Source organism: Chiloscyllium punctatum, chromosome 49 (assembly GCF_047496795.1).
Source record: "Chiloscyllium punctatum isolate Juve2018m chromosome 49, sChiPun1.3, whole genome shotgun sequence".
Classification (NCBI taxonomy): Eukaryota; Metazoa; Chordata; class Chondrichthyes; order Orectolobiformes; family Hemiscylliidae; genus Chiloscyllium; species Chiloscyllium punctatum.
This window is the reverse complement of record NC_092787.1, coordinates 21,280,094-21,424,272: the sequence shown is the minus strand read 5'-3', so window position 1 is coordinate 21,424,272 and position 144,179 is coordinate 21,280,094. Positions and strand designations below refer to the sequence as shown.

The 144,179-nt window shown below is 43.0% G+C and overlaps 2 protein-coding genes across 11 annotated transcripts in view; both read right to left on the bottom strand.

Moving 5' to 3' along the window:
* Positions 1 to 3,767, bottom strand: part of LOC140469360 (dynamin-1) — a 246,391-nt gene extending 242,624 nt beyond the window's left edge. For 8 of the 9 annotated variants that reach the window (XM_072565798.1, XM_072565803.1, XM_072565799.1 and 5 more), the window contains exon 1: positions 3,303 to 3,767. In XM_072565798.1, the coding sequence (XP_072421899.1) occupies positions 3,303 to 3,463 (161 nt within the window). In that variant the 5' untranslated portion in view covers positions 3,464 to 3,767. The remainder of the gene's footprint in view (positions 1 to 3,302) is intronic. The other variant, XM_072565802.1, reaches the window with a different exon arrangement.
* A 33,924-nt stretch (positions 3,768 to 37,691) lies between these two features.
* Positions 37,692 to 120,081, bottom strand: golga2 (golgin A2). Of its 2 annotated transcripts, XM_072565794.1 has the most exons (29): positions 119,967 to 120,081; positions 116,862 to 116,984; positions 112,390 to 112,476; positions 103,023 to 103,178; positions 101,786 to 101,826; positions 101,050 to 101,113; positions 99,318 to 99,374; positions 95,640 to 95,720; positions 89,664 to 89,702; positions 88,393 to 88,455; positions 86,815 to 86,908; positions 76,764 to 76,870; positions 76,612 to 76,670; positions 76,365 to 76,506; positions 73,739 to 73,828; positions 70,721 to 70,828; positions 69,628 to 69,715; positions 59,366 to 59,502; positions 58,089 to 58,307; positions 54,948 to 55,061; positions 53,455 to 53,676; positions 52,832 to 52,931; positions 52,281 to 52,375; positions 50,251 to 50,365; positions 49,884 to 49,948; positions 48,058 to 48,160; positions 46,129 to 46,235; positions 44,094 to 44,253; positions 37,692 to 42,352 (listed from the first exon to the last, which is right to left on the bottom strand). In XM_072565794.1, the coding sequence occupies exons 1-29, from the start codon at positions 120,012 to 120,014 to the stop codon at positions 42,099 to 42,101; spliced, it is 3,138 nt and encodes a 1,045-aa protein (XP_072421895.1). In that variant the 5' UTR covers positions 120,015 to 120,081; the 3' UTR covers positions 37,692 to 42,098. The 2 variants fall into 2 exon arrangements, with proteins under 2 accessions (XP_072421895.1, XP_072421896.1); XM_072565795.1 differs by lacking the exon at positions 112,390 to 112,476.
* Between the last annotated feature and the right edge of the window lie 24,098 nt (positions 120,082 to 144,179).

Below are 144,179 nucleotides of genomic sequence, written 5' to 3'. Positions count from 1 at the left end.
ACAAAAGCCAGACACAAAAGCATCACGAAACAGCAAGGAAGATTCGAGTGCCCGAACATGGGATATTGTTGGATCCTTGCTGAGTGAGTGGGTCAGGTATCTGAACTGAATCATGACTGTGCAGAAGAAAAATCTTATTGATGGAAATCAATTGACAATAAAGATCAAAGTAAGACACACAACAGAGCTACTGTTGTAGACGGAGTGGATAAAAGGAAACGTGTTGCATTATGTAGTGCTGGGGCGTGTGGTGCTCCCTCAGCGCTGACACTCTGACAGTGCGGCACTCTCTCAGCACTGACCCTCCGACAGCGCAGCACTCCCTCAGCACAGATCCTCCAACACTGTGGTGCTCCCTCAGCGCTGACCCCCCAACACTGCGGCGCTGCCTCAGTGCTGACCCTCCAACAGCGCGGCACTCCCTCAGCGCTGACCCTCCAACAGTGCGGCACTCCCTCAGCGCTGACCCTCCAACAGTGCGGCACTCCCTCAGCGCTGACCCTGTGACAGCGCGGCGTCCCCTCAGCGCTGACCGGGCATGGATAGGATAAGTAGACAAAGTCTTTTCCCTGGGGTGGGGGAGTGCAGAACTAGAGGACATGGGTCTGTTTTATGTCTTTCACCACTCACCCTAAACCTAAGGGGAAACTTTTTCAACAGAGGGTGATATGTGTATGGAATGAGCTGCCAGAGGAAGTGGTGGAGGCTGGTACAATTGCAACATTTCAAAGGCATTTGGATGGGTATATGAATAGGAAGGGTTTGGAGGGATATGGGCCGGGTGCTGGCAGGTGGGACTAGATTGGGTTGGGATATCTGGTCGGCATGGACGGGTTGGACTGAAGGGTCTGTTTCCATGCTGTACATCTCTATGATTCTATGACCCTGTGACAGTACCGCGCTCCCTCAGAACTGACCCTGCGACAGTGCAGCCCTCCCTCGGCACCGACCCTGCGACAGTGCGGCCCTCCCTCAGCACCGACCCTGCGACAGTGCGGCGCTCCCTCAGAACTGACCCTGCGACAGTGCGGCCCTCCCTTGGCACCGACCCTGCGACACTCCCTCAGCACCGACCCTGCGACAGTGCGGCCCTCCCTCAGCACCGACCCTGCGACAGTGCGGCCCTCCCTCAGCACTGCAGTGACAAGGACAGCCTGAGTTTTGCTCTGAAGACCCGGGGGAGTGGAGTCTCCCTGAGATTTGGGATTAATTCTGGTCTTTTTTGGTCACATTGAGGGGGTGACAGTGAGTAGTGGGCGGGAGACTGAGGGTTAATAATTAGCCCCAAGTTGAACACAGTGGCAGGAAGAGCCTGAATGGTAATGAAGGGGGTGAGTGGGGAGTGAAGGACTCTGTGTGCAACCTGAGCTCACTCCCTATATCCCCTTCCCCAAAACCAAAGGGCAATGTCAGAACATCCACGCAGTGTATGTAATCCCTGCATTACACTCCAGTATACCTCAGTCTCGATGTCCAATTGTAGATTTTATCTTTTTCACAAAAATGTAAATATTTATTATTCCAGAGTCCCCCAGTACAATTGCTTGTGGACAATAATCGATCCATTGACGCCTGCAGCTGTTTAAAAATCCACCCCACCCCCACCAACAAAATGTTTTAACGTCCGCTTAATCTGCGGGGAAAATCTTTCAATATCGCAACCCGCGCTGAACTCTCCAATGGTCCGAGTCCCACACTGCCCGCGGCTCCGGGCTGAAGCCGCAGTGGAAATCCTTTCTCTGGACCTATCGCCCCCTCCTCCGCCCCCGAACACACAGTAACACACACACACACACAAAGTAACACTCACAGAGACTGTAACACCCACAGTCAGCCACACAGAGTCTAACATACAAACAGATTGTCTGACTGGATGTTACAGTTTCAGTGTAATACACATATATGGACTACAAGTCCCAGAGACTGTAACACGCACAGTCAGAACACACACAGTCTAACAAACAGATTGTAACACGCACAGTCTCACACACAGCCTAATACACATATAGACTATAACACCCAGAGACTGTAACACAGGGTAACACACATGACACTCAGTCACACACACACACACAGAGTGTAACATTCATCTTCACACAGACACACATAATGTGGCACTCAGTCACACACAATGCGTAACACAGTCACACAGACACATAGTGTAACACCCAGAGTCGAACACCTACAATTATCACAGTATAACACCCAATCAATCACACACCACAATGTAATACCCAGTCTCACACCCACAGTCACACAGTCTTACACCTAGTCTTATACCAACGCAGTCCAACATTCAGTCAGACACCCACACAGTCTAAAACCCAGATGCGCACACACTGTAACACCTAGTCACTCTGACATACAGAGACACACAAATTGAAACAGACTAACAGCAATAGACACACATGCATATAGTGACAAATAACAGTCACACAGTAACACAGACAGTGACATCGTAGCATTCAGTGACAGGCACAATGACTGTGACATACAGTCACACACAATAACACAGAGTGACAGGTGCACACTGACAAATAACTCAGTGACAGGCACGGTCGGTCTCACACACGCACAGTGATCTCGCCTCGCGTACAGTAACACGGTGTCCCCATGCAATACACACTGTAACACGGAGCTATGGCGGATGCACCGCCGAATGCGGTGAAATTGTTATTTATGGGAACGCTGCTGCTGGAGCCCGATCCGGAATTTGCCGAAATGCTGCGAACCAATGCCGCTGCAGCCGAGGTCAATGAATGAACTGGACTCAGCGAAATCTGGTTGGCAAAAAAAACACAGCCGATTGTACCCTAGCGATTTCATACACCGGTCTCCTGGAAATACTATTAACCTGCACGGGTTGGGCTATACGCGTGTGTGTAGTGGGGGGGGGGGGGGGGAAGAAATGGCACGAAAACCAGATTTGAACCTTGCAATATTTTAAACCAAATACATTGCAGCGGGGCAGTGACAGGCGTAAGGTTAAATCAGCTGAATTAATGTCAGTGAACTGGTCCTGCCTCTCGACAATAATGCTCAGCCGATTTAGACCCGCCGTTTATCTGGTGACATGCACCAAAGATTAGGGCAGGAATCCGCCTCTGAATGCCGGGGATCTGGTGTTTTGTTTAATAAATAACAAATGATAAGAAAAACCTCCCCTGGATTTGCTGTCTTGGCGTTTTTTTGGGGGGAGGGAGAAACAAATCCAACAGCACCAGCACAGCCATACATTATGGTCATTATTTATGCAACGGGAGAGAAGAGAGAGACCAAATAAATGCAACGCAGCGACTCACTTTCCGACGAAATTTTCCAGCACCGAGCTCTTGCCGGCGCTCTGGCCCCCTACTACCCCGATCTGGGGCAGGTCCAGGTTGGCATTCTGTCCGATCTGAGTGAAAGCATCCTGCATCCGATTGACCAGGGGGATGAGTTCTTCCATTCCACGGTTGCCCATCTTGACTGGACGGTGAGGAGCTGGGAGCAGCCGCTGCTGCTGCTGCTGCTGGGGGTCTGGACCCGGGATAAAGAGTCTGGTCTAGAGTGTGCAAAATAAGCTGCACATGGAGCAGAAAAATCTCAGGCTGGAGGGGAAGGGGGAATTGCATTCGCAGGTTAAATGCTATTTTTTTTCTCTCTCTCTCTCTCTCTCTCTCTCTCTCCCCTTTGCAGCCACAGCCACAGCCACAGCCACAGCCACAGCCACAGCCACAGCCACAGCCGCACACACTCTCTCCGTTCCTAACGACCCCCCTCTCTCCCGTTCCGCCCGCTCCGCCTGCGCTCTCACAGCCAGCGATTTAAAGGGAACCAAGAGGCGCTCCCACTGCGCAGGCGCCCCCCGCTGCCGGTCCGCGCGGCGCCTACCGGGATCTGTAGTCCACGGCCCCGCGGTGCCTCCTTGTGGGCGGCCCGCCCCGGACTCCAACTCCCAGGATGCCCCGCGCGGCCACCGCTACGGTCTCGCACCAGCGCAAGGGCTGCGCTCCGATTTATTCCAAATGCAACGGGTTGCAGCGCAACTCCTGCCCGGGGTTTCTTTTTTTTTGCAATCCTCGCCTGGTGTCCTCCCCGAATCATTCAGATAAAAAGAGATAGTTGCACAAGAAGAGTGCGGGGGAAAGTTCTCCCCTTGGCTAGTACTGCAGAGGCGCAAGGGTTACAATGCAGACTGGTACTTGTAGTTGTACCTTGTAGAATTCATTCTGCGTTTCACCAGAGCGTAGCGTGCACCAATTTTTGGAAAATAGTTATACGTGGAATAATGGGGCTCTTGTGTCTTGCATTGACACTATCCCTGCCTCTAATCCTGAAGGCCTGGACGTTCAGGTCCCATTTGCTCCTGAGTTGTGTTATATCAACTATATTTACAGAATAGTGAATGGCCTGAACAGAGTGGATGTTGGGAAGATGTTCCAGTTGGTAGGAGGGACGAGGACCCGAGGGCAGAGCCTTTGAGTTAAGGGAACGGCGATGAGGCGAAATCTCTTCAGCCAGAGAGTGGGGAATCTATGGGATTTAAGACAGAGATAGCTAGGTTCTTGATTGTAAAGGGAATCAGTTTGTTACAGGGAGAAAGCGAGGAGAATTGGATTGAGACTTAATGGGATGAATGGCCTAATTTCTATGTCTTCTGGTGTTATGGTGTTAACTCCAAATAGGTTGTTCAACTCAAAAAGTAATTGGGGACTGTTGGGTTGCCGTGGCAATATCGCTACTGCTGGCCAGGAGGCTTGGCTTCAAGTCCCACCTGCTCCTACTGCAGAGGTACATAATAATATCTCTGAACAGGTTAGTTAGAAAATATCTAATGCAATTCAAGCCAAATTAGAATCATTGACATATCCTTCTCACCAGAAACAAAACACTGCAGATGCTGGAAATCTGAAGCAAAAACAGAAAGTGCTGGAGAAACTCTGCAGAACTGGCAACAGCTTTGGAGAGAAAACGGAGTCAGCATTTCAAGTTCTGTATGACTTTCCTTCAGAACCAAAATATTTAGATGTGAAATGTTGACTCTGATCTTCTCTCCACAGTCAGTATCAGACCTGCTGAGTTTCTGCAGTGCTTTCCATTGTTATAAATTATTCTGTGTTTTTAGAACATCAATTATGGGATTTGAATCTGCTGGCATTTGTTGCACTTGGTGAGGTACCTTCTTGAACATTCCTGCCCATGCAGCTACATCCATAATACTGTTAGGGAGGGAGTACTGGAATATTTCCATAGCCTGGAACTCTCTCCATAACAGAATTATGGATTTACGTACCTCACATCAGTTCAAGAAGGCAGCTCACCAACACCTTCTCCAAGGGTAATTAGGACCTAGTAATAAATACTGACCTAGTCAGTGATTGTGAGAGTGACACTGAAGGAGAAGCAATATATTTCCAAGTCAGCATGGTGTGGACTTGGAAGGAAACATGCAGGTGATAGTATTCCTCTGTTATGTGCTGCCCTTATCCTTCTTGGTGGTAGAGGTCATAGATTTGGAACTTGGTATCATAGATTTGGAACTTGGGTCTCTGGCGCTGTGAGGCAGCAGTGCTAACCACTGTGCCACCATGCCGCCCACATGTACTTTGGTAGGAATAATAAATGCATTGGAATGGTACAGAGTGCTGCCAGAGTGTGTCAGTGGTGAAGAGAGTGAATTTGGAACAAGGTGGATGAGGTGCCCATCACATGGGTTGCTTCAGGCTGGAGGGGTTTCTTGCGTGTTGTTGGAGCTGCACTCATCTAAGCAAGTGGGGAGTATTCCATCACCCTCCTGATTTAATTGTGCCATATAGAATCATAGTATCCCGACAGTGTAGAAACTGTCCATTCGGCCCAACAAGTCCACACCTACCCTCCAAAGAGTATCCCGCCCAGAGATATTCCCCTACCCCTATTACTCTACATTGTCCCCTGACTAATGCACCTCACCTACACATCCCTGAACACGCTGGGCAATTTAGCATGGCAAAAGTGAGGACTGCAGATGCTGAAGATTAGAGTCAAGATTAGACTAGTGCTGGAAACGCACAGCAGGTCAGGCAGCATCCGAGGAGCAGGAAAAATTGACATTTCAGGCAGGAGCTCAGCGTTAGCTTAGCTTAGCAATTTAGCATGGCCAATTCACCTGCACATCTTTGGACTGTGGGAGGAAACAAGTGCACCCGGAGGAAACTCAAGCGGACACAGGGAGAACATGCAAACTCCACACAGTCTCCCAAGGTTAGAATTGAATCCAGGTCCCTGGTGCTGTGAGGCAGCAGTGCTAACCACTGTGCCAACCTATAGATGGTGAAGTCTGTGGAGTCAGGAAGTGGGTTACTTGCTGCAGGATTTCCAGCCTCTGACTTTCTGCTGTAGCCACAGTTTTGTCTGGCTGGTCGAGTTAATCAATGTAAATGCCATTCAATGTCTAAGGAAATGGTTAGATTCATTCTTGCTTGAAGATATTGATTGTCTGGTGCAAGTGCTACTTGCCACTTGTCAGCCCACGCTGGGACGGTGTGAGGTTATGTACTTTGGTAGGAATAATAAATGCATAGATTATTTTCTAAAGAGGGAACATCTTCAGAAATCTGAAACACACAGGGATTTAGGAATTCTAGACCAGGACTCTGTTAAGGTTAACATGCAGATTCAATTGGCTGTTAGGAAGGCAAATGCATTCATTTCAAGAGGGTTAGAAAACAAGAGCAGAGATGTACTGCTGAGATTGTATCAGGCTCTGGTCAGACTGCATTTAGAATAATGTGAACAGCTTTGGGCCCCATATCTGAGAAAGGATGTGCTGGCCTTGGCGGGGGTCCAGAGGAGGTTCACAACAGTGATCCCAGGGATGAAAGGCTTGTCAGTTGGGGAGCGGTTGAGGACTCTGGGTCTGTACTCAACAGATGGAGGGGGAGGACTTTGTCAAAACTTACAGAATTCCGAGAAGCCTGGATAGAGTGGATGCAAAGAAGATGTTTCCACGAGTAGGAGAGACTAGGACCCCAGGGCACAGCCTCAGAGTGAAGGGATGATCCTTTAGAACCAAGATGAGGAAGAATGCTTTCAGCCAGAGAGTGGGGAATCTGTGGAGAGATTAATTGCTGCAGAAGGTGGCAGTGTGGAGGAACAGAGGGATCTGGGTGTTCAAGTACATTGATCCCTCAAAGTTGCCACCCAAGTGGATAGGGTTGTTAAGAAAGCATATGGTGTTTTGGCTTTCATTAACAGGGGGATCGAATTTAAGAGCCGTGAGGTTTTGCTGCAGCTCTACAAGACCCTAGTGAGACCAGTTCTGGTCGCCCTACTATAGGAAAGATACAGAGGCTTTGGAGAGGGTGCAAAGAAGGTTTACCAGGATTCTGCCTGGACTGGAGGGCTTGTCTTATGAAGAGAGATTGACTAAGCTCGGACTTTTCTCTCTGGAGAGAAGGAGGAAGAGAGGAGACCTGATCGAGGTGTACAAGGTAATGAGAGGAATGGATAGAGTCAACAGCCAGAGACTTTTCCCCAGGGCAGGATTGACTGGTACGAGGGGTCATAGTTTTATGATATTAGGTGAAAGGTATAGAGGGGACATCAAAGGAAGGTTCTTTATGCAGAGAGTTGTGAATGCATGGAATGCGTTGCCAGTGGTGGTGGTGGAAGCAGAGTCATTGGGGACATTTAAGCGACTGCTGGACATGCACATGGAGAGCAGTGAGTTGAGGGGTGCGTAGGTTAGGTTGTTTTATTTTCCATTGGGATTAACCCTTGGCACAACATCATGGGCCAAAGGGCCTGTTCTGTGCTGTCCTTTTCTATGTTCTATGTCTAAGGCTGTGGAGCCCAGTCATTGAGTGTATTTAAGACAGAGACGGATACATTCTTGATTAATAAGCAGATCAAGGCCTATGGGGAGAAAGCAGGAGAATATGGCTGAGAAATATATCAAATGGCGCATGCTATCTCGATGGGCTGAATGGTCCAATTCCGCTGCTATATTTTATAGTCTTACAGAATGTATGCTCCAGTTGTTATTCTAGACAATTAAAGGCTTATAATCCTTGAAAGGATGTTATTAAATTGGAGAGGGTTCAGAAAAGATTCAACATGATGTTGCTGGGAATGGAGGGTTTGCGTTATAAGGAGAGGCTAGATAGGCTGGGACTATTTTCACCGGAGTAGGAGGTTGAGGGGTGACCTTTTAGAGGTTTATAAAATCATGTATGGCATAGATAAGGTAAACAGTGAAGGTCTTTTCCCGAGGGTACATGAGTTCAAAACTAGGGGGCGTTTTTTAAGGTGAGAGGAGAAAGAGTTAAAAGGGACCTAAGGGGCAATGCTTTCACACAGAGAGTGGTTTCTGTGTGGAATGGGGTGGCACGGCGGCTCAGTAGTCAGCATTCCTGCCTCACAACACCAGGGACCTGGGATCGATTCCACCCTCAGGTAACCCTCTGTGTGGAGTTTGCACATTCTCCCCGTGCCTGTGTGGGTTTCCTCGGAGTGCTCCGGTTTCCTCCCACAGTCCAATAATGTGCAGGTTAGCGTGGACTGGCTGTGCTAAATTGCCCGTAGTGTTCAGGGATGTGTAGGATAAGTGGGTTAGCCATGGGCTTTTGCCTGAAACGTCGATTCTCCTGCTCCTCGGATGCTGCCAGACCTGCTGTGCTTTTCCAGCAACACACTCTCGACTCTGAGCTCCAGTATCTGCAGTCCTCACTTTCACCATGGGCAATGCAAGGTTACAGGAATGGAGTTGGGGATGGGAGGGATGCTCTTCGGAGGTTTGGTGTGGAGTGTATTGAAAATAGTGTTATTAAGCTACAGCATAACAAGGGTTACATTTACAACTGCTATTGCAAAAAGCTGACCTGAGTCGAGAGGGAGGAGATTGGTTCCAAGCAGATATGGAAGTATATGCCAAATAGACTGTTGCCTAAGTCTTGTGCTGAGGGTGTGGGGAATAGTTTGCATAAACTTACTGGAGTATGTGATGGGAAGATATTGCGGAATGGATTGATGAAGGTACCGATCGTTATTTGTAGTTTCGGGAAGATCAAGTTAAAAATATATAAGTATGATTAAAACTGTTGCTGCAGATGTCTCACCGTGCCACTATGTAGGCTACATATAAAAAGAAATAAAGACGGATACTTGAAAAGATGGCAGACTCGTTTCTTATTTCTTAGGAACCCGACAATTGGTGTGGACTTGATGGGCTGAATGGCCTGCTGAAGGAATTCTGTCAATGAACTCCCAAAGGGAGTGATAGATGCAGGTACAGTTACAGCATTTAAAAGACACGTGGACAGATACATGATAAAATACAGAAGCCTGAACCCACGCACCAGCAGGTTCAGGAACAGCTTCTTCATAGGCACTATTAGACTGATGAATGGACTCTCGAGCGTCAAATAATGCTGACCTTGCTCATGCTGACCTCACCGAGAGCACGCCCTGTGCAATGTAACCTATATGCCCCTGACTAAGTCTTTTCGATCTGTACATCCTTGGTTACTATGATCTGTACTGCTTGTAAACAAAGCTTTTCACTCTACCTCAGTACACATTACATAAAACAACCAATCAATAGGAAATGTTTAGAGAAATCTGGGCCAAACGCAGGCAAGTGGGATGAAGTTCAGTTTAGGAAACTTAGTTGGCATGGACACATTGGCCCGAAGGGTCTGTTTCTGTGCTGTATGACTATGATCAGGACCAGAGACCTCTTTACAGCAAAAGATGTGCCATCTGTTACAATTAAACTGAATAAGAGAGACTGGGTCAGAAAACTGAGTGTAGGATATGTGTTTGGATGTCTGAGGGTGTCAAATCACTTGTTGTATGCTATTCACACTGCTAAAGTGTATCATGCCTCCAGGGTTCTTGTGGTTCAGTGGTATTGTCCCTGTCTCTGGGCCAGGTTTGAATCCCATCTGCTCCGCAGGTGTTTAATAACATCTCGGAACAGGTTCATCAGAAATCATCAATATCATTCCCTCAGCATCATTAGGCTAAAACCCTGGAACTTTCTACAGAACAGAACCGTCACCACAAAGACAGGTTAGGGATATGTACCAGTTATTGATTGGTGCCACTGAAACTTATAGCCGTGTAATCAATTGTAGATTTATTTCAGTGTTTATAAGTTGTATTTAATTTTCATAATCACAGTACAATAGAGGGATTGTCACAACGTACATAAAGAACAGCAGAGGACAAAAACCAAGGTGGGAGCAGCATTGGAGGTTTATCATAGCTTGTACTCAATCAGTGTTGTCCACTCACATCACGCTCGGGTAAGCAATCAAGGAATTAGCAACAGGAGGAGACCGTTCAGTCCCTCATGTCTGCGCCAGTTCATTGGGAACAAACTTTCCAAATAGTTCCACTCTCTGCTTTATGCCCACAGGCCTGTAATGTCTTTTCCCTTCCAATATTGGTTCAATTCCCATCTGGAAAGTGTGGTCGGATCTACCTGCACTGCCCTTTCCGTTGTGCCTTCCGGATTGTGACAACGCAGTGCGTCAAGTAAACGTTGGCTCCTGGTTCTTTCTCTGGTCGCCTTCAGTCTGGATCCTGCAGCCACCAACATTCCAGCCAGTGGGCACGGGTAGCCCTTGCTTACACTGTCTCACAGCCAGTCCACGCTGAAAACAGGGAAGGTGGCAGAAAGGACTGTGCATCAACTTGAAGGATTTCATTGGGCGATTTCACTGAAAAGCTGCTAAACTGGAAACACGGACTCGAAGAAATGCAACTTGCTGCTGCTGTCCTGGGTTAAAAATCACACAACACCAGGTTATAGTCCAACAGGTTTAATTGGAAGCACACTAGCTTTCGGAGCTCTGTTCCTTCATCAGGTGATAGCACCAATTAAACCTGTTGGACTATAACCTGGTGTGTGATTTTTAACTTTGTACACCCCAGCCCAACACTGGTATCTCCGAACCATGACTGCTGTCCTGGGTGTTAGAGATGATAGAAGGTATTGTCTTCAATTCCTAGATTGGACTGAGACAGCAATCAGCCGAGGTGGAGCAACCCAGAGAAAGCAGCCCAGCCTCCAACTCCACTTTCTTATGTCTGAAGTTAGCTCCCACCTCTTGTTTAACCAAAGTGTTTCAGACCCTGACAGCACTCTGACTGAAAAAAATTATTCTAACGTCCTTGAATCCTTAAAGTGTGGAAACAGGCCCTTCAGCCCAACAAGTCCACACCCACCCTCTGAAGAGGGACCCACCCAGAACCACTTCCCTACATTTATCCCTGACCAATGCACCTAGAAAACACATCCCTGAACACTATGAGCGATTTAGCATGGCCAATCCACCTAACCTGCACATCTTTTCGACAGTGGGAGGAAACCAGATCACCCAGAGGAAACCTCTGCAGACGGAGGGAGAACGGGCAAACTCCACACAGACAGTCACCTGAGACTGGAATCAAACCTGGGTCCCTGATGCCAAGAAGCAGCAGTGCTAACCACTGAGCCACCGTGCCACCCCAATCTCCCCCCCTCCCCCCTCCAGCTCTTTGTTGATGGTGATCTCCTTTGATCAACTCCATCATCTCAAAGGTACTTCACTTGGTTAATGCTCTCCGTTCAGCGCTAACTTTCCCAAACCTTTCCTTGGTTATTTAAGGTGCTGCCAGGTTATTTGTGGGTGGCACGGTGGCACAGTGGTTAGCACTGCTGCCTCACAGCGCCAGAGACCCGGGTTCAATTCCCGCCTCAGGCGACTGACTGTGTGGAGTTTGCACATTCTCCCCGTATCTGCGTGGGTTTCCTCCGGGTGCTCCGGTTTCCTCCCACAGTCCAAAGATGTGCAGGTCAGGTGAATTGGCCATGCTAAATTGCCCGTAGTGTTAGGTAAGGGGTAGATGTAGGGGTACGGGTGGGTTGCGCTTCAGCGGGGCGGTGTGGACTTGTTGGGCCGAAGGGCCTGTTTCCACACTGTAAGTAATCTAATCTAATCAACCTCACTCTGTCTTCCGTCCAAGGATTTTAATTGCTTCTTGTGGTGTGGCATCTACAATGCCAGAGGAAATGCAGCAGCTAATTCACTGCAGCATTGTGTTAATGGCCAGACTATCTGTTTTTAGTGATGTTCACTGTGGGATAAATATGGGCCAGGACCCTGGGGTAATAACTGTCCAGCTCTTCGCTAACATCGTGCTATGGGGTCTTTTTCATCCACTGACACAGCCTATATTTAATGCCTCCTGTGACAGGCAGCACCAATGCAGCATCCTCTTGGCCTAGATATCTGGCGCCCAACTGAGACTTGAAGCCACTGTCCTGCTGAGTACAAAGCAAAATTGCTGTTACCAAAGCTGTACCAGATAGCATGCAAATGCCAGCTTTCAAATCACGTTTAGCAGGTTATATTTCAATTGAAAGTGCTTGTTTCTGACAAAAGGAAAATCAAACCCTATTTATTTGTCATTCATTGCCCACATTACCACTCAGAGAGTGGTCAGGGCGTGGAATGCTCTGTCTGCCAATGTAGTTACCTCAACCACATTAGGGAGATTTAAACAAAACTCGGATAAGCACATGGATGATGATGTGATAGTGTAGGGGGATGGGCTTTGATTAGTTCACAGGTCAGCGCAACATCGAGGGATGAATGATTAGATTAGATTAGATTACTTACAGTGTGGAAACAGGCTCTTCGACCCAACCTGCCGAAGAGCAACCCACCCAGAACCATTCCCCTACATTTACCCCTTCACCTAACACTACAGGCAATTTAGCATGGCCAATTCACCTAAACTGCACATCTTTGGACTGTGGGAGGAAACTGGAGCACCCAGAGGAAACCCACACAGACAGGTGCCTGAGGTGGGAATTGAACCCAGCTCTCTAGCACTGTGAGGCAGCAGTGCTAACCACTGTGCCAACATGTATCAGTAGCAGTTTAAAACTAAGCCCTGGAATTCTGAGTTGTGCTGAAGGACAGATTTGATTTTTAATGTTATTTGTCTGTTCTGAAGGGCCTGTTCTGTGCTGTATTGTTCTATGTTTTATCTCTGGTTGTTCTAGAGAAGGTGTTGAGTCACGCAAGTAGGCCATTCAGCCCACCTACCTTGCCTTGTCGTTCAATATGATCAGAGTTGATTGAAGAATTCAATGTCTGTTACTCATCCCATCTCCAAAATCCTGTACGCCATCGATAAAAATAGAAATGTATCAATCTCTACCTTAAACATATTCAAAAATCTCAGCCTCCACAGCCCTCTTGGTAAGGAATCCCAAAACTTCACAGCAATCTTGAGTAAAATAATTCCCTGGATATAGAGACATCCACAAAGTGCTGTTACAAAGGGATGATGTGGAGGTGCCAGTGTTGGACTGGGGTGGGCAAGGTTAAACATCACACAGCACCAGGTTATAATCCAACAGGTTTATTTGGAAGCACAAGTTTTCAGAGCGCTGCTCCTTCGTCGGGTCACGAGCGGGGCGTTAATAAAGGAATGGTTCTGTCTTGGTTAATTGTTGAATGCTTTTTGTAACATTTTACTGAACCTGAATTGTGTGGGAGATAGCCGGAACCTCTCCAGGAAGAGTAATGGGTGGCACAGTGTTTCAGTGGTTAGCACTGCTGCCTCAGAGCGCCAGGAACCCAGGTTTGAATCCAAGCCTTGGGTGACTGCCTGTGTGGGGTTTGCACACTCTCCCATGTCTGTGTGGGTTTCCTCCGGGTGCTCCGGTTTCCTCACACAGTCCAAAGATGTGCGGGTTAGCTGGATTGGCCCTGGACATAGTGTCCAGGGATGTGCAGGCTAGGTGGATTTGCGATGGGTAATGTAGATGAGAGGGGTGGGTAGTGGAGCTAGGCTGGATGTTGTTCAGAGCGAGAATGTGGACTCAAGGAGCTGAATGGTCTGTATCACACTGTAGGGATTCTGTGTAATTGTAGCTGCTGTGCTCTGAGACCATTGTGTTTCTTCATACAAAGAGCTGGGAATTCTGTTATCCTGCCTTCATCATTAAAGGGTTTAAGTGCCTTCTGTAAACATTGTTGACACTTGTCTTCCAACACCAGAGGGATCGTATTGAGCCGTAAGAGAATCACGCTGGTAATGTAATTTACACATTATGTTTTTTTTTTGCAAACTTCAAAATTATCGCTTTGTATCTATGGAAATAGAGAATGATTTTGTCAAGTTTTCACCCGGTCTGCGTGCTGAGCACTAAATTAGTGCCCCCTGGAGAACACTCTTAGAATTGCTTCAGTGTACAAGGTCAACGGGCTTTGAAGGAACAGATACAGATTTCACGCTTTCATCATTCACAACAGAGTTGTAACTATCCCTGAAACAGGCAAAATTCAACACAATCCAGAATGAAATTATAGTTCAATATTTTTAAATTGCTGGTTTTGAGAATCCTCTTAGTTTTGGTGCCTGGGAGCTAATCTGATCTGGTCTTTCTTCTGTGCGTTTGGTCATAGAACGTGGCTGATGCTGCCAAAGTGGCATTTAGTGCCTGCAAGGTAAAAACAATAACTGCAGATGCTGGAAAGCAAATACTGGATTAGTGGTGCTGGAAGAGCACAGCAGTTCAGGCAGCATCCAAGGAGCAGCGAAATCGACGTTTCGGGCAAAAGCCCTTCATCAGGAATAAAGGCAGTGAGCCTGAAGCGTGGAGAGATAAGCTAGAGGAGGGTGGGGGTGGGGAGAGAGTAGCATAGAGTACAATGGGTGAGTGGGGGAGGGGATGAAGGTGATAGGTCAGGGAGGAGAGGGTGGAGTGGATAGGTGGAAAAGGAGATAGGCAGGTCGGACATGTCCGGACAAGTCAAGGAGACAGTGCTGAGCTGGAAGTTTGAAACTAGGATGAGGTGGGGGAAGGGGAAATGAGGAAGCTGTTGAAGTCCACATTGATGCCCTGGGGTTGAAGTGTTCCGAGGCGGAAGATGAGGCGTTCTTCCTCCAGGCGTCTGGTGGTGAGGGAGCGGCGGTGAAGGAGGCCCAGGACCTCCATGTCCTCGGCAGAGTGGGAGGGGGAGTTGAAATGTTGGGCCACGGGGCGGTTTGGTTGATTGGTGCGGGTGTCTCGGAGATGTTCCCTAAAGCGCTCTGCTAGGAGACATCCAGTCTCCCCAATGTAGAGGAGACCGCATCGGGAGCAACGGATACAATAAATGATATTAGTGGATGTGCAGGTGAAACTTTGATGGATGTGGAAGGCTCCTTTTGGGCCTTTGATAGAGGTGAGGGAGGAGGTGTGGGCGCAGGTTTTACAGTTCCTGCGGTGGCAGGGGAAAGTGCCAGAATGGGACGGTGGGTTGTAGGGGGGTGTGGACCTGTCAGTTACTTGGCTCAGGAAGCTGGTGATGATGGGCTTCCTAATTAAATTGCTGTGGCCCTTGCTGTGATGATTATTGGAGGTGAGAAGGGTTTTTTTCATTTTGAAGGAACACTGATGACTGTCAAAGCTAAGAAGGTGCATGATTTGGAGGGGAACACAGAAGTAATGTTGTTCCTGGGAATTTGCTGCTTTTGGTGGGACAGGTCACCATCTGGAATATACTTGGCAGATTCCTCATCTCAGGAAAAACATGACCACCACAGAAGAAGTGCAATGAAAGTTGTTCTCAGGACTGTCCTTTGAAGAGAGATTGGGAAAATTGGGAGTGGGTTCTCTAGTGTTTTAGAACATTACAGTGCAGTACAGGCCCTTCGGCCCTCGATGCTGCACCTACCTGTGGCCAATCTGAAGCCCATCTAACCTACGCTATTCCATTTTCATCCATATTTTTATCCAATGATCATTTAAATGCCCTTAAAGTTGGCAAGTCTACCACTGTTGCAGGCAGTGCATTCCACACCCCTGCTACTATCTGAGTAAAGAAACTACCTCTGACATCTGTCCTATATCTGTCACCCCTCAATTTAAAGTGATGTCCCCCTGTGCTAGCCATCACCATCCAAGGAAAAAGGTTGTCACTGTCCAACCTATCTAACCCTCTGGTTATCTTGTCTGTCTCAATTAAGTCGCCTCTCAACCTTCTCTCTAACGAAAACAGCCTCAAGTCCCTCAGCCTTTCCTCATTAGACCTTCCCTCCATACCAGGCAACATCCTGGTAAATCATCTCTGCACCCATTCCAAAACTTCCACGTCCTTCAGATGAGGAATGACCAGAACCAGTTCCTATGGTGACCAGAACTGTATGCAATACTCCAAGTGTGACCGCACCCAGAGTATTGTACAGCTGCAGCATGACCTTGTAGTTCCGAAACTGAATCCCTCTATCAATAAAAGCTAACTCACCTTCTTAACAACCTATCAACCTGGGTAGCAACTTTTAGGGATCCATGTACATTTAACCAACTGCTGGACATGCATATGGATAGCAGTGAGTTGAGGGGTGCGTAGGTTAAATTATTATATTTTACATTAGGATTAAACCTCGGCACAACATCGTGGGCCAAAAGGCCTGTTCTGTGCTGTACTTTTCTATGTTCTATGACACCAAGATCTCTCTGTTCATCTACACTACCAAGAATCTTACCATTAGCCCAGTACTCTTTATTCCTGTTGCTCCTTCCAAAGTGAATCATCTCACACTTTTCCACATTAAACTCCATTTGCCATCTCTCAGCCCAGCTCTGCAGCTTATCAATGTCCCTCTCTATACTGCAACATCCTTCAGCACTATCCACAACTCCACCGACCTTAGTGTCATCCGCAAATTTACTAATCAATTTCTTTTAAAGAATGAAAGGTGCTCTCACTGAAAATACTGAAAGGGACAGACAGAGAAGAGGCAGAAAATATATTTCCCCCAGTGGGGGAGAGGAGCCACAATTTAAAATAAAGGTAGGGGTTGCGATTTAGGTTCAAGATCGAGAAAAATTATTTTACTCGGAGGATTGTGAACCTCTGGAATTTTCTAGCGCAGAGGGTTGTGGAGGCTGGGTCTTTCAGGAGGTTCAGGGTGGAGACGGATAGTCTTCAGATTCCCAGGAATTTACAGGGTTATGGGGATGGGATGGGTAAAAGGTATTGAAGTGTTCAATCAGTCATTGGACTAAAGGGTGGAGCAGTCTCAATGGGCTGAATGGCCTACTCCTGTTCTGATGTACAGCCAATGCCAGCATGACAACTTATCAATAGATTTGGAACTTGTTTTGTAAGGTCCTGGAACTAATCTGATTGAAGATTTGAAGATCAGTTTTGAAGATTAAGGACCAGGCTTGTTCACAGTAAAAGACGGCCTGGGAGAAAACAAAAAGTGTAGTAGAACAAGAAAGAAGTTGAAGCTGAGAGCTGGAGGATGTGTTGTTGAGCTGTAGAGTGGTGTACACTGTGTCTGACTGTATCACCTTACATAAAAAATAACAGGAACCGATAGAGTGTCAGCAAACAGGCTTGGCTTTCATGGAAAGTCACTGGGCCTTTGGTCAGCGCCTGCGTCAGGGGCAGCATTAATATTTGAAGAAATACAGCCTGCATTAACACATGCCTGTCAGCCTATTCATGTTTCTATCTCCACTGACTGTCCGAGGAGGGGGGGGGGGAGGGGGGAGTACTGCAGGAGTGTTGCATGCTGAGGTGTGCCGTCTCTCACTCCTGACCCTAAACCAAGGCTGCTTGAGGAGCTGTTAAAATATCATGGCCCCTACTTCAACTAGAGCAGGCTTATGGAATGGGTATAGAAGGTCCAAGTTATAAAGAAAGGCTGGGTAGGCTGGGACCTTTTTTAAACTAGAGCGTTGGAGGTTGAGATTTGACCTTATAGAAGTTCATAAAATAATGAGGGGAATAGATAGAGTTAATGGTAGATTAATGGTAATGTGTATTCCCGAGGATGGGGGGGCGGGGGGGGGAGCTTCAAGACTGGAGCCCATTTTTAAGGTGAGAGGAGAAAGATTTTAAAAAGACATGAGGTGGAATTGTTTTTACACAGAGGGTCATCCTTGTTTCCTGGACCAATATTAATCCCTCGGGCAACTGTTTGTGTGGAGTTTGCACATTCTCCCAGTGTCTGCGTGGGTTTCCTCCGGGTGCTCCGGTTTCCTCTCACAGTCCAAAGATGTGCAGGTTAGGGTGAATTAGCCATGTTAAATTGTCCATAGTGTTAGGTGCATTAATCAGGGGTAAATGTAGGGTAGGGGAAATGGGTCCCTCTTCAGAGGGTCGTTGTGGACTTGTTGGGCCGAAGAGCCTGTTTCCATGCTGTAGGAACCTAATCTAATCTAAACAAACAATGTAATGAAAATCGATGTTTAAAATTCACTTGCACGATGTGGGTATCACTGGCCAGGCCAGTATTTATTGCTCATCTCTCATTGCTGTGGGTCTGGGGTCCCATGTAGACCATTCTAGGTCAGGCCATTTCCTTCCCTGAAGAACATTACTGAACTTGACAAATGGCAATGGTTTCACAGTCATAGAGCCATAGAGTTAGACAGCACGGAAACAGACTCTTCAGTCCAACCAGTCCATGCCAACCATAATCCCAAAATAAACCAGTCCCAGCTGCCTGCTCCTGGCCCATATCCCTCCAAACCTTTCCTATTCATGTCCTTATCCAAACGTCTTTTAAATGTTATAACTGTGCCCACATCCTCAGGAAGTTCATTCCACACGTGAACCACCCTCTGTGTAAAAAATTTGCACCTCATGTATTTTAAAAATATTTCCCCTCTCACCTAGTCTTGAAATTCCTCCACCTTAGAGAAAAGACAACTACCATTAACTCTAACTCTACCTCACATTATTTTATAAACCTCGATAAAGTTACCCTCTCAACCTCCTAAGCTCTGGTGAAAAAAACGTCCCCACCTATCAAACCTTTCCTTATAACTCAAACCTTCCATCCCCAGCAACATCCTGGTAAATCTCTTCTGATCCCTCTCCAGGTTAATAATATCCTTTGTGTAACAGGAGAACCAAAACTGCACACAGTACACCAATATCCTGTACAACCCCAACATAATGTCCCAACTCCTATACTCAAAGGTCTGAGCAATGAAGGCAAACGTGCTAAACACCTTCTTTACCACCCTGTCTCTATTTGATACAAACTTCAAAGAATTATGTACCTGAACTCCGAGGTCTCTGTGTTCTACAACACTACCCACAGCACTATCATTAGCTGTGTCCAACTCTCATTTCTTATCCTGTCTAGAGTACATCTACTAATCTTCCTTTCACATCTTAACCTTCTAAAATCTATTTCTAACCACAATTCTTCAGCGTTTTCATGGTTATAGCAGTTTGTTGGAGTTGTCTGTGTTCAGTTTAGGTACTAGATTTGATTTGATTTGATTTATTGTTGTCACATGTACCGAGATACAGTGAAACATATTGTTTTGTGTGCTATCAGCCCAATCATACTTTACATAAGCACGTCCGGATAATAGAACAAAATGCAGAATGTAGTGTCACAGCTACAGAGAAATTGCAGAAAAAGGTGACCTTTTTAATGTACTTGAGAGGTCCCTTCAAAAGTCTGATAACAGCTGGTAAGAAGCTGTTCTTGAATCTGTTAATATGTGCTTACAAACCTCTGTCCAATGGAAGAGGGTGGACGAGAGTATAACTGGGGTGGGAGGGGTTTTTGATGATGTTGGCTGCTCTCCCAAGGCAGCAGGAGTATAGATGGAGTCAATGGAAGGAAGTCAAAAAGTGTGGTGCTGAAAAAGCACAGGCAGTCAGACAGCATCCGAGGAGCAGGAGAGTCGATGTTTCAAGCATAAACTCTTCAGTGGAAGGAAGGCCAGTTTGTGCGATGGACTGGACTGTGTTCACAACTCTCTGTAATCCTTGTGGTCTTGGGAACAGCAGTTGCCATTCCACACCGTGATGCATCCAGATAGGATGCTTTCTATGGTGCATCGATAAAAACTGGAAGAATTTCCTACATTTAACCAGTGACTAGACTTCACAATGATTTACTTTGATTGTAAAGTGCTTCGAGATGCCCAGTCGTTGTGGAAGGATCTTTCTACCTGTGAGATTTTGGTTCATTGCTCCATAAACACACAGCAGTGCTGGAAATCATCTCAAAGAACTTCATGGAGTCAAGGCAAATCTACTGGCCATCCATGTGCAGCTAATCCTGTGCATAGTCTTTTAGGAAATGGAATGCCCATCTGCCTATGCCCATTGCTCTGATGGATGTTATAGTTTACCTGGTGCCCAGAACATCATGAGAGCAGAAGTAGACCTTTCTGCCCGTCACATCCGCTCTACCATTTGATGGAATCATGGCTGATCTGATCACCCTCAAGCCCACTTTCCCACCTTTTCTCCATCACCCTTGATTCAGAAGTGACCCGGCCAACATTCCTGCCTGAGACATTTCCCCTTTACTCCAAACTAGTGTGGGATCCTACTGTGTACAAATCGGATGCCCACAGAAGTTGTTGTCTTCCATTGCATCGGTGAAGCACTTGGAGAATTTTGAAATTGGGGTGGGGATGTGGTAAGGTGTTGTGTTATGTACTTTAGATCAGCAGGATGTATGTGTGTGTGAGAGAGAGTGTGTGCATGTATGTATTTGTGTATATGTGTATGTGCATGTTTGCATATGTACGTGTGTGTGTCTGTTGTGTGTATGTATGTGTGTTTGTATCTGTATATGTGTGTCTGTGTGTATATGTGTGTGATATATATATATATATATATATATATATATGTGTATGTGTGTGCCCCTGAGCAGTGACGTGGATTTCTGAGGCTTTGCGCCAACAGTACAGCAGCTGCTGTTGTTTTCTTCCCAGCGTCAAGCCAAGAATGCCAGGGCTGTTGTGGAAGTCAAGCTTTTTCTGCCAAAAGCAGCATTGTCTGGGACAGTGCATTTCTCCAACAATTCACCACCTTTTGCTTTCTGATCTGAGAAAGCTCTGACTGAGATACTCCGGGATCTGCCCACCAGAAATTACAGGTATTCATCTAGCTCAGGAACCAGAACCAGTGGGTGGGTGGAATCGTCTGTCTCATTGTATCTGGTTGTATCTCACCATTATGTTGCTTGACAGGGGAAGTGTGTTTTTCTCTGCACGATGTGGCCTTCCTTCACTGTGCAGAAATGCTGCCCTCTGCTGGAGTGGACCTGCTGGTGGTGTTTCACTTGTGTGAGAGTCCAGTCAGCCCCAGTCTCTTGGTCACTCATCATTCCAGTCATCGCTTGGCCATTTATTTAATGTCTCTGGTCTAAACCGAATCCGCTGAGTACCAGCCAAAATTAGACCACTACAGCAGGCAGAGTACTGACCCAAAATAGCTCAGTACTACAAAGTTTTGTCATTCAGAGGTGGGCAAACTGTTTTGGAAACTCAAGAGGCAGCTATTCCCAGTGTAACCTAAGAAGCATCAAGTTGCTGAGTACTGGAGTTTAGTTAATGGTTATTGTTTCCAAAACAAAACAACGGTAAGCAACCTTCAAATCATTTGGATCAATAGCAGAACTCTGTCAGCTCTTTCCTTGTTACCATAGTGCTGGCTAGTCACCTCCAAATGAGGAATTGCTGTTAAACTTATTGGGTTGTTTTACAGCTAGATGTCCTTTATCCAGGTTACAACCAGAATAAGCCAGTTCGGCTATACCAAATAGTAACTCCTTTCTAGCAAGCAGGCCCAAGATCAGATCTTGAACCCAGGACCTTCTAGTCCAGGGGTATCCAATACACCACACCAACATCCTTGAAAAGGTAAGGATCAATGATACACTTTCGTAGTCCCCTTATAACTGCGGAAAAAAAAGATTTCACAGAGTACAGTCAGAGGCAAGTTAGTTTCAAAGGAAACACTCTTGCTTTTAAATCAGAGCATTATAATACCAAAATAAACAGAGAAAGTGCCAGAGAAACCCCAGCAAGTCTGGCACAATCCATGATGAGTGTGAGAGAGAGAGAGAGAGAGAGAGAGAGAGAGAGAGAGAGAGAGAGAGAGAGAGAGAAATTTTGATGCATTGAGTCCAGTATGATTGGACTGAAAAGAGTTAGAAAATGGTAGTATTTTATACTGTGGATAGAGGAGGAGGAGGACTGAGGGAAACAGACCATGAAGGTTCCTAGAGCAAAAGGCAAAGGGAGCACCAATGGGGGTAAAGAAATGATATAAAATAGGTTCAATGTTAAATGCGTCCCCTTCAACACATTTTTAAATTTCCAGCATCTGCAGTATTTGGCTTTTGTTCATGCTGCAAGGTTGAAGTTTGCAATCTAGGCTGATGCTCATTCTCTTCATCACTGCATTGTTGCTGTCTGGAAAATGTCAAGTTCTGCTGTCTGCCTGGCTTGCTGTCTCGGTATCTCTACTCCCAGTGCAAGCAAAATTCACATTCCCTGCTGTAGCACCTGGAGCTAATGCTGCCAAACACAAACTGTTCCATTAGGAAGAGTGTTCCCTTTCCTAGCAGGAGGTGGAAATCCTACAGGCATGGTGAGGTGTTGCACTGTTCTGGGTTTGCGATTTGATATAGAAATATGTCAAATCTCCATTTGAACCCATTGGAAATACAGTGGGGTGAAAAGGTACAGGGAGAAACGCCTTGTTGCTGCTAAGAGGAGAGCATGAATGAGAATGACTAGTAATAGCTTTATTATTGATCCCAAATGATTTGATTTTTATTTACTTCTGGTTTCTGTTGTTTTGGAAACTATCAGGCATTAATTTAACTTCTTCCATGTCTTGAACGTGTGTTTCCCAGCCTGCAATAGAATGCGTTCAGTATGCTTGCCTTTATTGGTCAGTGCACTGAGTATATGAGCTGGAGGTCATGTTGCGGCTGTGCAGGACATCAACCAGGCCACTTTTGGAATAGTGTGTGCAATTTTGGTCTCCCTCCTACAGCAAGGATGTTGTGAAACTTGAAAGTGTGCAGAAAAGATGTACAAGGATGTTGCCAGGGTTTGGAGGGTTTGAGCTATAAAGAGAAGCTGAATAGACAGTGTCTGTTTTCCCTGGAGCGTTGGAGGCTGAGGGGTGACTTTATAGAGGTTTATAAAATCATGGGGGACGTGGATAGGACAAATAGACAAGGTCTTTTCACAGGGTGGGGGGAATTGAAACCTAGAGGGCGTAGGTATAAGGTGAGAGGGGGACAATTTAAAAAGGGACCTAAGAGATGACTTCTTCACACAGAGGGTGATGTTTCACTGCACCTGACTAAGGAGCAGCACTTCAAAGGCTTGCGATTTCAAATAAACCTGTTGGACTATAACCTGGTGTCATGTGACTTCTGACCTCTGAAAGAGCAGCCCTATGATCTGGTAAGACTACAGCAACTTTATTTTCTTTCAAAAAGATCAGACAATATCCTTCCATTATAAAAGGCAAACGAAATATTCCTAGGGGAAATTGGTGATCCAACCTATTTGAATTTTACAGAATTTGTGCTTATCAATGGATACCCTGTTCATTTTAAATTTAATGCAATTGTGGGTGTGTCACTGTCTTTTCAGATTAAATACCATGGCTAAAGAAACACAGGTTTATGGAGTTAACACTACACTACACTCCTCCTCCTCTATCCACAGTATAAAATACTACCATTTTCTAACTCCTTTCAGTCCAATCATACTGGACTCAAAGCATCAAAATTTCTCTCTCTCTCTCTCATCATAGATTGTGCCAGACTTGCTGGGGTTTCTCTGGCACTTTCTCTGTTTATTTCGGTATTATAGTGCTCTGATTTAAAAGCAAGAGTGTTTCCTTTGAGTAGATTGAAAGACACTCAAGAACAAAGATATGCTGCAAAATAACATTGCAACACAAAGAATGAACAAGAGTTGAAAATGTTTACATCATTCCCAATCAATGCTTGCTGATTCCTATACCTTGATACACTGTCAGCTGGAAGCTTCAGACTTCACATAGATTGTAGAATTGTTCTCCACTCCCAGTGTCATTGAAGCAGGTTAGAAGACCAAAATTAGCAAAGTTTTACAATATATGTGAATACTGAGCAGTCTTCAAATCAAAAACTCACCGATCTTCCAAGCCAAAATAGAACCCGCTGTGGAAAAAATGGTGAAACTTGCAAGCCAGCTGTATTTATGAAGGCAGAGACCTGGGAGGAGGTAAGGTTCTGGTGAGTGTAGTTAAAAGCCTGAATTGTATAAATATTAACAATGGGGGAAAAACTTTGGAGGGACATGTACAATGTGCTGCAAGAGTTAATGTTGAAATTGCATCAAGCACTATCCAGTCTGATGATTTCCACAGTCTTTGGACAGAGAAGAGACTGTCTATGACGAGGTCCTATTGGGACAGACCTGTCCCCGCTGGCTTCTGATTCTCTTAGTGATTTTACCTAACGCGTCAAAGAAACGTGTAGTTAGGAGACATTGTCATACAGCACAGAAACAAACCCTTCGGTCCAACCAGTCCATACCGAACCATAATCCCACCTGCCTGCTCCTGGCCCACATCCCTCCAAACCTTTCCTATTCATGTACTTATTCCCAGCATGCCATGAAACGTGATAAAATCGTTGTGCACAATTAGTGCTTCTTACTGCGAAGACTCAATGGTACCCCCTGCTGATTGGGTAGGTCCCTAGACTGAGCATGGAGGGGAAAGTGGAGGTGGTTCTCTAGCCAGTCAGAAGCTGCAACTTCTGACTCCAAACTCACAGCAAGCTGTTCAGTACAAGGGCAACAAATGCTGGCCTGACCACTCACATTGTACATCTCATGAGATTATACATATATAAAAAAACCCACACAGCTGGTGTCCTGGCCACCATCTCTCTCTCTCTCTGAACCACACCTCAAAAGTACTTTGTGAGAGGTCCTTGTGAAGTTTGTTGTTTCTGCAAACATCATAAGGCTGAGTCATTTGGGGAGGCGGGGGGGGGGGGGGGGTGGTATATATTAAGCTAGATATGCTTGCAAGCAGTTACAAGTCGCTGCATCTTGCCTCTGCAAAAATCGCAAGGCGGAATCATGAGGGTATGTTCCAAGAAATAACTCACTGAAAAGGGAGGTGGTCGACTGGTAGAAACAGATGTATTGACATGACCGTTGCAATTGTCACGCACATAGGGAGTTAGTATGAACAAGAAAATCAAATAAGACCCAGTGTTGCATCAGCAAAAACAATAAGACCCAGCTATCAAGATGGGGGGGGGGGGGTTGCACACCACAGACAGATGGTGAGCCGATTAGATTAGCAGAAGTAAGAGGGGAGTACCAAGACACTCAACTGAACTGTATAAATTGTAATGTAACCTCCTGATCTGGTGTGCCTCCTTTATGGCCACCCAGGCTTGCAAGACCGTATGAATAAAGACTGCTTCAGAATTTGACTCAGACTGAAATTATTGAAGAGCGAGCTTCGTTTCTCACAGACTTCATTGGTCGTAAAGAGGTTCGTGATGCCCTGAGGATGGGAACAGTGCTACCAGAAGCGCACGTCTTTTTCTTCCTTACAGCAAAGACAAGGGAACTGGCTGAGCTTCCCATTGTCAGAAGATGGTGCTGTGTGGCAACCGGCTTCGTTCAGAACTCAACGCGGCTCCATTTCAAACCTAACTAATTGACGACAAAATATGGTGTGATGCTCTGAGAAGTCATGAAGATATAAACTCAAGTTCTCGGCATCGCGAGGCCGCACACGCTCGGTAACCAACACCACACACAAAAAAGGTAAAAACAATGACTGCAGATGCTGAAAATCAAATACTGGATTAGTGGTGCTGGAAGAGCACAGCAGTTCAGGCAGCATCCAACGAGCAGCAAAAGCCAGGCTTTGATGTCTCTGTTGAGGTGACCAGCTGGTCACAGTCTCAATGTTGAAATTAGAATTACTTGGTCGATTATAATTGGTGCTGCATTGGAATCTGTCCCTCCATTAATTCAAACCTGTAAATATCCTTGAGCTAAGCGCAAACTATTCATGTCCGACAGCCATCGAATGATGCATCTTCATTTCACGGAGAGGAGTTGAAGAGATTGATTGATGCTTGCACACGGGCTTTCCTACACTGAACTATCCTGTCTGTCCAGACACCAGCAGCATTTAATCAGTCAACTGAGGGATGGCTGCACTGGGACTGGCTCGTTATTATTCAGCTTCTAATCTTTGATGAGTGTAACTGGATGGGGCAGGGTGGAGGTTATAACTGGTCCTCTGGGGGTGGGGAGAGAGAATAAATTGGGAGAATCGCCTTCGCTAAATCACAGCACCTCCTGGCTATCAGCCCCCAGACGGTCAGTAGACCCACTCTCCTGCACAATTGTGTCTCTACCAGCACAGATTAGAAGCTGAGTCCATGAGCTTTGTGTTGCTGAATAATAACGAGCCAGTCCCAGTGCAGTTTACTGATTAAATTGCTGCTGGTGTCTGGACAGACAGGATAGTTCTGTGTAGGAAACCCTGTGTGCAAGCATCAATCCTTTCCATGAATGAAAATGCATCTTCAGATGTCTGATCTCTCGTTTTCAGTGAACGGCTTTTTAATTTGTTTAGAATCTAACCCAATCAGTAAAAGAGAACATTAAAACGCTGACAGGAGCTTGAATTCCCCCAGCAAATTTAGAATAAATTCATGTTGTGCGAATAATTACATTTATAAGGGAGGTAAGCACTTCAGGTCCTGGTGAAAATAGTAAAGCCATTTACTGTGTGACGTTATCACATTTACTATCTCTGTAAATTAATAGCAACCTCGTGTTTTCACATCGATGTGAAAAGACATTTTGGTGATCGATAATATTTCTAAATCTATCTGGGTACATCACAGCACGATTTGGCAAGTGCTCGTCCCAAGATTGCAAGGAACTACAAAGAGCTGTGAACACAGCGCAGTCTGTCACACCAGCTTCCCATCCATTTACCCTTCCCACTGCCTCAGGAAAGCAACCAACATAATCAAAGACCCCTCCCACCCCAGTTATACTTTCTTTCATAGGCTCCCATCAACCGAAGATATAAACCTTTTTTTTACACATACCAACAGATTCAAGAACAGTTTCTTCCCCTCTCTTATCAAACTGCTGAATGGACCTCTCAAATGTTAAATTTAATGTTGATCTCGCTCTTTATGCGCCTTGTCTGCAGCTGTAACATTGTATTCCTTGCTCTGGTCTATTACCCTAATGCCCTTTGCACAGTATGATCTGCCTGTAGTACATGCAAAACAAAACTTTTCACTGTACCTCGGTACATGCAACAATAATAAAGCAAATCAAATTGAGCTGTTATTTGAGTTGGTGAAACCACCAGAACAGCAGCAGCTGGGGCTCAGGGCAATGAGAGAGAGACAGAGACAGAGGTGAGTATTTCCACAAATATGTCAGAACCTTCTAACCACCCACAATCCCACTGGCTGTTGGAAAGCAAGAGAATTTTCTGGATGAAGGAATAGAATGAAGTGCCATGGAAGGCTTGTCCTGGCTGAACTACTCAGTGGATAGTGCTTACCATTCAGTTTGACTTCAACTGCTAGCAGCTGAGTCCAGTTGAAGTCAATGTCCCTACCTCTGGGCCAAGAGGCCTGGGGTTCAAATCCCCACCTACTCCAGAGTTGGGTCATAACATCTCTGAAAATATTTGAGTCGACAGTGTGGTGCTGGAAAAGCACAGTAGATCAGGCAGCATCTGAGGAGCAGGAAAATTGACATTTCAAGCAAAAGCCCTTCATCAGGAATTTTTGCCTGAAAAGTCGATTTCCCTGCTTCTTGGATGCTGCCTGATCTGCTGTGTTTTTCCAGCACCACCCTCTCAACTCTGATCGCCAGCATCTGCAGTGCTCACTTTTGCCCAGAAAATATTTGAACCAGCTGGTGGAGACGTTTGTAAAATGTAGTGCTGACAATTCTCTCCAATTGAGCAAAAACAAAGTCAAAATCATTAGCTCTGGACGTTAGGTGAAAGTTAATTCATAGCATTGGTCCTCCTGAAGATTCATGGCATGGACTTTCAATTATCTATCAGCTACAGGTATCTAAGTGGTTAGCACTGCTGTCTCACAGCACCAGGGAGCCAGGTTCAATTTCACGCTTGGGCGACTGTCTGTGTGGAGTTTGCACATTCTCCCCGTGACTGCGTGTTTCCTCCAGGGCTCTGGTTTCCTCCCACAGTCCAAAGATTTGCAGATCATGTGGATTGGCCGTGCTGAACTGCGTAGATTACATGATTAGCCAGGGGAAATGCAAGATTACAGATAAAGGCTAGGGGGGGATGCTCTTCCAGTGAGGGGGCGACAGCATGGATTCTATAGGCCAAATGTAGGGATTCTAGGTGGCAAAGTTGAAGAAGAATAGAAAGTTGTATCGAAGACAATGTGAAAGTGTAGTGGCACAAACACAATCATGAAACTCATCCATACACACAGTCCTAGGAAAAAGAATATTACCGAATGTAAAGCATAGTGGTTGTCATGTGTTGCCTCAGTAACAATGTTAGATGTGCTCAGGAAAAAATGATACAATCCCATAGGACCAGGTCAAATCAGTTCTTGACCTCAAATGTGCTACTTTCTGCAAGAACTTTCAACACATCTTGTTAAGTAAATGCATGAGTGGAAGGAGTACATTTCACTGCTCGCAATCTCTTCTGGAAGTGTTACTCACATCCAGGTTTACAATAGGCACATCATTTCATCACAGAGCTTATCAGCTCGTCTTAAATTGTTTTCTCCACCTTGCCAATCATATGCTCTCCTTTAAGGATTGTGGAATTAAGATTAATGTGTGTAATTCTGAGGCTAAAATTGAAAGGAAGCAGGATTTCAATATGACAAATGGTGAATAACATGCAGATGGTTTGTTTTGGATGGACATAGTTTGTGCGTTCTCATATTTCACATCTTCATTTGAAGAATAGAATCCCTCGTGTGGAAGCAGGCCATTCAGCCCCATCAAGTCCATACCAACCCTCTGAGGAGCATCCCACCCAGACCCATCCCCCTACTCTATTCCTGTAACCCTGCCTTTCCAATACTAACTCACCTAGTCAGCACATCGCTAGATACTATGGGTAATTTAGCATAGTCAGGTCACCTGACCTGCACATCTTTGGACTATGGGAGGAAACCGGAGCACCCGGAGGAAACCCACGCAGACAAGGGGAGAATGTGCAAACTCCACACAGACAGTTGCCAGAGGCTGGAATCAAACCAGGGTTTCTAGTGCTGAGAGGCAGTAGTGCTAATCACTGGGTCACCATGCAATTTACATTGTGATGGGATTAATTTACCCTTTCCACATCTTCCACTTTCTATCTATGTCTCCGTAAGACCACCATTCTTCAAGTTTATTTCTTCACCTTTTCCTCCTATCTATTCTCCCCCATGTGTATTACCTGATTGCTATTACTGGCTCTCCTCATGGTATCCACTTCCTCAGTCAACGTGGGTCACAGAGTAAGCACAGTTGGAGATCATGCACTCCCTCTAAATATACTACAGCCGGTCTAATGATCCATGGTACCGGATTTACCACTGTACAGTTTTTACTAATTGTCACTGTTCTTGGTTAACAAGGTGCTGTATTGCATGATTAGCAATAAATGCAACTTGCATTATAAGTCACATTACACCAGGTTATAATCCAACAGGTTTGTCTAAAATCACAAACTTTTGGAATACTGCTCCTTCGTCAGGCAACTTCACCTGATAAGGAGCAGCGCTCCGAAAGCTTGCGATTTCAAAAATGTGTTAGACTATAACCCGGTGTTGTGAGACTTCTGAATTTGTCCACCCCATTCCAAAGCTGGCATCACCACATCACTGTAAGTCAGGCATAATCACCAGGACTCTTGGGAGCTGCACAGAATACATCTGCCCCTTCCAAAGGCAAGCGTAGAACTGTCATTCTATATCCAGCAGCTGTGCGCGACATCAACAGATTGGAGCCTCCTCAAGATTTCTCTTTCAGACCCACTTGTGGACACACTGCCTTCTCATCACCTGTCTGATCCTCCCATTCCTTATTTCTTGCAACTCGATGGGATGGGAATAGAAGCAGTGGATGATGGATTACATTTTCAAAGCTGCTGTTACTGAATGAATGGTATACTTTCATTTAATGAGTTAAGTACAGAAATGTGTTATGGAATAATAAGATTGCCAAACTAACAGTTTATAAAATAGACACAGGTATCCTATTGAAATATGTCAGGATCGCACTACAGTTTTTTTATTCTATCCATTTCACACTCACTTTTAATTTGCTCATCACTACGTTGTGGAACCCATTAATTGATTTTGTTGGGAGCAAAGTCATGGTGAATTCAGTGAAAGGGAATTATCAGGTGCTGGAAAGATTTAGAGAAGGGATCTTCAGTTCTAGGGATCTTCGGAAATTGTAAGGAATGTTCGTTCAACTGATGTGACTTTTTAAAATGGCTTTATTCCTTAATTATTTTAAATGTGCAAATATTTTAACACATCTTTGATTAGTCAGATTTTTGTAATTATGTATCTTTTCACTGTTAATTATACGTGATTATTTTTAAATAACTGAAGTGGTGTGTCGGCGATGACTTTTCTAAATGGAGAATCATTGACATGGAATTGAACGTGCCTTGCTACAGCCAGCCGAAGAGTCTTTCTTCCTCAATCTGCCAATGTTCTTCCTTAGTTCATAGATATATCTAGATGGCTTAGCTAGGGCAATTTGTCAGGTTAGCTCACTTGGTAGAACCCTCACTTCTGGAGTCCATGGCTCATAAAGATGTACAGCAAAGAAATAGACCCTTCAGTGCAACTCGTCCATGCCAACCAGAAGATGGATATAAAGAACCAGAACCAAAATCAGACAAGACAGCATGTAGCAACTCTGACCCTGTTACATAGCTCTCATCCAGATGATGAGTGCAGCAGTAATGCCCTGGGAAATGCCTCAAACACATCCTCAAGATTGAGTCAACACTCAGACTAAAGAGCTAGTGATGCTGAAACACAAACGTACAGAATCCAGATAGCCCAGGCATATTCAGAGGCCATCCCACCCAGATCCAACCCCTATATCTGTAAACCTGCATTTCCCATGGCTAACCCACCAAGCCTACACATCCCTGGACAGCAATTTAACACGGCCAATCCACCGAACCTGCACTTCTTTGGGCTGTGTGAGGAAACCGGAGCACCTGGAGGAAACTCACTCTGACTTGGGGAGAACGTGCAAACTCCACACAGACAGTCACCAGAGGCTGGAATCAAACCCAGGTCCCTGGCACTGTGAGGCAAGTGCTAATCACAACTGAGCTGTCACGCTGCCTTTATACAAGCGAGGCAATGTACAATAGTGATGGAAAGCACAAACCGTCAAAATCACAGGTCTGTAGACATATGGGATAGCAGGGTAGGCTATTTGGCCTCTCAAACATGCATCATTCAAAAAGACCATGGCTGATTTTCCCCAAACTTCGACTCCTATTTCATATCAGCTCATCATTGCTTGCTTTTAGTTGACATTTTAAAGAAAATCTACCTACTTCCTGTTTCAATACTTCCAGCAATCCAGCCTCCACAAGTCTTTGGGATAAAGCATTCCAGGCGATCACCATCTCAGAAGAAATGCCTTTACATTTAGATACTGTTCCTCTTAGTCTGTAATCAAATACCCTGGTTCAAGAGTCCTCCACTAGAAGCACCTTCTCAACATTACCCTGACAAGTCCCCTCAGATCTTGCATACTTCAATAAGATCATCCCTCATTCTTCTAAACTGTGAACAAAGGCTCGACACATTTAGCTGTTCTTAACAAGTCAATCCCTTCACCATTGGAATTAGCCTGGTACACCTCTTTTGAACTTTTTTTTTTTATTTCAAAAATATACTTTATTCATAAATGATTTGATGGTCTGTACATTGGATCATGCCATACATATGTCCATATTTACAAACACAGATTCGACTTTATTCTTGTCCTTTACAATCCTGTGCATTTTTCAATCTTGTATATATACATATATTTGGCTGAGGCATCAGCAGAGCCCAAAAAAACGTCTGTATGGGCCCCCTGTTCTTCTTTCGGCAGGCCGATCTTACACAGTGGTCTTTCCCCACCGCGCCTTGGCGGCAGCTGCCCCAAGTTTCAGCGCGTCCCTCAACACGTAGTCTTGGACCTTGGAATGTGCCAGTCTGCAACACTCGGTCGGGGTCAACTCCTTCAGCTGGAAGATCAACAGGTTTCGGACCGCCCAGAGAGCGTCCTTCACCGAGTTGATGATCCTCCAGGCGCAGTTAATGTTCGTCTCGGTGTGAGTCCCGGGGAACAGGCCGTAGAGCACGGAGTCCCGCGTCACGGCGCTGCTCGGGACGAACCTCGACAAGCACCACTGCATTCCTCTCCAGACTTCCTCTGCATAGGCACATTCCAGAAGGAGGTGTGTGACAGTCTCGTCCCCCCCGCAGCCACTTCGAGGGCAGCGTGCGGTGCGGCAGAGAGTCCGGGCGTGCATAAAGGATCTCACAGGCAGAGCCCTTCTCACCACCAGCCAAGCCACGTCTTGGTGCTTGTTGGAAAGTTCTGGCGATGAGGCATTCTGCCAAATGGCTTTGACAGTCTGCTCAGGGAACCGCTCGACAGGATCCGCCCTCTCCTTTTCCCGAAGGGTCTCAAGGACGCTACGTGCTGACCACTTCCTGATGGACTTGTGGTCAAAGGTGTTTTTCCTCATAAATTTCTCCACGAAGGACAGGTGATACGGAACGGTCCAACTACTCGGAGCGTTCCGCGGCAGCGAGGCCAGGCCCATCCTTCGCAACACCGGGGACAGGTAGAACCTCAGTACGTAGTGACACTTGGTGTTTGCGTACCGGGGATCCACGCACAGCTTGATGCAGCCACACACAAAGGTGGCCATCAGGGTGAGGGTGGCATTGGGCGTGCTTTTTCCCCCATTGCACCGGTCTTTGTACATAGAGTCTCTTCGGACCCGGTCCATCTTTGATCTCCAAATGAATTGGAAGATGGCCCGGGTGACTGCGGCGGCACAGGTCCTGGGGATAGGCCAGACCTGTGCCACATATAGCAATACTGAGAGTACCTCACACCTGATGACCAGGTTTTTTCCCGCGATGGAGAGCGACCGTTGCCCCCATCTGCCTAGTTTCTGTCTCATCTTCCTGATCCGCTCCTCCCAGGTCTTGGCGCACGCCCCAGCCCCCCCGAACCAAATACCCAGCACCTTCAGGTGGTCAGTCCTGACGGTGAAGGGGATAGAGGATTGGTCGGCCCAGTTCCCGAAGAGCATGGCCTCGCTCTTGCCTCGGTTTACCTTGGCCCCCGAGGCCCGTTCGAACTGGTCGCAGATGCACACGAGTCTGTGCACGGACAGCGGATCCGAGCAGAAAACAGCGACGTCATCCATGTACAGGGAGGCCTTAACCTGCAGGCCCCCGCTGCCAGGAATAGTCACCCCCCTCAGGCTCGCATCCTTCCTGATGGATTCGGCAAAAGGCTCTATGCAACACACAAACAAGGCGGGTGAGAGGGGGCATCCCTGCCTGACTCCAGATCTTACAGGGAAGCTATCTGATTCCCACCCATTGATTGAGACTGCACTGACAATGTTGGTGTAGAGCAGTCTGATCCAATTTCCGATTCCCTCCCCAAAGCCCATTTTGGAGAGGACATCCCTCATATATGTATGCGATATCCTGTCAAAGGCTTTCTCCTGGTCCAGGCTGATGAGGCAGGTGTCCACCCCCCTGTCCTGCACGTAGGCGATCGTATCCCTGAGGAGTGCGAGACTCTCAGAGATCTTCCTGCCCGGTACAGCACAGGTTTGGTCCGGGTGGATCACCGATCCCAGAGCAGACCTGACCCGGTTGGCGATGACCTTTGACAGGATTTTGTAATCTGCATTTAACAGTGAGATCGGTCTCCAATTTCTAATTTCCTCCCTCTCCCCCTTCCGCTTGTAGACGAGGGTGATGATGCCTTTCCTCATGGATTCACTCATGGTACCTGCCCGGAGCATACTGACATACACCTCCAGCAGGTCCTGGCCGATCAAGTCCCAAAGAGCGGAATAAACCTCGACCGGTAAGCCGTCGCTTCCGGGAGTTTTATTCTTTTCGAAGGACTCGAGGGCCTTGGTCAGTTCATCCAGAGATAGCGGCTGGTCCAGCCTCTCTCGTGTTCCGTCATCTAGGACCTCCGTGATAGAGGACAGGAACGACTGGGAGGCCGCGCTGTCGGTCGGCTTCGAGTCATACAGGCTGGCGTAGAAGGATTTGCTGATCCTCATGACGTCAGCCTGAGATGACGTTACCGAGCCATCTTCTTTCTTCAGGCTGCTGAGCACGGAGCTCTCTTTGTGCACCTTCTGGAAGAAGAAACGTGAGCACGTCTCGTCCTGCTCCACCGAGCGGACCCTGGACCGGAAGATTATCCTGGAGGCCTCCGAGGCAAAGAGCGAGGCTTGCTGGCCCTTCACCTCCTTGAGGTCCTCTGTGACATCCACCCCCATCGTCTGCAGCAGGAGCAGGTTCTGCATACTTTCCTGGAGCTGGGACAGTTTTCCCCGCCTCTCTCTCGCCTCCTGGACACCTTTGAGGATAAAGAACCTCTTGATGTTCCCTTTTACCGTTTCCCACCAGTCCGCTGGAGACTCAAAGAGGGGCTTCACGGTTCTCCAACCTGCGTAATCCCTCTTGAGCTCTTCGATGTTTCCCGGGGTCAACAGCTTAGTGTTCAGTTTCCACGTTCCCTTGCCCGCCCGCTGTTCGTCCTGTAGGTGACAGTCGGCCAGCAGGAGGCAGTGGTCAGAGAAGAACACCGGCTTGACGTCGGTGGATCTGACCGAGAGCGTTCGGGACACAAACAGGTAATCTATCCTCTTTTGAACTGCCTCCAATGCCAGCCCCATCTCTTTTCTTAGAGACCAAATCTGCACACAGCTCTCCATGGATAGCCTCCATAATATTCTGTACTGTTGTGGTGACTGCTTGTGTGGAGTTTGCACATTCTCTCAGTGTCTGTGTGGGTTTCCTCCGGGAGCTCTGGTTTCCTCCCACAGTCCAAAGATGTGCAGGTCAGGTGAATTGGCCTTGCTAAATTGCCTATAGCATTAGGTGCATTAGTCAGAGGGAAATGGGTCTGGGTGGGTTACTCTTCAGAGGGTCAGTGTGGACTGGTTGGGCCGAAGGGCCTGTTTCCACACTGTAGGGAATCTAATCTAATCTAATCATGACTGCTCTATTCTTAAACTCCAACCTCCAAGCAATAAAGGCCAAAATTCCACTTATCTTCTTAAGTACTTGCTGAGACAGCAAAGTAAGGGCTATAGATATCTGAACTTCATGCAAATTCTTTGTTGCCAAAGACTTAGGAAGTTTAGGAATAATAAAAAATATATTTAGCATAATTTGTTCACTTGGAGATATGTAAATGACACCAGAACAGCAGTGTTTTTCCAACACATTATTCAGATTGATCTGCAGAATTGAAGACACATGGTCACATTTTAATTCTTTTGGTAGTCTTTGTTGTATGACTGAAGCAATTCTTTTCAAATTTAAAGATTATTTCCCTTGCCTTCCTCATCCCCAAAATTTCCCAATAGAACTGGTTTACACCGAATTTCTGAGACCCTTGAAATCAAATCTGATCCAGTTGACTACAACTCCACCCCAGACCAGAGCCTCTTCCAATGATTTTAAATTCATCTTTGTCCAGCTCCGCAATTTCTCCACGGTAGATTTCAGCAACATTTGAAATGAAACAGAGAACATTAAATTGTGACCCAAAATATAACTTTCGGACATGAGAATTTAGAATCAAAAAGTTATCATCCAGACTACGTTAAATTGTAAAAACAAATTTCAACTCCATTGACACACACAAGTAACAAGTTCCCTTTGATAAATACAATTCAGTTGTTTCTTGATCATTGACAAAATGCAGTCTCATCAGAAAGAAATTCACATTAGCTTTTCACTGTGTACATCTTATTTCTTCATTGGATGTTGGCTGCCAACATTTATTGCCCATCCCTAATAGCTCAGAGGCCAGTTAAGAGTCAACCACATTGCTGTGGGTCTGGAGTCACATGTAGGCCAGAGTTCATTGCCTCAAGGCCATTATGAACCACCTTGAAATTTTACAACATGGTTATCGAGTCATACATCACAGAAACAGGTCCTTCAGTCCCAACCGGTCCATGCCGACCACATTTCCAAACTAAACTAGTCCTGCCTGTCTACGCTTGGCCCCTATCCCTTTAAACCTTGCCCTATTCAGGAACTTACCTTGATGCCCTTTAAACCTTGTAACTGAACCTGCACCCACCACTTTCTCTGGCAGTTCATCCCACACACGAACCACCAAAAAGTTGCCCCTCCAGTCCTTTTTAAGGAGAGAGATTTTAAAAATGTTGCCCCTTGTTTTGAACTTCCCCACCCTAGGGGAAAAGACCTGCCATTCACCTCAAGATTTTATAAACCTCTATGATGACCCAACCTCCTACAATCCAGTGGAAAAAGTACCAGCCTATTTTCATATCCCAAATCCTCCCTTCCCAGCAACATCCTGGTAAATCTTTTCTGCACCCTCTCTAGTTTAATATCCTTCCTATAACAGTTTAGCACACAGTGCTCCTCACCAATGTCCTGTACAACCTGACCATGACTGCCCAACTCCCTTAATTCAATTGAATTCATGTTCCACTATCTGCCACGATGGGATTTGAACCCATGCACCCTGAACATTAGCCAGTGTTTCTGGATTACTACACCAATCATTGTAGTCTATTGTGACTAGAGTGCAATATCTAAACAATGAAAGAATACAGCTATCAATTCATATCAACTGCACACAATGCTTCAAACAGGGCAATAATTCTTTGAAAAAAGACATTTTTAAAAGGTGCTGGCTTACTAGGCAAGGCCATGTTTAGTGCCCATCCACAATGGTGGTGGGTAGTTTCATGAATATTACCAGTCTATACTGTGGAGGGCCAGCAATAGGTTACTCCAGGATTGCAATCCAGTAGTGAATGATATATACCCACGGTGATATGATATATAACGTGGAGGAACTTGGAGATGCTGGCACACTTTTTCCAATGCTGGTTAAACAAGGATCACACTAAACCTCCCCTGTTCAGAAACCAGTTGAAAACCATAACGCATCCAACTGGTTTTTGTTGTCTTTTGCAGAATCGCAAAATTTATACTGAAAGCACCAAGTTCAATGGACACCGTTTGAAATAAAAGATGTTACTTTTTTTCCATAACTACTGGTATCATTCTGTGGTATGCATATATTTTTAAAGATATCTTCCATGGGATGTGGGCACCACTAGGGAGGCCAATATTTATTGCCCGTCCCTAACTGCCCTGGGGAGGTGGTGGTAGTGGAGTTGCCTTGATCCAGTGCATTCCTGGGGTGCAGGAACATCCATACTGCTGTTAGAGAGGGAGTCCCAGGATCCTCACCTCATAGCGATGAAGGAACAATATCAGGATGTAATCAAATCTTAATCAGTTTAACCCTTTCCATCAACTGGAAGGTGCTCTTTATAAAAGGAACCATTTTCTCCCACAGCTTTTTCTGAACCAAGCAGTCTAGTTAATCATTGCTTTCAAATCAACTCTTACTAAACTTTTACCAAGTTCATCTTTTCAGTTGGACTCCTTTCTCATTGCCCAATGCTGAATAGTCTACTCCATCTGTGCCAAGGGGTTACTTTTCAGGCAAGAACACCAACATTGCAAAAGACAAGCGGCAGTTAATTTCTAACACTTTCCAAGGTTCGAACCGAAGTACAAAATTAGGACAAGACTAAGATGAGTTCAATTTATTAAATCAGTTTATTTAACAAGAAAGGCTACCAGGATCACATCAGTATTATAATAGACTTATTTTTTCTGTGTTTCACATTGTTTAATAAAATGGATTCTTCACCCCCAAATAAATACTGCAATATACTAAAATCATTGCCCCCGCTTCCTTTGAATTAAAGTTATGATATACACCATGAGGAACAGCTCAAAATGCTGCCAATCTCTTCCCTGTGATGAATTTACAAACTCTTCCACAAGTATGCCATATACAGAATTGCTTGCACCTTGCATTGCAAGGCTATACATAGTTTTTTGTCTTTATTTCTTTTTTTTTCTATTTACACAGTATGGCAACTCAGAACAGAACTGCATTCCAGAACACAATCACACAAAACACTAATGTTTCCCCGGTATGCATCGTCCCACTCATTGAGGTGAAAGAAAGCCTATGAACCCCAGTAAGGTGAAAGGGGACTTGCTTCCACCTCTATGGAGTAGCACAAAATCTGTAGAGTAAGACCACATCAGCTCTTCTGACTGTTGTGTTACATGAAAATATTAAAAGATTGGGAAAGCAAAACAAATCTGGCAAAATTCACAAAGTGTAGCATTTGGAATCGCGACCAAGGGAAAGCTTATTCAAACACCATTAAACCAGTCGTGTCAGGGGAGTGAATGAAATCTGTCGCATGGTCACATTTTTCAAACTGGGGAATGCACACGACTTGGGGATCAGCAAAACAGCCTGCAGAAATCGTAACGTTTCAAAGAAAGGCAGAGCTGTCAGATAATTTGCCAGGTTGAATCCAAGTAACTCAGCAGCTCAACGCCTAATGAAATACTTCTGAAAATGTTGGAAGGAGAGAACGTCCAGGGTGGAGGCAAAGACAGAATACGTTAGGACTCGGAAACAAAGGATTTGATCACATGACGTGGTAATCTGTAGGCAACACTAAATTCACTAGACAGAACGGTTGCACGGAAAATCGCAGGCTTATGTGATAACTATAAAGTGGCAATAATGGGGAATTTAAATTACTGAAACATTGATTAAAATCATCCACATATAGAAATGACAGGATCTGGAATGTGCAAAACACCCTTAAAACACTGATGAAGAGGATAATGACAAAATGTCAACAGCAGTCGATGAAAGGGTAAGGGATGGGATGAAAATAAATATGCAGGATTAATTGGAAAGGCTGGCTCTTGCCTAGAATGGATACGTTTTATGTCCAGAAGGCTTGTGCCCCAGGTTGCAAAAGGTGAAGCATATGGGGGGGGGGGGGGGGGGGGGGGGGGGGGGGAGAAAAGGGAAATAGTGAAAGGGATTGTCACTATCTCCACAATCCAGCAATACAGGAAACATTAAACTTGCTCAAAATGTGAGCTGCAAGAACAGTAGGAAAGCAAAGAGAGGGAATGAGAAAATGCTGGCAAATAAAAGCAAGGACAATTCCAAAAGTTAGTAACACGAAGAGAAAGAGGGAAACTAAGGAAACAGGTGTACTTGTTCAAGACCAAGGAAGTAATGTGGATGCTGAGGTGTGAGACATAAACAGAGAATGCTTTGCTTTTGTTGTCACAAAGGGTTCACAGCAGACTTCAGAAACAGAGGAGGAGACGGCTGAAGTAGTACTTGGGATAAACACTGAAAGAGAAGATTAAGGACATTTATCATGCTGGAAAGTGAATAAATCACCTGCCCGATATAAGATAGATCACTGAGGGACACAATAGTGGAGGCTCTGACAATCCTTACTGGGTAAGGGTGTAGAAACCATGGTACATGGAGAATCTGCTCACAAACAAAGCCATTTGAATGTCAAAAGAACCGAAGGATGGAGCCAATCTTTGCAATCTTTACTTTTTAAAATAATTTATTTACATCATTATATATTATACATATACACCACCTAATTCACAAGCCAGTTAAAGTCCACATCCACAGGGTACATGAACATCCAGTTAGTGGCACCACTTATATACAATGATACACAATTCATGTACAATTAACAGATGCACCATGTTTTCTTGCAGATGGGAAGACCATGAGGTTTACCTGTATGTAGGTAGGACAACAGGCACACTTTTACATTCTGAGAATGTACAGGTCAACTTCACACCTTCTCAATCAGTCTACATTCAGGTAACCATGACAACTTCACATTCTGACCACGTACAGGTAAACATGACATTTTCACTTTGACCATGTACAGGTAAACCTGACACCTTTACAATCTGTCCACATGCAGGCGTAGCACGCCTTCACATTCTGACCATATACAGGTAAGCTCAATAGCTTCACAATGTGTCCAGTTACAAGCAAAGGTAACCATGGCACATCTTCACAACCTGACCATGCACCAGCTAACTATGGCACATCTTCACAACCTGACCATACACAGGTAAACTCAACACCTTTGCAACTTGTCCAGGTAAATTTGACACCTTCACATTACTTTCCCCCCGCCCCCATGTACAGGTAACCACAGCACACTTTAATCTGACGACAAAGGTAACCATGGTCCATCTTCACATTCTGCCCATTTATAGGTAAAGACATTCCTTCACAATCTTCCCATGTCCAGAGAAACTGGCACATATTTATGAATGGGGCTGGAGATAATAAAATAGCCTGATTTTCCAAATTCCGATACAGGTAGTGACAGAAGATTGTGGAGTGGCAAATGTTAACACTCTTGACCAAGGAAGGGTACGAGGACGCAGCTAGTAATGACATGATGTGTGTCACTGATGGGTATGGTTTTTGAAACAATAACCAGAGAAAAATGTAATAGGCACTTTGAGATGTTTAAATTAACAAAGGAGAGCAGTATAAGTCACAAAGTAGCTTAATCTCAATGAGAGTATTACGTCCGAATCTGGGCGGCATATTTTGGGAAGAATCTGAAGCTCTGAAAGAGGATGCATCAAGGATTACAGAACGGATTTAATAATATTGATTCATTGGTTGAAGGACTTCACCTTATAAAACAGAAAGTTACCAGGTGTGTTCAAAATTACAAAAAAAAAGGTACAGAAGAGATTCTCAAAATCGCTTATAGATTTTTTTTGGTCTGAGGAAACATTGCATAGGTCGGGTTTCCTTTCTTTTGAACAAACAAAAGAAAGATTTAATTGAAGTGTCTAAAACAGAGGTGCCTAAACAGGGACAGTTTGTCTTTTCCCAATGCTTTAAAAAGAACAATAGGCAGGTATCAAGGAATTAAACTTTTAAATGAATTGGTGGCAGGATTAGAGGGAAGTCAAGAAGAAATTCTTTCACGTGTAGGCTGCAGGAATCCAGAAATAATTGCTTGAAGAGTGGTACAAACACAACTCATCACTGCATTTTAAGAAACACAAGTATGCACTCAAGGTGCTATAACTTAAAGAGGGCTATAGACCTAAAGGGAGTGACTACTTAAACTGATCATACTGAATGGCCCCTCTGTACTGTAATTATCAAATCACTGTGTAATTCTATCGTTTTGGACTACAAAACCTCTCTCGCAATCTAAGACACCATTTGCATCGCATTGCGGTTTCTGGTACATTTACGAGTCTGCACCGCCTGAAAAGAAGAGTGAGGGGAAATGGCAGGACAGCTTTCTTGAAGGGATCAACTCTTGCTGGGGTAATGTTTCAACAGGTACTGGACAGCCCCCACAACCTTCCCAGATTGTCTGAGTCTTCACTAAAAGCCCAGGAGAACAACAAAAGTCAACAGGACCTCAGGGCTGAGCCAGTTCCTTCAGTTTACATGGTCGAACGTTATATGCATGACTCTGCCTTTAAACACTAGGGTATTTTCAGAGTTCTGTAATTGCATTTCAAAACTCAAAGGCTTTTTTTAAAAACAGCTTAAATAAACATTTTTTTTAAACACATGATATATAAAATGTGGGAAGAGTTTCTACAAGTATAAATTATTTTCACAATTCATTTTGGAGCAGAAATGTACTAAGTTGCCATACAGCTTTAAAGCAAGTGAGTAATCTACAAAAGCAGTCAAGTCAAATGGTTACTGATTGGGACAATCCTATCATTGTCATTTGAAAATAATAACCCATATCTTTGGGAAGGGAAAGGAGATGAATTTACCAGAGTAGGATTTTAAAAATCCATAATATAAATGATTATGTTTGTAAATTGTTTCAAAGCAGCTGTTAAAGGAACTATTTAGAATTACGGTAATCGTTTTGATGAGGCATCATTAGAGGTCATGCTAGATTAACACTGGTACTTGGTACAACCACGGCTTCTCGAGGTCTCAAGAGTCCCTTGTGGTGTACCAATGTTGCACATCGACTCACTTAACCGCTGAAAGCCGTAACTAAAGTAACTTTTTACAACACTCTCCCATCCCCCAAAGAAATATCGCATTGCCTGTGCTTGACTGGATTAGATCTCTAGACAACCTCAATCTTCATTACCCTATTTTCAGCCAGTCTGTAGAAGAGTGGAACACAGTTGATAAAGGTCAGGGTCGAGCTTGGTAGAGCCTGTGGGTTTTGGATTTCTTCGGTAAGTTCTATGATCTTTTTTGTAGTGTAGTCCTCAGAGGGTAAGCCTGCTTTTGCGACAAAACCTCTGCCGGAAGAGCGGGAATCGGGTGAAGAGCTTGCAGACTCGGCGTCATCCACCAAAGGGATATCTTCAAGATCTGGGGAGGAGGAAGAACGTAAAAACGTCACTGTTGAGTTTCTCGGGCCGCGGATGAAGTGCTCTGGCTCAGCGTGAAGCTCAAACTCAGTTTGAGGAACAATGGTTTGACACAACCCATTTCTCAGTTTGAGAAAATCCATCATTTTGCCACTCAATCAAAGTGCTACATTCTGTAGAGAAAAAATACAGTTCTTTATTCCAGAGACTCCTAATAGACCAAAACAGTGTATGTGAATGAGTTTAGATTGTGTCAACGCTCCCCCCCCTCACTATTGAGGCAAGACTGTGTGGCTTTTGCATTTTACCCCAAGTCATCCCTAGCCAACAGCTTGGGGCAGCCCCGAGTGGCTGGAAAAATAAAACTGTAACTGACCAAGGAACAGGTTAGCCACATGCCTTCTCTCTCCCTCTAAACTAGAGCCAATTCAGAACATGCAAACTGGGGGCATCACATCTTTTGCTTCTCACCACATTAAAAGGGCAATGAGGTGGGTCAAATCTATCTTCTAGATTCCATGAGCAAATTGGGGTTTCACTGCCTCAGGCAGCATTTATTTCACGCCTTGAACTGTCCTCAAGGAGCTAATGATGAGCTGCCTTGTTCGAGTGTCAACTGTTAAAGTGGAATTACCATTGGAATGAATTTATTGGCTGGATGTTTTCACAGTGATCAGCCCAGTGTTTGGGGGCAAATAAGCATCACTGAACCTGTGAAGGCAGCAGTGCTGATTCTGCTAGAAGCAGAAATACACATTCATTCTCCCAGACAAAACCGACAGGGGCACAGAGTGATTCAGGAAACCCAAAGTAGTGCGACCAAACGTTGCAGGGAAACTCCAAAACATTATAAAATACTTATTTTTAAAGATCTTAATGCTTTTTTTTTTAAAGTAAAACACCTGGCAATTTTCCTGCTCCAATATTGTAAACGCTCTTCCTAAGACTTACTGCAATAGACCTTGCCATGTATTTGGTGCAGGTGCCAATACCTCCTGGTTTTTGCCCTTCCAGATCTCGACACTCCTCCAGCCGGAGGACGCTTTATGAGGTCTCTGTGCTCCCCCAACTCCAGTCTCACCTCAAGTGCACAGCCGGCTTTACCTGCTTTCCCAATAATGGCTGCCTTAAAATGCTGCATCTGGAACTCTGCAATTCATGTTAACTTCTTCAATCGCTCTCTCTCTGCTCCTTTAATTAGATCTCAAGTTGATCGAATGTTGGAGCAGATTTTGGCCAAGCGCACTATCACCTCAGATGGCTTCGTGTCAAATGCCATGAAGCACCGAGAACATTTTATGTTAAAAGGAGCAATATGAATGAGTAGCTGCTGGCTGCTCCCCAACTCCTTTCATCAGCCTGCCCAAGTCATGTGTTCAGTTGCCTTGGTTTCAGTGTAGGGCTAATTGAGGGCATCAGTACACCAGGGAGTTTCCAGTAGATCCAGGGAGAACAGAGTGGGATTTTCAACCTGCTACAGGTGGAGGAGCAGCTGAAACTAAAAAAGCATTCCACAGGCTATCAGCTCAGATCAAGCATATGATTGCTGGGGTATAGCTTGAATCCACTGACACCAGCCACGTGATTGCTACCAAAAAAAAAGCTAAGCTGATAAATATACAGTAAAAGAAAGCCCTGGTGCATCATTGGCCAAACAGTGTACCTTGGGTAATGAAAACAAATGTGAGAAGAGGAGGAGGAGCGACCTTGCTGCAGGGAACTTTTGTTGAAGTGATACAAACCTTCAATGCTCGACACCAGATCTTCTTCCAGCACATCTTGTCGCATTTCAGGTGTTAATTGGATCTTCGACTGTTTGATGAAACGAACATATCTATCATACCACTTCTTTCTCTCAGCTGCCAATTCCAACGAAAGCTCCTGCAATTCTCCTAACTTTTTCTGCAAAGATAATAACGGATCAACTGTAAAACATTATAAACTATTAGACACTCTTTTCTGTTTGCTTTTTGAAAATTTGGACGACAATAAATGCAGTGTTGGAAGGAAAACCGCTCTAAGTGTTTTCTCCACAGCTTGAAGAGTTTGTTTTCTTTATAAATGTAACTATTCTCAATCTAACAGATACAATACCAACTCATTCTAAGTTTGCTGCAGAGTTAAAACTCAGTACTCAATGTTAAAGCTGGTTTCTATGATTTGGGTTACCTTAACTATCACTTAGGCTAGCTGTGAAAGTTCTGCACAAAAAACTACGGCACCTGAACTTTCTCACACTCCTTTGAGTTGTCCTGCACCACAACCGAATTGCAACAGCAACTTTGCAATTTTTGAGTCTTCCTAGAAGCCACTGTCTGAATAAACAAAATGGACAGAACACCAGAAAAGCTGCCCGAAATACTTTCAAACCGATTTATAATGTACAAAAGGTCAGTGGGCCATGATCCAATGACAGAGGAACCTCGATTATCCAAACGACACGGGCAGGGAGAATTTTGTTCTGACAATCGAATGCTCGGATAACAAAGTTTAGCCAAGCATCAAGACCTTGCGATCTTGTCCGGATAATCGAAGTTCCTTTGTACATTGTGCCTGTACATTTCTTAAATAATGAGCCTGGAGATCCAACTTTCTCCCTCACTGCTCGGGCTCAGTTGATTTTAAAGCCATTACTGAGACAATTCACTAAATGCTCGAGGGTTCAAGTTATGTGGTGCACAAATAACTGGAGCAATCTTAAACCAGTGACTCTCAACACATTCAGCATCAAGTCTCAGCTACGAGCGACAGGAACTGGAGGCATTGATCGCTCTCAGCAGCAGCTCTGCGTGTACCTAACCCACTGAATCCGAGCATAAACCCTGTCGCCAGCTGATCAGCCTGTATCACAGCTGGTGAACCATTTAATGCTGGGGGGTGGGGGGGGGGGGGGGGGGGGGGGGGAGTGCATTTAGGAAATCATTTTTCGACTCAATCTAAAAGCTGTTTAAACTTCCATGATACGGGTGCAGTGAGGAAGAGTTTTTTTCCCCCCCCCACAGTGAGTAATGAGTGTATGAAATGCAATGTCTGGAAATGTGGTGGAGCTACGTTCAATTCTGACATTCAAAAGATGATTATTCGGATAAAAATAAGATGCAAGGGTATGGAGTAAAAACGGGAGATTGGCATTAATAATGCTCTTTTAAATGAGTCTGTACATCCACAACAGGCTGAATTGCCTCTTTATGCACCATAACACTGCTGCGATTCTGTGAACATACAGCTGGCCAAACATTTAGCAATCAAACAGATGGCATCTTGAGCAATATTGATTTGTCAAAACTGACCATGGGGAGTACAACAACAGGTCAAATCCATCAACTTGGAACTACCCAGTTTTGAGTCAAGTATCAATATAAAAGACACCATATCTGAGTTATTGAGGACAATTGGAGGGGAGCTGAATTAATGTGACCTCATTGTCGAAACAACTTTCCACAACCATCAGACGCCCACTGATACGAATTCAGAATCTTCACAAAACTGGGCTTAGCAATTCCTTCTGTCTATGATACCAGAGCGTATTGCTGGAAAACCTCAGCAGGTGAACTGGTTCAGGGCTGAAGCAGTTCTCTACCAAGCCTGCTGGATCCCTAAACATTAATTCCTACACCTGTTGAGTTTTCTTTGGAGCAATTTTTGCTTTCCAGCGTCCACAGCGGTTTGGCTTTCTGGTCTAGTGATCATGCTGTCCCCACAACAGATTCTGAAGCAGCATGGAGGGGTTTTACAAAGATTGCAGCAGGTTTTCAGCACTGAAGGCACCAAACTCACCCGTAACTTCTCCTTATCCTGAGCCAGCTTGCAGATATACTCCTCTTTCGCCATGTGCCTGTGTTTGAGGATCGCTCTCTGCTTTTGATAAAGTGCAATGTATTCACCTAGAGGGCAAAAAGGGAAAATGAGAAATAGAAATAATAGTGTTTACAGGGAAAAAAAAAAGAGTCCGAGAGTCATAGAGATGTACAGCACGGACACAGACCCTTCGGTCCAACTCGTCCACGCCGACCAGAGATCCCAACCCAAACTAGTCCCAATTGCCAGCACTTTCCCCGTATCCTTCCAATTCATATACCCATCCTGTTACAACTGCAATCCTTTACGGAGTAGAACTTAGATTGTTTGATGAAACGAACACATCTAAATCGGACCACTTCCTTTCTCAGCTGCAAACAAAAGGAGGGGATGGAAAGTACGATAAGTAGAAAATATCTGAAAGGACTGTCGGGGGGTGAATGAATCAAAATGGATTGCTCTTTGAGGGCTGACACAGGAATAAAAGACTCAGTGCTTTTTCTGTACTATACCTTTTTAATGGTGTCAAAATGACAGCTATATTATATGAACTAAAAATCCTAGCCACAGAAATGTTTTAAAAGGTCAGTGAACTCTAACAGGGCTACAGTTAAGTTCCAGGAGTGTATTGGATTCACAGCATTAACTCTATTTCTCTCTCCACAGATGCTGCCCAATCTGCTGAATTTGTTCCACACCATGCATTTTGGTTTCAGCGCCTTAATCATCACCTTGGCCCATAGCCCAGTGATTTGCCACATGTTAAATGTTGTAGCTAATCACTTGCAAAATCACCTCTCTACAAGAGGAAAGGAAGAGACACTAACCATTCTTTGTAAATTCAACAGGTTTGCTATTTTATAACTCCCAATCTATTCCTAATTCTGTTCTGTGCAACCTGTTACCAGCATTCAATTAGTACTGGGCTGAAAAGGAACCAGAGCACTAAAAACCAGAAAGCCACTCTTTTGTGCTAAATATTGGAGTTTTCATCTACTTGATGCATTTTGGCAAAAGGAACTTGATGCTCCTCCAATGACTTACAGCATTTGCATTCATATGTAAACTTTAGGGATTACGTGTGGCAGACTTTACAATGCAAACTTAGAAACACATTAAAGAGTAAACCCCTCAATGACTGATTCCATCAATCTTGTTTTAATTCACAGGAGGAGGGTAGCACTGACTGGGCCAGCGTCCCTAATTGCCCAGGGGGCATTGAGAGCCATAGAGATGTACAGCATGGAAACAGACCCTTTGGTCCAACCCGTCCACGCTGATCAGATATCCCAACCCAATCCCGTCCCACCTGCCAGCACCCAGCCCATATCCCTCCAAACCTTTCCTATTCATATACCCATCCAAATGCCTCTTAAATGTTGCAATTGTACCAGCCTCCACCACATCCTCTGGTAGCTCAGTCAACCACATTGCTGGGGGTCTGGAGTCACATGCTGGCCAGACCAGGTAAAGACATTAGTGAACCAGATGGATTTTTCCAACAATCAATGGATTCATGGTCTTCACTGGATTCTTAACTCCAGATTTAATGAGATTTGAACCTGGTTCCTCAGAACATTACCTCAATCTAGCGATAATACCACTAGGCCATCGCCTCCTCTTGCTGGATGCAGCAGTGCGAGAGGGACGCAGAGAAAAGTCATCTAGAATTTCAATTCAGTTGCTACAGAGCAATTGCAGTTTTAGAAAAGAGAAGGTGCAGGCAATGGTCGGTGATCAAAAATGAATAAAAACATTTCTTTTTCCTTAAAACTGATAAACAAAAGTTGAAAAAGTGAACAGAATTACTCAAACTTCTAGAGCTATAAGAGCAATCTCAGTGGTTGGGGTTAGAAAATGTAACTTGCCATCGTCAGGAATACAATTCTTTCTAATAAGATCACATACCTATTGTATCTGTCTCCCCAGACAGCTGTGTACAGTAATGCTCCAGTTGCTCCAATTTCTTCTTAAGATCAACCTTCTCCTCTAAGAGGCTTGCTAATTGAACCTTTGTGACAGAAAATGAAGTGGCGTTAAATGTTGTGGCGTGACAAAACCAAAGTGACCAAAAGACCATTACCCTGTTGTTATTTCTTTTGAAAGATAATGGATTTTGAAACTGTCACTGTTCAAATCCTGCCATGGTTCTGTTCCAACTCTACAAACCAAGACCTAGAACAGTCAAAGGTCTTCTGGCTCCAGCCACTGCACGTGGTTGGTTTCTTTCATTCCTCCATTGACAGCTAAACCTTCAGCTCTTTAAACACTAAGCTCCCTCTCTAAAGCTTATGCCTCTTTACCTCTCCCCTCCTGCACTAAATCCAGTGCAGAGTACTATGGAGGAAGCAGGAATGCCAGGATACACGAGCTGGGACTTAGACCCAACTTCTGTGCTGTAAACTCTCTGCAAGTCATTTCTTTAAGCAGATATCTTTCACCACGTTTTAGGTCACCAGCCTATTATATATCCACATGGCTCTTTGTAGCGTTTTGTCTGATAATACTTCTGAGAGATGCCCTGACATGTTCACAACCTCGGTGTCACATTTGATCCTGAGGTAGCTTCTTACCTCAAATTCAGACCCACCTCTAACACCACTTGACTTCATCCCAATCTCAACTCTATTACTGAAACTCTTGTGTGCCTTCATTACCTCCAGATTGGACTGAACTGCACCCTGGCTGGTCTCCCATATCCTACCCAATCTCCCATATCCTACCCAGCATAAATTGGAAGTTACTCAAACTCTGTTGTCAGTGTCTGATCCTACAGTGAATTCTATTCCTTCACCATCTTTGTTTTCAACGTTTGTGTCATGCAAGGTCTCAACTGTAAAATTCTCAGGCTGATTAAAAATACCTGAAGTACATTTTATGACATCAAAATTTTCTGATCCCTTTACACTTCAAAAGGTAGTTGATTAGCTGTTTTTATTGTTATAGGAAATAAATAAGCTAACGAGTGCACAGATTCCACTTTATTATATCTACGACCACAATGTCTTTGTGATGTTAAGGGGCGAGTACAGACCAGAGTGCCAGAGGAAAAAAAAACTTGTCTATTACTCAAATATTGTATAGATAGAGGAAATTCACTAGTCCTACCCTCTCAAGTGGGAGTAAAACTCAAATGATATGCTCATGAGAGACAGAGATTTACAACACTTGTCGTGCTGTTTCCACCTTGTATTCCTTTCAAACAGGAAAGGATTCATTATAATAGGATTATAGAAATGTTTTTGCAATTAGCCAAAGCAAAACATGAACAAGCGACAAAAGGTGACCATTTAATGCAGGACCGACAAGCTTCCAGCAGAATAAACTACCAGGTTGCATCTGTGTAATGCAGCAGCCTTGGGACCCTGCCTTAGCTGGACTGGAGATTTTGTCACACTGCTGGAGACCATGTGAAAGCATCAACATGGGAGCTTTTAAGTGTGATTTGGAACATGAGATGAAAATAAGTTATTCCAGAGAATTGCAATGGATTCCTTTACCACCTAATACAATTCCAACTACATTGTCAGTGTTACAGCTGATAAACTCTGAATTATGCCAGTACTGCAGATGCTAGATGGATTAGGGAGGATACTGCCTGGCCCCTTCATTACAAAGTAGTTTTTAAAAATGCACAAATACAATACACTACATAGTTGAGGGTAAACATTCCTTTTTAAGAGTAAGCCTGTAAAAGGTTGGACCAAAGGAAAATAAAATCTGCATTTACGAACCTGCAATCTGTCCATCGTAGTTTTTAAAGCTTCGTACAGATTTGTTGGTACTGTGTCTGCATCGCCTGAGAAGACGAAAATAAGGTCAGGAAAATCTTACAAGGTAACACTATTTGACTGCTAACTCCAAAAAGGTAACACACAATAAAGTTACATGAAAACTAAATATCAGAAGATGAGCATGATCATTTTATGCAGGAGTAACAAATGATTAATTACAGCAAAACCAGAATCTGACTAGTGAATAATTGTATTCAAGAGGGGAAAGGAGGAGGAGGAGGATGCCAGGGAATTGAAATGTTGATGACAGAATTCGGAGTGAAAATACAGGACCGAGTGTTCTATAGGATGCTACAAATTTAGGTACCTCCCAATTCTTCTTGTTTGTCCTGCAGAGCTGACATTTCAGATAGTAGCAGCTCATGTTCCTGATATGCTTCCAAGCTTTGCGGTGTTAGCTGATCTTGATTTGGTGTTAAATTCTGTTGATAAACCAGAACAAAGAAAGGAAGAAACTTTCAGACAAAGGACATACAGGGCACTGCATCAATGACAACAAACACCTAACAGTTCTTTTTAAACTATATACAAAATCAAAAGGATGTAGAACTCATCTTAATTACTGGCACGACAAAATAGTAAAGGAATGAAAGATTGTATTTCACAGTCACTGGACACATCACTTTATCCAGATGGTTACTGCCCATATGACAGTTTAAGAGAATATTCGCTGTCCAGGATGATGATTTAATCCATTTTTCCAGGTTAGAGCATCAGCAGGAGTTACTTTAGGATCAAAGAACACAGTAACTCCCCAATCTCAAACTATCCATCCATAACTCACGAGGAATGACTGGTCATAGCTTTAGGATAAGAGTCACTGAATCAAATCGGAAATGAGGAGAAATTACTTTGCTTAAAGGCTGATGATTCTGTGGATTCACTACCCAGAATGAAGTGGACGTTGGGAGTAAATTTGAGGAGACAGACAGATCTTTAATTAGGTAATGGATAGCAGACAGGAAAGTGGCGTTAAGACAGAGATGACATCAGCCACGATCGTATTAAATGGTGAAGCTGACTCAAGGGGCTGAATTGTCTGCTCCTGCTCAGAGTTCTCATGCCCTTTTGTTGCGATGAGAATTCAAGCAATATAACTGAAGAGTGTGAAGTTCAAATGCCCCAAAAGGATTCCACTTCCATTTTGCATTGGCCCATAGCTACTTAGACCGTCTGCTAACACTGAAAACTGAGGCTTCTAAACTGATGACTGACAAATTTCAATTCACTTTAATTTGCTTAAATTTTACATCCACCCACTGATCAAAACAACTTTGTTGCTAGACTGCTCCAATTACTTCACTTATTTGGGTTAAAAAGAGACCTGCAGTAAACTGTAGGGTTGTAAATTCAAATCATTGAGCACCCTGGGCAGGGGCTCAAGAATTGTTGCTGAATTGCTAACTTAAATTCTACGAGCGAACATGCAAATCGCAACTTCACGGCTTGCTAGTGATACCACTCAAGCAATAAAATAGATAGCTTTAACTGTTACAGGTCATTACAATAAGCAGTAATCTGTGATATAGACAGCTGCTGTTCCATTGCTTTCTGGTAATGCAGCACTGCAACACCACATTTCTGCATGGTCACTGCACCACCTAATGGTAGTGATGATTAATGCAACCAATTTACCGAGTTGAAAATTTGTGCCTCAGTAGAGGATCTAGACTTGGTACAAACTAGAGTCTTTTAAATATTTTAACAATTCCCCTAAAGCTAATTATGCAGCCTTCTGTTGAAAGAAAAGTTACTATATAAATATTTTCTTTTTAAGTGCTCATCCACTTGTGCATTTCCATGTTCCATTCAATTAGTTAAGTCCTGTCACTAAAAGGCTCGGGAGATTATATGAGGTTGCTCAGAGACAACTTATTCAGTGAAACCTTTTGGAACTCCTTCAGTTTTAAGCCTCTTGAATCTTTGCTGGTCTGAGCTCACGTCCCACAACCTCAGCCAACAGTGCTTTAGGGTTGGACAGCAGGAGGCATTTTTTTAAAAACCCATGAGATAACTTACCTACCTACTTACACACACCCCCCCCCCCCCCCCCCCCCCCCATTAGTGTGGCTGATGACAACAGGAGAAAGTGAGGACTACAGATGGTGGAGATCAGAGTCAAAAAGTGTGGCGCTGGAAAAGCGCAGCCAGTCAACATGCTGCTCTTTGGGGACTGCCTGACTTACTGTGCTTTTCCGGTACCACACTTCTCAACTCTGACAGCACAACAGCATAGGAGAGAAACTGAACCAGCAACTTTCATTCCAAGTCATCTCCAGCTGATGCTCAAAGTGGACATCTCAAGATGCTCTTGAATTACCCCAAAGACATGCTCACCAGTTCCTCTTGACTTTCCAGATCTGTTGGCGTTGTAACATGATGGGTCTTCTGATTTCCATGTATGGGAACGGGCTGACCTTCCAACTCATCATCTGCCGGCACAAGGTTTAATATTAGTCATCCTCATCAGGAACCTATCACAGCCCAGGAATTACAAAACCACCTAAACAACAAATCCCTAACAGTAGCCACTCCTTATATTTGAAAAATTGCTTTTAAAATTTAAAGGAAAAAATGTATGATCAAAATAATTTAATGTGAAATAAAATCATGGAATAATAAATCAAACGTGAAGTTTTGTTTCTTTCCTTATACTGAACAGCAGAGAACAGGTCATGTTCTGGTCTGGAAATGTGAGGTTTGAGCACAAAACAAATACACGCTATTGGCCCCATTATCCTATGGAATTGAACTGCAGGGTGCAACTTGACCGGAGTCCCCAAGCCTTGGGTGAATGTACCTCTTAGAATTACAAAAGGATCTGGGGACCAAGTTCATGAGACAGCAAATAAAAGGAGACTGAAAAATGGAAGCTCAGGTTCCCGCACCTTCTCCAAGCTGCGAACTGATCTTGCTCAGATCTGCGGACAGTCTGCTGATCATAGACTTCAAACCTTTGTTTTCATCATTCAACCGCTCCAGCTGCTCCTGTGGACAGACACATCTTGTCATCAAGAGTTAACAGCAGATACCAGTCCGAGTCTCCTATCTGCTTTCTATCTACAAATTTACAATTATAAAATGGCAGAGATGTGCGATCAATTCCATTCTTCAATGAGTCAATGTCATTCATTGAATGTGGCAATGTTTTGTTTAAAATCGGTTGCATCAATTATGAAATGGAGCTTGGAAGACAGGGAGAGGCTGAGTGGACTATTCCTTGCTGCCTTGGCATATTCTTGACTATTTCCCTTTTCTTGCTTTTAAATCTCAAGCATTTGCTCATTTTACCATGATTTATTCTTTTTCGGTTTCCTGATAAAATGCCATTAAGTACTGAGTGCAGCAGAATTGGCATTACAGGATCAATACAGCTAAATTACGAGACAAAATCATGCTCTCAATGTGATGTACATGCAGGTGAGGCTTCCTGCCAGTTCCACATTCAGATAATTACATCTGCATTAAGGTTCACCTCAGACCCCAAGACTCGCTAAGTATTTAGCCTCACCTTTGTCACCAGGTGATCCTGTGGTTCCAACTCATTTCGCACTCCATCCTGCACCTCCTCGTGCTGCAACCTGTTCACAAATTGCGCCTGTTGTATCTGTTTGTGAAACTCCTCTCGCTCAGCCACCAGCTGCTGGTAACCCGCGATGTACTGCTGTAGGTGAGTACAGACCTCATTCCTCTCTCCCTGCAGGGCCTGAGCTTCCTGCGACTTTATCTCAAGCTGCAAACACACAAGTGGCATTAGGACCATCTGAAGAAATAATAAAACTGCTGTGTTTTAACAGTTTGCGTCCCACTTTGTATGATTCCAACAGATGAAAACAATGACTTCGCCTCGATTACCCCTCCCAGCTAGAACTTATATTTGGAGTCAGTTGAACAGAAACCAATCCTTTGGTCCAACTTGACCATGCCAACCAGATATCATACATTAATCTAGTTCTATTTGCCAGCACTTGGCCCATATCCCTCCCTTCCTATTCACATAACCATTCAGGTGCCTCTTAAATGTTGTAATTGTAGCAGCCTCCACCACTTCCTCTGGCAGCTCATTCCATACACTCATCACCCTCTGCCTGAAAAAGTTGCCCCTTAGGTCTCTTTTATATCTTTGTCCTCTCACCCTAAACCTATGCCCTCTCGTTTTGGGCCCTGGGAAAAGACCTTGGCTATTCATACTGTCCATGTCCCTCATGATTTTATAGATCTCTACGAACAGCCTCCAACAATCCAGGGAAAACAGCCAGCCTATTCAGTCTTTCCCTATTAGTTCTAACCCTCCACACCTGGCAACATCCTTCTAAATCATTTCTGAACCTTTTAAAGGTTTTACAACATCTTTCCAATAGCAGGGAGACCAGAGTTGCATACAGTATTCCAAAAGAGATCTAACCAATGACCTGTACAACTGCTACATACATCTCCTCTCCTAACATCAATGCCCTGACAAAGGCAAGCGTACTAAACGTCATCTTCACTACCCTTTCTACCTGTAACACCACTTAAAGGAACTACAAACCTGTACCCCAAGGTCTCTTTGCTTGGCAACACTCGCCAGGACCCAACCATTTCTGTGTTAACAATATGGAAATGTTACTATTAAACTTGCGCCTCGGGAGATAATTACAATTTCTTATAACGGACTATTTCCCATCCCCCTCCCCGATCTACTGGACTCGAAACCTCAGTCACATCGACTAGAGAAATAATTTGTTCTGTTGCATTATGCATGCTGGAATACTATAGCAGGAAATGTACAAGTTTTTCACAAAGGGTGTGCTTCAGTTCCATCCAATCAAAGGCAAGATGTAAATGCAAACTGAGCATACAAATACACGTGAGTAAAACCTGTATTGTGATGTTAAATGTAAGCTACCTGTAAAGCAGAGCTTTGGTATGATAACATTTCAAAAGAAACAGCAACTGGTTCAGGATGCACAGAAAAAAAAAGTGCAAAATATTTTACACTTGCCCATTAAGAGGAATTTATACCTTTTCTTTCAAATCCGCCACGTCCTCATGCATTCGTCCTACTTTCTTAGCCAACTCCTTCTTTACATACTGCTCCGACTGCAATGCATTGGTGAGTTCCATGTTCTCGTTGGTCTGTGGAAAATTAATGCAGATTGCACACATTTTTAAAAAAAAACAGCAAAATGCTATTCCCCCCCCCCCACACGCCTTGGAACAATTTGTTGTAATCTCCACACCATATGGCAGAAGTATTGTGCAACTTTGTTTCACGATTTGTTAAAATGGTCAAATCATTGTGCCAAATAAAGGTTCAAAACTTAACATTTTGATTTAAGTGTCACTTAGAAGTACAAAACTTGAATATTGCTGAAAAGAAAAAAAACATACCAAATACAACAATTTACACCACTACAGAAAAAGATACTAATTGGCAATTCAACTTCAGTTGGCCAAGGCAATTTGGGAGGGAAATGGTGGGTAGTGTCATGTCACTAGACTAGCGGGTTCAAATCCACGCTACAGTACTTGGCAGAGTTTAAATTCAACTATAAAAAAGGTCTCAATTATAGTTACCATGGTAACCGTTTTCAATTAACAAACACCCATCTGGTTCAATGAAGTCTTTTAGGGAAGGAAATCCTCTGTCCTACAGGTGACTCCAGACCCACAATGCTGTGGGTCTGGAATCTTGACCGCCTGTGACATGGTCTGGCAAGCCAATTAGGAATGGGTGACAAATGCTGACCCTGACAGTGATGCACAGACCCCACAAAAGAATAAATAAATAATAAATGGAGGGGCAACAGCAATGGAAGCTAGGCAACAGTGCAGGCACAACTAGAAGCCAAAATATTTAAAATTGTTCATGGTCATGATTGCTCAGGTTGGAAGCCAGTTTGAAAATAGTGAAATCCAGTCTCAAAGGGAAGGTGAAGAGGAATAGGTATTGACGGAATGTGAGAAAGTAGGAGCAGAGGCAGAAGAACATGCTGCTGTTAATAGAGCTCTGGATTAAACAGTTTCAAAGCTTCTAATAGTCTGGGCAGAGAACACAGCTGATTCTGAGCCAGAAACACAAGTTGAGCAGCAGCCAAGTAGGTAGCCTTTAGTTTTGCTGAGGATGTTTCGAGAAAGTTTTTTTAAACTCTCTCTAATGTCAGATATCTAATTGAAGTGCACAGCAATAATACTTGAATTGATGGAGAAATCATGACAAGGCACTAAGTACCATACTATTAACGTGCAAGGAATCAGATCTCTCACATTTTAAAAACTCACACCAAGGGATTGCATGTGGATGGTAAAGTTGTGACTGGGGCAGATTCTTCAGGCAGGCCAGAGGGGACTATGCAGACAGGAAAAAGGATAGAACATTGAAATAATGCAGTGTCCAGCTTATCAGAGATAAGAACGAGAAGAGACCAGCGTGGAGTGGTCTACTGGGAAAAGATATTAAAAGGAAGATCTTGGTGTTACCAAGCCTCAGGCAGAAGTCCTTCATGGCGACTTCAGCCGCTATGGGAGCTCAACTCACTCTAGTGCAAACCAGTTGTCCAGCCAACTTAACTAATCTTATATCAGTAATAGAGAAAATATAATTTAAGGGACATGGAAGCCAAACATTTTGAAGATAAATGATCAAAGTCGATACAACTTGGTTACATTTCTTGGATGCTTTTCATAAGGTCCAGCATAAGATGCGAGCAAGAAAGACTGGGGTAATATAACGTAATGGATTGAGCACTGGTTAACAAAGAGAGAGAGGGACTAAATGGGTTCCACTCAATTGGCAAGCTGTGCGCAGTGGGGCACGGCAAGGATCAATGCTTGAGCTCTAATTGTTCACAATTTGTCAATGATTTAAATTCATGAGTTAATGGTAATATTTCCAGGTGATTCAAACCTAGGTATAAATGAGTTTTGAGATGACACAAAAGATGCTTCAAAAGGGAATTGGCAGGTTGAGTGGGTAAGAACATGGCAGATGGAATCTAACGTGGACAAGTGTCAGGTCACTTTTTTTTTTATAAAAGGAGACATGGAGGTGAAGATGAATCCTTAACTGTTGAAAAAGTGGGAAGTCCACAGGGACCCAGATGCCCTTGTTCATGAGTCACTGACAGTTATCACAGACTTATCAAACGATTAAGATAAATGGTATGTTGGCCTTAATCACAACAGGATTTCAGTGTAGGAGTAAAGAGGCCTTGCTTTAATGGTATAGAATCATAATGAGACTACATGTGGAATACTGTGTGCAATTATGGTTCCTCAAGGAAGGATATACTTACCATAGAGGAAATGTAGCACAGGTTCACCAAATTAATTCAGGTTTGTCGGACTGTCCTATCAAGGAGTTGGACCTGCATTCTCGAGAGCTTAAAATAATGTGGGTGACCCCACTGACACTTAGAAAACTCTTCAAAGGAGGTAGATAGGTGCATGCAGAGAGGTTTGTCCTTTGCTGAAGGTGGGGCGGTGGGGGGGGGGTAGTGGAAGGGGAAGAGAAGAGATGGGGGGAGAATCTAGTCAAGTGACAGAGCAGAATAAGAGGCAAGGCATTTTGGATTGAGGGGAAAACGTATGTCTTTGCTTAGACAGTAATGAATCTGTGCAATTCTCGACAGTAGGAAGCTGTGGAAGCTTACTCATGAAGTATGTTCAAGATGAAGTCAGATAGATTTCTAGATATGAGTGAGATATGGGGATACTGCATGAAGATGGCATCAAGACAGATGAATGAGAAGAGTAGGCTTTAGGGGCTGGATGGCCTTCTGCTCATTTAATCAACTCTCTGCCTGTTTCCTACCTATCCTAGTTTCTCATTGAAATCAATACATCTTAAGGGCAATCTTAATAAACTCACAACTAGCACAGATATGAAATTAACCATTCTCTAAATATTCAGATTAACTATGTCACCCTTTTTGAAGCTAGGCATTACATACCCACTGAATTCACAAGTTGAAAACACTATGCTGATTAAAACCAAAGTCTAATTACAATCAATCAAAACGCAAGATGGAACTTCGGCATTTTGAAAACAAGGGCATTTTAAGAGGATTCAGTTCATCAACAACAGCTAGAATAGATGTAACAGCACATTTATGGCAAAAACAAATAATGTGTTTTGGGAAGAGGTGATAGTAACATACGCACAAGTTTCACAAATGCATTTTGAAGCTCTGCCAGCTGTTCCTTGAGCTCACGGTTCTGAGTCAGAGCCCTGCTTATTGTAGCCTTGTCACTCTGCATGTTTTCCAGTAGTTGCTTTCGATCTACAGAATGGTCATTGTAACGTTCCACTGTCCTCTCCAGTTCCTGCAGTCTCTCTTCCAACTCCAGGTTCAAATGACTCAGCTGCTCATTGTCATGAACCTGAAGAGTGATCATAAATGATTAAACATGAACCTTCTTGAAAAAGTCCGATATGGCTGGACAGATATCACATTTGTCCAATGGTACTGTAAAAGGCCCATGCCATTCGGTCAACACCATTTGGAGATGTAACCATTGCAAAGCAAAATATTGAGGATATTGTAAACCTGAAAAAATAAATACAAAATGCTAGAAATACTCAGCAGGTCTGGCAGCATTTGTGAAAAGAAAAACAAAATGAACATATCGGAGGCACGGCATGACTTTTCATCACTACCTGAAACATTAATTGCCTCTAGAGCTGCTCCAAGACCTGTTGCATATCTCCAACATTGCATGTTTCACGCAGATTTCTCTCATCCAGACATTTTGAGAGAGAATATCAAAGCTGGGGTTCAAACCCATACTTTGCCATTTGGTAGCACCATGTAGCCTTGCATTAATCACACAGGAATTTATTTTTAATTTTTCATTCTCTCCCCTCTGGTTATTGACTACTCACGGGAGTATGGCTCCACAGGGGCTGGCTGCTCTCTTGGATGTTGTTCTTATGCAAGCTTGGAGATCCATTGTCAATGTGCTGTGTAACTATGGAGCACATCACAGGGCTGAGCTTAATCCTAACATGCTCAACATCCAAGCCCGTGCCCTTAACAGCAAGATACAGAATGGGAATCCTGGCTAAGATGTTACCATTCTTAAATTGAGACAATGGGGCTGATTGGTGCTGAGCTGGGATGCCCCAATTTGGGCAAACCTAACTTTGGCTTTGCAAGTTTCTAGGGGTCCATGCCCGCCCCCCCCCCCCCCCCCCATCTGCATGCATTAAGCCTTTCAGGGAAGTGAAAAGATTTTGAGCCTGCTCCAGGACTCACTTTGTCCACTACCATTTTTTGTTTCAGAGAACATTTTTGCCTCGTGTCCCAAGAAGACAGGAATATGAACAGTCGCTGCTGTAAATACTCAATACAGTTTGGTGCAGTTAAAACTCCTCAGACTTTGGCCTGCTGAGAAAGCCATTTCTCGTGCACCTGAAATGAAAATGAAGCCCTGCTTACCTGTGCCTGGTACTGAGAATACAATTCCTCCTTCTCCTGTTGCAGGGATTGAATGCTCTCCTTTAGTAACCGCTCTTGCTCAGTGGGGCCTTCGGGCTCGGGAGTGGTACGGATTTCACTGACCTCATTCTGTTGTGCTGTACAACACAGGGTATTACAAACTCAGTCTTCAGAATATATAATCACCACCCATTCACTATGAGAAAGGTCAAATCAATTTAATTAAATGTAAAGTTCCCCTTGAGTTACAAAATATTATATTTCTTTAAAAGCAGACATTCTTACAACTATATATCTCAGAAATCCATTCCTCCAGTAAATCAACATCAGCTTTTAGGAATATCCAACGAAATCCACTTACACAGATTTTATAAAATATTAAGAGACTTCCCTTGTAAAACCATTTTGGATTTTATTTCCAAAGGAAGAGCAGAGTGCGTCCCAACAGTCCTGTGCAATTCAAATGCATTTCTAAGCTCTCCCTTGTTTATTGAATGCCTTAAGTTCATGGCCTCTATATGACTAAGAAAAAAAAAGAGCAGAATTAAGCTACTTAGTCAACGAGTCTGCTCCGCCATTCAATCATGGCTGATAAGTTTCTCAATCCCATTCTCCTCCATTTTCTCAGTAACCCTTGATCTCCTTATTAATCATGAACATCTCTCTCCATCTTAAATACACACACAGACTTGGCCTCTTCAGCCTCCTCCAACAATATGTTCCACAGGTTCCCCACCCTTTGGCTGAAGAGGCTCCTCCACATCTCAGATCTAAAGGGTTGTCCCTTCACTGAGGCTGTGCCCTCATGTCCTACTCTCTTCTCCTGAAAAATATCATCTCCACATTCACCATCCAGGGTTTTCAGTATTGTGTAAATTTCAAAGAGATCACATCTCATCCTTCTTAACTCCATACAGTACTGACCCAGAGTCTTTAACCACTCCTCATACGACAAATTCTTCATCTCTGGTAAATTCTTGTAAAGCTCCTCTGAACCCCCTCCAACCCCAGCACATCCTCCTTTCTTAGATACGGGGCCCAAAACTGCACACAATAATTCAATCACAGTCGGGCCAGAGCCTGGGAGAACCTCAGCCAGTACATCTGCGTTTGTATTCTAGCCCTCTTGAAATGAATGCTAATATTGCATTTGCCTTCCTAAATGCCATATTAATCTACACATTAACCTTGAGTGTCCTGAACTATAATTCCTAAGTCCCTTTGCGCTTCAGATTTCCAAAACAATTCCCCATTTAGAAAATGGTCTATGCCTCGACTCCTCTACCAAAGTTCCTACAAAATCTCTCACTTCCCCATATTGTATTCAATCTTCCACTAGTCACTGGCCGCCATTCTGAAAACCCCTTTATCTCTGCCAATACCCCTTGCTCCAAACACCCCAGCTCTTATCTTACGCAGCAAACTCCTTGTCAAAAGCCTTCTGGAAATCCAAGTAGATCATATCCACTGACTCTTTGTCTAACTTGTTCCTTTCCTCCTCAAAGAATTCTAACAGATTTGTCAGGCATGACTCCTCCTTGACAAAGCTGTGCTGACTCAGCCCTATTTTACCAAGCGCTCTGCAATCTCATCCTTAATAACGGACTCTAAAATCTTACCAATGACCAAAGTCAGGTTATTTAGCCCATAGTTTCCTGCCTTCTGCCTCCCTCCCTTCTGGTGTTACATGCCCTCCCCGATTCCAGTGATTCCTGAAAGATCACCAATGTCTCGACAATCTCCTTCACTAGCTCCTTCAGAACTCAGGGGTGTAGTCCATCTGGTCCGGGTGATTTATACACCTTCAGACATGCCAGTTTCCCGAGTAGCTTTTTCTTAATGATGGCCAATACGCTCACCTCTGCTCCTGACTCTAACCTCTGGTACGCTGCTAGCATTGCCCACCATGAAGACTGATGTAAAGTACCTATTCAGTTCCTCCACCATTTCGTTGTTCTCTGTTGCTACTTCAGCCTCATTTTTTGGCAGTCCAACGTCCACTCTTGCCTCTTTTACCTTATAGATATATTGAAGAAAACTCTTGCAACCTTACATATAGTTTACCCTCATATTTCATCCTTGCTCCCCCCACCCCCAACCTTTGCTTTTTCCCTGCTGGCTTCTGAAGGCTTCCCAATCTTCTGGATTCTCATTAATCTTCATCACATTGTATGCTTCTTTGTCTAAGCTGAACCTGACTTCCCTTGTCAGCCATGGTTGCCTCATCCTCCCTTTAATAAGTTTCTTCTTCCTTGGGATGAATTTCTGCAATGCCTCCCAAATTACTCAAAATCCTGCCATTGCTGTTTCACTGTCATTTATGCTAAGCTCCCCAACAGTCAAAGCTCTATGATCTGTGTGTCTTTGTATTTTATTTTATGATTGCCTGTACTGCTCACAAAACCTTTCACTACTTATGCACATGTGACAACAATAAATCAAATCAAAACTTTGGTCAGTTCCTCCCTCATGTCCTTGTAGTACCATTACAGCCGATTCCAGCTTCTCCCTCTCAAGCTGCAGGGTGAAGTCTATCGTATTGTGGTCATTGCTCCCTAGGGGTTCCTATACATTAAGCTCCCCAATCAAGTCTGCATCATTTCACATTACCTAATCCAGAAATGCCTATTCTGTAGTGGGCTCCAAGTCCACCAGCATATTGAAGTCACCCAATGATTTTTGCAATAGTGCCTTTCTTCCATACCATTTCTATTCCCAACTTATTTTCTTCCCACATCCTCATGGCTACTAGAACGTCTGTACATAACTCTCATCAGGCTCTTTTCTCCTTTGTAATTCCTCAAACCTACCCACATAGAATCAGAAGGCAGAGAATTTATCACTTATTTTTGAAGTAATTTCATTTCTTAAGGCAACTCCATCCCCTCTGCCCATCCGTATGTCCTTTCATTAGGACACATATCCTTGGATATTTAGCTGCCAGCCCTGATCCCCTTGCTACCACATTTGTGACACACCGTGTACCTGCCGATTTCAATCTGGACTACAAGATCATTTACCTAGTTTTGTGTAGCTGCCAAACTTTAGGAATGCATTCCGTAGAATCTGCAAACCCAAGAGCTTGACTATTGAGAAAAATCTAATCACATATATACGCGAGGAGATTTGTAAAGTGTCAATACTGATCAATAGCACAAGTTCTTAAGATTTCTAAGTGCAAATCTTAACTGTCAGATCTTGACATGTAGTCTCCAACAATTTATATCACTTGACATGAACTTAACTTTGAAAACTAACAACAGACCTTCAAGTCCACAGTTGTTTTCTTATTATGGTTTGTGGGATCTTACTGTGAAATAGTAATTTTTGGGTTACTTACATTACTACAAACGTTTGGTGTAAAACACTTTAGGATTTTTGCGTGTTATGCAAGGTACTACACAAAACCATATCTTGCTTCATTACACAATTGGAACAAAGTCACTTGTTGTTATCTCGATTCCACCGTACTTTGCAACCACATGTACTTCTACAGCCGACTATTACAGGTTTCTGAGTCCCTGTTCAGAATTCTCTCACTACCAATGCTCCCTGTTAAACATTCAAGTTATAACCTCTTAATGTTGTTGCGCCAGTAATTAGACGGGAATACTGGGAAAAGGCCATAATTGAGGCCGCGATAATGGGAAGTGGAATTTACAGAGGAAACTCGATTATCTGAACAAGATGGGATGGCACTATTTCATTCAGATAATTGATTCAATGCCTTTCCTCTGGGACTTGGGATTTTTCAATTAAGTCTGCTCCCCATTCAGGAGACAAGGCAGCAGGACAGCACGTATGAGCCCCTGCCCCGTCCCACCCGCATCCCCACCCCCCCCCCAACCCCGTCCAGCCCCACCCCCAAATTTTTGGATAATTGGTATTCAGATAATAGAGGTTCCTCTGTAGTACCAAGTTATTTCAGGCATCTCACAGCAAACACTCCAAGACAGTTACAGACTGAAGTTCACACTCCAGGGACTCAGACCCAACTACAAAAGAGCACCAATCATTCTAGGAAGGTCATTTGAATTTCAGTTTCGGATGAGAAATTAAACAAAACCGCTTTAAATGAGTCCAACAGATCCTATCACACTATTTCTGAGAAGGAGCAACGCAGTTCTCCCAAGTGTCCACACCAAAATTTCATCTTCAGCCATAATTCCAGACCAGATTATCTGGTCATTGGCACAGTGCAGTTTGAGAGAGCTTGCTTCTGATTTACGAAACTGACTTTACTTCCAACAAAATATAGCCCTGGCAGCAAGCATTTCAGCAGATCCTGCATTTGAGGTTCTCAACGTAAATTTTCTTTTCTCTTCATTATCACAATTAACAAAATTGGAAGAATTTCAAGATTGATGTACCAGATTATGACTGCACGGAACAGGTAGAGGGGCTTGGATCTGCAACTCGATCTCACAGGAGAGAAAATAAATTGCCATTACGCCACCTTCTGTTGCAATCTACTGCTCGATTAGAATACACAAGCCGACTTTCGGAAATTACCAAATCAAACCATGAGAGGGAGCAAAATATCAAGACAATTTTGTAATCATTGATAATACAGAGGCTAAAGTTACGCAAATACTTCACAGTTAATAAAGATGCTTTTAACCAATCAGTGGCAACTGCTTCATCATACAAATCTTTCCAACAACATATTCCTTTAACAGCATCTTTGAAAACTGAGCTCTACAAAAATAAATGGGAACATCACCTCCAGTGCGACTCTTCAAGCCACACATCACACTGGTGAGGAAATATACTGCCATTGCTTCACAGTCACTGGGTCAAAATCCTAGAATTTCTTTTCCAGATAGTACGATGGGTGCCCATAAACTCTCAAAATTTTGTGGTTCAAGAAGGCAACTCAGTACTACATTCTCAAATTAAAAAGTGAGATTTTTCAGAGAACAAGAGCTTCTTCTGTGTTATCTTCTTCAGCTATTCTTTTGTTCCTCCAATTTGAAGTTTTATTTTTAAAAAACACATGGACGGGATGAGGGCATCTCTGGTTAGGCCAGCATTTATTGCACATCCCTAATTGCCCAGAGGACAGTTAACAGTCAATCACATTGTTGTGGGTCTGGAGTCATAAGGTCATAGATACAGGAGCAGAATTAGGCCATTCGGCCAATCGAGTCTGCTCTAACGTTCGATCATGGCTGATATGCTCCTCACCCCCATTTTTCTGCCTTCTCACCATATTCCTTCAACCCATTACCAATTTAAAAATCTAACTCCTCCTCACAAATTTACTCACCGTCCCAGCATCCACCACACTTCAAGATAGTGAATTCCACAGATTCACAACCCTCTGGGAGACGAGTTTCTCCTCAACAGTTTTAAATTTGCTAACCCTTATCAGAAGGCAGTGACTTCTCTGCCCGGAACACACACAAGAGGAAACATCCTCCCCATATCTATTTTATCCACATTGTTTATCATCTTGAATACCGCAATTTGATCTTCCCTCATTCTAAAGAGTATAGGCTTAAACTGTTCAATCTCCTCATATGACAAACCTCTCCTCTCTAGTGAATCTCCTCAATCTAGTGAATCTCCTCTGAACTGCTTCCAATGCCACTACATCGTTCCTCAAATAAGGGGATAAAAACCACACACAGTACTCCAGGTGCAGTCTCACCAATACCTTGGATCATTGCAACAATACTTCCTTACCTTTATATTCTATTTCTTTAGCAATAAAAGCCAACATTCCATTTGCTTTCTTTATTATCAGCTGTAATTATGTGCTAGTCTTCTGGGACTCATGAATAAATAGAGATCCCTCTGCACCAGAGCACCCCGAAGTCTCTCCCCATTAAAGGTAATAGATGACTTTCCCATTTTTCCAGCTCAAATGCACAACCTCACACTTATCCCTAAGGTTATTTCCTCATTGCAATTTAGTGCCCCACCTATTTTTGTGCTTTCCGCAAATCTGGCCAGAGAGCCTTCTATTCCTGTATCCAAGTCAAATGTAGATTGAAAATAGCTGGGTCCAAGGAACAAGCCCTGCGGCTCCCCACGAGTTACATCTTGCCATCCAGCCAAAACCCATTTATCCTGACCTTGTTTTCTGTCCATCAACTAGTCGTCTGTCCAGGCTAATAAATTAGTCCTAACCCCATATGATCCAACCTTGTGAAATAGCCTTTTGTGCGGCACATTATCAAACACCTTCTGGAAGTCCAGATAAATGACATCTGCAGCATTCCCATTATCCACTTTGCTTGTTACTTCCTCAAAGAATTCTAGCAAATTAGTCAAGCATGATCTGCCCTTCACAAAACCATGCGGATTCTGATGGATAGCGTTTTGACTTTCCAACTGTCCTTGGTAATTGATTCTAACACTTTCCCAACAACAGATGTTAATAAAACTGATCTGTAATTTCACACATTTTGCCTCCCTCCATTTTTTGAATAAGGGCGTTATATTAACCATTTTCCAATCCACTGGAACCTTTCCCAGGTCTACAGAATTTTGGAATATTGTAACCAACTGATCTCCTATTTATGCTGCCACTTCCTTTAATACTCTAAGATGTAGGCAATGAGGTCCAAGGAACTTGTCTACCCTCAATCCTGATAGTTTGCTTAGTACCTTTTCGCTGTCATTGACTGTTCTAAGTTCTACCTTATCTAACAGGAATGGTACCGTGAAAACTGACGCAAAGTATTGATTTGGCCATCTCAGCATTCCCCACGATTAACTCTCCGGTTTTATCTTCCAAAGGGACCAACATTCACATGAGTGACTCTCTTCCCTTTTATATACCTGTAGAAGCTTTTGTTATCTTTTTTGATATTTTGTGCTCGTTTTCTTTTGTAATTTACCTTAGCTCTTTTTATTAATTTTTTAGTACCCCTTTGTTTTATGCTTGAAGGTTTCCCAATCTTCCATTCTGCCACTGGCCTTTGCAATATGGTATACCTTAGTTTTTGGCTATACGTGGTCCATGACTTCCTTGTTTAGCCAAGCATGTTTTTTACCCATCCACTCCACCCCCTTAGCATCTCTCTTTCTCACTGGGATATATTTTACATAGAACATAGAATAGTACAGCCCTTTGGCCCTCAATGTTGTGCCGACCTTTTTATCCTACTCTAAGATCAGACTAACCTACATACCCTACATGTGCCTATCCAAGAGTCGCTTAAAATGTTCCTGATGTATCTGACTCTACCACTGCTGGCAGTGCATTGCACACACCCATTACTATGTAACATCACCGCTGAACCTTCCTCCAATCACCTGAAAATTATGCCTCCTTATGATTACCATTTCTGCCCTGAGAAACAGTCTCTGACTATTCACTATCTATGCTTTTCATCATCTTGTACAGATTAGCTCTAATAAAGTTTAGTTGTGAGGCATCAAGTAGCTCCTTAAACATCTACCACTGCTCATCCTCGGTCTTACAATTTAGCCTTCCTGGCCAATCCACTCAGGCCAAGTCTGTCCTCGTGCCGATGTAATTTCCTTTGTTTAATTCCAGAACATTACTGCTGGACTTCACTTTCTTAACCCCAAACTGAACTTTGAGATCGGTCATACTATGGTCACTACTATAAATGTCATCAATTAATCTCTCCTCATTACAAAATACCAAATCAAGGGTAGCCTGTTTCCTGGTTGGTTCCACAACATACTGCTCCAAGAAACAATCTCGCGTACATTCAATGAACTCTGCCTCCAGGCGACCCTTGCCAATTTAATTTTTCCCCCAAGTTAATGTGCATGATCATTCACCATGACCACAGTGTAGGCTAGACCAGGTAAGGATGTCGGTTTCCTTCCCTAAAGGCATTAGTGAATCAATGTGTTTTTCGAAAAATTGAGAAAGGTTTCGTGGTCATTAGACGCTTAATTCCAGATTTTTATTGAATTCAAATTCCATCATCTGCCATGGCAGGATTTGAATCTGGGTCCCAGAATTGTACTTGGGTTTCTGGATTAACAGTTCTGTAATAATACCATAGGCCATTGCCTCCCCAGAAATTAATGGATAGAACTCTTAAATATCCAACTGCAATGCTGTGGTTTAAGAATTTTAAGGAAATTACACATCAAGAACAAGTTCTATTGGATGGAGTAGGAGACAATAAGCAGCCATTTAAGGGAGATAAACATATTGGAAAAGAAATAAATAAGAATAGACATGCTCGATGCGCCCTCTCATGTTCAGCTCATCCTCCAGCAACAATGGGTATTCCTGTCAAAGGGCAGTATGGTGGCTCAAAAGGTTAGCATTTTACGCCTCACTGCGTCAGGGACATGGGTTTGGGTGCACCCTTGGGCAACTGTTTACGTGGAGTTTGCAAATTTCTGTGACTGAACAGGTTTTCTCCAGATGCTCAGGTTTCCTCCCTCAGTCCAAAGACATGGAGGCTAGGTGGATTAGCCACGGGAAATACAAAATTACTGACATAGATTAGGGGAGTTGGGTCTGGGTGGAATGCTCAGAGGTATGGACTCAGTGGTTTGATTGGCCTGCTTCCATACTGTAGTAACCCTATGATTTGTGAAATTAATTGAGGCTGGTGGATGTGGAAGATTGTCAATGACTTCAAAAGGAGATTGCAGCAGCACTTCTGGGAAATAAACTCGTCGCTCCTTCAATCATAGATAGTTTCTCTCCCCGCCCATTGTTCCAGCTGGTCCAGTCAGCAATTCTGTCTCTTCCATCCTAGTTGCTCCTCCAAAGACAGAGGACCTGTGATTTATAAGCTGAGGGAGTTACTCTGGCAGATCCAGCGCCATCACACAGTGGACAATTCAGAGAGAGATGCATACCATCAAAGTGGTCAGTGGAAGGAAAGAACAGAGAATAGGCATCGGCTAGGCAGCCTGAGAAAACATCAGGGTTGAAGCTTTGACCTGACAAGTGGTGGTGAAACAGAATACCCCCACTCAGTGTCAGTTAGCTGGGAGAAGAGAGGGCGAATTATAAACTCTGTATTTAACAATGTAGCATCTGATTTTTAAATGATCAAGCAGTAGACACCTTGGGCATGGCTTTGATACTCATCCAGGTCTTGCATGTCTCAGGTATTTTAAAAGGTCACTGAGCTCAAATGTAGCTTTACCAAAGAAATCAAACTCCCTCCAAAGAATGGCTGTACAGTAGGAGACAAGGATATTGATGGTCACATTGTCAAATCAAAATACGCTGGCACTACACACAGGCTCGAACTAAAAGCTGACAAACTGCTCCAAAAGGCACATATTATTGAACCATAGAGAACTGACCACATGACCATCTTAGATCAAGCAGTTCAAGAAAGAAAAATATTGGTGACCTCAAACTAAAGGGGCTTTTGATTATTTTGGTGACGTTATTGCAAAAGATCAGCTAACCATTCTGGAATGAGAAGTGGTCACTGTGTATGGTGAAAGAAGGGATTATTGTGGTGGGTATATAAATTGGGAGCAAATGGGGGGGATGCTGGTTACAATGTGTGGGTGTGTGTGTATTACACACGATTTTTGCTATTGCACGGTTGTATTTTCCTACAGAAAACTAAAAAAAATTCAATACAAATACAGAAGGTAATACAACTCTTGACTGCATCATAAAATTAAAGGAATTAATGAGAATAAAGTATATGAAAAAGTCATAATCCAAGCGAATTGGTCCTTGAACTCCAACCAGAGGTTCCCCTTCTTCCTGTCCTTGCTGCTCCCCATTGAGAGGTTCTCTCTATGAGGGAGCAGCAAGAGTGGAAGGGAGGGAACTGGTCATTGGAGTTTTTGCTGCTTTTAACCTGCACTTTCCCTATTTATGCCACAGATGAATGGGGCTGTGAATACATCCTTGAAATATTCACCCTTGGCTTTGTTTTTTTTTTGCAAATGTACTTGTGAAGTAGAGTGGAATTTATCTGCTGTCCTTGCTTACTCTAAGCCCTGCTTGAGGGCCACTGGGAGACAGCAGGGCAACAGGACTTGCTAGATCTCACTAAGAATTGAGGTCCTATCAGTTTTGCTCATCAATTGACTTAAATGAATAAAAAACAAATTAAATGCACAAGGTGGTACAACATTTGGATGAATGGTTGATGCAGTATAAATTTCTTGGATCACAGGTACCACAGTTCCACTGGAGGAAATCAATTCCGAGTGATAAGTGTTCAGAAATAAGGAAATAAAGCCAGGATTCCTTAGCGAGATTCGCTAATATGAACTAATTTCAATTCCTATTGCAAGCAGACAACTTCTAGCCATTGGTGCAAGAACTATAGAATTACCTGATCTGTTCTGAAGATCAGTCAACGAGGCCTCTAGTTCCTGAATACGGCCGAGATTCTGCTCCCTCTCCTCTGAAAGTGCATTTACCTGCAAAGACAAAACGATAAATGACTACACAGAGAGAACAAAGTTAATTTCCCTAGTGTGCTCCCAAAGCGAAGCCACATTAGTTAGAAGTGCACTTAGGTAAATAGTCCAAGTGCTTCCCAAGATTATCTACCCAATTAAATTCCTGAGTGAGATAACTCAGCACTGCATGCAAGCCAACAATTAAATAGCAAATATGCATTACAAAAATGTGTACAGCAGGATGTTTGAAAGTGCTATTTTGTACTTGTACAAACTTGGTGCCATTTTAAAAAAAAAAGAGTGGGATTTTCTATATTGTTTAATTTTAAACTACTGTAAATACAGTTGTTGCTACAAAGGGCCATCACAGGTATAATGGATCGTATGGTCTTCTGTCTGTAAGATTCCAAGAAATTTTGCAGTTGCACTGTCTTCTGGTCTGCCCTGGTGATGCTGACCGTGAAAGGTGATCCATCAGTCTCCAGCTTCAGGTCAGTCATTGGCCTTTTGCCAATGTTAATCTGTACTGCCCTTCCACAAATATCGAAATGTCACAAACAGTATCACAATAAGAATCACAGAGCCAACATTAAAAAAAAATGTGTGTAAAATAACCTTCAAAATAGTTCGGTGCAGGACAGTGGATGAGAGAGAAAAAAAGATAATCATCCACACCCCTACACACAGCAAACTATGGCAAATCCCTGAAAAATAAAAAAGGGAAAACTTAATTTGTTTTCGAATACAAAGTGGACATATAATTTAAAATGAAATACTTATCAGGCTTCAAGGAAGGCAGTCTCCTTTGAAACAATCCAAAGGGAAGATGCCCTCCCACAGTTCTGTATGATTATATCCAACCGATGGTGCAGGCTTCTTTAAAACTTTATACTTCAACTTGAAAACTGAACACATGGTTTATGTGGATTTTGTCTTTGAAACTGCAATGTTGGAATATATGATTGAGCAGGGATTGGAACAGCATTTTCAACAACAGACCTAATTCCTCACATCATCACTTACTTGTTCTGCCAGCTGCTGAACTTTCTGCTGCCAAACACTGCCCTCCTCCATCAGCTTGTGGGCATACTGATCTCGCTCAACAAGTAGCAGCTGCTGTGATTTTGATAGCTGCAAATAGAATGGCACTATATTGAAGATTCTGAGAACACTTGATAGTTTTCACCTCTGTCGAATTCACTTTCTATTTTTTATTGGGACAAACATTGAATTTGATTTAAACTTCATTTTCTTTCCTCCCCAGTTTGATTCTCTTACTAATATAGCAATGAAAGAACATTGTGGTGTAATACATTTAAAAATCAAAGTCAGAAAAAAAAGGATCTTGAGAGTTAAAATATTTTGAATATTCAGCCATCCTTTAAGCAAGGTAACAAGTTATTGTCTTTTCAGCAAAACTTTGAGGCTCCATCTCTGGAGTACTGCGTGTAATTTAGGTCTTCATACCTGAGAGAGGAATTTACGTCGGTTAACTAAGTTCATACCAGAGATGGCAGGTCTACTGTACGTGGGGAAATTAGTCCAACAGGGGCTGTATTCATGAGTGTTTAGAAAGAAGAGAGGGGACCCGATTGGAATTCTAACAGGACTAGATTAGAGTGGTGCTAGAAAAGCACAGCAGGTCAGGCAGCATCCGAGAAGTAGGAAAATCGACATTTTGGGATGAAGGACTTTTGCCCGAAACGTCAATTTTCTTGCCCCTCGGATGCTGCCTGACCTGCTGTGCTTTTCCAGCATCACTGTGTGTAAAAGCACAGCAGGTCAGGCAGCATCCGAGGGGCAAGAAAATTGACGTTTCGGGCAAAAGTCCTTCATCCCAAAATGTCGATTTTCCTACTTCTCGGATGCTGCCTGACCTGCTGTGCTTTTCTAGCACCACTCTAATCTAGACTCTGGTTCCCAGCATCTGCAGTCCTCACTTTTGCCTAGTTGATTCTAACAGGACTAGACAGACTAAATACAGGGAGGAGTTTCCCTGGCTAGAACCAGGGTCAATGTCTCACAATACAGGATAGGCCATTTAGGAATGAAATGAGGAAATATTTCTTTACTCACAATTTGGAGATGCTTGTGTTGGATTGGGTGCACAACGTTTAAAATCGCACAACACCAGGTTATAGTCCACCTGGTTTATTTGGAAGCACTAGCTTTCAGAACGCTGCTCCTTCATCCAGTGATTGTGAACACAACTACGTGATGATGGAGCAGCACTCCAAAAGCTAGTGCTTCCAAGTAAACCTGTTGGACTATAACTTGATGTCGTGCAATTTTTAAACTTTCTTTACTCAGAGGGTGGTCAACCTGCACAATTCATTAACATAGAAGGCTGTGGAAAGCAAGTAATTGAATATGTCTGAGAGAGAGATTGATGGATTTATAGATAATAAAGACACCAGAGATATAGAGTCATAGAGATGTACAGCATGGAATTAGACCCTTCGGTCCAACCTGTCCATGCCAACCAGATATCCCAACCCAATCTAGTCCCAATCTAGTCCAGCACCCGGCCCATATCCCTCCAAACCCTTCCTATTCATATACCCATCCAAATGCCTCTTAAATGTTGCAATTGTACCAGCCTCCACTACTTCCTCTGGCAGCTCATTCCATACACGTACCACCCTCTGTGCGAATAAGTTGCCCCTTCGGTCTCTTTTATATCTTTCCCCTCTCACCCTAAACCTATGCCCTCTAGTTCTGGACTCCCCCGACCCCAGGGAAAAGACTTTGCCTATTTATCCTATCCACGCCCCTCATAATTTTGTAAACTTCTATGAGGTCACTCCTCAGCATCCGAAGTTCCAGGGAAAACAGCCCCAACCTGTTCAGCCTCTTCCTATAGCTCAAATCCTCCAGCCCTGACAACAGCCTTGGAAATCTTTTTATGAACCCTTTCAAGTTTCACAACATCTTTCCGATTGGAAGATTAGCTATGATCACACTGAATGTTGCAACAAGCTCAAGCAGCTAAATGGCCTACTCCTGCTCCTAGTTTCAAAGGTTCTACATTTTATCCAATTCTATGCAGACAAAGGAATGTTTGGGCACTGAACTAGTGAGCTTGACGTTACACCAAGTACTGGGTGACTAAAATGAGCATTCCAAAATCTATGCAGAGTGTAACATCGCCCAACAAATTCCCTCACATCAAGTTTTGGCCCTGAGCTGTATTTCATTTCACTTCACCTCTGGCAACATCCAGTAGCTCCTTTCCCTTACTTCTGCGTTAACAAGCAGGGTTCCATGCAAAGCGGTTTCACTTGGCTGTTCTGGGATGAAGGGATTATCGAATTAGGAAAGCTTGGACAGTTTGGGCCTGTATTCACTGGAGTTCAGTAGAACAAACGATGACCTTATTGAAACAAAGAATATCCTGTGGGGAATACTAAATTAAAAACCAAAAGAACGAGGGATGCTGTAAATCAGAAGTTGCCGGAAAAGTTGAGCAGGTCTGGCAGTATCTGTGAAGAGGAATCAGAGTTAACGTTTCAGGTACTGAGGAAGGGTCACCGGATCAGAAATGTTAACTGATTTCTCTGCACAGATGCGGCCAGACCTGCTGAGCTTTTCCAGCAATTTCAGTTTTTGTTTTTAATATCCTGACAGGATTGGGAAGAGCGAATATCAAAAGTTTCCTCTTGTGGCAGTGACTAGAACTAGAGGAGACACAGTTTAAGGAAAAGAAGCTTCTCTCAAGTTGGAAGTTTGATTTTGTTTTGTGGCTTGTTGAATTCTCTCCCAGACAGCAGCGTAGGGCTAGGTCACTGAATATTTTTAAAGTGGAGTTAGATCGTGCTTGATTGACGAGGGAGTCAAAGGGTATGGCAGAAAATACAGGAAATTTGAGGTACATATGTCCCTCCTAAACCGCTTCCAATTGCAAAACTACTTATTACAGGTGGAATCAATCTATCTGCAAGACATTTTCCTATAATTCTATGCTGTTGGTTACCACGCCACACAGGATGTGCACACAGATTGAAATCAAGCTCAGCAATTTTTCAGCCAAATAATCCTTACTTCATTCATCTGTGCCATTAAATGTGCTTTTTCTTCAAGAACCAGTTGCAGCTGCTGATTAGCATCTGGAAGCTCCGATTGATTTGAGAACTGGAGAAAATGATAGAAGATAAAACATGCAATAAAGAAATGTTAAACATTGATCCACATATAACACACGCTGTGCAACGTTTAACTTAAACAACAATAAACATCAATCTCTCTTTCCTCACACTCCAACCCAAAAACAGATCCTTCCCACTCAATATTCTTTCAAAGTCTTTTCCTGGACAACTCCACTGAATATTCTCACTCTGGATATAGGTTTGCTCGCTGAGCTGGAAGGTTTGTTTCAGACGTTTTGTCACCATACTCGGTAACATCGCCAGTGAGCCTCTAAATGAAAAACCAGTGGTGTAGCCCACTTTCTATTTATATGTTTTAAGTTTTCTTTAGTTGGTGACGCCATTTCCTGTGGTGACAGCATTTCATATGGTGATGTCATTTCCTGTTTTTTCTCGGGGGTGGTAAATGGCATCCAAGTCAATGTGTTTGTTGATAGAATTCTGGTTGGAATGCCATGCTTCTCGGAATTCTTGTGTGTGTCACTGTTTGGCTTGTCCTAGGATGATGTGATGTCCCAGTCGAAGTGGTGTCCTTCCTCATCAGAGTGGGTCATGTTGTTTTATGGCTAGATGATGTTCATGTATCCTGCTGGCTAGTTTTCTGCCTGTTCATCCAATGTAGTGTTTGTGATAGTTCTTGCACGGTATTTTGTCAATGACATTAGGACAAACAGGCAGAAAACTAGCCACTGGGATACATTCCTTAATTCTGCTTATTTATATTATGCATTTCTTAGTGCTCTGCTATTAGATTTTCCTCTTGATAGATGTTATGCTAAATACTTTAAAATGGTTTGTTTTTTGTCTTCTTTTACAATCCTCTGGGACTTTCTCAAGAATGAGTCATTCTTGAAAGACTACTATGAATGCATTCACCACCTTGGCACCTACTTCCTTGAATATCCTCGCATGCAACCCATCAGGTCCAGGGGATCGAATGGCTTTTAGCCCCACTGAATTCATTCATCTCTCTCCTCTGGGGATACCTGTTGTACTTATTCTTTCCCACCTTTATGTTCCTTGATTATTTGGTATTTTTGGTATATTAATAGTGTCTTCAACCATGAAGACTGATGCAAAGTATTTGTTTGTTACCTCTATTTCCAGGTTCCCCATTATGTCCCAGTTGTCTTCGGGTCCACGTTCACTTTAGCCTCTTTTCCTTTTTATATATTTAAAGAGGTGTTTATAGTTTACTTGATCTTACTTGTTCACACTCAGTTTATTTTCTTCTTTATTACCATTTTTGGTTATCTTACCATGTGACAAAGATTAGTGGTAATTTGTTTTTGTCAATTTGATACTATCCTTAACTTGAAAACCATGGTTAGTTTATCTCCTCTTCCTTACCGGGATATAACTTTTGTTGCAAGTAACGAACATTTTTGAAAAATGTCTGCCATTGTTCATCAACTGCTTTTCCTGGTAAACTCTTTCCCGGTCCACTCCAACCAATTTTACCCCCACACCTCTGTAATTGCTCTTAGTTAGGTTTGGCAGAGTTGCTTCTGACCAATATTTCTCACTCTCAAACCAAACTCAATTTTACAGTGTAACAGGGTTACTGTTACATTGGGGATCTTTTACTGTTTAGTCATTTATTAAATCTACTTCATTACACATTACCAGATACTGTTCCATTAAAAACTATCCCAAATTCATTATGAAGAATTCCTCATTGTGGGCTACTGCTAGCCAATTGATTTTTCAAATCAACATGAAGATTAGAGTTACCATGATCGATACACTGTCTTCGTTACACAACCTAATCACTTCATAATTATTCTGTCCCACTATATTGCTACTGTTAGGAGCCGATAGACAATTTCCAACAGTTGACTTCTTCCCATTGTTATTTGTTACTTTGACCCATATGGATTCTACGACATCTTCCAATTCATGACCATTTGTTATTGTACTTATTCGATCTCATACTAACCTGCTACCCCATCACCCTTCCCTTGCTGGCTGTCTTTTCAACAAGTCACACAGGGTTGGGTATTTAGTTTCCAGTTGTGTTTTTTTAATTTGCTCGTGGGACATGGGTGTCGCTAGCTAGTCTGCAATTATTGTCTGTCCGTAGTTGTCCTTCCTTAAAACGATGTCTCCATAATGGTTGTAAGATCATATCCATTAACCTCTAAAATGTACTAATTCATTTATTTTGTTCAGAATGTAATATGCATTGAAGCAAAAAGCTATAAATTTAGCCTTTTTACCATTTTTTTGTCCCTACTTATTGCTTTTAAAATACATTTATACACAGCCCCTTTCCTGTCCCACTCTGGGTATTACCCAATTAGCTACCTCGCAATATTACCATTACGTTTTGCACTGTAAGCCTAAATAAATCCTCTCCAAAAGGGGGAGGTGGTGTGAACGTGGAATTGGGGAGTAGAAGGTTAATGGAATCGGGGAGTAGAAGGAGGTTAATGGCATCGCAATCACAGAAGTGCTAACGTGCTCTATGGCTGTCAGATGGATCATTTTAACCAGGTCAAGGAAACAAAAAGTTGTTCTACCTGTTGAATTGTCAATTCTGCCATTTCCAGTCTCTTCTGAAGTTCTTGAATGTTCCTCCTCACCAAGTCATTTTCTGATACCTTGGAGCTCAACTGTTCTGAGAGCTCAGAGTTTTGTTGCCTCATCTCGTCACTCATCTTACTGTAAATTTAAAAAAGCCTGGTTTATCCCTCAGCTCAGCTTTTCTTCAGGAATACATTAATGACTTTAAAATGACATTACAAATTACTTTTTTTCCTCACTCACTTTAGTTTCTCCACCTCTTGTTTGAGGTTCTCTCTCTCCTTTTCAAGTTCTTTGTAATTCTGTGAACAGAAGATGCTTTCAAAATATAACAGCAAAATTTTATTTCTATAACTAATTCAACTCTTGCAACAAAAAGAGATTTAGCCATTTACTTTATCTGACTGTTTCTGTTGGAATGAAATGCTGGATAGAGTTTGCTCTAGTTCTGCCACTCTCTGGGTGGAAGCACTCAGCTTGCTATGGAGTTCTCCTGTTTCATCTGGAGAAAGAGACAGAGGCAAAAATAAAAATTAGACCAGAACATCTTTCTTCAGACATGTTACGAAGTCAAAAGCATTTATATTCACTTTAAAATAGAGAACGTTTTCTGAATTTGGAAGTAAACTTAAAGTGCAAGCTCAGCTGCCCGAGTAGAAAGACTGGGAGACGGGCTATTCTCAAATAGATACATGTAACAACTGGCTGTTAGAAGGACACCCGAGTTTTGGTTGCTGTTTTGACAATTCGAATTTAGCCAATTAAATTTAAATTATGCCCAGGTTACTAAAACCCAATCGAGTTTGAATTTATTGTTTTGACAACATTGGACCAATTACAGGGAACGATGAGGGGTACAAAACCAGGGCACTTGCAAAATTTGGTCAGCGAGCAATTGCCACTGAACAGCACAGCAACTGCCATAGAGTTGGAGAGCCAACTGCCCATCTAATATCTTGCTCTCAAAGAATTAGAAGGCATTCTGTATCAAAAGGTACTCTTTCTTGTAAAACATACAGTAAGAAGGAAGACAACCCAGGGAGATCAGCAGATGCAAGGCTGAGGACAGCGAAGACAGAGACTATGTGGACTTGAGGTTAAGTTAACAAAGTTTAATAAGTGTGTTATTGGAACAGCATGATAATAGGATTGTGTTCCGTTTATGTGCAGTTTGTTACTAGTTTTGTTTAGCTTTCTGTTAGGAAAATTGTTATTTTTCTTTAAATGATGGAAATTAAGAACTCTTTCATTCCTTCAGAGTTTTAACAGATTACGAGGAGAGGTGTGCTTTTCTGGGTGTTTGGTTTTTATTAATAAAGAGGTTCGACCTCCATGTTGTAACATATTCCTCAAAACTGCTACAGTGCAGGATGGCTGCTCTTTGACCCATTGGCTTTGCAATGGCAATGGCAAACTGTAACCACTTAGTGCTTGAACAAGTTTCTCACTTTGCTTTTGCAAAATAATTTAGAAACTGTGAACCCAGGTCCTTACCCACTTGAGTAGGAACCGTTTCTTCCCATCTCCATTCATGATTTTCATTTAAAAAATTCTAGAGTATCTCTCTTCACCCTCTCCAAAGAAAACAGTCCCAACTTTTCTAAGCTTTCCTCATAACTGACTCGCTGAAACCATTCTTGTAAACCTCTTCTGCACTTCCGCCAATATATTGATACCATTCCTACTGTAGCAGCTAGAATGATACACAATATTCCAGATGAGGTCTAATCTGTGGTTTATACAAGTTCATCATAACCTCCCTCCTCTTGAACACTGCACCTTCATTTATGAAGCCTAAAATACTGTATCCTCAACTAATCTCTCATTATCAGCCCTGCCACTTCAACGAACACCCAGGTTTTTGCTTCTGCACACTTTAGAATAGTACCTTTTATTTTACTAAGTTTTATCTGCCATCTGCCCTCCCCACCAATGTGTTAATGCCCTTCTGAAGTTCCATACTATTCTCCTCCCAGCTTACAATGCTCTCAAGTTGTGTATCTAAGGAGAAAGGGGTCTTTGGAAGCAAGCATCTGGGGAAAAAAAAATTTAGAATTTAAAAATTAACTTGCTTCTACAATACTTTTCATGTCTCATTTTATGCTCAAATATTTAACAGTACAACAATATATCATTATACAGCAATCACAATTTGTACATAACCTTATTGCTGTTACTGAGTTAATTGTCAATTAACCCATGCTTAAGTCCAGGAAGACTATTGATCAGGATGCTGGCAGCACAAGCTGTTCACCCCAAAATACATACCTGGAGTATTTTACACCACCTGCCTGAATGATAACACTTTCAACAATGAAACATTCCCTCAGTGTTGCAATCAAGTACAATTACCGTCAAATTCACAACGCACTATACAATAATAAGTGGAATGCCAAGACAGCTGAGTTTTACTTGGTCATTTTTATTGTTACAATCCACATTGGAGAACTGTAAATCAAAGTACCAAACTTTACTGAATGAAGATAACCACAAGATTCTGCTTTTGCATCTTTTATGTCAACACAAATAAGAACAAATGCAAACTTAACATGAACAAACAGGCAAGTGATACTTTCAATAAAAAGTCTGAATTAATTTTAAAGTAATTAATAGAGATTAATCTTACAATCAAACACACACATCATACTCTGTAGTTTATTGTCACCACATGCAGTTCCCAAGTTCTCTCATTCAGCTCTGGGGCATGGAATGGCTCTTTTTTTTAAAACTCAATTTGTCCCTCTAGTAACATTCACTGGCAGCTGGATTATATCTGTGGTCCACACAGACCGACAGTTATCAAAAGAGTACATTCCTGTACAGTATCCCTGGCACAGATGCCCAAAAGACTCCACCTAACCCCTTCACCAAGCCTTGTTAAACAACCTGGTCACTCTCGCAAAACTGAAACAGCCATTACATTAACTGACTCGCCAGTCTCCAATTTTCTGTCCTTGGTGACTGCATTACACACACAGCTCCTTGTACATGTGCCTCTTCCCGGTACTTCCCCTGCTTCAGCTCTCCTTTGGGCCTGGCCATATGGCTTTTGATCTCAACTTTCTTCCTTGTGATACTGCTTCTAGGTCAAGGACGGCCAGGGTCAAGTGAACTGCTACTAATTATTATTCCAGAAAATTGTAAATTGATCCCTTGACAATTGTTACAATTTTTAACAAAAGTTTGATCATGTTTTGAAGAAATTAGAAATGTTCCTCATTAGACTACAGGAATTGTAACAGCCGATTTGTGTAAGATGTGTTTCCACAGGCAATGTGACACTGACCAGACCACTTGTTTTCATGAGACTGATTGAAGGTTAAACATTCCTTTTCAGAGATAATTTACTTCACAGTGCTTTCTCAAGCAGCTCCTCCTCCGTCATCTGCTATTAGATAGTCACAAAAGGCAGCACAGTCAGTTCTAGACCAGAAATCTCTCTAGCTACTTCAATGCCACTAACAACAGGTTTCATGGAGTTGAATATTAGATTTCTAGAAGCACCAGAGAACAATGTCAAACTATTGATAATGTGAAAAATACACACTAATTAATTTGCAGAATGAGAGATATACTGCATTTTGAGAAGGATAGGGAGGCATAATGCTTAAATATTAATAGCTGACACAGAAGAGATGCAGATACCTAAATCACGACAATAGTCCCCCAGTTTAATAAAGCCATTCAAGAAGTAAAAAGGCTCATATCAAGAGGAATTCAACTGATAGGTAGGAAAATTGATGGAAAATTGCAAGGGACATTGTGCACAGTTCTCAAAAGTATATTATGGCCAGTTTGGTCTCCATTTTATAAATAGCACAAACTCCTTTAAGAGAAAGATCGATAAGGACTGGAGGAAAGGGCAGAAGGGATTTGGAGGATTATGGTGGGAGGAGGTTGAGAGAGGCATTAACATGAGACACTAGGCCATTTGTGTGCTACAAATCCTGTACAAATATAGGAGGACAGGAACATATTGAATGTCCGATGGCAGATAGCCATTAACTTGCATTAGTGAGTGCAGTGACATTATGTGAACTGTTTTGGACATCCAAATCCATCCATTCAAGGAAATACAACAGAAATCGAGCCACCATTTGTTTAGCATCTTCATGCACATTTTCTCTTTCTTTGGGAAATAGCAAGGAAGTGTTGGAAGGACTTACAAGCTGTTTATCGACTTGTCAATCAGCACCATGAACATTCCACCTCTGCCCAAAAGATCTTGAGGCTGGATTGTCATGCATTCTTTGCAGGACAGAGTATAATAGGGCAGGTGCCCAACACACCATGGTTTGCTACCCATTAAAGAGGCTCAATCATACAACAATCGTGTCAGAATTTTGCAGTACAGGAGGAGGTAATTCGACCCATCATGTCTGTATCAACTCCAAAAGAATTATGCAGCTAGTTCCACTTCTGGATTACAGTGGTGCTGGAAAAGCACAGCAGGTCAGGCAGCATCCAAAGAGCAGGAAAATCGACGTTTCGGGCAAAAGCCCTTCATCAGGAATAGAGGCAGGGAGCCTGCAGGGTGGAGAGATAAATGAGGGGGGTGGGAGTGGGGAGAAAGTAGTATAGAGTACAATAGGTGAATGGGGGTGGGGATGGAGGTGATAGGTCAGAGAGGACATCAAGTTACCATTTTTTGTTCTTTTTATCGGGGGTGATAAACAGAGTCCCATTTACCACCCGCTGAGAAAAAAAGAACAGAAAATGATATCACCACGGGACATTACGTCACCAACCCAAGAAAACCCAAAAATGTGGTTGGAAGCTGTGGGTGGGAGATCCCTGAGGTGATGAGGTTCTGTATGGTCTGGGGAGATGATGGTTTGGTGATGGGGTGGTTGGGGGGGGGGGTTAGTTCATGGTTGAGGTGGTAGTAAGAGGAGGTGTCTTCGAGTTGGCGTCTGGCTTCCATAGTGTAGAGGTCAGTACACCAAATTACCACTGCACCCCCTTTGTCCGCTGATTTGATGGTGAGGCTGGAATTGGAGTGGAGAGACTGGAGGGCTACACGTTGTGAGGGTGAGAGGTTGGAGTGGGTGACAAGGTTGGACAGGTTGAGGCAGTCGATGTCATGGCGGCAGTTTGAAATGAAGAAGTCAAGGGCGGGTAGTAGGCCAGCACGGGGTGTCCAAGTGGATGGGGTGTGTTGGAGGCAGGAGAAGGGGTCCTCAGTGGGTGGGCGGGTGTCTTGATTGTAAAAGTAGGCACAGAGGCAGAGGTGGCAGAAGAAAAGTTCAAGGTCAAAGCATGTGTCAAGTTCATTAATCTGGGATTGTTGAGGGATAAAGGTGAGGCCTTTACTGAGGACTAAACGTTCATTCTCAGTGAGGGGGAGGTCTAGGGGATCGGTGAAGACACAGCTGGGATGGGAGATGGGACCTGGAGTGGGACTGGAGACAATGGGTGAGTGGGCTTGGTTATGGGGTCAGTAATGATGTCCCGGAAGGAGGTGACGCTTACAAAAGGGGGCAGAAGTGGTGCTGATGGTAGAGTTAACGTAGTCGGAAGTGACATCACAGACAGGAAGGGCAACGTAATTGTTCGGTACTCGGCTGCTGACGTCAGTGGTGGCGGAAGTGACGTCACCGATGGCTCCTACCAGCGGGACAGAAGTGACTATTGCGGCGGCAGCTATGGGGGTGGAAGCGATGTTCAAGGTAGGTATCACGTCTGTGACAGTGAATCCAGTGGCTCTGGTGTATCCTGCGGTGGTAGTCTTCTCTGCAGGATCGGAGATGGTTGGGTGGACACTGATCTTGGAGGTGGTATAGTTGGCAACGGCTGCAAACCATGCAGCAGCATCGCGGGCAGAAGTGATGTCACGGAATGCCCCAGCAGTCGTGGAAGGAACGGCCGCATGGCTAATGGTGTCTGGGTGGTTCCAAAGGCCAGGAGAAGGTTCAAGGAAACCCACGTATGGAGGGAAGTACATGAAAGTTTGTTTAGATTATGTTCTTTTATGTCCGATGCAGTAGATAAATACTGTTTGTTGAGAGAGTGTATCCTCCTGAGGATGTCGAAATACAGAGATCCGCTGCAGGTCTAAGAAAGTGAGGCTCTGAGCTGGGGCAGGACTGACTGTAGATAGAGTAGATGGCGACGCATGGCTGATAGTGTGGAGCACAGGATCGGGAGAGTGAATAGTTGTTGAAGGTTTCGGATTTGTAGCGTGTACTGTGTATCTTGTTCAGGTCCAAACCGTGTTGGTCTGAATGTGGTCCGGAGTCTGTGTGAGATCAGACAGTTCCGTAGGCAGGTACTGAGGAAGGAGATGTGGCTGTGGCAGTGGGTCTGCTTGAGGATGTGACTGAAGAACTTCAGGGCAGAGGAAAGGACTTGGGAAGTACAGGGAGATAGGGACTCGTTGAGATATCTGCAGAGAGAGGAGGAAAACCTCTTCAAGGTAGGCATCCTTGGAAGAGGCTTCGCAGTCAGGTTGAAATCAACTAGGAGACAGTGAGGACTATAGATGCTGGAGATCAGAGTCGAGTGTGTTGCTGGGAAAACACCGATCAGGCGGCATCCAAGCAGGAGAATCGACATTTCGGGCCAGAGGCCATCAAGGGCTCCTGCCCGAAACATCAATTCTCCTGCTCCTCGGATGCTGCCTGCCTGACCTGTCCAGCAACACACTCTCGACATTGATTTGTAAAGGTGTATCATCACCTCCTTGCTTTTATACACTGTGTCTAGGATCTACAAGCCTTCTTAACAATGGTTTCAACTTACCCAGCCACTTTCAATGTACATGAAACCCGAGGTCCCTCTGCTCCTGTACTCCTCAGTGTTGTATTATTGAGCCTGTACTGTCTGTCCACGTTTCTTCTACCAAAATGCATTCTCTCCAATTTCTCTGCATTGAATTTCCATCTACCAGGTGCCTGCCCATTTGCCTAAGTTGTCAACGTCCTCTGAAGTCACTCAGCATTCCCTTGATATTTCATTATTCTCCATAGTATCACCTACCAATTTAAACTTTTTACCCTCAACACCCACCTCCAAAATCATTTATATAAATTAGAAAAGAGGGTCCCAACACCGATAAGAACATAACTCGGAGCAGGAGTAGGCCATCCGGCCCTGAAGAAGGGCTTATGCCCGAAATGTCAATTCTCCTGATCCTTGGATGCTGCCTGACCTGCTGCGCTTTTCCAGCAACACATTTTTCAGCTCTGATCTCCAGCATCTGCAGTCCTCACTTTCTCCCATCCGGCTCTTCAAGCCCACTCTACCGTGGCTGATCTTTTCGTAGACTTGGATCCACTTACCCGCCCTCTCACCGTATCTCTTCATTTCTTAATTGTTCAAAAAAAAAATCTACCTTAGCTTTAAAAACATTTACTGAAGTAGGATCAACTCCTTCACTGGGCAGGGAATTCCACAGACTCTCAACCCTCTGGGTGAAGAAGTTCTTTCTCAACTCAGTCCTAAAACTGCTCCCTCTAATCTTGAGGCTATGCAGTCTTGTCCTAGCTTAAGCTTTCTACTTCTATCTTATCTCCAAGATTCCCCCCTCATTCTTCTGAATTCCAATGAATATAATCCCAGTCTACTCAGTCTCTCCTCATTAGCCAACTCCAGAATCAACCCAGTGAATCTCCCTCTGCACCCCCCTCCCCTCTAGTGCCACTACATCCTTTCTCAAATTAGGCGACACAGGCCTCACCAGCACCTTGTACTGCTGTAACATAACCTCTCTGCTTTTAAATGCAAACCCTTTAAGCAAAGGACAATATTTCATTTGCTTTCCTAATTACCTGTTGTACCTGCAGACCAACCTTCTGTGATTCATGCACAAGGACATTCCAGTCCCTCTGCATAGCAGCGTGCTGCACTTTCCCTGGGAAACACCACTTTCAACTCATCACCAATCTGAGAAATGCCCATCTACACCTTCCCTCTGTTTCCAATCCTTTAGCCAACTTCTAATCCATGCTGCCAAGCACCCATCAAACCCAAACAATTCTAATTTGTTAGAGTCAAAAAGTGTGGTGCTGATAAATCACAGGTGGTCAGGCAGCATCTGAGGAGGAGAGGCGATGTTTCAGGCATAAGCCTTTCATCATGGATGTAACACTCCTGATAAAGGGCTTATACCTGAAACGCTGACTCTCCTGCTGCTCGGATGCTGCCTGACCTGCTGTGCTTTTCCAGCACCACACTTTTTGACTCTGATCTCCAGCATCTGCGGTCCTCACTTTCTCCTAATTCTAACCAATGTGCCATGTTGCACCATATCAAACGTTTTCTGGAAGTCCAAATATACAACATCCATTACCCTCATATATACTGCCTGTGTCACCTCGTCAAAGAACTCAATTACATTTGTCAGACATGACCTGCCGTTGACAAATGCTGTTCACTGTTAAGTATTCATTTATTTTTCTGTAAGTGTACATCTACCTTATCCTGTACTATGGCCTCCATTAGATTTCCCACGACTGACATCAAGGTGACAGGTCTGTAGCTTCTTGGGTTATCCTTTATCTCCTTCTTAAAAGACAGGAGGAAACAGTAGGAAAATGGTATGAAAATTGCTTGATACCATGTGACCCTGCCCACGGCATAACAGAACATAGAACATTACAGTGCAGGACAGGCCCTTCGGCCCTTGATGCTGCGCCCACCTGTGGAACCAATCTGCAGCCCATTTAACCAACACTATTCCATTTTCATCCATATGTCTATAATGCGGCTGGCTTAGGCAGGCATTTCTTTTTAAAAGTCTTTAAAAGAATGACAGGAAAGGGGATACTGGGTTTGGAGAGCTCCCACTGCATACTGGATGCAGGCCAAAATGTGATAATACATCCCTTTTTTGTCTCCTTGCAGAGACTTTTTTTTTAAAAAAAAAGCCAGTTTCCCAACCCATTTGTTACCTTATCTACAGTTGCTAAATGCTCCTGGAAAAGCACATCAGTTCAGGGAGCAGAGGAGCAGGAAAATTGATGATTTGGGCAGGAGCCCTTCATCATTCCTGATTTTCGATTTTCCTGCTCCATGACCTGCTGTGCTTTTCCAGCACCACTCTAATCTAGACTCTGATCTCCAGCATCTGCAGTACGCACTTTCGCTTTGCTAAATGCTCTGCCTGCCCAATTCTCCTTACTTCCTTGTGTAAGGTGTACACTGGGCCCTTTCTTCCTGGGAGTGTTGACAATCTCACTTACTTTGTTTACCACGAGGCAGTCATCGTCAGGACTGCTGGCTGTACTAGCAACTCCGGGGGGGCGGGGGGTGGTGGTCTCCCACTGAACACATGTCCTGCCCTGCACCATGTTATCCCATCTGCAGTGCTCTGTAGCTGCGATGCAAGCTTTTCAAAATTTTCTTCACTTCCAGTAGGTGACAGGGTTTGTTTTGGGTGAGGTGGTGGTGGCAGAACATAGAACTTCTGGATCAAAGTCATTTACTGAGCCACAAGATGTTTCAATGCCACAGATTCCCAATTTTAAATCCACAGGCCAACAAGCTCTGCAATCCTTGGTGCAATTTTGTTCAATCCCATGTACTGGAAACTAATCTATATCCCATTTACAAACAGACAAGATGGATCCCAACTAATTTTTAATACGTGTATTACAACAAGACACACCCTGGTTTCAGGTTGCCATGCATATTGGGACCTTAAAAAACCTGTTCTGCCAGAATTATTCATTCCGGCACTGCCCTACATGAATCTACAGTTCAGAGAATCATTCTCTGTGCTAACAAAAACCCACAGCAAATAGAGTCACAGATGTACAGCATGGAAGCAAACCCTTTGGACCAACCCGTCCATGCCGACCAGATAGCCCAACTCAATCTAGTCCCACCTGCCAGCACCCGGCCCATATCCCTCCAAACCCTACCTATTCAGATACCTTTTAAATGTTGCAATTGTACCAGCCTCCACCACTTCCTCTGGCAGCTCATTCCATACACATACCACCCTCTGCATGAAAAAGTTGCCCCTTAGGTCTCTTTTATATCTTTCCCCTCTCACCCTAAACCTATGCCCTCTAGATCTGGACTCCCCCACCCCAAAGAAAAGACCTTGTCTGTTTTCCCTACCCATGCCCCTCATGATTTTTATAAACCTCTATAAGGTCACTCCTCAGTCTCCAGCACTCCAGGGAAAACAGCCCTCACCTACTCAACCTCTCCCTATAGCTCAAATCGTTGGCAACATCCTCGTAAATGAAGCAAAACATTACAATACTTGCAAATTTGGGTCTTCCATTTTGAAGGAAACATGCTGAGGCCTCCATGTTACCCAGATTTCAGAAGGCATTGATTTTGTGGGTGGGGAAAGGGACAGAAAAAGGACGAAAAGCATTAATTTGAACTTTGCAGTATTAAATCTTTCCTTCGTTCAAAGTCTGTGCCTAAAGCAGTTAGCAACAGGGATCATTTGCATGTGGATCAATTGATATTTAACTTAAGAAGCTTTACCTGTTTTACTCCGCAATATTTGTTTAGCATGAGCCAGCGCTGACTGCAGCTCCGATTTCTCAGAAACCAAAATCTCAATGGTGTCTACGTGAAGCTGCAAATCAAAATTATTCAGACCGCTGAAGAATCAACATGATATAATCATTGACTCAGTAACTATTACAAATGAACAACTATTCAACATTTTCGACTGGAAGTCATGACTAATGTCCAAGTTACTCCTCACTTCTCTAAAAACAATGCAGTTGTACTGTACGTCTGGCTAATAGTAAACATTTTAGAAAACAGATAGGATTAAGACACAATGGCACAGTGGTTAACACTACTGCCTCTCAGCATCATGGTCCCAGGTTCACTTCCAGCCACGGGAGACTGTCTGTCTGTGAGGAGTTTGCACATTCTCCCTGTGTCTGTGGGGATTTCCTCCCACAGTCCAAATATGTGCAGGTCAGGTGAATTGGTCATGTTAAATTGCCGATAGTGTTAGGTGCATTAGTCAGTGGGAAATGGGTCTGGGTGGGTTAGTCTGAGGGTCGGTGTGGACTGGTTGGGCCGAAGGGCCTGTTTCCACACTGTAGGGATTCTAATTTAATCTAAAGTCAAATAGGCTGCCTGATATTAGTAGTTTTGTCAAAACATAGAACATTACAGCGCAGTATAGGCTCTTCGGCCCTTGATATTGCGCCAACTGTGAAACCAATCTGAAACCCATGTAACCTATACTATTCCGTATGTTTATCCAATGAAGTTCATTAAATAGCAGAATGCATCGAGTGTGAATCAAAGTGATGTTAGAGATGCATCTAATTATGTGCTGCCCTTTTGGTTAAAATATCTAACAAGCACACTAGTTAGGAAGTAAAAGCGAACGTTTGATATCCGTGGATTACCATTTAACAAGAATTTCATTTTAAAAAATTAAATTCTGGGTGAAATTCCCTCTTTTTCAGTCTGAATTATGCCAATCAGAAATCCTACTGCCAATCTGTAGCTGAATTAACAGCTCTCTACTTGGATGACAAGAAGGTCCTACAATTGGCACGGCACTGCTCGAGCTTTTGGAAGGAGAGTCAAGAGAAAGGAAAGGAATCGTCTAGTTCATGGGAGTGGAAAGGAAGAAAGAAAACAATGAACAAACTCAGTGTTACAAAATACACTAAAGCGAAGGCGGTACTGGTTTGTGCACAGCATGGCTCCATGATGATCAGAAATTTGCTTTATGTTGATTAAAAAATAAATATTGGTCAGAATAGCATTCCCTTGCTATTAAGTGGACAGTGCCATGGGATCTTTTACAAGCATGCTATAAGACCAGGTGAGGCCCCAGTTTAACATCTCACCTGAAAGACGGCAATACCAGGGTATTCTGTTCAAACCTCTGGAGGAGGAATCTAATTCACAACCTCCTGACTTGCTTTGGACTCTAACCCCAAGGCAAAAATCGACATGAGTACTAAAGAACACCCACAGAGAACTAACTTAGCAAGAAATAGGTGTGCCTTTAAGGTCTTTACAAGAGGATATGGGAAGTAGACAGAATAATCGTGGAGTATCAATTTCCCAACCAGTTCGACTTACTTTAAGCTGCTCTTTCATGGACTCACACTTTTGGTTGGACTTCTGGTCAAAAGCTTGCTTTTCCTGTGCAGAGAGAGAGATGCACAAATCATGTCTGATGATGCAGAACAAATCATTTCACCAACAGCACAAATCATGACTAAATTTTAAATGTAACTAATTTAACATTTTATTGTTTTTATTTTAACATTTTATTGAAGGCTGTATGATACTCTTACAACAGTTCAGCATAGTCACACTCAACCAAGTAGTTCACAAATTAAACAAGTGAAACAAGCATCTAAAAGTATTTTCAAAAGTATAACTTATATCACTCTCATCTAGGGAAAGGTCTCATCTAGGGAAGGAGACAGAGCCAGAGTCTTTACAGACCACAGCACAGCTCTTTCATTGGAGAGAAATAACTGGTGGTGGTTTAACCAGAGGGTCACCACACCTCAGGTGAGGGGAGAGATGGAGAAGGTGAGACCTTCATGGCAAACTCAGCTGGTGTGGGAATTAATCCCACGATGCTGGCATCACTCTGCATTACAAACCAGCCATCCAGCCAACTGAGCTAACCGCGCTTACATAAACATTCCAGACATGAGGACTGGATGGTAGTCAGGAGCTTTAAAACTGGCTCACAGATACCCAGGCAAAGTGAAATGCCCCAGGTTGCCCAGTAAACCAACACTAACACCACCCCCACAACAATTTCCCACCCAGTCTTTCACAAGTCAGTAGAGTGGCATGCCTTTCACAATTCCCCAAAACAATTCAACTCATTTGTTGTCTGCCCAAAAGTTGAGGGCTGATCAGTATGCTGTCAATGCTGGAGGGGGCCTAAGTTCAAGTCCCACCTGCTCCAGGGATATGTAGTAACATCTCTTGAACAGGTTGGTTAAGAATATCGAAAATGCTTAGAAGTTCAAGCCTTAGCGCTGCGTGTTGTTCCATTACACTTCAGTGAAATTGCTTAATCGGCTTTTGAAAGAATGCTCACTTTATGAGAATTGCTTCTGTGGGGGAATTATCATACTTACCAAGAAAATTGATGCCAGGATAATGTAAGAGGCCTCATCAAAATGCAAAAAAAGTGGCACTTTACAAGTGGGGTGGGGGGTGGGGGCACAGAGAAGAGGGGAATTGACCCAAAACCCCAATTTGAAAAAGGGAATAGGCAGGTAGAGAGTGTTATCTTACTAACTGGAGATAAGCTAACTACCAACAGAATTTGGCAACACAGACAGCAGTGTGAACAGAAAAAGTTGTTTTTTAAATTTTTTTACCTTCTCCAGCTGATTTTTAAGCTCTTGAATGTGTTTGTCCTGTGAGGTAAATAAAAACTAGAGGTGAAGGCTACTGTAAAATATCAAAAACTAACTTATTGACAAATTACTCCTGTATTCCAATAAAAACATGAAGCAGCAACTACAAGTATATATAAAAATTCATTTCTAACAACAGACAAAACCAACAAAGTCACTGATGCATAATTGCTGTCAGTGTAGAATGGGGTGGGTGGGGGGCACACAGACAGACAGCCAGATGTATAGCCCATCCATACCGACCAGATATCCCAACCCAATCTAGTCCCACCTGCCCAGCACTTGGCCCATATCCCTCCAAACCCTTCCTATTCGTGTACCCATCCAGATGCCTTTTAAATATTGCAATTGTACCAGCCTCCACCACATCCTCTTGCAGCTCATTCTATATACGCACCACTGAGAAAACATTGCCCCTTAGGTCTCTTTTATATCTTTCCCCTCTCCACCCTAAACCTATGCCCTCTAGTTCTGGACTCCCCCACCCCAGGGAAAAGACTTTGCCTATTTATCCTATCCATAACCCTCAATTTTGTAAACCTCTATAAAGGTCACCCCTCAGCCTCCAACGCTCCAGGAAAAACAGCCCCAACCTGTTCAGCCTCTGTCTATAGCTCAAATCCTCTAAACCTGGCAACATCCTTGTAAATCTTCTGAACCCTTTCAGGTTTCACAACATCTTTCCAATAGGAAGGAGATCAGTATTGCACGCAATATTCCAACAGTAGCCTAATCAATGTCCTGTACAGCCGCAACATGACCTCCCAACTCCTGTACTCAATTCTCTGACCGATAAAGGAAAGCATACCAAACGCTTTCTTCATTATCCTATCTACCTGCGACTCCACTTTCAAGGAGCTATGAACCTGCACTCCAAGGTCTTCTTGTTCAGCAACACTCCCTAGGACCTTACCATTAAGGTGTATAAGTCCTGCTAAGATTTGCTTTCCCAAAATGCAGCGCCTCACATTTATCTGAATTAAACTCCATCTGCCACTTCTCAGCCCATTAGCCCATCTGGTCCAGATCCTGTTGTAATCTGAGGTAACCTTCCTCACTGTCCACTACACCCCCAATTTTGGTGTCAACTGCAAACGTACTAATGTACCTCTTCTGCTCGCATCCAAATCATTTATGTAAATGACAAAAAGTAGAGGACCTAGCACCGATCCTGGTGGCACTCCACTGGTCACAGGCCTCCAGTCTGAAATACAACCCTCCACCACCTCTATCTTCTACCTTTGAGCCAGTTCTGCATCTAAATGACTAGTTCTCCCTGTATTCCGTGAGATCTAACCTTGCTAATCAGTCTCCCATGTCGAATGCCTTACTGAAGTCCATATAGATCACATCTACTACTGTGCCCTCAATCCTCTTTGTTACTTCCTCAAAAATATTCAGAAAAGATTGCTACTTTTCAATACAAAGTTTCAAGGCTGTTTTCTACGCACATTCAACAAAGGAGTCCTCAACAATTTAAGAACGTACTTGAGAAAATTTCGTTTCCATCATCGACCGGACGCAACATTACAGTTTCAAAGTTTGGACATTACATGCGAGGGAAAACACAGCCATATACTTCCACAAACTGGCAGATCTCCTGTTATCGCTCACAGCAAGAGACGGAAAATGCTGTTGTCTAACAGCAATAGTGTTCTAAGCTTTGTACCCAGAAGCATGGGTACTATCTACCATCCAGCAATCGTTCAATGCAACACAATTTCCTTTCCCTCAAATCAGAATGCAAACTTGACGACCAGATATAAAACTGACCGAACGCCTCAGTCACGTTTAGACTGACCTCACCAAAATTGTATTTTGCTCTCCTCAGCCATATCCAGACCACCTCAGGAGGTTAAAAAAAAAACCCAACTGCTCTTTTGCAGCGATCAACCACTTCCTCCAACCTTTCTTTCTCATCCCCTCCTGACAAAACACCAAGCGCCCAAATCACCATCAAGATAAAGATCATCAATGCAACTGTCATCTCGAACATGCCCATGCTTCGCTTACTCCCAATCTCATCCCAAATCACTATTTACCTACAGTTTCTTCACCATTGTATCAGACTACACAAGACCAGAAGCAATAGGGACAGGAGGAGGCCATTTGGTCCAGCAGCCTGCTCCAGCCACAATCCTATAGAAAAGCGATCTGACATCACTCACATCCACTTTCCAGTCCTTTCCCCATAACCCTTGATTTCCCGACTGATCAAGAATCTTTCTCAGCCTTAACTATACACAGACTCTGGAACTTGCTGCAAAGAGGGCTGTGGGGGCAAAGAGTCTCTCAAGCCACAGAAGTAATTCCTCCACGTCTCGGTCTTAAATTGGCACTCCTTTAATTATGAGACTATGCCCGCTGGTCCCAGATTCTCCCAATGAGGAGAAACATCTTCTCAGCTCTTACCCTGTCAAGCCCCTTAAGAATCCTATGTGTCTCAATGAGATCACATCTTGTTCTAAATTCCAATGAGTAAAAACCCAATCTGTTTAACCTCTCCTCAGTCTCTCTCTCTACCAGGGATCATCCTAGTGAACCTTCTCTGAACTGCCTCCAATGAAATTTTTAAGTAAAGGATACATTTTCATACAGAATATGGCAAGCATTCCAGGTGAAAAACTGAAAAGTGCAGCCAGTTTACAGATCATAGTAAGGAATTAGTTTACAGGTGGAACAGTCATGCAGTGTATAACAGGCATGCACACAAGATAATAAAAACATGACATTACATGCAGCTTTTTTGTGGTCTGAAAATTCAAAGACAACAAGAAGTTGATCAGTTAATATCACAAACCAAAAATAGGGCCCCATTTTCTAAAAGGTAGTTTTGATTCCAGACCTGCCATTGATATGAAATAAAGTTCACAGGCTTCAACAGAGATGCTAACAGAAACAAAGTGCCAACCTGGCCATGCAGTTTAACGATGCTGAAGACAGACCGAGGGTCATCAAGATCTAAAACTACAAGACACAAACTTGTCCTGTTTCCTAGTATTGTAACTGCACCTTACCAATAGTGCATTGCAAAAATTCACTTGTTGTCTTATTGATTGATGTTAGTTTGGAAAGTTCAGTTAGAAGAGCCTGAGTTACTGCTGTGAATCTTGGAGATGGTACACGTTACTGCCACCTTCCATTTGAGAAAGAAAAATTCAGGAAAGTAGATCAGATGGACGTAAGGAGGGGGTGGAATGAAAAGAATGGAAGTATAAACTGTCTCGGATTTGAGTAACTCGAGCGACAATTTGAGTTTGGTGCATGTACAACATACAGTCACACTGGATTTCCCCAACTTCAGTTTCTGTAGGATCCCTGCCTCACAGTTAAGTCAGAGTGTTCCTTGCCTTTTTACTGAGTTGGCTACTTTAAACTGACCATCCAGAGCAGTGCTGAGGGAGAGCTTCACTGCTTGAGAGAGACAGACTTTCAGATGAGACACAAAACTGAAGTCCATCTGACCTTGCAGGGAGGGGACTGTAAAAGCTCATTGGTCCCAATTCCACAGGCAGCTGGAGAGTAATCCGGAATGATATTTTTCACTCAGTCAAGAATCAATTAAAACAGATCTTGATCACCACTTCACTGTGTGGAAATTGCATGTGTAAATTGGTTACTGTGTTTTCCACAATGCTGGACCCGCAGCGGTTAATTACACATGCACAGTGTAACAGTCTAGCTTTTATTTTTAAAATTTGCTCATAGGATGTGCATGTTGCTGGTCAGGCCAGCATTTATTGCCCATCCCTAATTACCCTGATGGTAGTGGCGAGTGCTTTCTTGAACCGCGACTGCCCAGGTAGTGCAGAGACAGCCATAGCATTATGAGGAAAGGAGCTCCAGGATTTGGACTCAGTGACAATGAAGGAAACACAACATATCTCCAAGGAGACGGAAGGGGAATTACCAGATGGTCTTCCCAAGCATCTGCTGCACTTTACCTTCGATGTAAAAGCTGCCGTTGGGATGATTTTGTCAAGGAGTCTTAGTGAGTAACTGCAGTGCATCTTCTAGATGGTACACTGCTGCCACTGCCCAGTGCTGAAAGGAACAAATGTTGAAGGTGGAGAATGGAGTGCTAATCAACTGGTCTGGCGTCAAGGATTTTGTGTTGTTTGGATGCGTGCAGCTCCAACACAGTAGAGAGCAATATCCCAGTCACATTTCTGACTTGTGCCTTGTAGATGGTGGGAGTCAGGAGGGGAGTTACTCCCTGCACAATTCCCAGCCTCTGACCATATGTGGCAGCCTCAGTATTTATACAGCTGCAAGGTTTATGTTTTTCTGCATCTGGATCGAGGAGGTAGGGTTGAAATTGATATTAAAATATCATGCTGCTTGACAAGGTTTTAGTGAACCAAGGAAAACAGGGAACTCAGGGCTTCCCAAACAGGGGGTCATGACCTAAATGAAGTGGGCGGAGCCAAAACTGTTCAAAATCGGGAGGCCTGGCTTTTGTGACACTACAAACTGTAGCTTTACGTGCTTTGAAGAAAATGTGAAACCTCCTCTGTTCTTTTCATTCCACACTCTCCTCACATCCATCTGGTTTACTTTCGAGGCTTGAAATAGGCGGTCAGTTTTGGTTTATTTTTGGGGAGAGGGAAAGTGGTGGTGTTGGGAAATCCCACAACGTTAGCCTGCTCAGACTGCAGGTTTTCTCTTCAAAAAAAAAATTCGGAACAGCACAGTTGGTCCCAGCACATGGAGAAAAAGCGGGATGTTCAGAAACTTGCACTCAGATAATTACCTACTGAACACTGCAACATCCAGGCAAGGGCCTCGTACTCTTCATAGATTCCCTACAGTATGGGAGCAGGCCATTCAGCTCATCCAGACCACACTGACCCTCTGAAGAGCATCCCTCCGAGACCCACCTCCCACTCCCCATTCCTGCATTTCCCATTGGCTAATCCACCTAACCTGTACATCTCTTGACAACTGAGCATTGCTAATTCACCTGGATTGTGGGAGAAAACCAAAGCAGCCAGAGGAATCCCTCACAGACAAGGCAAGCATGTGCAAACTCCACACAGATAGTCGCCCGAGAGTTGAATTGAACTCGGATACATGGCACTGTGCGGTTATCGCTAGACTGTTAATCCAGAGATCCAGGAAATGTTCTGGGGATCCAGGTTCAAATCCTGGATATTGGAATTTGAATTCAATATCTGGAACTAAGAATCCAATGATGACTGTGGATCCATTGTCAATTAGTTTTTCCAACAATGTTCACTGATATCTTTTAGGGAAGGAAACTGCTGCCCTTACCTGGTCTGGCCTACATGTGACACCAGACCCAAAGCAATATGTTGACTTGTAAATGCCCTTAGGCAATTAGGGATGGGTAATAAATATTGACCTAGCCAGCAATGCCCCCATCCCATGAATGAATAACAAAATTCAGTTATAGTGCACTTCACGTGGGATTTTCTAAAATACATTAAAATCCTCTGCTGATTTTTATTTTCCAAGGCTTTATTAAGTCAACCTCCAGCGTTTCACTGATTCACATCCAGAGAGAGCCAGGAACCTGCAATTGTGTTATCTGTCTCGCTCATTAGGGGAAAAAAAACACCATACTGACTGGAAGTGAAGGAACAACAGAAAGACAACATGGCCAATAAAACAGGGCTATTTCCCAATAGGACATTTAGTAAATCAGCTAATTGCAGAACATCCACTGGCAAACTTACTCATGCTACGTTTCATCTTTGAGAATACAATTGTTCAAGAGGATATATCAAGCATATCAGACACACATGCCTCATTTATACCCCTCTTTCAATACCATTTGGAATCTGTGGTATTCGTAATACCAACCAAGCCTCGACGTATTTGATGTGGTAATAACTGATCAACATCTTTTTTCAGGCTGCCTAATATACAGTGACGATATGGTACACTGCTACATCAAACTCTACATTCCCTTACCAATTCTTCCATCTTTGCACTCTGTTCTCTATTTGTCAAATTGCTGGAGTCAAGTGCTACAGTCAACTCTTGGTTTCGCGCCTTTGTGCACATGCATAGAGTGAAGTAGAGAAACAAAAATGAAAGAGAATGTAAATTAATTAAAAAAGGTGAAATATAGTTGATTTTTAAATCAATGCATTCTTAAAAAATAAATGAAATTGCACCCATCCTTCCATGGAATCTTTGGCTTTACGTTGCACTCCACTCTACTTCTGAATCACTATCCTAAAATGTTTATTTACTTCATCAAAAGGGTTATGCTTTTCCTGTTTTGTTTAATTTATAGTCTCTGCTCCACTTAATCCAAAACAGCTTTTGAACATCTTTGACCTGAAAAATCCTTTGAATTAACCACAGGGTCAAATTAAACAGAAGTTTAAGACAAGTTTACGAATTATTTTAGGTTGCAGAATTCAAAAATGTTTAACCTAAATGGAGAAATCTCTGCTAAGAATTGATGGCAGTGCTGAGCCCAAGATTTTCACATTTTGTTTATTTGCTTCCCAGTTCCTAACGGAGATTGAACAGTACACTGGTGCAAGGCTTTAATCGCAACACAACGTTGTGAAGGGCACTTGACAGGGTAGGTACTGATATTTCCACTAGTTTTTTTTCGGGGGGGTAGAATCTCCAGCTGGGGAGATTGTCACCTTATTCCATAACTTTCATTTAAAACTAAGATGTAAAGCTTTTTTTTCCCCTCTAAAAAAGATAAATGTCTGGAATCTTTATCCTGGACAGTTGTAGAGGTTCATCCAGGCTCTTGCTCATTGCTACTGGTTTAACGTTCATTTTTCTTGTTTTAGCAGCGTGCTGCTATCGGAAGCTTCACAATAAAAGGTCAATGAAGTCAGTGGAAAGAAATTTTTTTAGAAAAAAGTCATGGTGTGTCAATCAGCTCCTCTTCATTCAAATTCAGAATAAATTTAATTGGTGGACACAACCATTTATCTTCAGGAAGCAATGCATTATAATCAACATCTGGACAGATCTGTGGAGTGGCATTAATCAACCAGTAAAAGAAAGATATTCCAGTAATTCATCACCAGGACAGCACTTGACTTTCATTAAGTTTTAAAGATTTCATAACAACAGAGGAGGTCTGACAAAACTTTGCACGTCAGAGCTTAATCCTGAACAGACACCTAACGCAGCTGCTGTCTACATGTGCTGCATTAGCGAAGACAGGTGTAGAGGCCAGAAATAGCCAACCATTTGGTTCAGAGATATCTCGGCACTCCCAACAAACAATCACTTCTGGCGTTTTTGATGTAACAAGAGGACTAATGGTGAACGTTATTAACACTGTTTGGCGCCCAACTGCATTCTACACAATAAAAGTTGCTTTATACTAGATTGTAAAAGACAAGCATATGAAATAAAAATTGACTTGTCTGAATATCCAGTGGGTTTGTCTACTTTTATACAAGTTTTGTCAGGATTGTACATCTAAGTGGCAAAAACAAATGCACTGCCTTAAAAATAAGAATTTAAAATTTTATCTTTTAGATTAAATCTTTACAACAGTCAACAAAAATTCTTTGAACTCAAACTGCCACCCATTGAAATTTCTTTGCACTCTGGTGACATATGACAGGTAGAACCAAATTTAGAGAAATTGAAAAGTATGGCGCTGGAAAAACACATCAGATCAGGCAGTATCCGAGGAGCAGGAGTGTCGACATTTCGGGCATAAGCCCTTCATCAGGAAGGTGGGCTGCTACAGCCAGAGTAGATGCTCTATCACCCTGTCCACCGAGCATTCCTGATGAAGGGCTTATGCCTGAAATGTCCATTCTCCTGTTCCTCAGATGTTGCCTGACCTACTGTGCTTTTCCAGCACCACACTGACTCTCCAGCATCTGCAGTCTGCACTTTTTCCAAATTTAAAGACGACTGGTTACAAACAGTGCAAGTATTTACAAACTTGCGGTAGATACAACTATCAAATATCATTTAACAGTCATTAGGACTATCTGGATTGATGCCCAATAGGAAAGCAGAACTTCTCCATTTCACTTGGCGTGGGAGGAAATTTTTGAGCAGGGTTTATTTTGGTGGGGTGGGTGGGTGCAGAGCTAAGTTCTGAACTGGCATTGAAGTTCATGGTTATTAACTTCGAATGTAAATTAGCATGAGGGCATACACTACAGATGATGAAGTAATTAACCTAAAGACTTTTTAGATCTTAGACCTACAATAAGATACTAGTGAATGACCAAATGTGTTCAGCGACACATGACATTATCCAATAAAAACATACATGGAAGCACAAGCATTTAGACAATGTCAATAATGGCAGAAGCCAGGAGGTGCACGTTTTAATGTCAACACACAAGATACAGTTTCATTTACCTTTTATTTAGATACAAGCCACACTCATGGGTCACATCAGTCACATGTAATCACAGACTAAAAATAATTTATCTAACGGATGCAGAGATGCTACAAAGTTAGAATTCATTTTCCCTCCCCAGCAAATATGGTCAATTAGCATTGCAGCAACTTCAAGAACAAAAATAGCAACAACTTGTTGAGTGCTACAATTCAGACCCAGAGAAATATTTTATTATCAGCACCTGAGCCTCTTTCTAATAGCTTGCACCTTGGCTCAAATCAACTGGAAACAAAAAATGGTTATGCCCACGTGTACAACCACTGAGCAAGTATCACAGACTGAAACACAAAATACTGCACAGCTGGAAATTGGAAATAAAAACAAAGTGCTGGAGAAACTCAGCTGGTCTGCCAGCATATGGAGAGAGAAATTGAATTATCGTTCAGTCTGACATGAATGGAAGTTAGAAGAGGATCTTGCAGTGGAGTTATACTGGATTCAAAATGTTAAAACTGTTTCTCTCCATGATATTACCAGACCCGCTGAGTTTCTCCAGCACTTTTTTTGTTATTATAATCTCTCAGACTGACTTCCCTTTTAAACGGAGTGACACAAACATAGATTCTGGAGTTTTTTTGGGTTCAAACTCAATTGGTTGAGTTGGTTGTTTGAGGGGGACAAGTAGCAGGTTCCTTGCCACCATTAACCAACTGCTGTGGGCGTTGTACACGGACACCTCTTCAAAACAAAACCTCACTAATAATAGGGACAAACAGAACACCAGTTAAGAATGAAGGGCTTCAGGAACAGCAGCAAAAAAAAAAACATTATGCCAGGCTGGTGAGGGAGTTTAAGGAAAACAAAAATACATAAAACATTTGTCAGGCTCAAAAGTGATTTATACTCATTGATAAGGCCACATTACTCAAGGCTGCAAGCATCTTACAAAACCAAAGAACTGCATAATTCTACTGTCAAGTTGCCTCTACGCAAGAAGATCGGTACTACTGATGAAAGCAAATTTGTAAAATGGATGATCAGTTTTACAGAAGTCTAACCTGTAGCAAAGCTAAGCCATTTTTCACTTCAATAATCACATTCTACACATGAGCAGAGTATTAAAAATGTACTTCGATTCAGAGAACCTTGACAAATATACAAAGATGCGAGAAAAGACCATGTTAAAAGTGCCACCCAATACACGTAAAATGCAATAAGTTATTTAGAATAAACTACAGTGTAACTTTTATTTCTTGCAGTAAAATCATTCTTGACACATTCTTCACCTGTCACCTTACCTCCAGTTCACTTGGACTTATGGTACAGGCTGCACTTTCACCATTCATGTAAGTGGTCTAAGTAAGGAAATTAGAAACAAAAAAAAATTAACTGATGAGTCAATTGATATGTTACAGCAGCTCACATTAATAAAGCACTATAAAGATAGATAAACATATCAAGGTGACAGCCACAATTTGGAGGTACCGGTGTTAGAGTGGGGTGGACAAAGTCAGAAGTCACACAACACCAGGTGATGAAGCACTTAGAAAATTTGTGATTTCTAATAGGCCTGTTGGACTATAACTTGGGTGTTTTGTGACTTCTGACAATCTTAAGGTGATTCGCAGTTTCATAGAACAAAATTTGACAGAGCCAAGTGCTCAAAATCTTGATCAAAGAGGTAAGCTCTGAAGAACATCTTAACAGGAGAAGAAGGAAGTTGAGGAAGAGAACTTTGAACAGAGGGTAATTTAAATACCTGAGATGCATCAGAGAAATTCTTTTGATTGAACAGTACTCCCAATGACTGCATAATCTTCAGTTCATTTATTTAAAACTGGGATACATAAAGAATCACGGAGAGGAAAGAGTGGATTGCAACGTGAAAATCTAATTTAGAAGTTCAGGTGCCATATCAAATTGCAGGTCAAGTAGTCAGTCACTCAAAACCCACAAATTGATTACTGTCCATTGTTTTCCATGTGAGAAAACCAAAATGAAAATAGAACAATCTACAAACTGTTAAATCAAGAGTATAACTTGGAAACAAACTTTCTTTTACAAATGTTAATTGATAAATTCTGCAGGTCCAATATTTTGTTATATTTTACATGGACAGGAACTTTGATTTTTTTTGAGATGAGATATGATTTACATTGATGATACAATAACAAACATTCCTGCATTCAATACAAGACTTCAACAATGTACAAATACCAACAGTGCGGGAGGGGTTAACTCTGCTGAGGTCACATAAACTGTTTCTTTGCAGCACGGCATTTTCATAGTTTTGCAGATGTTGGAAAGACGATAAGAATAGAAAAAAACAAAGCCATATGCCCAGATTTCAAAATAGTGAGGTTAAAGCAGTGAAGTGAGATCAATGAGAAGGACAGTGAGAAGAAGCTCACAAGAAAATTCACGGACCAACAGTGGTTTAGGTGGCAGTGGGTGGTGAGTACAGACAGGCAGACTGCTCACCACAGCATCTCAAAAATATCATTGGAGGGGAAGACTGAAGTAGGAAAGAGCAATACACGAACAAGTCCTCGTGCATCTTTGTGGATGAACAGCTGGTTTGTGACGCAGAGTGATGCCAAAAGCATGGTTCAATTCCCACACCTGCTGAACTTTACCACAAAGGGTTTGCCTTCTCAACCTCTTCCCGGAGACACAGTTACCCTCAGGTTAAACCAGTTGTTTAATGAGACAGCAGTGCTATGGTTGTCTGGGGACTATGGCGACTTGACCTGACCTTTAGTAGGTCCAGGAATCCAAAGGAAATGAAACTCGAGATTTGACTGTTTTCATTTTGCATTTATTCTTGATTTTAGCCACACCACTGTGGGTAAAGGGGATCAAAAGATCATACCAACTGAATTGAGGGTAGCATATTCAGAAGAGTCCTCTGCATACTTAGTGTAGCACGTACGGTGCTCAACACCTTTGCAAAAAGGTTAAATTAAGTGAAGCAAAGCCTGCTTTCACATTTTAGACATGTATTCTAACCGCTTTAGCAAACAGCCTTACCTGAGTCACCAGGCCATTTAACTGAGTGGACAATTGTCGAAGACTTTCTGTGGAGGAGACACCTCTGTAGAACAAAGCAAAATAAAACCACTTTCAATGCTTTAGCAATGTATTTTTTCAAGATTTTAACTATACTGGCCCCAGATTGAATGCCTGTTAGCTGGTCTAAAGCTATTATCTTTCTAGACACAAAGGAAGCCAGGACAAGAAAAATCAGATGAAATTCTTAATCCCAAGAGAAAATTTACATGTGTAAAGAGAACAGGAGTGGATTTGAATGAATTGGTTCTTGCTGACGATAGCAAGCCAAGTTACAGTGCACCTCTAAACAGTAGTAAGCAATGAGCAGAAGAGAGAGACAAGAAGGTTTCTTCTGAACTGCTTTTATATGAAGGTCAATTTTAAGTCTTCAAATGGCCAAAAACCCAGACAGTCAATGGAGTAAACTAGCAAATCAGTTCTGATCATGTGACATGCATGCTACCCTGCTGTATTATATCTATCACAATCTATTAATTATAAATTGCTCCTCACCCCTTTCCTGTCTCAAATCCTCTCAGCACACAATACAAATTTGAAAAGGCCAAAACCCACAGCCTCACTGCTTAGTCCATTACACTTCACTGAAAGACTTGGGAACAAGAACATCACTGTACAGTTGAGTACAATTGGATTTCATGCCCAGCATCAAACATAGAAGAGATACACACTAATGGAACCCCAGGTGTTCTCCCACCTGTTTTCTTCGGGTTGATTTTCCTCTGTGGCCAGGATTATCTGCAGAGACAAAGAAGTTTTAAAAATTTAGGTTAAATGAAGTAAAGTTCTCCCTCAACATTAGCTTGCTCGAAGTTTTGAAATCTAGACTGCTGAATCAAGCTACACAACATCATTTAAAGCGTCAAGAGAAAACAAAAAGTGCTGAAGAGAAAATCATTCCATTCAGAATTGCTCAAAGATGCAGTGAATGCAATGACCATGGCAAGGTTGCAGTTGTCTTCTGCATCTCCCAAACTAAAATCTTATTTGGAGGAGAAAAAGTGAGGACTGCAGATGCTGGAGATCAGAGTCAGAAAGGTGTGGCAATGGAAAAGTACAGGTCAGGCAGCTGAGGAGCAGAAGAATTGATGTTTCAGGCATAAGCCCTTCATCAAGAACGTGGGAGGGCATAAGGGGGGGGGGAACTGAGAGATAAATGGGAGGGGTGGGAACTAGGTGGAAAATGGGTAAGATGGCTTGGAAGGGCAGAGAGAGATGGGGTGGGGGGGGGGGGGGGGGTGATAGCGATAGGTCAGAACAGAGGGTGGAGCGGATAGGTGGGAAAGATGATGGACAGGAAGGACAGTTCAAGTGGGTGGTGCCGAGTTGGAGGGCTGGATCTGGGACAAGGTGGGCGGAGGGGAGATGAGGAAACTGGTGAAACTGACATTGATGCCATGCAGTTGAAGGGTCCCAAGGTGGAAGAGGAGGTGTCCTTCCTCCAGGCATCAGATGGCGTGGTGGCGGCCCAGGACTTGCATGTCATTGATGGAGTAGGCAAGTGAGTTAAAAGTAGTTGGCCACAGTCCCACTTTCAGGTTGTGGAAAGGGTAAACCTTATTTGCGTTAAGCATACCAAAAAATAAAAGATGATCTAACTAGCACTCCAGCTTAGCATTACCTCTGAAGCAACAAGCAAAGCTGCCCAGACCCATAATATGATGGCATCGCACAACATATCTGAAGGGAGGATAGGATCAAACCTCACTGCTTTTGCAACAGCAGACTGCTCAGAGGTTAGCCATTAATAAACACCTCAAAAATGTAGACCTAATTTGAATTCTTAGAAACACATGTTTAGAGTGATGGACTGAAAAATGAAATCACCAACCCCAAGTGGAATTTTTAAAAAAATAAAACTCTGAAACCACACAGCAGCAAACTGCAAACAAAATGAGCACACTGATATCGTTACAAACGCTTAGAGCAGAGACCTGGGAGGGAGCTTCATTCTGTACTGTCAGATCAATGTGCTGTGTTACAGTCACAGGATTTGGCAAGCTGCTGTTGGAGATGTTGAAATGAGCAGACGTGGCATCATCAAGCCTCTGTCCTCTACCAAGATTGTCAACATCATTTTCTAGGGAAGCCTGCCAAAAAAAACAACACTGGAAGTCAGTAATTGGCTGGATTTGAAACAGCCGGAACACCAAAGACCTCACTACTCCTCGCAAAGTTATTTTACATTTCAATACAATGAATACCCTTGTAACCTAGGCAAACCTGTACTATGTCCCTGATAATTCAAGAAACTACCTTCATGGAGGTATTGCTGAAATCAGCTGGCTGAACATAGGGGTTTTCATTTTGACTGTGACCCAGTTGGCCCACTTTCAGGCTGTGGAAGGGGTAAAAGAAAACCATTCTGGTAGAAATTTAACAAAAAAGAGAAAAAGGTATCCATTACACCATATTATCCACCAAGTACAGCATATGACTGTGGCTTTAAACGCAAGCCAAGCAGTATGATTGGGGCCTTTCAGTTTTACAATGAAGTCAGGTCAGTTTTCACACTTGTAACTTGAACTATTAATCAGATGCTACAAATTAAAGATTGCAGCAGTTAAATGAAAGCAACTGAATGCATCTAAAGTGGAAAAATAGGCCAATTCTGGCTGGGAAAATATTGAGACACCAAGGAGCAATATGATTCGTCGAGTCTTCTTCCTAACAATCCTTAAAAATGACCTGTTCCCTCTCAACCTTTGAAACCACACATCCTCCTGACAAGATTAGACACAGTTGTACAATCAGCAAGGAACATTTATTGACTAATGTGAAAAGGTTCACATGGGTGGAAAGAATTTCAATGTGATAGGAACTTAGTTTTTTTAAAATTTACTCAATGTGGGCGTCGCTGACTGGACCAGCATTTACTGCTTGTCCCTAGCTGCTCTGGTGGCAAGTTGCCTTCATGAACTGCTGGAATTCATGTGATGTAGATAGACCCACCATGCCATTTTGTGCACACGCGTTGTGGTGGTGGTGGTGGTGGTGGGGGGCAGGTGGTTTGCTAGAAAGACCAGGATTTTGACCAAACAACACACGAAAGAACAATGATACATTTCCAAGTAACGATGGTGAATGGCTTGGAGAGCAACTTACACACGAGTGGTGTATTCATGCAACTGCTGACCTTGTCCTTCTAAGTGGAAGTGGTTATGGGTTTGGAAGGTGCTATGTAACAATCTGGTGAATTTCAGCACTGCATTTTGTAAATAGTACACACTGCTGCTATTAAGCGTCGGTGATGGAGGGGGTGGATGTGATGCTGTGTTCTGGATGGTGACAGACTTGAGTTGTTGGAGCTGCACTTATTCAGGCAGATGGAGAGTGTTCCATCACACTCCTAACTTGTGCCTTGGAGATAGTACAAACGAGTCAGGTGGTATGTTATTCATTGCAGGATTCATAGCCTCTGACCTTCTGTTGCAGCCGCTGCATTTATACGGAGAGTTCAGTTGAGTGTCTGGTCAGTGGTAACCCCAAAGGATGTTGATAGTGGGCAATTCAGGGGTGGTAACACCATAGAATGTGAAAGGGCAGTGGTTAGATTGTCTCTTATTGGTGATGATCATAGCCTGGCATTTGTGGGCATCAATGCCACTTAATAGACCAAGCCTGGATTCTGTTGCATTTGAACCTGGACTGCTTCAGTATCTTGGTGAGTTGCAAATGGTACAATCATTGGCAAACATTCGAACTTCTGACCTTTTAACAAAGGGAAGGTCATTGATGAAGCGACAGAAGATGGTTGGGTACAGGACGGTATAGAGGAACTTCTGTGGAGATGTCCTGAACCAGAGGTGACTGACCTCCAACAACCACAACCATCTTTCTATATGTCAGGTAGGACTCCAGCTGGAGGAGAGTTTGTCCCCTGATTCCCACTGACTCCAGTTTTGCTAAGACTCCTTGATGCCACGCTCTGCTGAATGCAGCCTCGTCATGAAAGGCTGTCACTCTCACTTCATCTCTGGAATTCAGTTCTTTTGTTTATGTCTGAACCAAGACTGTAATGAGATCAGGAAAGCTGAGTGGCTCTGGCAGAATCCAAACTGGGTGACAGTAAGCAAGTTATTATTCAGCTGGTGCTGCTTGATGGCAAGATTGACACCATCTTCCATCACTTTACTGATGATTGAGAACAGATTGATGTGGCAGGAATTGGCCGGGTTGGATTGTCCTGTGCGTGCAGGAGGCATCCCGGGGCATTGCCAGGTAGATGCTGGTGTTATAACTGAACTGGAAGAGCTTGGCTAATTCTGGAGCACAAGTACTATTATCAGGACCCCTAACCCTTGCACTACCCAGTGTCTCCAATCGTTTTCTGATATCACGTTATGTCAGGGAGTGAAGCAAATTGTCTGATGACTGGTAGTGATTGGGGAACATAGAAGAGGCCGAAATGGATCACTCACTTGGCCCTGCCACCTGAAACCTGCTGTGAAAACTTCAGCCTTATCGTTTGCATTGATGTATTGGGTTTCTCTATCATTGACTTTGGGGATATTTGTGAATCATCCTCCTCCAATGAGCTGTTTAGTTGTCCACCACCATTCAACGGGATGTGGCAGGTCTACAGAGCTTAGATCTGATTTGTTCATTGTGGGATCACATAGCTCTGTCCATCACCTGCTACTTATGCCATTTAGCACACAAGTAGTCCTGTGAGATAGTTTCACCAGGTTAATATTTAGAAGCACTTCATGGGTGCCCAGTCCCAAGTTGCTCAAACTGTTCAAAGTTTGTATAATTTAACAGTAGCCTCAGTATAGCTGCAGAGTTTTTCTGCATCAGTATTAATATGCTAAGAATAAAAAAAAAATCACTGATAGGTAATGAAATCCTTAGGAATGCTATCAGCTTTCCACCCACACAGTCAAATATTGTCGATGCCAACATTCCAAATATGACACAACATTTGGTTTCTTGTTTGGTGTCATTTTCTAACCACATACACAAAGAAAACAGTTCTTAGTCATACAGTCATAGAGATGAACAGCACGGAAACAGAACCTTTTGGTCAAACTTGTCCTTATCAACCAGAGTGCCTAAATTAATCTAATCCCACTTGCCAGCACTTGGCCCATATCCCTCTTAAACCGTTCCTATTCATATACCCATCCCAATGCCTGTTAAATGTTGCAATTGTATCAGCCTCCACCACTTCCTCTGACAGCTCATTCCACATATACACACCGTCTGCATGAAAATGTTGCCCCTTAGGTCCCTTTTACATCTTTCCCTTCCCACCCTAAACCTATGCCCTTTAGTTCAGGACTCCGCCCATTCTAGGGAAAAGACCTTCTCTATTTACTCTATCTTTATAAACATCTAAAAGGTCACCCCTCAGCCTCTGACACTGTAGGGATAACAGTCCCAGTCGATTCAGCTCTTGATGACAGTCAGGACCAGGACTGGTTCAACAGTTTACAAAGCAAGTTAAAAAGTAAAAGGGATTTGCTGGGTTAAGAATTGTTAAGAGCCAGTAGGGCAATGTTATTGCCTGATAGAGTGTTGAAAGCAAAGTTAAAAATCAACTTTCAATAACATGCAAGACAATGGCGAAGAGGGGCAAAGTAGGATAACTGAATCTCCCTCACCCCGCAGAGACAGCAGGAAGCAGTAAAACAAATGAAGGACACCCTTTTCAACTAGATTCCTTCCAAAATGCATGCCTAATAGCTATTTGGCTTAGTCACTCCATGCCAGTTTATCGTCTGCTCTCAGCGTGCACGATGCACACGAAATTAAAACTTGGTGCAGGAACAAAGGATCAGTGGTGGGCAGTTTGCAGCATGTTCCAATAGCATTCACACCACAGCACCAACCACTTGGATTCTAATAATTGCCACCTCAAGAACAGTTCAATTATCTCAAAGTACAATAACTAGATTGTGAAATTCTGTAGAGAAGTAAAGACAGTGATGAAACAAGAGCACGTCCTGAACTGGACTAAGGGAGGGCTGGGAATGTGGTATTTAAAAGTAGCAGCTTTTTTTATACTTTGAAATGAACAGGTGTCTCTGGTGAAAGGATTTTGATGCATTAGTGCTGTTGCATTGTTAAATTTAGAATCTTTGATTGCTGCATGGTCACAGAAAAATCAATGAAACCAATTTATAGAGTTTTCCTGGCTCATGCACCATATGCACTTCGAAAGGGCACTCTGGGTTATTTTGACAGCCCCAACACTTGAGCTAAACAATAAACAAAACCCTCTACATTCTTCTCCTACACCACCCCCCCCCCCCATAACACACACCATTCTAGACCTCAGGCAAGCTCATTTGGTGCTCTGAAAGAACAATGTACTGTTTCCTTGGCCCTAACATATTTGGAATAGAAAATCATTTTTTCAAAACCTACACAGATTCTGAGTGCATCAATGCTTATACTAAGTAGTCCATGGCTCATCAATATGATGTACTGAGAGAGATATTTTGTAATGTCAATTAACACTCTCGCTGGCCTCAAGCTAATTAAGAACTGAATAACAAAAAAAAACTAAAAACTCAATCAGCCAAAGTAACGTTTACATTTCACTAACACAACAAAATCTTGACCATTTTGAATGCTTCCACCAGATCTGATCATAATAGTCTCTGCACCAACAAAAATATGGGCATTTTTTTTCCTCTAAACCTCCTTCAAAACTTAGTCATTAAGTATCACCCTTGAGGCTCAGTATCACTGATTATGCTTTGTGCTACGTTGGGATTTTTTCTGGTCACAAGTCTGCTTTATACTGTGGAGGTATGTGGGCAGCAGTGTAGTCTCAGCCTGTGTTTTCCATTCCTAACCGCTCTCAAATGGAGTGGCTTCCTCTGCCATATCAGAGGGCAGTTAAGAATCAACCACGGTGTCGATCTGCAGTCACAGGCCGGCCAGACCAGGTCAGAACAGCTGATTTCCTTTCCTAAAATGGACTTTGGTGAACCAGGTGAATTTTTGCAACAGTGGACGACAGTTTGCTCGCTGTTACAGAGACTAGTTTCCAACTGTGGACTTAATCACTGAATTTAAATTTCACCAGATGCCATTGCAGATTTGAGCCCTTGTTCGCAAAGGATTAGCCTGGGCCTTGACTGACTAAACCAAGATAGAGAACATAGAACATAACAGCACAGTACGGGCCCTTTGGCCCTCAATGTTGTGCCGATCTATGGAACCAATCTGACCTACACTATTCCATTATCATCCAAATATTTACCCAATGACCATTCAAATGCCCTTAAAAGTTGGCAAGTCGACTACTGTTGGAGGCAGGGGTAAAGAAGCCACCTCTGACATCTATCCGAAATCTAACACCCTACGCTTTTATACTAAGCCCCCTTGTGCTGACATTACCACTAGACCACTATCTCCCCTTCTTTGTTCAAATGTTTTAGGAGTTATTAAACTCTTGGATCGTGATGATGAAATTTGCTAACCTTTAAAATAGCTGAAAATGTGTTGCTGGAAAAGCGCAGGTCAGGCAGCATCATCGACATTTCAGGCATAAGCCCTGCTTGGCAGACCTGAGGAGGGTGTGTCAAGCAAGCTAAGATAAAAGGTAGGGAGGAGGGACTTGGGGGAGGGGCATTGGGAATGTGATAGGTGGAAGAAGGTTAAGGTGAGGGTGATAGTGGGGGTGGAGAGTTCAGGGAGAAGACTGCAGGTTAGGAAGGTGGTGCTGAGTTAGAGGGTTGGGACTGAGACAAGGTGGAGGGAGGGGAAAATTAGGAAACTGGAAAAATCTGAGATCATCCCTTGTGGTTGGAGGGTTCCCAGGCAGAAGATTGCCGTCGTGTTGCTAATGGTATGGCGACGGAGGAGTCCAAGGACCTGCATGTCCTTGATGGAGTGGGAGGGAGAGTTGAAGTGTTGAGCCACGGGGTGGTTGGGTTGGTTGGTCCGGGTGTCCCAGAGGTGTTCTCTGAAACATTCCGCAAGTAGACGGCCTGTCTCCCCAATATAGAGGAGGCCACATCGGGTGCTGCAGATGCAGTAAATGATGTGTGTGGAGGTGCAGGTGAATTTGTGGCAGATATGGAAGGATCCCTTGGGGCCTTGGAGGGAAGTAAGCGGCGGGGGGGGGGGGGGGGGAAGAGAGAGAAAGAGATGTATGGGCGCAAGTTTGGCATTTCTTGCGGTTGCAGGGGAAGGTGCCGGGGAGTGGAGGTTGGGTTGATGGGGGGGGGGGGGGGGGAGAAGAGGGGATGTGGACCTGACAAGGGAGTCACAGAGGGAGTGGTCTTTTCAGAACGCTGATAGGGGAGGGGAGGGAAGTATATCCCTGGTGGTGGGGTCCGTTTGGAGGTGGCAGAAATGACAACGGATGATATGATGCATATGGAGCTTGGTGGGGTAGTAGGTGAGGACCAGTGGGGTTCTGTCCTGGTGGCAATTGGAGGAGTGGGGCGGGGCTCAAGGGCAGAGGAGCGGGAAGTGGAGGAGATGCGGTGGAGAGCATCGATCGCGTCTGGGGGGAAATTGCGGTCTTTAAAAGGAGGCCATCTGGGTCCTCCTGAGAGCAGATGCGGCTGAGACGAAGGAATTGGGAATACGGGATGGCGTTTTTACAGGGGGCAGGGTGGGAGGTGGTGTAGTCTAGGTAGCTGTGGGAGTCGGTCAGTTTATAGTAAATGTTTATAGTAGTAGTGTTGATTCGGTCGCATGAGATAGAAATGGAGGGTCTAGGAAGGGGAGGGAGGAGTCTGAGACAGTCTAGGTAAACTTGAGGTCAGGGTGGAAGGTGTTGGTAAAGTGGATGAACTGTTCAATCTCCTTGTGGGAGCACGAGGTAACACCGATACAGTCATCGATGTAGTGGAGGAAAAGGTGGGGAGTGGTGCCAGTGTAGCTGCGGAAGATGGGCTGTTCCACTGACACCCTCCTTCGACTGACTGAACTGGTCCTCACTCTGAACAACTTCTCTTTCCAATCTTCCCACTTCCCCCAAACCAAAAGGAGTAGCCATGGGCACCCGTATGGGCCCCAGCTATGCCTGCCTCTTCGTAGGATATGTGGAACAGTCCATCTTCCACAGCTACACTGGCACCACCCCCCACCTTTCCTCCGCTACATCGATGACTGTATCGGTGTTACCTCGTGCTCCCACGGAGGAGGTTGAACAGTTCATCCACTTTACCAACACCTTCCACCCTGACCTCAAATTTACCTGGACCGTCTCAGACTCCTCCCTCCCCTTCCTGGACCTCTCAATTTCTATCGCGGGCGACCGAATCAACACGGACATTTACTATAAACCAACCGACTCCCACAGCTACCTAGACTACACCTCCTCCCACCCTGCCCCCTGTAAAAATGCCAGACCACATTCCCAATCCCTTCGTCTCAGCCGCATCTGCTCCAAGGAGGAACAATTCCAATACCGAACAACCCAGATAGCCTCATTCTTCAAAGACCGCAATTTCCCCCCAGACGTGATCGACAATGCTCTCCACCGCATCTCCTGCAGTTCCCGTTCCTCTGCACTTGAGCCCCGCCCCGCCAATCGCCACCAGGACAGAATCCCACTGGTCCTCACCTACCACCCCACCAACTTCCATATACACCATATCATCTGTCGTCATTTCCGCCACCTCCAAACGGACCCCACCACCAGGGATATATTTCCCTACCCTCCCCTATCAATGTTCCGAAAAGACCACTCCCTCCGTGACTCCCTTGTCAGGTCCACACCCCCCACCAACCCAACCTCCACTCCCAGCACCTTCCCCTGCAACCGCAAGAAATGCAAAACTTGCGCCTGCATCTCCCCCCTTACTTCCCTCCAAGGCCCCAAGGGATCCTTCCATATCTGCCACAAATTCACCTGCACCTCCACACGCATCATTTACTGCATCCGCAGCACCCGATGTGGCCTCCTCTATATTGGGGAGACAGGCCGCCTACTCACGGAACGTTTCAGAGAACACCTCTGGGAAACCCGGACCAACCAACCCAACCCCCGCCCCGTGGCTGAACACTTCAACTCCCCCTCCCACTCCACCAAGGACATACAGGTCCTTGGACTCCTCCATCGCCAGACCATGGCAACACGACGGCTGGAGGAAGAGCGCCTCATCTTCTGCCTGGGAACCCTCCAACCACAAGGGATGAACTCAGATTTCTCCAGTTTCCTCATTTCCCCTCCCCCCACCTTGTGTCAGTCCCAACCCTCTAACTCAGCACCACCTTCCTAACCTGCAATCTTCTACCTGACCTCTCCGGCCTATCACCCTCACCTTAACCTCCTTCCACCTATTGCATCTCCAACGTCCCTTCTCCCTACCTTTTATCTTAGCCTGCTTGGCACACCCTCCTCATTCCTGAAGCAGGGCTCATGCCCGAAATGTTGATACTCCTGCTCCTTGGATGCTGCCTGACCTGCTGTGCCTTTCCAGCAACACATTTTCAGCTCTGATCTCCAGCATCTACAGTCCTCACTTTCTTCTAACCTTTAAAATACACACAGTTAAACAGACGACAGAGTTTCAGATAAAGAAAAATTATTTAAGTACAGTTAAAAAACTGGGTTTGATTATTCCAAAAGGCAGAGATGCTCCAAATAGCCAAAAATATCTGGAGACAACAGGATCCAGTTCCTCAAACACTGACATATCTGCTCATTCCAAAGCATTGCAAAGAACTAGAAGCATTAATGACAACATTAAAGTGGCTACAGTTCTTTTTTTTTAAATAAAAACTATTTTAAAAAGACTGCCCACTTCCCAAACTGATAACTGGCGCTGAACAGAACTTCTAATCCGAATAGGTGAAAAAAAAAGTATGGAAAGTCATATCGGACAGTTACATTGCAAAGAAGAATGGGATGAATCCCAGTTATTGTGCCTCAGTCTCCAAGTGTCAGGTAATGCAGAGATAATAAAAGATGTACAAAGAAAGAGGAAATTCCCAACAAATCCATGCAATTGCTTTTCTCAAGAAGCTAGCACAGCATGATGGGCTAAGTGGCCTCTTTCTGTACTGAGATTCCACAATTCATCAATACCATTACCTTGCTCCACTGTACATGACAAGCATCTACAGACAATTTGAACAAATGCCAGTCAAGCAAAATAGATGGTCCACAGGCAGAAGCAACACCAGCTCCTGAGCAAAGTTACAGTCACAACAGGATGTAAAGCCTTGCTTACAAGTATGAAGAAAAAGCAAGCAGGTGGAAGCAACAGCAAAACTTGCAAGATAAGCAGACTGTACCCATCTCCCAACTCTCCACTCAAACAGAACAGATACATGCAATGATAGTAAGCCAGCCAAACAAATAGATTACATCCATAGCTACCTCACCTTCAGCCTGTCCAATGAAGGCAGTTTTACCCCATTGGATTTACTGCGGTCTGCCACCAACACCTTCAGAATGTTCTGCAGAGGCATCTGAACGGTAGTAAAGAGACAGTGGTAACTCAGAGAAAGAGGATGAAACTGTAGAGTCCAGCAAACATACCGAAACCAAGATTAAACAGAAAAGGCATACTCTACAGTCTTATTTTCTTATAAGAGGAGCCAATTTTTACCACATTAAAAAAGATGTCAGACGGTAGTTTTTGTAAATCTGATTTTATAGAAAGGAGAGAAAGAATAGTAGCCACTTAACTCCCCAATTTCCAGCAAAACATAGAAGTCTTGTCACAAGTTTACCAAACATGTGTTAAAACCCTGAAGAATACCCCACTTCTTTAAATTAAGGAATTTCAACCATTCACAGTAACCATATAAATGAGATAGGGATATAGTACAGTTTAAAGTATTGAGAGGCACTTCTGTTCAAAATAAAAATGTTACGCCCTCTCCTTCCGCTTTGGATAAACATTTGACAATCTGCATGAGTTTTCAATTTTGATGGCCTTAACCTAGTGCAGGTGGTGTTTGCTCTCACATCTAAGTCACTTTAAAACAATCCAATTCAACTTCAAAACTCTAACAGCTGCAATGGTTCACTTGGACAAACACAGGAGAGAAAAAAAACCATCCTAACAAAGTGAAGCCCACTCTTGTTCATTACGTACAGTCTCGATAGCAGTTATAACTTCCAAAGGGCCGAACTTCTGGCAGTTTTTAGCAAAACTAAGCTCTCATTTGGGTCACTGTCAAATTCTTCAGCTCCTTCACACTGAACCTTGTAAAGTCTACAATTAACTGAGCAAACTGTGCCTAAAAATTACATATTCCTTCCTTGTTTTAAGTCACTGTAGCTGCTTCAGCACTTAGCTTCACTCTACACAGAGCAAGAACCCTCAACACTTATTTACTGCCCATGTAAATTGCAAATACTTATAAATAAGCCCAAGAGCTAACTTCATTAACATTTCAGGCAAAATAATCATAACTATAATTATATTTAAATAAACACTCCCACAATAATTTTTTTTCACATTTCTGCAGGGCGGTTCCTTCCAACTGCATTCACTGAACAGAAGAGCAGGTCTCTTTTTAAACTGATCTCAAACTCTGACTGGGGAAAGATCTTTGTTTTGGTCAACTGAATGTAACTAATGTTGGTTGAGTCAGTCTTAAATGATGCCTGCAAGAAAATGAGATCTAAAGAGGATATCAGATTCTGGATGGTAATTTTAAAGACAACATTGCCCCATCACCTGCACAACATACAGCAATTAAAAAAAGGATGTAGGTTTGCTTGCTGAGCTGGAAGGTTCATTTTCAGACATTGCGTCACCACACTAGGTAACATCTTCAGTGAGCCTCCAGACGAAGCATTGTTGATGTCTCCTGCTTTCTATTTATTTCTTTGGGTTTCATTGGGTTGGTGATGTCATTTCCTGTGGTGATGTCATTTTCTGTTGTGTTTTCCTCAGGGGTGGTAAATCAGGTCTAACTCAATGTGTTTGTTGATAGAGTTCCAGTTGGAATGCCATGCATCTAGGAATTCTCGTGAGTGTCTCTGTTTGGCTTGTCCAACAGGATCTGTTGTCCTAGTCGAAGTGGTGTCCTTCCTCATCTGTATGTAAGGATACTAGTGATAGTGGGTCATGTCGTTTTGCGGCTAGTTGATATTCATGTATCCTGCTGGCTAGTTTTCTGTCTGTTGGTCCAATGTAGTGTTTGTTACAGTCTTTGCATGATATTTTGTAAATGACATTACAGACAAGCAAAACTAATGAAAAAGAACAGAAAGTGACATTACCAACCCAAAGAAACCCAAAACATAAATAGAAAGCAGGAATCATCAGCAGTGCTTTGTCCAGAGGTTCAATGAAGATTTTACCCAGCATGGTGATGAAACGTCTGAAAATGAACCTTCCAGCTCAGCGAGCAAACCTACAACCAGAACCTCAACCTAAACTACAAATCTCTGCTAATTAAAAAAAGTACAGGTGCCAGCATGGCAGTATATATTTCACTCGGATTACATATGAAGTCTGAGCTAAAATAATTCTGAAAAATTAATTGTATCTCATACCAAACTAAAGCTTCAGAGACACCATGCATATAGCCTGATTCATAGGGTTTCTCCCCTGTGGAAATTAAATTTAAAAGACCAGAAGCTATGAATTCTACAGATAAGTACTGAGGAATGTTTCTTCCTAGACTTAGCATCAAGAGTTCATGGAGTTTGAGCAGTGAGTAACTATGCTAGAAGCAATTCATGCTTTCAAATCAGTAATCTTGCTTTGCCAGATGTCAACCACGGGATGATGCTCAGGTTTTAATGGGCAGGGAAATTAGCTAGGCCTCCTGGACTAAAACCCAAAAGTAGAGAAACTCAGCAGGTTTGGCAACATCTGGAGAGAGAAACAGAGTTAACATTTCAAGTCCAGTCATCTTCAGAAACTCCTACATGCATAGTATTTTTTGTTTTAGTTTTAACCAGGTCTCCTCCACCTTCAGACTATCCAGTTGTAACAAGCAGGTGGAGGATAGAATCAGGTTTGGCGACAATCCATTTCCCTCACATTCCCCCATCCACAGTCAAATAAGATGCCCTGAGTGACCATCAAGGTTCGCAAATTGAAATGGAAAACGTCTTTAAACAAAATATCAGAGGCCAAATTGCACCTCAACGAAATAAGACTAAGATAAGGAAGAAGTATTCAGCCTATTAAGTCTGTTCTCCCATTCATTGAGATTATAAGCAATCTGATAATCCTTTATTCCAATTTCCTGCCTTTTCCGCAAACGTTGATTCCTTTACAGATTAAAAATATTTCTAACTTCAATATACCTAAATGATCCAACCTCAACAACCTTCTGCTGTTGAAGATATCAAAACATTCAGGCAGGTAGGGAAGAAATGCAGAAGTTAATAACGATTAAAAAGAGAGAGTGCTTCAGACCTGTAGATCTCAAATTTCTACAGAAGCAAGTTACTTTAGTTTATGTACAATGACTTAACTATGTCCAGGATCAATACTAATCAAAGATGGTATTACAGCTTTAACTCAAACATATATGCAAGAAGAACCACATACACCTTGACTACAATCTACTTGTAACACTCTTGCCCTCGAGAGCTGTTCAGTAGTTCAAGACAGCTTTGTACATATTCAATATTGGAAAATCTCATTCCATTGTTACGACAGGGGGTAAGCCCTCCTGCTTAATCTAAACCAGCAAGACAAACGATTTATCCCGTTCAGTCATCTGTGAAAATTAGAAGGCTCAAGGACTATTTAAAGTAAAAATTAACAACTTCTTAGAGTATAACAGAGAACAATTAACTAATAACTATTTACAAATCCTTCCCCTAACCTAATCTTTTCCTTTCCCTTCTACAACACAAGCCCGATAAAACCCCCGATTAAGATTTCCCAAAAATTAAAATTTTCAACAGAATTACCATTCTCAATAAAGGTGCAACAGCATTTAGTTATTAAATTAATGCACAGCAAACTCCGAAGTGTTGTACATTTTATGCAGATTCCCACAATTGCATTGAACTCAAGTGAGCTAAGAGGTTCTAGGCTTCAACATACTATGTTCTGAATCAGGCAGTGGAAATATAATAAAGATAGCAGATTTACACAACAATAAACCAAATGGCACCAGCAACATGACTCAGAGCAGATTACAGCATCCAGTGCATAAATGATTCATTTTACAAAAAAAAAATATTTTCTTAATGCATGTTTAATCAATCATTCATGAACCAATCCCACAATTGATTCTACCTGTCAGAAGTGTAACACAACTGAACCACACAGGAAAGTAGTTCCAGAGTCAAACACCACTCTGCACTGATTAAGCTGGCCCTGTTTTTTTTGGGGGGGGGGGTGGGAGGAAGAGAAGGAGGAGGAGGAGGAGGAGGAGGAGGAGGAGGAGGAGGAGGGGGAATGCCTCAATCCTACTTCCACCATTTTTCCACCTTGTCCAACCCAAAAACGATGAGGATTATAATAATACTATACTTGAACAAAGATGTGTGCAGGACAACAGGTTGGCCACAAAGGCAGGCAAACAACTCAAATTATTATAACAGGGCACATGTCCAAAAGTAACTAAACCATACCAAATGAGAAAAAAAAAAGTTATGCCGTGGAACACCTGCCACCATTACAAGCATTTGTATATAAAAAAAAAGTGTTTTAAGAAACAGAAGCTTCTTCACAAAACGAGAAAATAAACTCAAAACAGATTTTCCAAATAGCTTTCATTTTTTAATTAACGATGATGTGGTTAATGAATGTGAAAACAAGTTAAAGATTGAGATTTGTATTTTGTGGAATTAATTTGGGCTGAAACATGGAAGTTAATGTTGCTGTGTAGCATTTTTGAGGGAAAAATTGAATACCACCAAAATGTACCTCACAAATTTCATCATTATCCCCTATTGGAGTTGTCGCTATTTCAGATCGGTCATCTGCTATCTTCTTTTTGGTTCCTGAAGAGGCAGGTGGAGCCACCTTCTTCTGCTGGTATTCCTTCAACTTTTGAAAGGAGAAACATCATTAAGCATCATGAGATTAGTTCGAGATAACATATTTAAAATGCACTGTGTTTAAAATAAACTACAACCTTAAATAATAAGTTTCATGTAGATTGGAGAAACTATTCTAAGATTCAAGTCCATAACTCAGCCACATTAGGGAGATTTAAACAATCCTTAGGTAAGCACATGGATGATCTTGGGATAGCGTAGGGGGATGAGCTGAGAATAGTTCACAGGTTGGCGCAACATCGAGGGCCGAAGTATTGTTGTATTGTTCTATGTTCTATTCCACCACAAGTTGTTTCAAGAATGTGTGCATTACAAAGAAAAAAAAGACTCAAATCTGGGTACAACGAATGCATCAAATTTTAAACCATCATACTAAGGAGTAGTTTAAATACATGTGCAATTTTGATATTCTGATACTTGTAACAGCTGCCATCACAGGATTATAAATCAATCTTCCACTGGCACAATGGCCACTCGTCCATTACAAAATGTAACCAGCTGCTGGAAATCTCATCTACACCCTCTAGAAGAGAAGGCCACAGTATCTCTCAAAAGGATACATTAAAGTTATAATGAGTAATTATAATTGAAAATTTCAATTCCATGGCACATGACAAAAATATCAGCACTTTACCATATTGACACTCACTCTTATGCTACTTCTAGCAAGCTGATGACTTTTGATAAATTGAACTTCTGAATCATGAATGGAGGCAACATTACCTTGCTGATCAATTATTTGTTTAACTGACAAGTCCAAAACAAGCTTAACTTCCTACTTCAACAGGAAATGCACATATCAGCCTTCCAAAACTAACTTATTAAGATCTGAAACATGGAAAGAAATGACAGTATTCCAACATGTCTGCACAAGCTATAATGAAAACAGATTACTTCAATATCAGCTTTGTCATCCAATCTGTCAGGAATTTATAATGTGCTAGGTCGATAAAGATACTATTGTAGTGACCCAAATGTAAAGGCCAGAGGGTAAAAGGAATGAATTAAAGAGGAGATGCACTAACATTCAAGAAATCAGAAAGATTTTTTCTACAAAAATTGCTAGATTTCCTCATAACAGCAATTTAATTAATACTGACAACATTGGTCTGACCATATGTACAGAAGCTAGAGGAAACCAGCCTTGACTGAGATACTTCGGATGACAAAAGAAAAAGCAGTAACACACAGAAAAAAAAACACTTTATATAAAATGAACATACGTTTATATAGCATCCAACAAATCCACAAAGGCTTCAACCCATAGAGAATGAGATCAGTTTGTCATCACCACATACATCCCTGTTCATGGGAACTTGTATGTAAAAGTGCCTGCCACATTTCCTTCATCACAGTGGCCACATTTCAGACATATTTCAGCGGCTGGAAAGCAACTTGAGACATTGAGGTAATGAAAAGTGCTACACAAATGCAAATATTTGAAGGAATTCTGAGGTGGGTTTCTTTGCGATTTTACACATGAACCTTACAGCCAATGTTACAAAACAAAAGCGATAAGCAATGAATTTCCTTTTGATAATGTTAACTTAACATTGCTTACAACTAATCCATAGCCTCAGTCGATTGCACATGCCAGATGCGCAGACAGAACTCATAGATGTATCCAAAATCAATCCGCATAGTTAATCATGTTGTTTGTATGGAATATACCTCGGCCATAAAACATTGTCATAGATTGGTAACAGCCAGTTAAGAACAGAGCTACCCCAGGTGTTTAATTAAAACCTACAGCTTAATTGCCAAAAGCATGAGAAACATTCCCATGACCTGTCAGCATAGCAGCACTGACTTGAATGGTTATACAGTTAATAAGGGGACACCACCTCCACCAAGGGAGCCAGGCTGGCAAATTTAATCAACAGCAACCAGAAAGGAATGCACATTGGCCTGGCTAGGAACTATGCTACAGAAAGTGAACTTCATCACTAACTCCTCTTATTAGGTGGGTAATCTTTGAGCCAATTTGATCCACAGACACCCACACCTCCCAGGAGAACAGTCACTGGGATATCTACAGAACGTTGAGCAGAGGTTTTTGATCACATTTGGAGCATCATTCTTACATCTGATCTCAAATTGGTGACTTACACAAAGGGAAACTCGGTGACATGTACAGACTGACATTATGCTCAGAGATTAGGGGAATGCAAATTGGATTCCTCCCCCTCTCGTCTGGCATAGTACTCTGGGGGTGATAAGGTAGGATGTAGGGTGGGATGCCAACCAGGCTGGCATTGTGTCACTGGGGTGTGGGAAAGAGGTTTAGGAAGGGGATAGAATTTCACCTCTCCTCCCCCCAAAGATCCTGGGGGTGCAAGGACAGTAGGCTGGCATTGTGTCCAGTTCAGAAACAGGGTAAAGATTATCTCCAATAAGCTGGCACTGCATCCAGAGTGGGAGACAGGGTAGGGATCACACTCCTGAGGGGGTGGGGTGGGGTGGGGGAGGGAAGAGTACACAGTTGATTGGGGGTGGGGGGGGGGGTGGGGGTGGGGGGGGGGGGGTGGGGGTGGGGGGGGGTGGGGGTGGGGGGGGGGTGGGGGTGGGGGGGGGGGGTGGGGGGGGGTGGGGGTGGGGGGGGGGGGGTGGGGGGGGGTGGTGGGGGGGGGGGTGGGGGGGGGGGGTGGGGGTGGGGTTGGCAGGTGGAGGTGGGTGTGAAGGAGCAGGGGACGGGTCTGTCCTTTCTCTGTCTGACATCCCGCTGCTCCCCTCTCCGGTGGGGCGGACAGAGCGGCGGCTGCAGGCCCGGGCGGCGGGTCACTCCTTTCGGGGTGGATAGGCCGTGGGACCCCGGACTCGCGTAAAAGCCGCTTTCCCCCCGCGGACAGGCGGCGGAACAGCCAATCACCCCGAGTGGAGAGAGACAGTCGGTCACGGAGCTTTGGCTTCCACTCCCCTGGCCTCCCGCACTCCGCCGTGACCCCTCACTCTCTCCCTCCCTGTCCCTCACCTTCTTCTTGGCAGCCGCCAGCTTGGCCCGTCTGCTCCCGTCGGCCATGGTATTCGAGCCCGCACACGTCACCAAGCCACTGGCGGACTCCTCCAGTATCCCGACCTGCACCGGGCCCCAGCGCCGGGGAACGGAAATACGTAACGACGGTGTTTGTGACGTGTGCACGCAATGCGTGTGTGACATTAACGCTACTGATACGAGTCGCCATGGCAACCGATAAACAATCGGAAGCCACCAATCACAGCCAGGGGCAGTCAGTACTAAAGGAATTAATAAACTCAGGGGCATCAATCATTCAGTAATAAAGTGATTAATTAACTTGAGGATTCAGGCAGTCAGTAATAAAGTAATTAATAAACTCAGGGGCATCAATCATTCAGTCAGTCAGTAATATAGTAATTAATAAACTCAGGGGCATCAATCAGTCAGTAATAAAGTGATTAATTAACTTGAGGATTCAGGCAGTCAGTAATAAAGTAATTAATATACTCAGGGGCATCAATCATTCAGTAAAGCAATAATATAGTAATTCAGTCAATCAAACATTCAGTAAGAAAGTAATTAATAAACACCGGTGGATTAATCAGTCAGGCAGTAATAAAGTGATTAATCAACGCAGCGGAATCACTCAGTCAGTCAGTAATAAATACTGGATTAGTGGTGCTGGAAGAGCACAGCAGTTCAGGCAGCATCTGAGGAGCAGCTAAATCGATGTTTCGGGCAAAAGCCCTTCATCAGGACCAGTCAGTAATAAAGTCAGCAATAAAATAATAAATAAACCTGGAGATCAATGAGTCATTCAGCAATAAAGTAATTAATAAACTCAGGGAATCAGTCAGGCAGCAATAAAGTAATTAATAAACTTAGGGGATCAGTCAGTCAGTAAGAAAGTAATTCATAAACTCAGGGAGATCAATGAGTCAGTCAGTAATAAAGTAATTAATAAACTTGGGGAATCAGTCAGGCAGTAATAAAGTAATTAATAGACACAGGGGCATTGATCAGTCAATCAGTAGTAAACTAATTAATGAACTTGAGGAATCTGTCAGTCAGTAACAAAGTAATGAGTAAATACAGGGATCAGTCAGTCAGTAATAAAGTGTTTAATAAACTCAGGGATCAGTCTGGCAGTAATAAAGAAATTATTGCACTCAGGGGCATCAATCAGTAAGTAATAAAATCATTAATAAACTCAGGGGCATAGATCAATCAGTCAATAATAAAGTAATTAATAAATTCAAGGGGATCAATCAATCAATCAATAACAAAGTGATTAATAAACTTGGGCATCAATCAGTCAATCAGTAATAAGGTAATTAATAAGCTCAGGATAAATCAGACAGTCAGTAATAAAGTAATTAATAAACACAAGGGGATCAATCTGTCAGTCAGTAATAAAGTAGTTAATAAACACAGGGATCAATCAATCAGTCAATAATAAAGTGGTTAATAAACTTGGGATTGGTGGGGTCAATCAGTCATTCAGTAATAAAGTAAGTAATAAACACAGGGGGATCAATCAAACAATCAGTCAATCATTAATAAAGTGATTAATCAATGCAGCAGGATCAGTCAGCCAGTAATAAATTAATTAATAAACTTTGGGATCAGTCAGCAAAAAAGTAATTAGTTAACTCAGGAGGATCAGTCAGTCAGTATTAAAGTAATTAATAAACTCAGGGGCGGCAATCAGTCAAGGAGGATCAGGAGGATCAATTGGTCCATCAGTAATAAAGTAATTAATAAACTCTGAGGGACCAAACAGTCAGCCAGTAATAAAGTAATGAATAAACTCAGGTGGATTGGTCAGTCAGTAATAAAGTAATTAAAACACTCCGGGGGACCAGTCAGCCAGTAATACAGTAATTAATAAACACAGGGATCAATCAGACATTCAATAATGAAGTGATTAATCAACACAGCGGGATCAATCAGTTAGTCAGCAATTAAGTGATTTATACATTGAGGGGGACAATCAGTCAGTCAGTAATAAAGTAATTAATAAACTTGGGGATTAATCAGTCAATCAGCAATAAAGTAATTAATAAACTCAGGGGCAATGATCAGTCAGTCAGTAATAATGTAATTAATAAACTCGGGGATTAATCAGTCATAGAGATGTACAGCATGGAAACAGACCCTTCGGTCCAACCCGTCCATGCCGACCAGACATCCCAACCTAACCTAGTCCCACCTGACAGCACCCGGCCCATATCCCTCCAAATCTTTCCTATTCATATACCCATCCAAATGCCTCTTAAATGTTGCAATTGCACCAGCCCCCACCACTTCCTCTGGCAGCTCATTCAATACACATACCACCCACTGTGTGAAAAAGTTGCCCCTTAGGTGTCTTTTATATCTTTCCCATCTCACCCTAAACCTATGCCCTTTAGTTCTGGACTCCCCGACCCCAGGGAAAAGACTTTGCCTATTTACCCTATCCATGCCCCTCAATTTCGTAAACCTCTAAAAGGTCACCCCTAAGCCTCTGACGCTCCAGGGAAACAGCCCCAGCCTATTCAGCCTCTCCCAAGAGCTCAAATCCTCCAACCCTGGCAACATCTTTGTAATTTTTTTCTGAACCCTTTCAAGTTTCACAACATCTTTCCGATAAGAAGGAGACCAGAATTGCATGCAATATTCCAACAGTGACCTAACCAATGTCCTGTACAGCAGCAACATGACCTCCCAACTCCTGTACTCAATACTCTGACCAATAAAAGAAAGCATACCAAACACCTTCTTCATTATCCTATCTACCTGTGACTCCACTTTCAAGGAGCTATGAACCTGCACTCCAAGGTCTCCTTGTTCAACAACACTCCCTAGGACCTTACCATGAAGTGTAAAAGTCCTGTTAAGATTTGCTTTCCCAAAATGCAGCACCTTGCATTTATCTGAACTAAACTGCATCTGCCAATTCTCAGCCCATTGGCCCATCTGGTCAAGATCCTGTTGTAATCTGAGGTAATCCTCTTCGCTGTCCACTACATCTCCAATTTTGGTGTCATCTGCAAACTTACTAAGTGTACCTCTTATGCTCGCATCCAAATCATTGATATAAATGACGAAAAGTAGAGGACCCAGCACCGATCCTTGTGGCACTCCACTGGTCACAGGCCTCCAGTCTGAAAAACGAACCTCCACCACCACCCTCTGTCTTCTACCTTTGAGCCAGTTCTGTATCCAAATGGCTAGTTCTCCCTGTATTCCATGAGATCTAACCTTGCTAATCACCCGTCTCCCATGGGGAACCTTGTTGAACGCCTTACTGAAGTCCATATAGATCACATCTACCGCTGTGCCCTCATCAACCTTCTTTGTTACTTCCTCAAAAAACTCAATCAAGTTTGAGAGACATGATTTCCCATGCACAAAATATATTGACTATCCCTAATCAGTCCTTGCCTTTCCAAATACATGTACACCCTGTCCCTCAGGTTTCACTCCAACAACTTGCCCACCACTGAGGTCAGGCTCACTGGTCTATAGTTCCCTGGTTTGTCTTTACCGCCCTTCTTAAACAGTGGCACGACATTAGCCAACCTCCAGTCTTCCGGCACCTCACCTGTGACTATCAATGATAGAAATATCACAGCAAGAGGCCCAGCAATCACTTTTCTAGCTTCCCAGCTGATCAGGTCCTGGGGATTTATCCATCTTTAACCATTTAAAGACATCCAGCACTTTCTCCTCTGTAATATGGACATTTTGCAAGATGTCAACATCTATTTCCCTACAGTCTATATCTTCCATATCCTTTTCCACAGTAAATACTGATGCAAAATACTCATTTAGTATCTCCCCCATTTTCTAAGGCTCCACACAAAGGCTGCCTTGCTGATCTTTGAGGGGCTCTATTCTCTCCCTAGTTACCCTTTTGTCCTTAATGTATTTGTAAAAACCCTTTGGATTCTCTTTAACTCTATTTGCCAACGCTATCTCATGTTCCCTTTTTGCCCTGCTGATTTCTCTCTTAAGTATACTCCTACTTCCGTTATACTCTTCTGTTCTCAACTGTACCAGTCTCAGATTGATCTCTTTCCTCACTATCTCCCGGGGTCCCATTCCGTCCTTCCCACCTTACTAGTTTAAATCCTCCCGAGCTGCTCTAGCAAATCTCCCTCCCAGTATATTAGTCCCATTCCAATTTAGGTGCAACCCATCCTTCTTGTACAGGTCACTTCTACCATAAAAGAGATTCCAATGATCCAAAGATGTGAATCCTTCTCCCATACACCAGCTCCTCAGCCATGCATTCATCTGCTCTCTCCTCCTATTCCTGCCCTCACTAGCTCATAGCACCGGGAGTAACCCAGATATTACTACTCTCGAGGACCTCCTTTTAAACTTCTGCCTAACTTCCTGTAATCTCCCTTCAGAATCTCAACCTTTTCCCTTCCTATGTCATTGGTTCCAACCAGTCAGTAATAAAGTAATTAATAAACTCCGAGATTAATCACTCAGTCACTAATAGAGCAATTAATACACTCAGGGGCATTGATCAGTTAGTCAGTAATAAAGTAACTAATAAATTTGGGGATTAATCAATGAGTCAGTAATAAAGTAATTAATAAACTCAGGGGCATTGATCAGTCAGTAATAAAATAATTAATAAACTCAGGAGGATCAATTGGTCCGTCAGTAATAAAGTAATTAATAAACTCGTTGATTAATCAGTCAGGTAGTCATAATTAATAAACTTGGGGGATCAGTCAGTCAGTAATAAAGTAATTAATAAACACAGGGTCATCAATCAATCAGTCAGTAATAAAGTAATTAAGAAACTCGGGAGATCAGTCAGTCAGTAATTAACTAATTAATTAACTTGAGGAATCAATCAGTCAGTCAGTAATAAAGTAATTAACAAATTCAGAGAGATCAATCAGTCAGACAGCAATAAAGTAATTAATAAACTCGGAGGGACCAAACACTGCTGCCTCACAGCGCCAGAGACCCGGGTTCAATTCCCGCCTCAGGCGACTGACTGTGTGGAGTTTGCACGTTCTCCCCGTGTCTGCGTGGGTTTCCTCCGGGTGCTCCGGTTTCCTCCCACAGTCCAAAGATGTGCAGGTCAGGTGAATTGGCCATGCTATATTGCCCATAGTGTTAGGTTAGGGGTATGGGTGGGTTGCGCTTCGGTGGGTCGGTGTGGACTTGTTGGGCCGAAGTGCCTGTTTCCACACTGTAAGTAATCTAATCTAATCTAATCTAACAATCAGCCAGTAATAAAGTAATGAATGATCAGTCAGTAATAAAGTAATTAATAAACTCCAGGGGACCAATCAGCCTGCCAGTAATAAAGTAGTTAATAACACGGGGATCAATCAGAAGTCAATAATGAAGTGATTAATCAACACAGTGGGATCAATCAGTTAGTCAGTAATAAAGTGATTTAGAAACTGAGGGGGACAATCAGTCAGTCAGTATTAAAGAAATTAATTAACCTGGATGAGGGGTCAATCAGTCATTCAGTAAGAAAGTAATTAATAAACGCAGGTAGATCAAACAATAAGTCAGTCAGTGATAAAGTTATTAACAAACTTGGGGATTAATCAGTCAGTTAGTAATAAAGTAATTATTAAACATGGGAATCAATCAGTCAGTAATAAGGTAATTAATAAACACAGGGATTCAATTAATCAGTCAGTAATAAAGTAATTAATAAACTTAGGGATAAATCAGTCAGTCAGCAATAAAGGAATTAATAAACTCAGGAGGATCAATCGGTCAGTCAGTAATAAAGTTATTAATAAACTCGGGCATCAATCAGTCAGTCAGTAATAAAATAATTTCTAAACTCAGTGGCATCAATCAGTAATAAAGTAATTAATAAACTCAAAGGCATCAATCAGTCAGTCAGTGATAAAGTAATTCATAAACTCAGGTGGAGAAATTAGTTCATCAGTAATAAAGTAATGAGTAAACACAGGGATCGATCAGTCAGTCAGTAATAAAGTAATTTATAAACAAGGGGATCAATCAGTCTGTCAGTCATAAAGTGATTAATCAACGCAGCAGGATCAATCAGTTCATAAGTAATGAAGTAATTTATAAACTCAAGGGGACCAGTCAGTCAGTAATAAAGTAATTTATAAATTCAGGAGGATCAGTCAGTCAGTAATAATGTAATTAATAAACTCAGGTGGATCAGTCAGTCAATAATAAAGTTAGTAATAAACTGAGGAGGATCAGTTAGTCAGTGATAGAGTAATTAACAAACTCAATAGGATCAGTCAATCAGTAATAAAGTAATTAACAAACTCAAGAGGATCAGTCAGTCAGTAATAAAGTAATTAATAAATACAGCGGGATCGGTCAGTAAGTCAGTAATAAAGTAATTAACAAACTCAGGAGGATCTGTCAGTCAGTAATAAACTAATAAACTCAAAAAGATCAATTAATCAGTCAGTAATAAAGTAATTAATAAACTCAGGGGGTCAGTTAGTCAGTAATAAAGTTAGTAATAAACTCATTGGGATCAGTCAGTAATAAATTCATTAATAAACTCAGAATCAATCAATCAGTCAGAGATTAACTAGTTAATAAATTCAGTGGGATCTGTCCGTAATAAAATAATTCATAAACACAGGGGATCAATTAATCAGTCAGTAATAAAGTAATTAATAGTCTCAGGGTGATCAATCAGTCAGGCAGTAATAAAGTAATAAACTCAGGGTGATCAATCAGTCAGGCAGTAATAAAGTAATTAATGAACCCAGGGGATCAGTCAGTAATAAAGTAATTAATAAACTCAGGATCAATTAGTGTCACGAATAAACTCTTACTCTTGGCATCAATCTCAGTTACTAATAAACTCATTATAAAAATAGGATTGTTGAAATAAACTCAGTAGGTTGGCAGCATCTGTGGAGGTAAAGTAACTAACATTTTGGATCCAGTGACCCTTCTTCAGAATAAAAGCCAAAAGAACTGTGGATGCTCTAAATCAGAGACTAAAATAGAAATTGCTGGAATTGAGTTCTGAGGAAGGGTCACTCAACATGAAACGTTAACTCTGATTCCTCTCCACAGTTGCTGCCAGACCTGTCTAACTTTTCCACCCAGTTCTGTTTATGACCCTTCTTCAGAAATGTGTGATGGGATTACACACCCATGTTGAAGAGGAGACAGCTGGAGCACGCAAATTGGAAATTCTGATACTGATGTGAAACTTTGGAAGATTTGCGGCTGTAAGTGGGAAGGGACTGGACAAGGAGAGAAAACAAATCGTATTGAGGTAAGGAGAGATGCGTTCTGTGGAACAGGAGCAGGCAGAAACACTGGGATGTTGGGAAGGAGGTAGAAGCAGGCTGTGCGAGCTTGGGGGAACTATGAGCTTGGAGGCAGTTGGGTGAAGATTGTCAGATCAAGCAAGATTAGTGACTGTTGTGGACATAATGGCCTGGTGGGGTCATGGTCCAGGGAGATAGGTTAACAGGCTTAATATGCCAGATAACAATAGCACGGCCCTTGTCAGCAGGCTTGATTACCAAATCAGGATTAGATCTCAGAGGACAGCGTGCAGTCAGTTTAGAGGGAGATAGTTTCAAATGGGTGTGGGGGTGAAGATAAATTAATTAATAAACACAGGGGATCAATTAATCAGTCATAATAAAGTAAGTAATAAAATCAGGGCGATCAATCAGTCACTTCATCGAAATGTCACTTTGATAGTTCCTGATGAACAGGTCGAGTGCAGGTAAAAGGCCAGGGGGCCTGAAGAAATTCTGAACAAGGGTCACTGGATCTGAATCATTAATTCTGCTTTCTCTCCATAGATGCTGCCAGACATGCTGAGTTTCTCCAGCAATTTCTGTTTTCATTTCCGATTTCCAGATTCCAATATTAAGACCACTCCCAACCTGGCTAGACTCTCTTCCACCCTTCCATTGGGTAGAAGATATAAAAGTTTGGGTATATGAATAGGAAGGGTTTGGAGGGATATGGGCCAGATACTGGCAGGTGGGATTAGATTGGGTTGGGATATCTGGTCGGCATTGACAAGTTGGACTGAAGGGTCTGTTTCCATGCTGTTCATGTCTACGACTCTATGACATGAATGGACAGATTCAAGAACAGCCTCTTCCACACCATTATCAGACTATTGAATGGACTTCTTTTACATTAATGTTGACCTCTCTCTGCACCTTCTTGGCAGCTGTAACACTGTATCCTGCATTCTGATCTGCTATCCTGATGCACTTGTACAGTATGATCTGCCTGTAAGGCACATCAGACACCACTTTTCACTGTACCATGGTAACGTGACAGTAATAAATCAAATCAACTGCAATTCTTTGATTTTTTTTCTGGTTATTGAATAAACTAATTTATTAACTAATAAACTTAGAGTCAATCTCAGTCAATAATAAAAATGTATTAATAAATTAATAAACGTGGGCATTGATCTCAATCACACAAAAGTTATTAACAAACTAATAAATTTAGAGTATTAATATAAGGTAGTCACTAATAAATTCAGGGCATTCATGTTAAGTTTGTCATTAATAAACTTGTTGATAAACTAAGGAATTCAGGGCAATATTATAAGTCAGTCATTGAGCAACTACATCTCCAGACTCTCTCACCTTCTTGTTGGTGGTCACCAGCTGGGCCTGTCTGTTCAGGTCAACCGTAGTTTCCACCTTGAGTTTCTTTGATCATTGTAATTTGTGGGGTTTCTCTTCAGTTAATGTACTTTTTTTTCTTGTGGGATGCCTTTAAGAGACATGCTCATGATATTATTTTATTATAGCATGAGATCTGAGGATATAAATGTCTTGGTCTCCATCTTACCCTTGGATCACATGGTGCACGACATTGTACTGGCAGTAGGCTTCCCCTGTTCAGCCTCCAATCTTTGGATGAGCAACCTCCAAAGCAGCCTTCGAGATATACAACAATGCAGAATCGCTGAGTAGAAACTAATCGCCAAGTTCTGTACCCATGAAGACGGCCTCAACCATGATCTTGGGTTCATGTCGTGCTACACGTGACCCCACTGTATCTGTACAATCTTCCTTACTGTCCTATTTTGGCACCATCACTTTGAAAAATTGTTATGATCTCTCTACCTTAATTAGTTTGTACAGTTTTGGATTACTTATTACTTTGGTTAGACCCACGACGTGCAACTCTTATCCTATCATGTTTTTCCAGACAAATAAAAACTGAAAGACCTGGGAATGCTATAAATCGGGAACAGGGGCCAGGGTTGCTGGGGGAGCTCAGTGGGTCTGGCAGCATCTGTGAAGAAAAATCAGAGTTAACGTTGCGAGTCCAGTGACCCTTCCCCTGGTTTCTCTTCACAGATGCTTTTCCAGCAGCTTCTCTTTGTGTTCCATATAATTCCAGTCATTTGGTTTGTCTCCAGCACTACCTTATTTTTAATTTTGTGTAATTATCTCTCTGCCTCATTTAATCGGATTATGGATCATCCCTTTGCTTGTTATTAAGCTATTGACACTTTACTCAGACTGTCTTACACCCTTGGTCACCTGCAGAGACTTATAATTTGACACTCCACTCGCACCATTCATATGATCTTTTGATTTCTCCCTGCCCTTGATCTCTCTCTGCCGATAAAATCTATGTTCTGTGTCCTTCCTCTTCACTTCACTGGACAACGGGGCTATGCTCTGAAAGCTTGTGATTTTAAATAAACCTGTGGGCGGCACGGTGGCACAGTGGTTAGCACTGCTGCCTCACAGCGCCAGAGATCCGGGTTCAATTCCCGCCTCAGGCGACTCTCTGTGTGGAGTTTGCACGTTCTCCCCGTGTCTGCGTGGGTTTCCTCCGGGTGCTCCGGTTTCCTCCCACACTCCAAAGATGTGCAGGTCAGGTGAATTGGCCATGCTAAATTGCCCGTAGTGTTAGGTAAGGGGTAGATGTAGGGATATGGGTGGGTTGCGCTTCGGCGGGTGCGGTGTGGACTTGTTGGGCCGAAGGGCCTGTTTCCACACTAATCCAATCTAAAAAAAAATACAACCTGGTGTCGTGTGATTTCTGACCATTTCCACCAATAAATGAGATAATGATTGGCCTGAATCATAACTCCCCAGACAAACAAAAATTCTTGGCTCTCCATGGATTAAATATATGAATGCACACTGTTATTGTCGGAGTGTGTTCTACATGTGTCCCACATGTTGCATGAAGTACTATTTCCTTATTTCTCTCCTGAGTGGCCTGGCTCTGGTTTTTGCATTATGTCCACTCTATCCTGGGCCTGTAATATTCTCCACCACTCTACACCAAACTGGATGGGTTATTGAGCTCAAACTGAAACAGCTTGCTGGTAAGACTAGCGTAAGAACAGATTGTGGAAAACCCAAATCATACATTTTCAGGTTTACATGAATACTTCCACACTTTCAAAGTTCTAGATCAAAGATTACACCTTTGGGTCTTTACGATATGATGGTTAAGGGCATCTGTGTACTACCATCACCACCACTCATTCAAAACTCATTGCCTCCCTAAACAGCAAGCAGATTAATAAATATGTGTTCACCTGCAGAACTGGCGATGTTAACATTACAAAGCCGAAATGATTTAATCACAAGTACCTCAAACATTCATATTACTCTTATTTTAGCGGTGCTATTAGTTTAGTAATACTAGCAATCTAAAAAAACCGTCTCTGTCTGCACTCAGAGACCTACAGTACAGAAAAAGGCCCTTTGGCCTATCACATCCATACCAGTCATAAACAACTATCTAACGATTCAAATCCCATTTTCTAACATTTGGCCCATAGCTTTGTATGCCTTGGCATCACAAGTGTACCTCTAAATATTTCCTTAGTGCTATAAGGATTTCTGCCTCAACTACCTTTTTAATTCAAGTCAATATTTTTTCAATATTCACATTTGCAATGTTAACAGGCAATTTATATGTTTTTCCTGTCTCTGGTCATACATGCTGGTGAAATGCAGTTCCTTCGTTGACTCTGGTGTCTGGCATCACTGTGCATTTAAGCTGGCAAATTGATGAGCAAGCCTTTCATCTCTCAATGTATAACTCATATGCATCAACTGGGAGAGATACAGACAGATCCTTAGTTTGGTTCCTGAGCTTGGCTTAACCTGATCAGTTGATCACAGCCACCATTTTATCCTTCATTTATCAATTATTTATCTTTTTTGAAGGTCATCCTATGAACACTTGAAAAAAGGAGCAAAAGTAAGCCATTTGGCCCCTCCAGGAGAAAGTGAGGACTGCAGATGCTGGAGATCAGAGTTCACAGTGTGGTGCTGGAAAAGCATAGCAGGTCAGGTAGCATCCAAGGAGCAGGAGAATCGATGTTTCAGGTATAAGCCCTTCATCCTGGTGAAGAGCTTATGTCCAAAATGTTGATTCTCCTGCATTTGGCCCCTCTAGCCTCCTTCATCATTCAATACAATTACCGTCAATCGAATCAAATTCGACATTCCCACTTACCTCCTGATAATCCTTGATTCTATTCCCTCACATCATCTCTATCTTGATCGATCGATTTATTGTGGTCACATGTACCGAGATGCAGTGAAAAGTGTTGTTTTATGTGCTATACAGGCAGATCGTACCTCACAAAGTGCATCAGGGTAATAAAACAGAGTATAGAATACTGTGTTACAGCTGCTGAGAAGGTGCAGAGAGAGAGAGAGGTCAGATTTAACATTTGAGTTGTCTGTTAAAAAGCATGATAATGGCAGGGAGGATGCTGTTCTTGAATCTATTTGTACACGTATTCAAACTTTTATTTCTTCTGACCAACAGAAGAGAGTGGAACAGAGTATAAGGGAGTGGACGGTCTTTGATTGCTTGGTTGCTTTCCTGAGGAAGTGGGAAGTGTAGATGGGGTCAGTGGATGGAAGGCTGGTTTGTGTGAGGGATTGGACTGTGTTCACGACTCTCTTGTAGTCTCAGAACTATTCAATGATGAATTCACCTCCATCACTTTCTGATGCAGAGTGTTTCAAATTCACACAATGGTCTGAGAATACAAAATAATTCTCCTCATCTCTGTCCTGAAAAGGTGGTGTGTAAGTTTAATACATTGCACCCTAGTTGTGGACTCACCCACAACAGGAAACATCTTTTCACCCCAAATCTGGTAGCTGTCAGCTTGCCAAAGGAGATTTACAATGTGTCACAGTTTGCTGGTGAAGTGTTTACAGGACTAGGGTGTCTCCCAGGAGAACATTATCTGAAGTAAACGCAAAAGCAAGATCAATTCAGCAGCTGCTGGGGCAAGTTCCTCCTGCCCTTTGAGGCCAGCCTCAAAGACAAGATAATGGTATTGAAAAAGAAAGGAGTAAATCGAGAAATCGATAAATCCTACCAAATGGATCAGCTGCATGGTCACAGAAAAACAGTGTGTGTTTGCATTGATCCAAAGGATTTAAATGAAGCCCTGAAGTGATCTTATTACCTCATGTCAACTATCAATGTAATTTCGCCACAACGTGCAAAAGCAAAAATCCTCAGCACCCTCGGTATGTTGGTGGTTACCAACAGGTGAAACTGGTTGAAAAATAGCAATTTTCTAATATATTCTGGATGCTGTTCAGGACATGGTTGCACATGCCATTTGGCATTTCTGCTGCTCTAGATGAACATCAACATGGAACTAGTTGGTGATCTTTCTGGAGTGGAGGTTACAGTGGATGATCTGCTAGCTTATAAACACAATCAAGCCATTGCTGACCACAATCAAGATTGCATTTGTATTCAGGGTATTAAAACAAATAGGGTGCAATTATAGTCTCCCAGCTATAGGAAGGATGTTGTGAAACTTGAAAGGGTTCAGAAAAGACTTACAAGGACGTTGTCAGGTTTGGAGGATTTGAGCTATAGGAAGAGGCTGAATAGGCTGGGGCTATTTTCCCTGGAGCGTCGGAGGCTGAGAGATGACCTTAAAGAGGTTTATAAAATCATGAGGGGCAGGGATAGGGTAAATAGACAAGGCCTTCTCCCTGGGGTGGGGGAGTCCAGAACTAGAGTTCAGAGGTTGAAGGTGAGAGGGGTAAGTTTTAATAGGGACCAATGGAGCAGCGTTTTCACACAGAGGGTGGTGCATGAACAGAATGAACTGCCAGAGGAAGTGGTGGAGGCTGGTACAATTACAACATTTAAAAGGCATCTGGATGTGTATATGAATAGGAAGAGTTTAGAGGGATATGGGCCAAGTGCTGGCAAAAGGGACTAGATTAGCTTAGGATATCTGGTTGGCATGGATAGGTTGGACCAAAGGATTTCATTCCATATGGTACATCTCTATGACTCTGAATGATGCTGTGCTCACATCGTGAAAGGAGACTCTCCATTATCCACTCAATGGGCCCGATGGTCTGCTTCCACATGGTAAGGATTCGATGATCAGACCCAGAGGTTCCACTGCAACCCAACAGAAATGAAAATATTATAGATATTACCTCAACAACAAATGATGCAGAAACAACACTCTCCCAGGAAACAACACCCACTGCACAGCCAACATAACACACGTGGGTACCATTAAGAGGCCAGTTTGATTTAAAGACTATGTGTGGAATTCATATAAACAGGAGAAAGTGAGGACTGCAGATACTGGAGATCAGCGCTGAAAAACGTTACCCCCGATTCCTGAAGAAGGGCTCATGCCCGAAACGTCGATTCTCCTGCTCCTTGGATGCTGCCTGACCTGCTGCGCTTTTCCAGCAACACATTTTTCAATTCATATAAACAGTCCATTGGGAGCTGTGAAGACATGAGAACAGTTGGTTATATGTTTAGTAACATGGGAAACTCAAAATGTACATGATAATATATGCATTTTTAATTTTTAAAAAAGGAGTATTTGGATTGAAATTCAATCATGTAAGATGATCTCTCTCGTCTGCCATGAACACGTGGCTTCTATTGTGAGACCACATAAAGTAGGTAGGCCTCTTAAGCTCACTTCAATAAGTTCATCTCATACTCATCTTGAATGTATTGCTGCCTTATGCAATCAAATTACTTAGGGCGGCATGGTGGCTCAGTGGTTAGCACTGCTGCCTCACAGTACCAGGATCCCAGGTTCGATTTCAGCCTTGGGTGACTGTCTGTGTGGCATTTGTACATTCTCCATGTGTCTGTGTGGGTTTTCTCTGAGTGCTCTGGTTTCCATGGCCTTGCTAACTTGCCCATAGGATTAGCTGCATTAGTCAGAGAGAGATGGGCCTGGGTAGGTTACTCTTCGGAGGGTCGGTATGGACTGGTTGGGCCGAAGGGCCTGTTTCCACACTGTAGGGAATCTAATCCCCATATCCCTTGACACATCAAGCCTCTAGCCAGCCATTTATTTCTTCCTTTAATATATTCAGTGGCTCAGTCTCCATCGTTTTCTATGGTAAGAAATTGCTTAGGTTTCTTACCCTCTGAATTAAGAAATTTCTCCTCATCTCTGTCCAAAAAGACCTATCGTGTAACCAGAGACGGTGACTCCTTGTTCCTGAGTCCAGCCCTGTTAGAATTTTACACACGATCTCCTCTCGTTCTTCGAAACTCCAGTGAATGCAGGCCCAGTCAACACAATCTCTCCTCAATTGACAAAACCTGCCATCTCAGGAATCAGTCTGGTGAACCTTCATTATACCCCTTCTATGGCAAGTAAATCATTGTTAGGTCCAGACACGAAAATGTCCACACATTACTCCGGGTGTGGCCTCTCCAAAGCCCTGTACAGCTACAGCATGACTTCCTTGCTCCTGTACATGAGGGGTATGGATAGGATCAATCAACAAGGTCTTTTCCCTGGGGTGGGGGAGTCCAGAACTAGAGGTCATAGGTTTAGGGTGAGAGGGGAAAAATTTAACAAGGACCTAAGGGGCAACCTTTTCACGCAGAGGGTGGTATGTGTAAGGAATGAACTGCTAGAGTGTTGTGAAGTTGAAGGAGTGTCCTAACCTTTAATAGAGAGTGAATGCTGTTTTACACTGAGACCTTACAAGCACCTGTCATATGATTACCTAGCAGACTCAAAGTGTATAGAAAATTGAAAATATGTAACATTTGCCTGTGAAATAGATACCCGAGTTGGTTGCTGATTTGACAATAATTCGAATTTAACTAATCGGTTTAAATTATGCCCCAGGATACCAAAACCCAACCAAGTTTGAATTTATTGTTTTTGCCAACCTTGAACCAATGAGACGATCTGATGTTTGGGGTATAAAATAAAAAAATCAGGCACTTTGAAAGTCAGACAGACCAACAGTCCAAAGATGTGCAGGTTAGAAGGATTGGCGATGCTAGATTGCCTGTAGTGTTCAGGGATATGTAGGGTAGATGCATTAGTCAGGGGTAAAGATGGGATGGGGGAATGGGTCTGGGGGGGTTGCTCTTCAGAAGGTCAGTGTGACTTGTTGAGCCAAATGGTCTGTTTCCACACTGTAGTGATTCTATGATTCTAACTGCCTTCAAGAGATTAACTGCCATCGAGAAAGATTGCTATTCAAAAACACTCTCAATCAAAGGTACCTTTTACGGATGAAACATTTTCACAGTAGAAGACAGAAGACGACCCAGGGAAATCTTCAGCCGAAAGAAGACAGACACCAATGACGACAGCCGCTATATGGTATTGAAATTAAGTTGATCTAATTTTAATATGTGCTTTTTTTGGACCAGTATATTGTTATAGAGTTGTAACACAAAGGAAGTGGTGGATGCTGGTACAACTGCAACATTTAAAAGTCATCTGGATGTGTATATGGATAGAAAAGGTTTACAGGGATATGGGCCAAGTACCTGCAAATGGGACTCGAATAGGTTGGGATATCTGGTCGGCATGGACGAGTTGGACCGAAGGGTCTGTTTCCATGCTATACATCTCTGTGACTCTGACTCAAACCCTCTTTTAATGAAGACCAACGCTCTTAATCAAAATTAAAGACTAATTTTTACATCAAAGACTGGACAGGAGAGCTACTCACTGTTCTGACTTCCCAATACAGCCACTCAGAATGTGCTAGCCTCCAGTCCCACACAATACACTTTGTTTCTTTCCTCTGTGACATCACTCCTGAATGTTTCATAACCCACCCATATCGTGCAGTTTTTCAATATGAGACTCCTTGTGGCTCTCCCCTCACCAGTGTACAGTCTTTCCACTCTGTACCGGAGCAAGAATGACTTGACCGTAAGACCATGATAAGAGCAGAATTAGGCCATTCAGCCCATCAAGTCTGCTCCACCCTTTGATCATGGCTGATATGTTCTCAACCCTATTCTCTTGTCTTTTGCCTGTAACCTTTGATCTTCTTATCAATCAAGAACCTACCTATCTATCTCTGTCCTGAATACGTTCAACGACTTGGACTCCATAGCCTTCTTCCGCAGTGAGTTCTGTAGATTCAACACCTGAAGAAGTTCCTCCTCAACTCAGTTCTAAAGAGTTGACCCTTCACTCTCAGGTTGTGCCCTCGGGTCCTAGTTTCTCCTACTAGCGAAAACATCTTCTGCACCTCCACTCTACCTAGGCCTCTCAGTACTCTGTAAGCTACAATCCAAGGCCCACCTCAGTCTTCTAAACACCATCAATACAGGCCCTGAGTCCTCAACCAATCCTCATACGACTTGCTTTGTGAATAGGTGCAAAGAATACAAAAGCAATTAACTAATTAGTGCTAAACATTCATTATAAAACTGACTCACCAAAGCCCAACCCCAGCTGGAGTATTGCGTCCATTTCTGGTGAGTGGTGAGGGAATGGAGGATATGATTCAATAGACAATAGACAATAGACAATAGATGCAGGAGTAGGCCATTCAGCCCTTCGAGCCTGCACCGCCATTCAATATGATCATGGCTGATCATTCCCAATCAGTATCCTGTTCCAGCCTTATCTCCATAACCCTTGACTCCGCTATCTTTAAGAGCTCTATCCAATTCTTTCTTAAATGAATCCAGAGACTGGGCCTCCACTGCCCTCTGGGGCAGAGCATTCCACACAGCCACCACTCTCTGGGTGAAGTAGTTTCTCCTCATCTCTGTCCTAAATGGTCTACCCCGTATTTTTAAGTTGTGTCCTCTGGTTCGGCACTCCCCCATCAGCGGAAATATGTTTCCTCCTGCCAGAGTGTCCAGTCCTTTCATAATCCTATACGTTTCAATCAGATCCCCTCTCAGTCTTCTAAACTCAAGGGTATACAAGCCCAGTCGCTTCAGTCTTTCCGTGTAAGGCAATCCTGCCATTCCAGGAATTGACCTGGTGAACCTACGCTGCACTCCCTCAATAGCCAGAATGGCTTTCCTCAAATTTGGAGACCAGAACTGTACACAGTACTCCAGGTGTGGTCTCACCAGGGCCCTGTACAGCTGCAGAAGAACCTCTTTACTTCTATACTCGATTAAACTAAAGCTACTTTTCATGTTTCAAGCCTTGGTGAGGGTATGGAGGAGATTTCTCCACGTAGCACAAGTGATGTATGTAACCAGACATATGGACTGATGAAAGAAAATAGGATTGCTTTCCTCAGAGCAGAAATCACAGGGAAATTGACAGAGATGCTGAGAATTTGGAAATATGTTTACAAGGGTAATCAAGAAGGGATTTTTTTTTCCCAGTTAGCAGAAAGGTTGTTAACCAAAGCAAATGGATTAAAGCCAAAAGAGCTGAAGATGAAGGACAGAAATAGTTCTTGAGCGTGAATTGTTGTGATCTTGAATGTGCTCCCTGAAAGAACAGTGGAAACTGATTCAGCTATAACTTTCAACAGGGAATTGGATATAGGCTTGATAAGTAAATATAGAAATCGAGAAAATAGGAGCAGGAGTAGGCCATTCGGCCTTTGAGCCTGCTTCCCCATTCCATGTGATCACGGCTGACCATCCAATTCAGTCCCCTGTTCCTGCTTCTCCTCATAACCTTTGATCCTGTTTTAGCCCTGTGAACTATATCTAACTCCTTCGTGAAAACATTCAATGTTTTTGCACCAGCCTCTTTCTGGGGCAGAGAATTCCGCAGGCTCCCCACTCTTTGGGTGAAGACGTTTCTCCTCATCTCAGTCCTAAATGGCCGACCCTGTATCCTGAGGCTGTGACCCCTAGTCCTGGAGTCACTTGGTCTTTGGGAACATCTTTCCTGTGTTGACCCTGTCTAGTCCGGTTAAAAGTTTAGACCTGTGGGGAAAGAGGAGAGGAGTGGGACTAATTTCTCTTTCCACGGTTTGACAGAAGCTCAATGGGCTGAATAGTCTTCGGTGCTGGAGCAATCTGTGATTCAATTGAACTAAAGCCACTATTCACGTTTCAAACTGCAGGTGGAGATAGAGTGCAGTCTCCAAAGAAAAAATGGGGCTGGGATAGTTGCCACTCTCTCCACTAGTCGTAGTCTATCAGGAAATAGCAACTGCTGTTAGTCAGATGTTCCTGTTTCCATTTACTCCTTTTTTATCTTTCAAAGATGCCAACTCATTAACACAGAAATGGCAGCAGGAACACCAATACCGGCCACATGTCTCCTCTCAGTGAGAGAGACAGTTTACCTGAGGGGACAAAGTTTGGTGTTGAAACCATGGGAATGGCCCTGCATGAGTACGAGGTGAAATCACACAAGGTCAGGCCCTCTGACATACAAAGTTCAGGTAGATGAGGCGATCCTGATCAAACGCGTGGATCACCTGAAAACTGTTACCTCACAAAACATACCTGGCCCGCTCAGAACAGCCAGAAGTCCTGTCAGAAACAGTGGGATCCCAACCCCATCCTCCATCTAGCGTCAAAGAAACCTCAGAGTCCAAGATGGATGCAGCCTCGATACCATAAAAAAAGGAGAAAACTCTCCTGACATGCTCCGGGCTCAACTGACAATCTTTGGTCTGGTACACGTCAGAGTCGGAGGAATCTGACATGGGGCAAAAACATCACTGGAGAAGCTACAAGAGAAAGAATAGGCCGACATCCCCGGACTTAGGGGTGGGGAGCGATGTAGTGATTGGAACCGGGGCCAGGTGGATCTCAATGACTATGAGATCCTTGATTGGGGTTATTAGTCTGGGCCAATCAGTAAACGGGAGAATCTGGGACTGGCTCCAAGCCCATGTACTCCGCATATTTTCATTTTTGGAGTTAGAATTCCTAGAGTGTGGAAACATCATCAGCCCATCAAATCCACACTGACCTTCTAAAGAGCAACCTACCCAGAACCAGTCCTCTACCCTTTCCCTGTAACCCAGCATCCCCACGGCTAACCCACCTAGCCTATACACCCCTGAACACTACAGGGCAATTTCGCATGGCCAAACCACCTAACCCACATATATAAAAGCAAATTACTGCGGATGCTAGAATCTGAAAACAAAAGAGAAAATGCTGGAAAATCTCAGCAGTTCTGGCAGCATCTGTAAGGAGAGAAAAGAGCTGACGTTTTGAGTCTAACTGACCCTTTGTCAAAACTGCCTTTGACAAAGGGTCAGTTTGACTCAAAACGTCAGGTCTTTTCTCTCCTTACAGATACTGCCAGACCTGCTGAGATATTCCAGCATTTTCACTTTTGGTTCCATCTAACCCACACACTATGGGAGGAAACCCGAGCATCCAGAGGAAACCCACGCAGACACGGGGAGAATGTGCAAACTCCACACAGACAGTCACCCAAAGGCTGGGTTTGAACCTGGGTCCCAGACGCTGTGAGGTAGCAGTGCTAACCACTGAGCCACCATACTGCCTATGTAAATAAAGGGTGACTTGGTGATGGGATACAAACCTCTGTGCCATTATTTCAAACACTTTGTGTTAAAAATGATGGAAGGGGTTGATCGGGTTTTGAAGAGAGGTTAAGGAGATTAGGGGGAGCAAATCTTAAAATTAGAGCTAATTGGCACAGGAGTAATGTCAGGGAGTTCTTCATAGAAGGGCTAATAAACATGCAGAGCTCATACTCCAGAAAAACTGCAGATGACAGACACCCCAAGTGAAAATTTGAAAACTGAGATTATTAGGTTAGGGTATGAAAAGTTTATGGTAGCAAAGAAGATAAATCAAATGTAGATCAGTCACAAATTAATTGAGAGACACAATGCAAGTGAGGAGCTAAATGGCCTATTCCTGTTCCCATGTGCCTTAGCAACCTCACCTCCATCTGTGATTGGTCCTTACGCATAGTTCATTCTTAGTAAGTAATTGGTTCTTACCCAAAAATCATCTCCATTAGTGATTGGTCCATACCCAAACAATATGCAGCCAATAGTCAGTACATATGAAGACAGCAGATCCATCAGTTAGTAACTGACCTTCAGACAAATATTAATGCACAGTTACTTAGCTGGAGAATTCCTTAACCAGTAACAGGAAAATCATTCCCCATTGGTTCAATTTACTTGCTTGTTGTTCTTCAATCATTTTCATTTGCTCATTGTCTCCAAGAATCAATGTATTCTTAAATAAATTGTCAGGACTCCCTCATGAGATCCATAAAATACCGTTGATCTTTGTACAGAACACTCATTTGTGTTCCTCTTACATTTCGAGCCCCAGCTACACTTCCATAACTAATGTTATTAACAGACAAGTCAGATTCCACACAAGAACCTGGCTTGATAGATCTTATTTTGATTTGTTCTGGCTTTAATTAAGTAGTCTCGCACTGAAACTGAAGCACGCAATGCTGCAGACTTTGCTTTAGCAATAAAATGGAATTTTATTACAGCAGGAGCAAAGATAAAACAGAATAATCCAAACTATCTACTTATAAAACAAATTTAAAGATTTTAAACACCAATTAAAAATATAATCCCATTTATCCCAAAACACTTCTTTATGAATTGAAAAGTAACAAAAAAGCTTCTGTATAATACCTAAAACACAGCTGTAATACATTCTTAAAGTGAAATAATACTCACATTAGAATCCCTGTACTCAACACCTTTGTAGGTTTGTGACTTCAACTTTAAAACTGAATTGGAATAGCTCCTTCCTGCAGCTTTCACACAGCTGATCTTCACTACACCCACCCTAAGTCCCTGAAAGATCAGCAAAGCCGCCTCGATGTAGAACCGCAGGAGATGGGGGAGATACTAAACAAACATTTTGCACCAGTGTTTACTATGCAGAAGGATATAGAACGTAGGGAAATAAATAACGACATTTTGAAAAATGTCCATATAACAGAGGATAAGGTGCTGGATGTCTTAAAATGCATAAAGGTAGATAAATTCCTGAGACCTGATTAGGTGTACCCGAGAACTCTGTGAGAAGCTGGGCAAGTGATTGCTGAACCCCTTGCTGAGATATTTGTATCAACAATAGCTACGGATGAGGTGCTAGACGACTGGAGGTTGGCTAACATGGTGCCGCTACTTAAGAAAGGTGGTAAGGAAAAGCCAGGGAACTACAGACTGGTGAGCCTGATGTCAGTAGTGGGCAAGTTGTTGGAGGAATCCTGAGGGACAGGATTTACATCAATTTGGAAAGGCAAGGACTGATTAGGGATAGTCAACATGGCTTTGTGCGTGGGAAATCATGTCTCACAAACTTGACTGAGTTTTTTGAAGAAGTAACAAAGAGGATTGATGAGGGCAGAGTGGTGGACGTAATCTATATGTTCTTCAGTAAGGCATTCGACAAGGTTCTTCACGGTAGACTGGATAGGAAGGTTAGATCACATGGAATACAGGGAGATCTAGCCGTTTGGATACCAAACTGACTCAAATGTGGTGGTGGTGGAGGGTTGCTAATCGGTCTGGCAGCCTGTGACTAGTGGAGTGCCACAAAGATCAGTGCTGAGGCCTCTGCTTTTCGTCATTTATATAAATGATTTGGAATAGCACATGGGAGGTATAGTTAGTAAGTTTGCATATGACACCAAAATTGGAGGTGTAGTGGACAACGAAGAAGTCTACCTTATAGTACAACGGGATCTTGATCAGATGAGCCAATGGGCTGAGGAGTCGCAGATGGAGTTTAATTTAGATAAATGTGATATGTTGCATTTCGGAAAGGCAAATCAGGGCAGGACTGTTACACTTCATGGTAAGTCCTGGGGAATGTTGCTGAACAAAGAGGCCTGAACAAAGTTTATAAGGTGGGGTCATAGAAAGATTGAGTAATGAAGAAAGCGTTTGGTATGCTTTCCTTTATTGGTCAGTACATTGAGTATAGGAGTTGGGAGGTCATGTTGCAGCTGTACAGGACATTGGTTAGGCCACTTTTGTTTGCAATACTGGTCTCCCTGCTATAGAAAGAAGATTGTGAAACTTGAAAAGGTTGAGAAAAGATTTGCAAGGATGTTGCCAGAGTTGGAGGGTTTGAGCTTTAGGGAAAGGCTGAATAGGCTGGGACTGTTTTCCCTGGAGCATTAGAGGCTGAGGGATGACCTTATAGAAGTTTATAAAGTCATGAGGTATATGGATAGGGTCTGACGTCTGACGTCTTTTCCCTGAAGTGGGGGAGTCCAAAACTAGAGGGCAGAGGTTTAGGGTGAGAGGGGAAAGATATAAAAGGGATGCAGTGAGTGGTGCATGTATTGGAATAATCTGCCAGAGGAAGTGGTGAAGGATGGTATAATTATAACATTTAAAAGGCATCTGGATGGTAATATGAAAAGGAAGGGTTTGGAGGGATATGTGTCGGGTATTATTGGCAGGTGGGACTAGATTGGGTTGGGATATCTGGTCGGCATGGACGGGTTGGACTGAAGGGTCTGTTGCCATGCTGTACATCTCTACGACTCTATAAATGCTGGCAAAAGGGATTCGATGAATTTAGGATATCTGGTTGGCATGGGCGAATTGGACTGAAAGGTCTGTTTCCGTGCTGAACAACTCTGTGACTCTGTGCCTGAGTAACCTCTTCAGGGTTTCATACCAACACTCTGGTCTGAAACTAACACCAACGTTCCACTCCCAGGTAATCTAATTCATGAAATCTACCATTTCCTTTTCGACAGCACTGCTCTATATGGCCATCCTGTTCAAAGCACCTCACTGGACCACCCCACTCAATGTCAAGAGTGGATCTAAAAGTTTTGTGCTCTCAGCTATGGGTGTTTTCTGTAAGCTTAAAAATAAATCAAATTCCAGAATGTTCTCACAAACATTTGAGGTCCAATTATTTACCATGCTGGCTGTCCAAACAATCTAAACCAATAAAAGTCCATTTCTGATGCAGATCCATTCACTCCAGAGCTAGTCTTCAAAAACTGTTCTTAAAAGAAACTGCTGTGGTTTCAGAAAAATACTTCAAAAGCAGTGTTGCCTCTAAGTTGCACAGAAGCACACATGTGCAGCACTCTGATGTACTGTGCACGACGATTGGCATCGGCAACTGGTCACAGCATTGACATCCAACTCTGGAAGACACTGCCAGGCACAGATCTTGTGGGATAAGCAAAGCCAGTGAAGAAATTAGAGTGAACCTGAATACAAGTTACTTATTAACTTCAGACACAGAGAAATAAAAATCTACAAGTTGCGAACTCAAAAACCAGAGCTAAAGTTACCCAAAATAACATGAAGAAATTACACATGTAAATCCTACAGTTTGTCTTACAGTGGGAAAATAAATATGCATAAACCTTAATCTGATCATTTCACATTTCTTGGTTCACCATTTTAAAGAATAAGCTGGATAAGTACATTCATACATTTCCATACATTAAGTTCTGCCAGAGGACAGAGTATACCGGCCCAAATCTGTCTATTTGGGCCAAATGGAAATATAATGAGGTAATGTCACAGGGTTAGTAATATAGAAATGCAGGCTAATGCTCACAGGACATGGGTTCAAATCCTACCATTCAGCTTGTGGAATTTAAATTCAATTAATAAGGCTGGAGCTGAAAGCTAGTTTACATAATGGTGACTGTGAAATTAACATTGATTCTTGGAAAACCCCATTTGGTTCACAGATGTCCTTTAAGGAAGGAAATTTGTCAACAATACCCAGGCTGACACACATGTGACTCCAGACCCACAGATATGTCATAGAGTCATAGATGTTTCACATTTAATTGTCCTCTTAAATGGACCAGTGAGCCATTCAGTGCAAGAGTGGCCAACAAAGGACATCCTTGACAGAAATTCCTACATCTCATTGAATTATAGAATCATAGGATCCCCACAGTATGGAAGCAGGCTATTCAGCCCATCAAATCCACAGCAGCCCTCTGAAGAGCATCCCATCCAGACAGCCCCATCCCCACCCCTCCAATCCCTGTAACCCTGCATTTCGCATGGCCAATTCACCTGACCTGCACAT

Excerpts from the sequence above, each read along its gene's own strand:
- golga2 (XM_072565794.1), bottom strand. The coding sequence starts at position 120,014 with ATGGCCGACGGGAGCAGACGGGCCAAGCTGGCGGCTGCCAAGAAGAAG. Across the intron at positions 112,477-116,861 it reads ATAATGATGAAATTTGTGAG|ATGCCTCTGCAGAACATTCT; the intron begins GTACATTTTGGT and ends ACTACCGTTCAG. Across the intron at positions 88,456-89,663 it reads TTAAAAATCAGCTGGAGAAG|GAAAAGCAAGCTTTTGACCA; the intron begins GTAAAAAAATTT and ends CTCTCTGCACAG.